The sequence below is a fragment of the Cyprinodon tularosa genome, unplaced genomic scaffold (assembly GCF_016077235.1).
Source record: "Cyprinodon tularosa strain WSP-4 unplaced genomic scaffold, ASM1607723v1 ctg313, whole genome shotgun sequence".
Taxonomy (NCBI): Eukaryota; Metazoa; Chordata; class Actinopteri; order Cyprinodontiformes; family Cyprinodontidae; genus Cyprinodon; species Cyprinodon tularosa.
This window is the reverse complement of record NW_024039023.1, coordinates 1174601-1318779: the sequence shown is the minus strand read 5'-3', so window position 1 is coordinate 1318779 and position 144179 is coordinate 1174601. Positions and strand designations below refer to the sequence as shown.

General features: G+C 38.6%; 6 protein-coding genes across 16 annotated transcripts in view; 1 reads left to right on the top strand and 5 right to left on the bottom strand.

Moving 5' to 3' along the window:
• cunh2orf42 (chromosome unknown C2orf42 homolog) overlaps nucleotides 1–1812 on the bottom strand; it is a 10502-nt gene extending 8690 nt beyond the window's left edge. For 6 of the 8 annotated variants that reach the window (XM_038292528.1, XM_038292530.1, XM_038292533.1 and 3 more), the window contains exon 1: nucleotides 1652–1672. In XM_038292528.1, coding sequence (XP_038148456.1) covers nucleotides 1652–1653 — 2 coding nt within the window. In that variant the 5' untranslated portion in view covers nucleotides 1654–1672. Of the gene's footprint in view, nucleotides 1–1647 lie in introns of all 8 variants that reach the window. The other 2 variants (XM_038292532.1, XM_038292535.1) reach the window with 2 other exon arrangements.
• Nucleotides 1813–4085: 2273 nt separating this feature from the next.
• On the bottom strand, nucleotides 4086–22536 carry LOC119788275 (nucleolysin TIA-1-like). 3 transcript variants are annotated; one of them, XM_038292509.1, is made up of 12 exons: nucleotides 22323–22536; nucleotides 17832–17928; nucleotides 17532–17630; nucleotides 12472–12526; nucleotides 10092–10179; nucleotides 9032–9107; nucleotides 8836–8941; nucleotides 8630–8725; nucleotides 8471–8555; nucleotides 8237–8363; nucleotides 7982–8130; nucleotides 4086–6073 (listed from the first exon to the last, which is right to left on the bottom strand). In XM_038292509.1, exons 1-12 carry the CDS (start codon nucleotides 22346–22348, stop codon nucleotides 5935–5937), a joined length of 1143 nt encoding a protein of 380 aa, XP_038148437.1. In that variant the 5' UTR covers nucleotides 22349–22536; the 3' UTR covers nucleotides 4086–5934. The 3 variants fall into 3 exon arrangements, with proteins under 3 accessions (XP_038148437.1, XP_038148435.1, XP_038148436.1); XM_038292507.1 differs by having other exon boundaries at nucleotides 4097–6073; nucleotides 8222–8363; nucleotides 8630–8728; XM_038292508.1 differs by having other exon boundaries at nucleotides 4097–6073; nucleotides 8222–8363.
• A 4344-nt stretch (nucleotides 22537–26880) lies between these two features.
• On the bottom strand, nucleotides 26881–35207 carry dtwd2 (DTW domain containing 2). The gene is made up of 6 exons (XM_038292489.1): nucleotides 34986–35207; nucleotides 34638–34728; nucleotides 32734–32828; nucleotides 32468–32666; nucleotides 30508–30636; nucleotides 26881–27541 (listed from the first exon to the last, which is right to left on the bottom strand). Exons 1-6 carry the CDS (start codon nucleotides 35147–35149, stop codon nucleotides 27362–27364), a joined length of 858 nt encoding a protein of 285 aa, XP_038148417.1. The 5' UTR covers nucleotides 35150–35207; the 3' UTR covers nucleotides 26881–27361.
• Nucleotides 35208–46295: 11088 nt separating this feature from the next.
• Nucleotides 46296–49429, bottom strand: si:ch1073-398f15.1 (cardiomyopathy-associated protein 5). The gene is made up of 2 exons (XM_038292527.1): nucleotides 49178–49429; nucleotides 46296–48756 (listed from the first exon to the last, which is right to left on the bottom strand). Exons 1-2 carry the CDS (start codon nucleotides 49300–49302, stop codon nucleotides 46500–46502), a joined length of 2382 nt encoding a protein of 793 aa, XP_038148455.1. The 5' UTR covers nucleotides 49303–49429; the 3' UTR covers nucleotides 46296–46499.
• Nucleotides 49430–56152: 6723 nt separating this feature from the next.
• On the top strand, nucleotides 56153–98535 carry LOC119788269 (homer protein homolog 1-like). Its single transcript, XM_038292494.1, has 9 exons — nucleotides 56153–57220; nucleotides 86259–86415; nucleotides 89438–89569; nucleotides 89661–89753; nucleotides 93672–93814; nucleotides 95460–95619; nucleotides 95709–95819; nucleotides 95895–95975; nucleotides 97209–98535. The coding sequence occupies exons 1-9, from the start codon at nucleotides 57216–57218 to the stop codon at nucleotides 97395–97397; spliced, it is 1071 nt and encodes a 356-aa protein (XP_038148422.1). The 5' UTR covers nucleotides 56153–57215; the 3' UTR covers nucleotides 97398–98535.
• Nucleotides 98536–102139: 3604 nt separating this feature from the next.
• jmy (junction mediating and regulatory protein, p53 cofactor) lies at nucleotides 102140–141517 on the bottom strand. Of its 2 annotated transcripts, none has more exons than XM_038292491.1 (10): nucleotides 140302–141517; nucleotides 123410–123583; nucleotides 111661–111811; nucleotides 111267–111436; nucleotides 110685–110850; nucleotides 110364–110554; nucleotides 110207–110284; nucleotides 108200–108295; nucleotides 107605–108112; nucleotides 102140–105685 (listed from the first exon to the last, which is right to left on the bottom strand). In XM_038292491.1, the coding sequence occupies exons 1-10, from the start codon at nucleotides 141076–141078 to the stop codon at nucleotides 105375–105377; spliced, it is 2622 nt and encodes an 873-aa protein (XP_038148419.1). In that variant the 5' UTR covers nucleotides 141079–141517; the 3' UTR covers nucleotides 102140–105374. The 2 variants fall into 2 exon arrangements, with proteins under 2 accessions (XP_038148419.1, XP_038148420.1); XM_038292492.1 differs by having other exon boundaries at nucleotides 110364–110509.
• Between the last annotated feature and the right edge of the window lie 2662 nt (nucleotides 141518–144179).

The following is a 144179-nucleotide window of genomic DNA, read 5'->3' as shown; positions in this document are numbered from 1 at the left end:
TCTAGTTCTGTAAAAGTAAATCCCTTTATTGTCACACAACGTGGAAATTCACTCTTTTTTTTTTTTTACAGTGTCCTGTCTGGCAATGTGGCAATAATAATAATTGTCATGATGCCAAAAAAGGGCCCAACAGATTTAACTTTCACAAGTGGAGTAGTGCGGCTATCGCGATAGTGCTCCGCTTGATTCATGCATATAAATTGCTTTATTATAATTCATGCAGGGAGTATTACAGATTATATAGACCCTGCAATGTAAGTAGAACAGGAAAGGAAAGACAGAAAAAAAGGAGAAAAGATTAAAAAAAAAGGGAGGAAATTCACTCTCTGCATTTAACCCCTCCCCTTGGGGAGCAGTGGGCGGCCATTGTGTGGCGCCCGGGGAGCAGTGTGGGGGTTAAGGGTCTTGCTCAGGAACCAGAAGTGCAGGCTGTGGGGATCGAACCTTCTCAGAGCACAAGCGCACTGCTCTGACCAGTAGATCAACGCACCCTTTTTGCCTATTCTTAATTAAAATTTTTGTTTAAAAGGTGTTTATTTTTATTTTTAGAGCGACACAATACATCATTTACCATTTTAGATTGAAGTTTTTGATATCAAAGCTGATCAGGACAATATGAATGTAATATTTACATTAAAACTTCAGACTTTAATCAGTTATGGTATCTGTAGTTTTGGACTGCAACTAATGACCTTGTTGCTTCGATTAATCTGTAGATTAGATTTTCAATAAATAATTGGTTAGCAAAACATTCCTTAAAGAGGATTTTTATTTTTTATTTCTTTCTTTATTTATTTTTTTACAGAAATTAAACTAAAGGACAAAACATATTTACAAACAAATGTTTCTATGTTTTTTTTTTGTTTGTTTGTTTTGCAATTTTGGTATAATTACTGCTCTAAGTGGGTCGTTCTGTCAGCTATAGGCATCTTTTAGACCCTCTGTATTCCGTTTAATGATTAATTAGTTGACGATAATTTCAATAAGCAATTAATCACGATTAACTGTTTTAGGCACACTGTAGTTGAAGAGAAACCTTATAAATCCTATAGTTAGAAAGAGAGAAATTATATAACATTTAAGTAGCCTGAGGTTAGACTACAGAGGTAAATCTCCCCAATGTGAGATCAGTAAAGTTAAATTATTATTATTAGTAGTATTATAACCAGTCAGTCGCCAGTGACTGGCTAATTACTAGTGGTGAATAACTATGGAAAGCCATTAACTGGAAAACTTCAAACAGAAATATTAATGGTTTTTACCAGGAGAGGAAAATTAGGCATATTAGCACAGAATATTAAAGGAAAATTAAAAGGTATGTCAAGTAATGTTACTTTACTAGTGAAAATCTTCAATTCTAGTGTCTTTTTTTGTTGTTAAAATTACCTTGAATTGATTTATTATATCTATATTTATCAGGTCCTTACTGTAGTACTTCTTGTGTCGTCATCAATCCAAATACACACAGAGAACAACGAACACCTTTTGCTCTAAATTGTCCTTTTAAAAACTTTGTATCATAAAATAAATGACTAAATGACAATACGTCCTTCCATCTTCAGCTCCGTGTTCCGAGTGCTTTACGTGTAATAAGCATATTCATGATGCTACATGAACTTTTTTTTGCAACCATACGGTCTACCTTACCTACATCTGTATGAATATTGAAAAAAAGCTCTAACCGCCTCTGTTTGGTCGGATTCAGCTTCGCTCTGGCCTCCTAGAACGCCTTGAACGTCGCCATTCCTCCTTACATCCAAACACCCGCATTGCGCCTGTAACGGCCCTTCCTATTGGACGGAGCCTGTCACGTGGGAGAAAGGACAGGGGCGCGCAGTTTGGGCCCGTGGAATCATGGTATATGTAGTTAATTCAAGATAAAAGGCGGAGAGATGCTAAACCTTTAAATGCATTTTTCTTTTGAGTTGTCGCGTTTTAATAAAAAAAGAAAAGTCCAGAGACAGTATCTCACGTTTCCTATATGTAATGTTCTTAAATATAAACCAAAATGGTAAAACTTCTGCACGGAAGAAAATTAGGGCCACTGAAAAAGTTAACCGATTTTTAAATTGTATTTCATTATATGATAAAAAAAAAAAAAAAGTCAGAATTGAGACTTTAATTTCAGGATTCTGACTTTATTTCTCAGAATTCTGACTTTTTTTCTCAGAATTCTTACTTTATTTCTCAGAATTCTGACTTTAATCTCAGACACGTAAATAAACTGAATTGAATTTAATATTAGCAGTGCGAAGATGGCCTGCTACACATTCAAATTATTTTGGGAGAATCACATCATTAATTGTTGCCTGTTATATTGCAACTAACCGCATGACGAAATACTATGGGTAGCAGAAAAAATACATTGTCAAACACATTTACTGCATCATCTTCAAATTTAAAGCTTTTTTTTCCTTACACTTCGATACAAATTTTTTGTTAAATCTATATCTGAATATTATAGCTATATTTTCTTTAGCAATTTCTATATGACTGTTGCATATTGATCATAAATCTAATATATATTTTGTATGTAAAATCAAATAAGTCTGGATGATAAGCCCATTGACCATGCCCTTTTGGGCCACAGGAACACCAATAAAAGGGCATTCCTTTGAAGGACTCCACCCACCTCTCCTCGTTCCCTCTGCCCTGCTGCATCTGTGTCCACACAATGAGCTCTTAGAGCCTTTTGTCCTGCTGTTGCCATAGTGAATCACATTATCTGTTGTGAAATGGAAAAGTAGGGAATATGCTGGTGAAGATTCTCAGTCATCCAGGTCATAGTTATTCAGAAAAAAAATGAAAATAATACAGAGTAGGGAAGAGAGGGGTAAAAGTACACAGAGCATCTGCTTACTTTTTAGGACAGGACGGCAGTTCTGTCTGAATTTAAATGCTCTGGAAGTAAGACAAAGCTGGGTCAGACAGGCTATGAAAAAAAAGACAATTTTAAGACTGATTCAAATCAAAATGGTTAAAACTTGTTTTTTCTATATGCTACTATGTTAGATTTTTAACTGAACGAAAAAAAAAGATGATTTGCCAAAGAAGAATTCTTCATAAGTGAACCATTATGGACAACAGCGAGCATCGTCTTCAGAAGATTGTTATACAACAGTGTCTTCAGTAAGAAGCTTCTCCTGATCCAGCGCCAGCCCGACAACAGAAGATCTTTCCTGCCTACAGTAATTAGTGCAATATTTCATTTTCCTTGGGGATTAATAATATATTTTTGAATTGATGAAAACATGCTGGATCCCTGTAATCTTAGATTACATATAGACAAATGTAATCCTAACTACTACTTCGCAAGTCAACTACTGTGTAGTGCTCCCTCAGCTGTCTACTATGCAGATAGTTCTATAAACATTTCATGACATAACAACTTTAGAGCTTTTTTGTACTATAAATCTTTTTATATTGTAACGTTCATCTTTAATGGAATCTTGCTTTAACTCTGCCCTCTGTTCTCTATAAGCTACTGAAACCAGAATCCTTTTTTATTAAAACCAGTCGAAGTCTATTCCAATAAACTGAAACTGTCCCGCACTCCATGTCGTCCTTTTCCGATTTCAAACTTTTCCATCTCTGCCCAATTGCAGCTCATGAAATCTCTAAAACGTCCACTTTTTTAAGCACCAAATATTGATGGATGAAAGTTCACCAAAGCAGCAAAAGGCACCAAAAAGGATATGCAAAAAATCTTATTGTACCATCGAGATGTTTAAATATGGAAAACCTTCCAGTTTACACAGCACTGCAGGGTTACATGTGATTGAACTGAAAAATGTTTAGTTACCAGTGAATACTTGCACAAATCTATCTAGACACTCAAACCATTTCTTTTAGAAGGGCTGTGTGCAAAAAAGAACTACAAACACCAAACATCTCCGCTGGGCTGTGAGGAAGTATGCATTGCAGGTTCCCTGCTCTAAACCTTAAATGTACAACTAACGATCATCTAATAACTAGACTAAATTCTTATTTTTTTTTTTTATTCCACTTATAGGGAGGCAAACTGTAAATAAATAACTGCTGGGTGGAAAATGACTGCCGTTTCCAAAGAAGAGAAGCAAACAGAGTAAATGGGAGCTGTTATAAACATCAGCTTTTTTAATGGGACAAAGCAAAAAAAAAAAAAAAAAAAAAACACAAACCATGTTACTGATGTATGAACAGAACTTCTCTTCTCAAAACGTAGGCTGAAAACATTCATAGGCACTGCCTACTCATTTTCTTTTTTTGGTTAAATTAAAAATAACTCAACTTTATAAGGCAACAAAATAGATTTTTTTCCCCCTAATTTCTATTGACATAACTGTAGACAAGCTGCAAAAAATCTGAGGTCTAGAAGTAGGGTTCTTGATCTATAAAAACAACCACTACAATGGTGTAAAACAATAATTTAAATTATAAAGTTGTTTCTTTTCTTGAATCTAAAGACTTCTGCATTACATAGCAATGCTGCTTGTCCTCCAGTCTGCTGGACGAGTGAAATGTTGCTCTTCCTCTACTGCATACGGACCAGAAACGGACAGAGATGCTACTTTCAACCAGCCGCCCGGGATCAGTTTCCCCCAACCAGGAGCAAGCACGCATTCTCATTGAACATGTCTTTATACAGATTTAGTACAATTTAACAGACTGGTTGGCTATTTACATATAACAGGCTTCCAAATAAAATAGCAGATAAAGTGGAATGCAAAAAAAAAATAAAATAAAAATTTGAGTACTTCAAATTTTGTGAAAACTATACGTTTTGTGCAATCTTTGTCTGCCTGTACACAAGATAAGAGTGGCAGTAATCCCTGCAATTGTTTTGAGATATACTAATTAAAAGAAAATCAGCCACTTAAAGTTGTCCAAACAAAACATACAAGGGTCTTGAATGTACATGATTAGATGGCATCGCTTTAACAATTCTTCACTCCTGAAATGAAACAAAAAAAATGCAAAAGCTCTTTATACAATGTCAGCATTTTAGGTTGACCAGAACAAAAAAAAAAAAAATGGAAATAAAAACACCTTTCTCTAGCAGTTTTGTAGCAAACCCTCTGAAAAAGAGGAAAGAAATAAAATAGCATAATAGTCCTTCTGGGTTTTGGGGTAGATGACGGGGACGTTTCTCTGTGAATAAAAGCATCAGTTCATGCACACACACACAAACACACACTTCTTATCCTGGGGTGAGTTTTCGCCGTCTGTTCCGTCCGGTCCAGGACATAAAGGAGCACTGGTGTTTTCTTTTTCCGATTGTTTAGCTGTAACCCATCCCTTCCCCCAACCTGCTAACCACTACAGTTGGTTAGAATACCTTGAGCGCACCCTGAGAACCCACTTCTGCTGCTTCACTACAGTGATGAGTGGACAGAGCAACGATGAGATCGACAAGCTTCAACGCAGAAGAAAGGATCAGCTAGTCGGTACGTGGAGTGGCTGTGTTGCAATACTGGAGATTACTGAGTGGAAGCGTTTGTTGCCTGTCCTCCGTGGTTGATTGGTAGATAGTGAGAAAATTCTGCCCTTCATGTTTTTGGCTTTTAGGGGCTGAAACAGGAAGGTTTCCTTTTTAGCTTCGATTCAATTCACTTAACACTCGTTTTGCTTTTAAACCAAACTTTCTGTAAGAAATATCTTGACAGATTTCTTTTTTTTTTCTGGCCATGAAGACACCAAGCCATTAGAACAGGCCAAGGAATGCAATGTGCATTAGCAGTGGCTTTGTCAGTGTTTGCATGTGTATCATCCTTCAACCTGCTGATTTGGGCAGTGGGTGAGACTTTGGGCTGGTTTAAAAAGAAAAGAAAAATGGCAGACCAGCTTCATTAACAGACAATTTGTGATGTGAAAGTCAGAGCACATCTGGTGCACTCCTTTCCCCAGCAGAGTATAATCCTTGTGTCCTTGGACGCTAAGAGGGGGCTGCTGTGATCAGTGGGTGGGGTATCCAGTGGTGCTCATGCCTGCCTGGTTGGTTAGCATTGTCCCGTTGACTCCCTGGCCAGCCTCCACTATGCCTCCGTTGCTCACAGCGCCCACGCCCGTCCATCCAGCTCCAGCATGTAAATGGCTAAAAGGGAGAAAAGAGTTTTCCAACGTTACAAAACAATATTCTGACCCATGGGTCACAACTGGCCAAGACTCCAAATTTACTGCTTTTATTTTGAAGGCAATCTGCACCCCTTTCTAGAAAAGCGAATTTAAGCCGAGTGCCTCAGTGAGCAGAAAACTGAAATCGATGAAAATTAATCTAAGAAATAAGACGGTTTAAATGGTTTGCTCAGTTTTTTATTTTAACTATGATTTAGAACATTGATGTTATCAGCTAAAAGGTCATTTTTACCTAAATGTTTCAGAGAAATACTTCCAGGATAAACTCCAGCACCCTGTGGCTGCAGGTGGGTTATAGTAAATGTCACTTACATCTTGATCTGAAACCTGATCTGATCCACCTCAGCAAAGTTAAGAAAATCTTTACTTTATATTTCCTATCACCATCTTTTTTTGCAGTTAAAACAAGTTTGGAATTTTCCACTGATATTGTTAAATGATTTTCAATAAAACAAAATTGGAGCATTGAAGATTTTCCAGCTATAAATGGAATCAATAATGACTACAAAAGTGCCAACAGTTCACCCCTAGAATATATATTCTCCCATTTATAATAGTATGACTGTCTTTAAAATGTTGTACAAATTATAAAATCAATAAGTTAACTGGTAATTTCAACATATAAAGTTAGAGTTTTACGTATACATTGGTTGACATTTTTAAGTTTCAGTTGCAAAATATGCAATAACTATACTCCATCGACTTTCTTCCGCTTTATCCAGGGCTGGGTCTCGGAGGCAGCAGTCTAAGCCGAGAAGCCCAGACTTCCTGATCCACCTCCTCCAGCTGTTCTGGGGGGACCCCGAGGCGACGCCAGGCCAGCTCAGAAACATAGTCCCTACAGCGTGTCCTGGGCCTTCCATGAGGCCTCCTACCAACAGGACATGCCTGGAACACCTCCAGAGGGAGGCGACCAGGAGGCATCCGGAATAGATACATATATAGAGACATTCTTCATCCTAGCAGCACAGGAATACCTTTAGCTGTTGAATCTTTAAAGGGCAAAGTGGAACAACTTTAAGGTGGCTTCTTGAAAACAAAAACAAAGAAAAAAAATTTTATGGTTTGTAAATTAATATATTTTTATCTTGATATTAACTTTGTTAAAAGCCCAGTTTTAGATCAGAATACATTGTGAAAAGGTTCAGGAAATGAAGTTCTGTTGAACAAGTTTGTAATCTAAATTGAAAAGCTTCATAATTAACCAGTTTTATTTTATATTTCCTCTACTTGCTTGTTGTTTAAAATAATCTAGATCATGAAAAACTCATTCAACTTTAAACTTTGAATCTCAAACCAACCAAAGCCTGGTGTGTTCCCTCCAGACAGAAACACACAGGCTGGATGCTGCTCTAAAATAGAAACATAAGTAAATGGATAAACAAATACAAATAGATTAAATTTGGCTTCAATGTTTTTCTAAGAATCCAAATCTCTTAAATAAAAGCCAGTGAATTCATTATTTACTTTTATTGTGCTCATTTTGAAGTGCAATAATGCAGAACACGTTTTGCAGTACTTTAAGGGATTTAGGAGAAAAAAAATGCCTTGGTTTTTGCAGAGACAAATTGATTGGGCTAAAAAAAACAAATATGTAAAAAGCCTATCCCTAAGACTCACAGAGCTTCAGAACCTTCCTGCTTTTCATGTTTAAGCTTCTGTTTTATATCAACATATACTTCATATCGTGTCTCAGACCTGAAAAATAAAATTCAGCCAGAGCAAATTTATTTGTAGGGTTTCATGGTCAAGATGTTAAAAATAATTTGATTTAACTCATTAGGCTGCCTTCTTTAGACCATTGAAATCTGCCTTTCAGTAAGAAGCAGTGCTGTTTATTTCGGATTGGTGTAATGTTTCCACTCACTTGTAGCCCTGCTGATCCCAGGCCTGCCCATAGACGCCATAGCTTGGCACCTGCCATCCATTGGGCACGTACTGACCGATCTGCTGTGTGTTGCTGTACCACTGCCCCCACTGATTGTAAGGTTGGGCAGCGAAGCTCAAGGTGTTCTGCTAAAATACAAAAACGTGCATTGAGGAGACACATCTAATTATTTATTTTTACAGAGAAATTATAGATTTTACAGGGAAGGAATTGTCATACCTGTGCCATCTGTACCTGCTGAATGGGACCCTGTACGATATCTGTTGTTTCCTTCCCCCAGTAACACTTCACAATGTTGCCCTCTATGGAAGTGCCATTAACAGAAACTATGGCATGAGCTGCTGCCTCGTGGGAGTTGAACCTGATAGTAGAAAAGACCTGAAACATCAAGTTACCCTAAAAAGATAACTCATCTGACAGGTAGATGAGGTTTCCCCCTAAAACAGGCAGATCTAAAAGTCAGGTTACCTCACAAAGGAGTAGCCTTTCTCTGGGAAAACACGGATTTCCATTATTTGGCCAAAAGGTGAGAAAGTCTGTCTCATTAATTGCTCTGTGAATAAAAAGAGAAAGTGTGAATAGTGCTCAGTGCTTGTAAGACTGTGCCTTGATTACACTGTTTCTCACCTGTGAGACCTTGTGTGACTCCCCCGCAGTAGACTGTACAGTTACTGAGGCTGGATTGGTTTAACACCTCATCAAAGGAGAGCTGTTTGCTACTGGCTGCTAAAAAAAAAAGACAAACATGAAGATTTTGATTAAGAATATTCATTAAACTGCAAAATAATAAAACATGGCTGACAAAAAACAAAGGTTGACCACTACTAACTAACTTTCATTCGTTGTTTTAGGAGCAGGCTTCCTCGTGGCCCAGTTGGTCCTGATCTGTCGGCCTCCCAACCACTGCCCTCCCATTTGCTGGATGGCGTTTTCTGCATCCTAAACGTGAAAATAGAAGAAATGTCCCAAAAAGAACCTGAAAATATGTTCTGTACCATTACAAGTTATGTCACTTAGAGCTAAACGTACCCATTTGTTGAAGAAGGAGACAAACCCGTAGCCTTTAGATTTACCTGTGGCCATGTCTTTCACGACACGACAATCCCTGAAGGTAAACAAACACATTTAGACACAGTTAAAAAGTAACTGGTTACACTCTGAAATTACTGACATAGTAGCTCGACTTACGCTACCCTTTTGAAACCGTGCCGAGATCAGTCCGAGCACGGTAACTGAAATAACTATTGAGTGTAAATGGTATGCACAACTGAACCGGACCGCGCCGTACACTAAACTGGTACTAGATCAATAGTAGGGCTTGGCGCAGGTCAGTTCGGACCCAGTTCTCAGTTAACAAAGAGCGCATGAGCAGCCTCTGTAGTCATGAAATATTAGACATTTGAAAAAATATTAGCTTACCTACCGTGCCACACGATTTCTAGTGATGGTTCTGCTTAGCAGTGTGATGAACCTCAACGTCTGTTGTTTCCTGTGTCCTGTGTAAGCCCTGATTAGACCATCATGTACCGTATCCACTTCCTAAAACTTACTGTCAAGTAAATTCACCAAAGGCTGCCTTCGCCTCACTCTGTGCACACTTCCTGAATGTTACAAACGCCGCCATATTGAATTGCTTGTTTACATCTAGAGAGTACCATCGATCGTCACTAGGAGGCGAGGAACAGTGCTATTGTGGCATGTAAATGTTCGTAAGGCACTGAACTCAGCGCTGTTAACTGATACAAGATCGGCACGGATCAGTTTTCGGAGGATAGTGTAAATGGAGCTAGAATGTCATTCTGGTAAATCAAAATGCAGCTACAAGACATTGCTCAACATGAGGAACATAGATTATCTTTTTTCAGACTGGTATTGTTCTTAAATTTAACATGAAAAGTTTTTCGAAAGACGAATTTAAACTTAGGAGGACAAAGAGCGTTTGTAATAAAAAAAAAAAAAAAAAAAAAAAAAAAACACCACTATATTTCTATTTTTTAGCTAAAATTGCACATCATGAGCATGTGCAGTAGAAATACTGGAAGAAAAGAAGGATGGCCTTGTAGAGAAGCACCAATGAGAATAAACTTACGATATTTTTCCAAATGGAGCGAAAGCTGCTTTTATGTCATCTGTGGTGATTTCTGGACTCAGGTCTCCAACAAAAACATGGAAGTGACCTAAAAAAAAAATAAAACATTGTAAAAATATGAATTTGTAGATTTATTTCAGAAACAAATGAAGGCTACAACAGTTTCTACAATATGCACAACACTAGATTTCTTTAAAATGTCACTTTTCAGTTGCTCCCCCTAAAGTGTCTGGAAAAACTAGCCTTAACCCTGAACTTATGATTTCTACAAAGATATGGATTTATGTTCAGAGCAGAGGCCCCCAAAGTGGGGGTCACAAGACACCAGCAAAATATATGCGGAAATATGCAATTTTCCATCAAATAAATTAAAGTAACTTTCATTTATTTATCATGCATAGGATTTAACTACTACACATACCACAAAATTATAAAATGCATAATTTGTTTACCTATCTAACATATAATTAAAATATTAGATATACTATTAAATTATTAATCAAATGATTAAATTAAATGACATATTAGATCATTTGTTATGTAACAATTAGACCTAATAACATTTAATGAAATCCACAATAATTAAATTGCCCAATTATTTGATTTCAAAATTCCTAAACAAAATATAAAATAAATTTTCTTTTTTTTTTTAAATACCTACCATTTATAATTTTATAAATAAAGAGTGAAATAGTACTATGTATTTTTAGGGGGTCGCCAGTCTGTGGTGCGGTTATTTTTGGGGTCACAGGCTGAAATGTTTTGGGACTGGTTTAGTGTCATTATTCCACTCAAAGTCTTAAGGTCTTTGCATTAACTGGTATTTTCCCAGCTCTGTATGCGACTCCATCTGTAGAACAAAAATCCAACCAGAAGGAACAGTAAAATGCTTCACTAGTTTTCCGAAACAAGCAGACTCATAGAACGCACCACTAATAGCTGTCCACTGAAAAGATTTTCCCCAACAAGACGATGGATCTCTGCAGCTCCTCCTTTAATTCCTTCCATTTTTAACCTGCCTGCTCGTTCATACAGATGGCCAGGTGGTCGTAGAGTTGCATTTAAGTGATACTCTTTCCAGTATCAGATGATTAACTAAATAATGCTCTGTGCCATGTTGTCTTTTTCCCCCCAATCTTTCTTCTCTGACCTTTCTGCTGTTTTCCTCAGTCTTCATGATGCATTAATGTTCTTAACAAACCTCTAAAGTCTTCACAACATTTTTGTATTCAAACAAAGATTTAACCTACCCAAGAGGATTCCTGTGACTAGGGAACCCCCACTGGTAAATTGCTACATCTGAACATCAGTAAATTAATGTAAACACCAAGCATATATATATATATATATATATATATATATATATATATATATATATATATATATATATATATATAAATAAATAAACCAAAAAATATATAAAAACAAAAAAATATATAAAAACAAAAAAACACGTGAAACACGACTAGCGATGGGAATTGAAAACCGATTCCTGTTCAGAACCAGTTCCGTGTTTTCCAAATCCATGGCACCGTTTGGCAGCTCGCTTAATGATTCCAGGCAGCACCAGAGCCTAGTGCTCTGGGCAGCACGACTTACGTCATGTTTTTTTACGCAACTTACGCACACCACATTCAGTAAGCAAGTATGACGTGACCAGTCTAGAAAAGCAAAATAAAAGCGGTCAAAGTGATAGAAAGTTGGGTTTCATTTTAAGGAAGAGAAAGATGGCAACAAGGCCCTCTGCAATCATTGCAACGTGGCAATGACATCAGTGGCAGGAAATACATCCAACATGCAGAAACACCTGCGCACACAACATGGCATACATTTTAACGAATGCCGTGTTTTTGATGCTTCCGGACAGAAGCTAAAGTTAAGACCAACATGGAAGGCAACTCTGGTGATAAGTAGCTAGTTTTATATCACTGGCTGTGCTTACTGTGGTTTCTAGTAAATCAGATGCCATCTCCGGAAATAAACCAATTTCCTTCCTCTCTTTGGGGTTATTAAACATGCCACGTAGTTGCTCCGCAGTTCAAGGACCAAGAGAAAGGTGACGCTCTTTTATTTAAATAAGGGGGAGATGAGTTTATTTCCCGAAATTTTACAGTAATGCTTTTTCATAAATGGATGCCTTCTCCATTAGATTGAAATGACTGTGACGAGACGGCAGCATGGCTGGCAGCTCCCGTGCACTACCTTCAGAAATAGAATGTCCCAGGCACAGATAGACGAATGTCACCGTGCGCTTACCAAGTTCTTTGTTTCACTGAATGGATAAGTGAATCAAAATCATGAAAATTTTATCAATTCCCAACCCTAGACTCGACTTTCTGTTTCTCAAACAGATAAGACATTCATGGAAAGAGTTACTTACTACTTGTGTCTTTCTTCTGGCTCGTTGGGGTTGTGGCCCAGTTAACCTTCACCTCCTGCAAGAAACACAGATGCAAAGCAGGGAAGACGAGAAGGTGAGAAATGAAGCATCCTACACATGAAAGGAGGTTTTTTTTTTCTTTGATTAGAGGGTGGGGGGGGGGAATCACACACCAGTTTTACTTTTGTTTTTATTTGTGACTGAGAAGTTCTGATTAAGATGGCCTCTGAAAGCCACAGAAATGCTTTAACCACCAACACAAACTAATCTTTATCTAATTTTACATAAACCTCTGCATTAGTCAAGACATTTATATAAACAGTGGAGAACATGAAGGGATATTAAGACTTCACCTTTATAATGAGGAACATTTCATTTTCAGGCTAGTAATTTGGAGTAAAACTGTAGGAAGTAAGGTCCAAATAACAAGGGACTTACAAACAAGTGATTTTTACGAACTTGTTATACTCCTCAAATGGTCCTTCAATACCTGTTGAGGATAAAATATTTTCAACTGAAAGTATTTTTTTTCTTAAAAAGGTGCTCTTATGTGGATTCTACGTGGAAATAACTGCAAAGAACACAAAGCATTAAAGATATAGGGGCACAGAAGAGCAGTGATTAAAGTAGATCAACATGTCAAATGTTGTATAAGAACAAAACAGGGCCACATTAAAGTCAATTAATTCATAAAACATAGGAGGGCTCAATAGGAATGATTGTTAAAACAGATAGAATGGAAAATGAAGTGACTGAAAACAATTACTACTGATTCCTCGTTGGCGCAGACGCACCGAGAAATCAGCTGGTGATTCAGCTTGATTGGTGCTGACCACTGATTAGACAGCTAGAGCCACAAAAAAACCTTGTATTTGCCCAAATCAACATGCTAAACAACACCAAAGCACAGCCATTCACCATGTGAATAAGTGAAAAACCCTAAAATACAACTCATTTGAGGTAAGTTATGCATCGAGACAAGTCTGCAGTTTAATCACAGCTAAATGTGAACAGGAAGTCTGACCACATTAGTGAAGGCGCTTTGTTATATATGTTTTCTGGCCAAACAGCCAGCCAAACTGACTGACTGACACAGGGCGTGAGAACGGCCAGTTCAGACTCAGTCTCTGGGCTAAAACCATTTGGACCAATCAAAAATTCAAAGAACTGGCTGCCATAAGAGCTTTTCTAAAAAAAAAAAAGTTTTTGCTGTAGACATCTGATTGGTTCATAGCTCTGTCCTCAGACTCTGTTAGTCCTGCAATTGAAACTGGGTCTCTTTCCAGACCCGATATGCCATCAACACAGTCAGTCAGACTGGCTGGCCGGGCTAAAGTTTTTGAGGATCTCAAATCTCTAAAAAGGCTAGCTGCTAAAGACAGTTTAAAATGTAAAAATCAATTATTTTATATTTTATATAAGGTTTCTAGGAAACATTGACTTTTCTCAAAATTTAAAGGAATAGTACACCCAAAACATGATTAGCCTTCATTTTCTACTCACCCCCATGCTGAACAACACTCTGGAGTACTTTTTTGATATCTCAAATGCATCTGGAGATCTGGGAGGCTTCTTGCTGTCTGCTGACATTCAAATAATGGAGGTCTATGGCGCCCGAGACAGAAAGGTCCATAAAAGTCCACAAAAAACGTTTCAATATTCCTCCATACTGCTCGTCCAATGTATTCCAAGTGTCCTGAGTGGGTAGCATCCAGAATTTACTCGAAACAAAGTCATTTAGAATGTTTTTAGAGCATAAACAGTAGTGTATAGGATTTCCTGAAAGCGCGCACCTGCGCGTTCATGACACTACGGAAGCCGGCAGACCAAACCAGATAAAAGTGCGCATTCAGCGTCTGCTCTGCCGATAATGCAAGCGTAGAAGAAGAAATGTGCTGTTTACCTGTGCAAAGAAAGAAACAACGAAAGAAAAATGTCTGAGGACTTCAGTGTTGAGGAAGAGCATGAGTTCTTTGCTGAGCTGAATGCGCACTTTCGTCTGGTTTGGTCTGCCGCGGTTTCCGTAGCGCCGTGAACGCCCTTTCAGGAAATCCTATACACTACTGTTTATGCTCTAAAAACATTCTAAATGACTTCGTTTCGAGTAAATTATGGATGCTACCCACTCAGAACACTTGGAATACGTTGGACGAGCAGTATGGAGGAATATTGAAACGTTTTTTGTGGACTTTTATGGACCTTTCTGTCTCGGGCACCATGGACCTCCATTATTTGAAGGTCAGCAGACAGCAAGAAGCCTCCCAGATCTCCAGATGCATTTGAGATATCAAAAAAGTACTCCAGAGTGTTGTTCAGCATGGGGGTGAGTAGAAAATGAAGGCTAATCATGTTTTGGGTGTACTATTCCTTTAATGAGAGGGGAAACACCAGTAAAGCTAAAAAACTAAATAAATCTAAATGCATATATATTTCTTCAAAAATATATTTAAAAAAAAGAAACCAGCATCGGAAAGTTAAAGCTTTATAAAAACAAAATTCTTAACCTGGGTATATATCCAACTTTCTACTCAGTGTAGGCTGCACAACATATTGAAAGATTATCCATATTACTGAACATATCTAATTTGACATATAACTAGACTATTATGACCTGTGGATGAAGCTAAACATGCTTGTAACATATTCGATGATGCTTCAATAAAATGTTTCAGAGTCTAAACTGGTGGTAAGATCGTAAAGCCGAGAAAGCTTGTAATTATATATAAAAGTAACCCAAAGCACCCCCGTTAATGAAATCAACCTAACTCAATGAATCCGATTTATATTTATGAGTTAATCCTGACGGGTGCTTCATGTTAACATTAGGAATCCACTGGCTATATTTAAACTAGGGCTGCAACAACGAATCGATAAAATCGATAAAAATCGACTTTTAAAAGCGTTGGCAACGAATGTCATCATCGATTAGTTGTGTCGCGCGATTATTGCGTCATCCGCCGCGCCGTCATCACTGCCTCTTGACTGAAAGAGGAAGAAAAAAAAATACGGCAGAGCGAGTCAGCGCCGCAGGTGCAGTGTTGCCAACTCCGCGACTTTTCAGACCCCTCCAGCGAATGTTTTTCAAAAAAGCGACTAGCGACAAATCTGGCGACTTTTTTCGGTGTCACTGGCGGCTTTTGGAGACTCTTACGTGAAAGCATGCATGTTCCTACTCTGCCGTGGGGCGCCTCCCCCACCCCAACCGCGTTTTCCCGCAGGAGTCCCTCTCAGTCAGAGCCTCAGCGTCCAGACTGCAAATGAAGCGCGCATGCACCGGGATTGACGGCGCAAATTGATCACAATAATTAAAATAGCCTGCGCTTTGTAAAGCGAAAAAAGTGATAACATGCAACTTTTTTCAAAAGAAATTAACATGGCACGGAACCACCATGTTTGTTTGGTTTTAAAGTAGGGAAACGTTACGTTAGTTTCTCAGGTAGCTCATCTGATGCTTTCCTTACCTTGTTAGTAGGTTACAGACAGTGATAAGGTTGGCTACTTATTTTACTTTTAATTTCATTTGAATTAGCTTAAGCAGCGTTTATATTTACTTTATAAATAAATTAACTTGCAAATTATGAGGGCAAGACTTTTAAAGTTTAAATCTTCTGGCAAAGATAAAGTAAAGATGATCCTGCAATTTATAGAAGTAAAGCAGAATAAAATCCAGCAAGATCAGTAATATGTCAATTAATTATATGCCACATTCCCATGTAAATATCTGTCTTTGGAGGATGTGTGTTTTACCACCCCTAGTTCTCTCATTTTTATTCCAAATACAATTTATAATTTGAATCACAGGGCTATTTTTATCTCTATGGTTCAGTATTTTCTCAAGTAGCAACTTTAACTGCTGTACTTTCCTGTCTTAAAAGGCAGAACTCTTCTAGTCTAAAAAAAACTCATTTGTTTAAATGGGGGGACCTGTTGTTTGAACCCCTTAGAGGCTTTTAAAAACAAAAATGTCTTTTTTTGCACTTTATGAAACAAAGTACCCTATATTTTGTGGATGTACAGCTACATTTCTCATGTAAGTTTGCGTAGTTTTAACACAAACATTAATTTTTCATCTTGCACCAGTACAGTTAATGAGCAACCTGTACTTGTGTGCTTGTTTGTTCTGTCTATAATGTTTATTTTGGAATAAAGAGGTTAATATAAAAAATATTTTTTGTCCGATTCATCGATTAATCGAAAAAATAATCGTCCGATTCATCGATTTTTAAAATAATCGTTAGTTGCAGCCCTAATTTAAACCAATGCAGGCTCAGTAATGTCAAGCACAGACAAGGTTTTCCAGGTTTTCCTAAATAAAAGCTCAGAGGTTGTTGACTGGATTTGGCAGCAGAATGGTAAAATATTAGTTTTTATGGTTACAGAAGTGAGAAAAAAATATTATAAAATGGTAAGAGGTTGCAGGCGGGAAATGGAAATAATTCAATTTCTGACAATACAGTGTGGAAAAAGGAAATATGCAAGCAACAAGTATTCATTTGCTATGAAGCTGAGAACACAAATACACCACCCATTTATATATTTATGTTATGACAGTGAAATTATTATTTTTTTTTTCTGGAAACTCAGTGTGCATTAATTTTTCAGTATAAGCACAAGCTTTAGAAAATGCTTTAGATTAAGATGATTATATGTGTCAAGAATAAGGAAATGGCGGTCTGGACTCCATCTTCAGCGTAAGTAACACATCTGAGTGTACAGCGTAAAACCCGATCAATGCAAAACAAGCACTCAGTGATGTTTTCAATAAATAAAACATCAGTAAAGCCGTCTTAGTTTGACTTAACTTGATTTACGATCTCAAAGTTTGTGTTTGTTTGTTTAAAGGTTTGAAGGAAGGTAGTAAAGATGAAGTGTGGTGCTCCCTATTAAGACACAGCAATTGTGCACAGAGGAATGATTTGTAAAGCTGAATAAAACAAAACACACAGTAGAGCAGGAAACCAGAAGAAATATAATCAAACAAGTTTAACCAGTTGTTTGGTAATAGCCTTGCCCAACCAGCCTTGCCCTTGGACACTCACCAAGGAGTAATGATAGCTTACCTTACCCAGTATTTTCCGACCATTCATGGCTGCGATTGTAGCCGTGGCATGTCTATGCTCATAGAACTCCACAAAGCAGTATGGATCATGACCTGCTGTCTGGGATGGAAAAAAAGACAGAGTTTAAGTACATGTGAGCCCAATTGGATAAGCATTAGGTAGGAAAATGAGAGGCTGCATAAACCACTGCACGCTGAAAAATAAAATGAAATCAAAATAAATACCAGAACAGTAAATCAAGGGTCTACATATTGAATGTTTTAAAATAGAGCTAACATGAAATGAGGATGAATAACTCACATCTACTATCATTTTGCAGCTTTTACAGGGTCCTATTTGGCTGAACAACTCCAAGATGAGGGCCTCCGTCACGTCCCGGGAGAGGTTCCCCACATACCTACATACACAGCAGCAACAAAACATGAGTGGCTTGTGATAAAACCTCAATGGTAAGCAGACCCAATGATAATGTGTGCCTAGAAGCCTGTTTAAATTTTGATGAATTCAAAGATGCAAGAGCTTGTTATCATTGACTTATCAGCCAGCGGGACTCTCAAGCCTATTTCCCACTGAAAATAGCTTGTTATCCCTGGTTTTTCCAAACCCCCTAACAATCGGCATTTTGCTCTCTTCCAATTGGCAAAAAAAACGGAGTCTAACCCCTCGTTGACAAGCTGCGTAGCCTTTGTCTTCCCGCAGCTGCTTGTCTGATGACACCATCATGCTGGGTTAGCTTTGATGGTGTCACCAGTGCGACAGAAATCAAGAAAGTAAACAAAGAGCAACAAGTAAGGAAGTAAGAGCATAGTAAGTGTGCTTTAATGTTTAGCTCTGTTATCTGTCCGAATCCCTCTCACCGGCGCAGCTCCGTGTTTATGGAATCTAAACCCTTTTTCCGGCTTGTTAGTTCAGGTGTGGCTATCACGTTGTGTTAAGGGCAGATTAGACTTGCAACCGTACACATCAAATTGCGCTTGGGTCCCGGGTAGACACGCATCAATGAGATGTTTCCACTGCCACTAAAAGCAGATTGTTCCAGGGTTTAAATGGGTTTTTCAGCCAGCGAGAAAGGGGTATCATTAAGTCAATCTTTTTTACAATCGGTGATTGAAAGTACTACCAAATCACACTGAGACTAATACTCCATGATGTCAAAGTTTAAAAACAGCTATCAGCTTCATTTTCGAGGCATTACAAAATGGAAGACTTTAGTGGGCGCTGTTTATTACACTCTTTAACCATTTTGTAAACCCACTGGTGAGCAACCTCTCCTTCAGGGTGTATTCAATCTGAATGGCAAAGAGGCTAACTGTTTTTTAGCATAAAAAAGAAAGAAAAAAAAAAAGAAAAAATATGTTGGGAGCAAGTCCCCCGTTTAGTTTTTTTGAGGTTTCTATCCATTAGGGGTGGAACGGTTCACAAAATCCACGGTTCGGTTCGATTCACGGTTTCGTGGTCATGGTTTTCGGTTCGGTTCGATACATGTTGATTGTTACACCGAAATCCCATAAAAATTTATGAAATTAATGAAAAAATCCCTCAAAAATAATGGATTGTAATTATTTTAAATGATCCGCAGAAACCCTGGATCATTTCCGTATGTTTTGCTGCTTTGAATTTAATAATCTCGCGCATGCTCTCTACCATCCCAAGGGACTCAGAGGGGAGCGGACGGGAGCCACAGGGGGGGGTGTAGTCTTTGCTTTGAGCAGCCGGTCTGGAGCGCAGCGGGGATTGCTGACGGAGTATGAGGGATTTCGGGGTTAGCCTGACATGTTGGTCATGTTGCTGTTAGCATAAACAAAACGTGTTGCACAATGCTTGCACACTGTTGCATTTTTATCCACAACTTTCTTTCCGCCGTCATCGTAGGTCACTCTAAATGCAAAGCGGTCCCATACAGCAGACCCATAAAGTGCTGCAGGTCTTCCAACTTTCAACTGTTCTTTCCCACTCGCCATTCCGACACAATTCTCCACAACAACTGATTTTTTTTTCTGCTACACCCGGCTAAGCTGCTTCGCTTCTTCTTCTTCTTGTTTACTACTGGTGGTTGGCTTTGGTCGCAGTACCGCCACCTTCTGCTCTGGAGTGTAAACGCTTCGCCTATGAGAAAAAGGAGCAGCGCATGAACCGAACGCAACACATGCGAATCGAACCAAGACAGTCGAACCGAACGGTTCAGACGGTTTTCATAAATCGTCCCATCCCTACTATCCATGTTAAAAACAAGGACTTAAAACAAAAAAGTGAGGGGTGGGTAAAATGTTGAAATGTTTCAGCCAACTTATAGTTGCATAATGTGTTGTGCATCTGTATGCTTAAAGAAATATCAACAGAAACTAAAGTTAAAGGTTACAGATGCTAATCGATATTTACTCATTAACTATATAATGAAAATTATCTATCTTCCCTTTCAATTTTTCTTCGCGCATAACATTTGAACTGCTTTCCATGAACTTTGCCACGATGAAACAAGCATCTGCAAATTAAACAGACAGGCTTGACCCACTTATTCCCATAGCATTATGGAGGAATCTGCAGGCAGCAAGATCCTAACACTCAACAGGCCATTCAGCCAAAAAATTCTTAATAAATAATAAATCAAACCTTCTTTTCAAACATAAAAAAATTTAGAATGGAATTTTCTCAAAACACAAAAAGTGCTCTCAGGTATTTGTTTTCCTTCTAACAATTTGTTAGAACAGTCTTTAATAAGTATGTTGGGCGCTATTCTAAAAGATACATTTATTAAGAGGCATAAACCTCCGGAAGTTACAGAGGTGTAACTGAAGATAAAAAGAAATATTCGAATTATAGCAACATTTCTAAAATATTTACATTCAATCTTGCCGTTGAGCGAGCTTTCAGATCATCACGATATAAATATCAATAAATATTCATGCCAGTTACAAACACACACAATTGAACAAGTAAATGTAGATTAAATTCCTAAATAGATTTACATAAAAAAAAACAAATGCACCAAATTAATTTGAAAATATATTTTCATTATGAAGAATACATTTTTATTGCAATTTTAAGGAAAAAAAATGTATTTGGAATATTAAACTTAAAAAGAAATCACATTTCTGAGTCACATTTTTACCCCAAGAAAAGTAATCCATGGATAAGAGTTACTTTATTAAACAGTCATACTTTATTTAACAGAGAACCTAGCACTGATGATCTTGTCTTCAATAAACACAAAGTAATGGAGGTATGTATATTTCTTGAATATATATATTTTAATACACATAGGGAATTAAAATAGTGTATTGTTTTTAATTTCATTTTTTTGGAATGAGTATGACCTTGAAGACTGAGAATCTTCAGCAGCATAATATCTAATCAAGTTTCTTTCTGAAGAACTACTAATGTTTTTCTTTATTTGATCTCAAAATGAAATATTACTACAAAGCTGGTCGATATGGGCTTAAAATCTTATCACTATATCTTGTGGTACTATTGTGATTATAATAAAATTGACACTCTTCATTACTTATTTGAGGTCTTAGGTAATTGTATTGCTGTAACTGCATGCCACAGCACTAAGAGCAACACAAACTTAACCAGTTTCTGTAAGTACAAAAGAGGATTAGGGCCACTGGGAAAAAAAAAAAAGAAAAAAGTTAACTGATTTTAAAATTTGATTTCAGTATGACAAAAAAAGTCAGAATTCTAACTTTAATTTCAGAATTCTGACAGCTAAAAAACATGTTAGCATCAAGCCGTAGAGATGCCTGTTTAAGATTAGCTCTTTTGTTTTAATCACCTTCTGCTCTTCCATTAATAAAATAGCATCACTGAGGACCCCTCATACATGTAAAAAGTTGCCTAATTGCATAATTTTCCACCAATGTGTTATTGGCCCTCCCAAATAACTCACATCTTTGTCAGTGAAGCCGAGTACTCCCACATCTCTTCCTTCATGGTGCCCATCTACATTAAGATCCAAAATTCTGACATTAAAGTCAGAATTCTGAGATTAAAATCAGAACTCTGAGATTACAGTCAGAATTCTGACTTTTTTTCCAATATTAAACCGAAATAAAATTTAAAAATCTGTCAACTTTTTTTATTTTTCAGTGTTCCTAATCCTCTTCCCAATTTTAAAACTTCAAAACTACTCCTGTGGCATCTATAGTCGCTAATAACCTCTGGTAATTTTTGCTGTAATCTCATTACTTAAGGCAAACTGTTCACTCTAAGATCATAAGGATGTCTATTTAACAATTAAAACATGCCATTTTTTGAAAACCATTACCAACAATTCTAAAAAAAACTCAACGCATTAAGCCTAAATCCATATTATTGATGTGATAAACAATGCAAACTAAAATAAAAACTGGGTTATAAAACAATTGGCCTGCACAATGACCAACATCAACCATGAATCGTTGTTCGGGGGTGAAACGCCAAACAGATCGGTTACATGAACCTTAGCTCAAAACAAATATTTTCCTATTTATCCAAGTGCGTTTAAAGCACACAAAAAGCGCTTTAATTACACTTAAAGTGGGAAGCTCCAAAATGTATATATTAGAGATTTTTCTGGAAGTAGCTAGCTTGTTATCTGGCTAGCATTAAGCGTTTCGTTTATCCCAATGGTAAACACTTTAAAATAATACGTTTAATGTGATCCAATATGTTAGCTTGCTCATTCTAGCTTAAAAACAAATTACAGCTTATAAACAGATATAAAGAGACGTATAAATATGCATGTACCGCTTAATGTTTTGTGACGAGAGCGAGCGGCTAGCTAAGAGCAACGCAGTCATTTACACTTACAAGGTTTTTGGCTGTTCGTCGTCCATTCTGTCTCACTTAGTGGCCGAAAACAAGTCGCGACCTTGTGAGCAAATCCACGACGATCAAAGTCCGCTATTGGTGACACAGTCACGGTAATTTAATAGAAGATGCAGAAGGTTTTGACACCGTTGTTAGCTTCAGAGTGAACAATGGGCTGCCGACAAAGATGGCGGAGCTACCGGGGGCCGATTCGAAACGCGCATGCGCAACAGTTCAGCCAGAGGCGACTTCTTCTTCTTCTTATGAGATTTTATGGCGGTTGGCAGACTTGTGAATTGTGCATTACCGCCACCAACTGATATGGAGTAAAGCAAGAAAACAGGAAACGATTCACCCCCCCCCCCCCCAAAAAAAAAAAAAAAAAAAAAAAAAAAAAAAAAAAAAAAAAAAACCTGTGTAACTTAAACCAACATAATACTAAATCACATTTGCCCATATAATTTTAATTTACTCTAGGTCATCGTAATTCTGCCAGTTTCTGATGGTCCCATCGGTCCTCCCATCATGCTTCCAACCATCTCCCAGTTCAAATCTTTAATGTCCAGATATTTTTCTGCAGCCTTCACTATTATTTTGATTTTTTCAGTTTTTTTTGTTGTCTGTGCAGTACAATTAATCACTTCTACCATGAAAAGAACAAAATTTGTCTTTTTAACAATTAGTGAGTCTTCATCAATTTTTGGAGATTTCTCTAGAGGTTTGGAATTTGCTGTGTGTTGAACTGTAGGTTTGGGTTTTTCTGACTGAGATGGGATCCTTTTTGCAGCTTCAGCGTAGGTTATTCCGAGCTCAAATTTCATTTTTTTAATTTCCTCAGACCTTTTGCTTGCTTCACAGCCGCGATAAGCAGCAGTATGTTCTCCACCACAATTACAGCATTTTATTTTAGCTTCTTTTCCACATTTTCCGTACTCATGTTCTCCTGCACACCTTCCACACCTCTGTTTCCCTTTACAAACTGCTGCAATGTGACCGAATTTTTGGCATTTGAAACATCTCAATGGTGGAGGTTTGGGTAGATTTTGACATTATAGCTTATGTAACCGATGACATACTTTGCTTGGTAATTGCTCTCTTCGAATTTAATTAACTCGAATAAAATCAGAATCTGATTACGTCAGATTCTGACTTTTTTTCAATATTAAACCGAAATAATTTAAAATTGTCAACTTTTTTTATTTTTCAGTGTCCTAATCCTTTCCCATTTTAAAACTCAGAAATCTCCTGTGATCTATAGTCGCTAGTAACTTGGTAATTTTTGGTAATCTCATTACTTAAGCAAACTGTTCACTCTAGTCTAAGATGTCTATTTAACAATTAAACTGCCATTTGTTGAAAACATTAACATCTTAAAAAACTCAACGCATTAAGCCTAAATCCTATTATTGATGTGATTAACATTGCAACTAAAATAAACTGGGTGTCTTAATAACATTGGCGTCACATGACCAACATACATGAATCGTTGTTCGGGGGTGAAGCAACAGTCGGTTACTGAACTTAGCTCAAAACAAATTTTTCTATTTATCAGGCGTTTTTTTAAGGAACACAAGCGCTTTAATTACACTTAAAGTGGAGCTGCATAAATCGATTTAATTAGAGATTTTTGAATAGCTAGCTTTGTTATGCTGGGCATAAGCGTTGTTTATCCCAATGGTAACACTTTAAAATAATACGTTATGTGATCAATATGTTGCTTGCTCATTAGCTAAAAACAATTACCCTTATAAACAGATATAAGAGACGTTAAATATGCTTTTACCGCTTATTTTTGTGAGGAGCTGAGGCTGCTATAGCACGCATTCATTGTACACTTACAAGGTTTTGCTGTTCGTGTCCATTCTGTCTCACTTAAGTGGCGAAAACAAGTCCGACTTGTGCAAATCACGACGATCAAAGTCCGCATGGTGACACAGTCCCGGTAATTTAAGAAGATGCAGAAGGTTTTGACACCGTTGTTAGCTTCAGAGTGAACAATGGGCTGCCGACAAAGATGGCGGAGCTACCGGGGGCCGATTCGAAACGCGCATGCGCAACAGTTCAGCCAGAGGCGACTTGGAAGGAAATTACAAAATAATCATTAAATATATTTTATATAATGAGAGTTATACATGTATATTTACATACTGCCTCGTTATTTGTAATTTTCTAATATGTGAAATTTTTATTTTAATTACTTTTAAACTATATATATATATATATATATATATACATACATACATACATACACACACACATACATACAGGTGCTGGTCATAAAATTAGAATACCATGAAAAAGTAGATTGATTTCAGTAATTCCATTTAAAAAGTGAAACTTGTATATTATATTCATACATTACATACAAACTCATATATTTCAGATGTTTATTTTGTTTAATTTTGATGATTACAAATGACAACAAATGAAAATCTCAAATTCATCATATCAGAAAATTTGAATATTGTGAAAAGGTTCAAAATTGATGGCCCCTGGTGCCACACTCTAATCAGCTAATTAACTCAAACCACCTGCAAAAGCCTTTAAATGGTCTTTCAGTCTAGTTCTATAGGCTACACAATCATGGGGAAGACTGCTGACTTGACAGTTGTCCAAAAGACGACCATCGACACCTTGCACAAGGAGGGCAAGACACAAAAGGTCATCGCTAAAGAGGCTGGCTGTTCACAGAGCTCAGTGTCCAAGCACATTAATAGAGAGGCGAAGGGAAGGAAATGATGTGGTCGAAAAAAGTGTACAAGCAAGAGAGATAACCGCACCCTGGAGAGGATTGTGAAACAAAACCCATTCAAAAATGTGGGGGAGATTCACAAAGAGTGGACTGCAGCTGGAGTGAGTGCTTCAAGAACCACCACACACAGACGTATGAAAGACATGGGTTTCTGCTGTCGCATTCCTTGTGTCAAGCCACTCTTGAACCACAGACAGCGTCAGAAGCGTCTAAAGAGAAACAGGACTGGACTGCTGGTGAGTGGTCCAAAGTCATGTTCTCTGATGAAAGTAAATTTTGCATTTCCTTTGGAAATCAAGGTCCCAGAGTCTGGAGGAAAAGAAGAGAGGCACTTCATCCACGTTGCTTGAAGTCCAGTGTAAAGTTTCCACAGTCAGTGATGGTTTGGGGTGCCATGTCATCTGCTGGTGTTGGTCCATTGTGTTTTCTGAGGTCCAGGGTCAACGCAGCCACATACCAGGAAGTTTTAGAGCACTTCATGCTTCCTGCAGCTGACCAACTTTTTGGAGATGCAGATTTCATTTTCCAACAGGACTTGGCACCTGCACACAGTGCCAAAGCTACCAGTACCTGGTTGAAGGACCATGGTATCCCTGTTCTTAATTGGCCAGCAAACTCTCCTGACCTTAACCCCATAGAAAATCTATGGGGTATTGTGAAGAAGAAGATGCAATACACCAGACCCAACAATTCAGAAGAGCTAAAAGCCACTATTAGAGCAACCTGGGCTATCATAACACCTGAGCAGTGCCACAGACTGATCGACTCCATGCCACGCCGCATTGCTGCAGTAATACAGGCCAAAGGAGGCCCAACTAAATACTGAGTGCTGTACATGCTCATACTTTTCATGTTCATACTTTTCAGTTGGCCAACATTTCTATAAATCCTTTGTTTTTATTGGTCTTCAGTAATATTCTAATTTTCTGATATGATGAATTTTAGATTTTCATTTGTTGTCATTTGTAATCATCAAAATTAAACAAAATAAACATCTGAAATATATGAGTTTGTATGTAATGTATGAATATAATATACAAGTTTCACTTTTTAAATGGAATTACTGAAATCAATCTACTTTTTCATTATATTCTAATTTTATGACCAGCACCTGTATATATTGTCATTTGAACAAATCTAAAAGTACTGCATACTATCTGTTGTGTAAAAATTTGTGCAAGTTCTTTAATTTGAGTTACCTTTTCAAAATTATAAAACCATCTGTTTGCTATTGTAGTTGTTTTTATGTAAAGTCTCAAAGTATATTAAATATCTCTAAAGCATATTTTATTTACGGTCGGTTTTATATTAAAATAAAACTAAAATTAAATATTTCAACACCTTAAGTCTTTCAAATACATCACAGTTCTTTTACGGTAATATTTAACATTTAAATGTTTCTCCTACCAGGATAAAAGGTAATTTTCCGTCTTTTTGTTATTTCTAGATTTATTATAACTGTTTATTTTCTTCCATCTTATCACCCAAACTAATTTCTCATACATATAAAATACTAAATTAGGAGAAATATTAAACAGCAGAAGAACTAGGAAAAAGCTTTTCCTAATTCTTCTGCTGTTTAATATTTCTCCTACATTACAAAAAATATAAAACATGGATATATCTTACATGTGGATATTTATGCTGGATTTGCAAACTTAGCCATCGCCATATTTTTTTTTTCTATTTGCCAGAAAGGTTTGCGTTTGCACCTTTAATGCTAAACATAATTTTCCCATCTCATATTTTTCATTCCACTGATTTGTTTAGATTAATTTCAACAAACAGGTATAAAAAATTGAGTCGTTTTAAAGGTCAAACAGGTTTTATTTACAAGTGATCTATTTACATATCCAGTTAGTAAATTGAACACTAAAAAGATGAACATTTATACAGCTTTGGTAATTGTTGTACTTAAATGCTGCTCTTTCTTTAAGACTTTGTTTTGTGAAAAACATTGAATAATCCTAGCCCTTATATAGGAAAGGCTACCACTATACACAACAGCATCCCTTTGTTTACCGTATTTTTGGGTAAACAACTCCTGGATAAAGCAAACAAAAAACTAACAAATCTCATTTGTTGTAAAACACTTCAAGTAAAACTTCAGTCTCTGATTTAAAACTCAGTATATAAATTCAAATTCTCAACATAAAACAAGCATAAAAAAACTAAACAAACAATGAAAAAAAAAGTCCAGTTATTTGCACATTTGTATCAAGATGATTCAGTCCAAAAGTTGTTGAAAAAAAGTGTGCAAAGATATTCTAAGATCCTTCTCTAGGTCTCATCTTGGACAGATGCTGTGGTCAGTCATGAGTTTCTCCATTCTTTTAATCTTGCGTTTGTTTTTTGGCATGGGTTTGTCGTACATGCCGTTCCTAAGGAGATGCTCTTTGCTGTGATGAATCTGAGCGCCATGCTGTAGCTGGAAGGAGCACAGGGCTTTCAGAGGCCTCAGCAGTATCTGTCAGGATGAAACATAGATGAAAAAAAAAAGAAAAAAAACTTAATAGGATCATGACAACCTATGCATGTAAACAATAAAAATTTTTTTTTTTTTTTAAATTAGGAAATAGTAAAAAAAACAAAAAACACACGAAGCACAGAAAGCTTAAGTCAACCACGGAATAAAAGATGCTGCTCAGGCTGAATTGGATGGTGGCAATAAAAAAAAACAACAACAAAAAAAACACTTCACCCACTTCAAAATATTCAAAAGTTTGACGGAAGTATACAGCTATGTACATGGAAAAACCAAAATGCCTTTTGAGGAAATGTTTTGTGGTCAGATGAGTGTTTCTATTTAAATTTGATGCAAAGTTTGAGAATGTTTAAAAAACAAAATGCTACTTGACATGTTTCCCTCCACTGAAGGACTCTAACATGACCCAGAGCCATAGAGATAAGGGAGTTCTGACAACTCCATTGACGACAACTGGTAACATTTCAAAGAGAAGCAGCAACCCAAGGAGCTTAAATAGCTCGAGGGAAGTTAGGTGCTCATGCTAGCATTGCCATAAACGTTAGAAAACCATGCTGAACTACACGAAAATAGATCAGAACTTAAATATGCCATCATACTCTCCATTTCTACCTGGCATTAAGTAATATTAATAAAAGAATATGTTTGAGATGGATAGACATTTTATTTGTTACATGCTCAGTTATAAACAATGCAATGCAATAAAACAAATATAGTATTTATAAAACTGCATCCACCTATACTTAACACCTATTATGTTGGTAGAAAATGATAGTTAGGTTGTCTACTCATCTCTGTAAATAAAACATTAGCCTCTCCAAATATAGGCTGGGACTTTAACACGTTAATTTTGATTAATTAATTATAAAACATTTTGATGCGTTAAAAAAATGTGATGTGTACAAAAAATGTAACGCGATCAACTTCATTTTGTTATTTACGTTTCTTGTAAAACTGATGCACAAACAGCATCACGGGTGTTAGTCCACCAGGAATATAAAAGCTTAACCAAATACGAGTTCTGCAGTGAGGTGTACTTACCAAATATCTCGAATCGATATGGACACCTAGGCTATGGCGTAGGTGCATCAACGTTCACCATAATAAGCGCCAGGAGTCAGGACAATGAACATTATTTATTTGTGTAACTGGCTTAATGACAAAAAGCAATATTGGTGGCCTAAATGTTTTAATTGCACTAAATGCTGCACACTTCACTTTGCGTAGGAGAGATTGTACTATAACTAATGTTTATGTGCTAAAACTAATGTTCTCTAATGTAATCTTCAGAACTCTATTAAAGTAATTTTAATACATTTTTTTACACAAATATAAAATATCAGGAGTTTCTAAAGAAGCTTAAATATTTTAACTTTGACCAATCTGATGGTCGAATAACGTAAATGGTTGGATTAAAAACAATATATGTGTTGTTGTGCTTATATAATTATTCAATATTGAGAAAGAAAAGTAGGTTTTGAATTGGAAAAGTGGTAATTAATTATAGACCCTGTAATTGATGCAATAAAAAAAAATAATATATATATATATATATATATATATATATATATATATATATATATATATATATATATTTGTTTGTGTGTGCGTAAGTATAAAAAAGCTAATTTCAAATGGTCAACAGAACTATATAATGAGTACAACCTCTCCATTGGTCAACCTTTCGGTAATAGTTGTGTATTTAGTGAAATAATTACCAAAAGTTTCAGATCTGCCTGATTTTTCAACGGGAACTATTTGACAAAATAGGAAGCTAACTAGCTTGGTCTTCCAGTGGCACAATTCTCCTATCCCCGAGGCTCTGATGAGGCTGTGCGAAGCGTCACACGCTGATGTTATGGTCAGTTGTAGTAAACAGGAAGTAGAGTTAGCAAGCTAGCATAGACCATAGTTCAGTGATGGATTGAAGTTTTCAATGGATAATGGTGTGTTGCAAACGGACCAGTTGTACTTCCTTTATCATGCCAGCTAGCATTAGCCATGGTTCATGCCAATCATCAAAGAGAGAAGTTTAATTCCAATTCTGCGTTTACAACGCCAGAGGCAGAAACGGCTGATCAGTTATGGAGGTAAATATTTGCTACTTTAGAAGTTATTCAAAAATGTGTTTCAATCTCTTAAACTTTTTTCAAAAAAAGCCTAAAACCACTTCAACCGAGCATAAAAACTTTTTAGCAAACTTTTTAGTTTATTCATTTTTGCCATTTCCATCAAGCTCTTCTGTGATACTTTAAAATTAAAAATGCATTTTGATTGAAACACATCTACAGGCTTAGGTAAGTTTTTTTCTTTTTTTCCTGCAAATAGTGATCTAAAAATAATAATAATAACTTTCCTAAAAATCTGTGTAAATGCCCTTAACTAGAGCAGGTAAATAAGGTGAACCGTCCTTTAAATGAGTATTGTTGCCCTTAAAATAAGATGATAATTTATTATTGTTTTTCCTTTCTTATTTGGTAATTTGTCTAACATGACGTAGTAAATTAGGGGAACATACAGTTATCTAAAAAAAAATAATAATAATTACTTAGATTAACATTTTTTTACAAAAGTTTAACTGATCCAAAAATGTGCTTCTATTTTTTATTTCATTTTATTTAGGTCAAAATATTTGCGTCCTATGGTAGAAACTAACAGGATAATTTCCCCCAAACACCACCAGGATCTTAATATTTTCATAATGTGTGGGTATTTTATCACACAGCCTGGTTCTGGTTCTGCGTGATTCGAAAACACTATGTGCTCCTGATCCAATTACCACTGCCTCTTGAATATCACAGAGAAATTCTTATTCGTTCAGGTTGCTGCTTTACTTTAAACTTAGACAATGGTTGATAGAAAAACAAAAAACCCAACATGATTGTCAAAAGTTTTAAATATTACTAGAATTTTTTTTTTGACAAAAAAAAAAAAAAAAAAAAAATCACCTCTTGGATCTCATCTTTCTGCTCCAGGATGGACAAAGCCACAGCAGCACACTCCAGCGTGGACAAACAGATGTTGGAAGGCTGTGTCCGGATCACATACTGGCTAGACAGCGTCCTGTTCAGCTGGACCTGATGAATCAAAGCAGAAGGGATCAATAGCTCTTCTGGATTTACCGTTGGGATGTGAATAAGATAAATGCTACTTGATGAAATTCAATTATCTCTATAAAGTGGTTTCTAAATGTATATTAATGCCAGGAAAGCAAATGTATGATTGATGTTAGGAGCGCTGACCTGTCTGTACAGAGAGAGGCTTATTGGAAAGAGAATATGCTGTGGTTTTTAAAAGAAACAATGCTTTGTTGAGCTAAACGGTAAACTAAATACATCTAGAAAACAGCTGATGGTTTGCAAAGCATGGTGATCAACTAAAATCCCACCTTCATCCAAACAGTTAACGACAAACAAACAAAACAGCAAGCCCTGCTGACAATATGCTTTGCTAATCCATGTATGGTTCGTTCTTTGGTTTTTTCGTTTCCAAACAATAACGAAAAAATAAAACAAGCATGTGTTTTTTTTTCTTTTCCGTTTTTAAAACGAAATTAGAAAAACGGCATTTGCAAAAATGAAAAAAAAAGTGTACGTTTTGGGAATTTTTTTAACTGCAATGGTTAAACCAAAGACAAACTTTTATTTTGTTGTTAATTCAACGGACCTTGTGGCAGAACCGGAAATGAAGACCTGAACTCCCAACAGATAACTTTTTTAGTTATCAGCAGGTGGCGGTAATGTACGCCTTCAATTTCTTGCCAACCACCATTACTATTCAAAAGAGGAGGAACTTTTTCGACGCATTTCATTGAGAGCTAATGATCCGTCTGCGTCCGACACATTGTTGTGTTCCATACAAAACCTTCTGACACTCATTACCGAGTAATGTGGAGCTCCATGGCGGCTCAAAGCATCACTGATTTCAGAGTGTGTTTTTCCTCTCACAAAAAGTTTGATAATCAATGCAGAAAGCAGTTCAAGTGCAGCCATTACCTTTTGTTTAGAAATGGTTTGTTTTGAAAATCATTTACATCCACTGTAAATGATTTTTCTTTGGCGACTTACTTCATTTCCGGTACCGCTACATATTAAAACAACAACCGTATTTTATTTTCATTTAGATGGCAAAACAAAACTCAAACGCTGTTCATTTTCTAATAATTCGATTTTTCATTTTTTCGATTTAGGTTTTAAAAACGGAAAAACAGAAAAACCACATGCTTGTTTTGTTTTTTCGTTTTTGTTTTGAAACGAAAAAAACAAAGAATGAACCATACACAGATTTTTGCTGCTGCAGGAAAAATATTATTTTATTTCTAAATAAAAATAAGGTAGTGAAGTCAGAGGAAGCACAGAAATAACAGAATCTTTTTGCAACACTGTATTCTCCAAAAAGGCACAATAGCTGTTCACTCAGGCCAACACAACCTGACGACAGTAGGAAAATAAGGAAGGCATGCTAGCTACGAACACAAGGTGCTACAATAATGTCCAATTTAAATTCTCTAATTATGGTTTGACTGTTTTAAAGAAATAGTGAAATCCAGCTTGACTGCAAAGCTGGTAAATGGTTGGGTACAATCTCTCACAAGTGTGACATCACCTCTATCTCTAACATGAATCATTCATTTTTAATCGTAGAAAGGTTCTGCATTGTCCCATTAAATGAATTGATTTGACAGGAACTCTAAACAGTAACTAAGGGCAGCGTCCTCTGATACATAAAATTGAATCCATCTGTCATTCAGATTGAAAAAAAAACCCACTATGTGTGATTGTGATCAAGAAATAGTGTTGCATAGATAAAAGCTAAAAATAAATAAGAGATTTTTCATGATGATATGATCACTATAAATGTATAGTATTGGTGAACCTAATAAAAGTAAATTAAAACAGTTTCACACACCTGTTTTGGAAGGTGAAACATGCTGTTTTTCAGGAACATATTTTTGGCCTGGCTCCATGTCCCGTCTATGATGATCACATTATGTTTCACGGTGGCGACCTCTTGGCATTGCACTAATTCCTCCAGGTTCTGGGATTTAGGTCCAGGGTATAGGATGAGTGTTCGGTCATCCTGACACACAGCAGCTAGCTCTGGATGCCTGAGGGTGGAAAAAACATGAGCAAATGTAGCGATTTTTGGGCTAATTTTTACGGTGGCCTACTTACTTTTCTTCATTAAACCTCCTTCCTACTATAACGTTGCATTTTCCTTGTGGCAAACATGCAGCTAAAAGAGGCACAGTTCGAAGTACTCTGCTTTCCTGCAAGCAGAAGACAATAAAATTAAAGCCAATAGGTTTGATATCATCTGGTACATCTAGTTTCATAAAAAAAAAATAAAAAAATAGATCTTACAGTAGCTTTCATAAGCTCTCAAACCACTATCAGAATCAGGTTAAAAGAAAAATGTTGCCTCTTTGTCACAGTTTTTCCTCATTTCAACCCCAAACTTAAATTAACTGAATGGAATAGAAACAAGATGGCACAAAATTATGTATCAGAAAATTAAACATTCAAATTATTTTGCAGAAAGAAATCGAAAACATTTGTTGTGCGTATGTATTAGGCCCCCCAGAGTGTCATCCGCGCATGCGGACTGGAATTGTGACAGGCAGCCCGGGCCACAGGCGGCTACGCTCTACCCCTTCTATTCATTTTGCTAGCTAATCTAAATCTTTCAATTCCATTTTGAGAGCGAGATCATCTGTGGTAGTAGCACTAGACATCTTCCAGGCATGTGAGTTAAACTAGCTGCAGTTTAGCGGACAGGATGAATGAATGGTAGCCGTAGGCCTGTCACAACAACAAATTTTGCTGAACGATTAATTGTCTGAAAACTTATTGCGATAAACGTTAATATTGTTTGAAGACCTTTTTACTCTGACGTGGATAGTTTTTATTTATCGTGCAATTAATTGATTTATTGATTATCGGGACAGGCCTAGGTAGCCGGCACGCTGATGACGTCATACACGTGCCGCTTTGTTTTTAAAACATATAAATATAAAAAATATAACCACGGATGTCTGATTGACAGTGATTAACCTACATGTTATGAATGCTGGCGTACCATAAATGATAAATTATGAGCAGTTTAGTTTGTGCCTTCAAGTCGACTGCACATAAGAAGACATTACTTGGATATAACCTAACGGAATATCTTCAGAGCAGCTCCAACTGACACAAGACTCATATGGGTGAGTAGAACATGATGTAATAATGTAAAATCAAGGGCCCAATGTAAAAAAAAAAAAAAAAAAAAACGGTGTTCCTCTATAACAGGATCTGTCCATACATCCCTTCATTTTCCCTTCCTGCTGAATACTAGATCCCCCTCAGCATAAGGCTGCCATCACTGGGTTTCACATTGGTGATGGTGTTTAGTAGTGGCAGTTAATCTCTACAGCGTTAGCATTTCAGAGTGATGCAGTACTTTGAATTAGTCATCATTGAACTAAACTCAATGCATTCAAGTTTAAAAGGTCAAGATGTTAACTGTGCAGATGTCTATTAATGTCTATTTAATGAACCGATGAAATGGAGAGCTAAATACCTACGTTTACATTTGGGCTGAAAACAACTGATCGTGATTAATCGCTTATTGAAATAATTATCAACTAATTTAGTAAACGATTAATCGTTAACTGGAGTATAGAAACTGTAAAACAATCCTTAAGCTGACAGAGTGACCCATTTAGAGCAGTAATTATAAAACAACTATATAAACATTTGCAATAAAGACAAAAAAATTTTTTTTTATCTGTCAATATGATGTATCCAGAACCCCTCAATGGAAAAGTTTTAGTTTCACCTGTTTTAAATTCGTAAAATTATCACATGGCTATCACATTATTAATGAATTAATCAAAAAATAAATCGACAGATTAATTTGCAAAATAAGGGATAGTTGCAGCCCTGGTTTACAAATATTTTTATGCAAAGCATTTGGCAACGCTTGCATCCTCACAGAATCAAAAGATGAACACTTCAGAATGCAATACCTTATATTTAGAATGTGAACAAAATTACTAAAGTCATTGAACGCATCCATGTTAGATTAACCCACTCACCTCTGCAGGGTGCTGCACTACGTACAGACATGTGGACACCTCCAGTGGTTGTTGAGGAAGAAAGGGACAGAGACACACCTTCTGAGGGCGACTATATGGGAGGAAAGTTGAAGACGTGAAGCTGAGATATCCCAGTTATTTCCCCGTCTACAGCCCCCATCTCTCTGTTTTCAGCTGGTCTTCAGCTTTCTGAAACGATATGAATCTGTACCCTCATTAAAACATGCCAGACGCACGAGCGTGAATAAGAGGCAGACTTTATTTTCTTTGTTTTTTTAGGTTAGCTTCTCGTTCGGAGTGCTGTAACACATCGGCTAGCTAGCTTAGCTTAGCATTCATTTAGCTCACCGGCAGCGTAAACAGGTCGGTCTTCTTTCCTCAACTTCAACCGGGAGGGCAGTCAGGTCTCCAAAAGCGTCCACCAATTCATCATCCGTGCAAGAACTGTCACAAACCGTTAGTCCGTTTTCCTCCAGCGTGACAGTAGAGCACAAACATGGACCATTGTCCATTGCGGCGTTGGCCACGAGCTAACCTCAATGTTGCGTTCACGTACTTCGGAAAATAAAGTCTCTGCATTATGATACTTTCAAGTAATTGTTATTGATTAAAAAAATAATAAACGAGGGTTTAAACACATATTTAATGTGGTTAGATGAAGGATCAAGTAGCTGAATGCAAAGGTTTAAGATGTTTTTTCTCATAACTAAAACAAATCTTCCCACTTACAGGAACGCACCATACGCGATTGAATGGAGAAGAGGGCCGATATCCGCTGTAGAAATAGATCAACTAGAATTTTTTTAAATTATTCTTAAAAATGATAAATTACAAACATCACCAGCAAGTTACTCAATGCAGAGTAACAATTACATTTCACAGTAATTTATTGAATTTATTCGGAGTGCAATAAATATCAATGAATATAGATTTAAAAACATTAAATGTCCAAAAACAAACAAATAAACAAAAAACAGAATAGAAACTAGAAGCATAGCCAGCAGATTTTGCCCCAAATTGTGAAGTTGCATATGATTTGGTTCATTACCAAATTTAAATAATTTGTTCCTTTGGATGCAGGTAATTTTTTCCCCCTATGAAATCCACTAATACGTTTTTTAATAGGGGACGGGCACAGCGCGTTGCATTCTGGGTACGCCGCCATATTGACAGCTAGTTGCTACGGTAAACAAAGACCTAAAACAGCACAGAGACGAGTAAACAGCGATGTTAAAAGCGAAGAAAGGATGCGGAATATACCGAGACACACTGCAGAGGGAAGCCAGGGACCGTTATCTGCAAAAGATGGGCTTCATAAACGGACTTGATCCCTACGAAGTAGCAAGCAAGGAGTGGTGCGTTGGGGAAGAATTTCTACCGCCGTTTGCGAGGGAGGACATATTTTCCTATCTAGTGTGTGGCGTCAGTGCCTACACACATGAAGAATTTCGCTGCTACAAGTCGCTAGAGGCTTACAAACAGCTGACAGATGGAAAAGTTCACGACATGGAAGTAATCAAACCGAATGAGAACACAGTCATTAGATCCAAGGTAAGCTACCGTCTCAACATGGTGTGGTGTTTGTTGTGGTGGTAAGACTAGGTGCAGGCACTAACGTAAAACATCAAAAATGTATCTAAACAAATCTTGTGCTGACTGTACGTGTCCTGGGATACTGTAGTTACATTCTGATGATATATGACTGTCCTACCATGGTACTATGTTGTATGTATGTTCTGTAACTTACCAGAATGAAAATGCCGGGAACACACTCTCATGGACACTGGGATTGAGTTGAAAGTTATATTTGGCCGTCTTACAGCAGCGACCCATGCTAGCCGGCGACTCTTTGTTATGGAGGACATTTGTTTTCCATTGAGACGCCTCCAGGTTGGAAAACGGTAAAAAGACAATCCATTTAGGATTTTTTCCCCCGTCGAGTCACAGCTTGCGCTACTACACCCTACGACACAGCAACGGGTGACCATAACGACAGCAGAGGTAAAATTATTGATAAGATCCAGCTAACAAATCAAAAACGTTCCCTTTTCTTGTGTTTTTGTCTTCAATAAAATATACCTGTGTAAATTCTCAGTCATCCAGGTCATGGAAACCACGGACGGGCAGAAATTGGAAGACATAGACAAAATTCATTGTAATTTTGTACACACACAGGGCCGGATCTATCAAAGGTTTGCGTGTATAAAAACGTGAGCTATTTCACTGCGCACGCTAAAAATGTACAAACTGATCTATCAACAGCGTGCTAAAAGGATTTGGTCTTTAAAACGTGCTAAATAGCGCCTATCCATTTAGTACTTTTTCTGCAATGAATATGCAATATGGGGCGTTTACACGCAAAAGTGCGTCTTGTAGGAGGAGAACATGTAAATATATTAATTTAGCACTCGCAAAGTGATTTATTAAACCTGAAAGCAATTTTGCTAACGGTATCTGATAGTGATGGGTTGATGAGGCGTCATGAAACGTTTCGACACATTACCAAACTGTATTGATACTGTGTCACTGAATACTGACACCTGCTGGACATTAAAAATCCCTACTGGCAACCTAGTTGACAGAGTTAACTGACACTGATTTGATGACCTATTATATACACTAATATGATGCAATTCATTGTATGATGCATTGTATTATTATTAAAACATATTTGATATTTTAGAAACAGTCAATGAATAATGAGAACCTGCATCATAATTTAATAATCTCTAATCTGTATTTATTTGTCTATCCTCATCCCCCAATACATCTTCCTACACCTTATTTAATTGATTTTATTTTTCTATTGTATATACTGTGTCTAAACATCCTCTATTTTTTTGTATGTGCAATTTTTCCTGCTACTGGAAATACAATTTCCCGAAGGGAGTAATCCCAAGGGATTAATAAAGTTAAGTCTAAGTCTAAGTAAACATGTAGTAAATGAAGATGCTTGTTCACTGGTATTTTTTTTTTACAAATTTTTATTAAAAAAAATAAGTTTTGAAATTCAGTCTGTTGCGCTTTTTTGATATTAGTTCTCCAGCTGTGGAAAACACCCGCTCACACGGCACAGATGAAGCTGGAGTGCACAAAAATTTTAAGGCCAGGCGGAAGAGGTTTGGATAAACCGTCCTTTAGTTTTTCCAATATACAAGAGGATCCTGGGACCTCGCAATATTGCCCTCTGCCATGTATCTCTGCACCTCAAGGATGGCATCAGCTGTGGCACTTTTGGTCTGCCTCCCCACTTCGAGATCAAAATGTTCCCAAAGGTCATCTTAAAAAAAAAAATAGTATTTTAGTACATGAATCAAGTGGAAACTCTGAGAGGAACAGGATGAAACAAGGAAATTAAAACAAATACCTTATTTTCCGAAATGACATCAAAGTGGTCCCACACGGCAGAAACCTTTCTTTTTGCTTGAGGAAGCTCCATAATTTTTGATGAATTTTATATTCGCAAAACACGCAAGATTGTTTTGGCAGATGCATCTCGTTGGCAGATGCGCATCCTTATAAAGGCTTGTCAATCAGTTCGAAACATCGGTCACGTGACCGATACGGAAACTGTTTCGGTCACGTGACTTTTCCGTAGCGATACACACGTCGACACAGGTTTCGCTCTATGAGACAGACACATGCGCCGACGCATCGGTGTTGCCCGACCCATCACTAGTATCTGACTATATTTAACATGTTTCAAAAGAAGGTGCAAATGGTCTGTATGCGTAATAGCGCACACATGGCAGCGGTTATTGTCGCAAGAAGGAGACATCGAAATGAAGCAAGGAGACGCAGAAAACGTATTTTTTCACTCCGTGTGAATATTTTTGGAATGAACGAGGAAACGATCATCAAAACATATCGTTTATCCAGCATTGCCATTTTGGAGCTGTTGGGGGAACTCCGAATGGATTTGGAGCCAGCCACAAGGAGGACCCACGCAATAGGGCTCGGGATCCACGTTGCATTGTGGGACGTCGCAGCCATTTTGACTGCTACGCAAACGTAAACATAGCTCTGATACAACGTTGTTGTTGAAAGAAGAGACAGAAGTAGAGAGAAAAAAGATGTTAAAATCCCGAAAAGGATCTGGAATTTACCGGGACACATTAAATAGAGAAGCCACGGACCGGTATGTTGACAAAATCAGCATTATTAATCATTTGGATCCATATGAAGTTCCAAACAATGAGTGGAGCACCGATGAGTGAGCGCCTATACTTCAAAACAGTTCCAAGCTACAAGTCCTTGGAGTCTCATATGCAGTTCATGAATGGATGGGTTTAGGAGCTGCACATCATAAAGCCAGCAAACAGTGGGAACACAGTAATCCGTACGAAGGTAAGCTGTAATCAGACGGGCTCTGGAACCTGCTAGTTTAGTAACTGCTAACCGCTAATGCTAACAACCACTCACGCATGTAATGTACTTTAAACTAGCTGCTATGTGTTTCAAAGGTGTAGTTAGTAACGTTAACTGCCAACCCTCCGGGTTTCTCACGTATTTGAGCCTTTTCCCGCTGCCGTTTTTATTATTTTCCCGTAAAAGATCCCAACTTTGAAGGAAAGAAACAAAGTAGGCTATAAAATAAAACCGTGCATCTTTAACTTACCAGAATGAAAATGCAGGGAACACACTCTCAATGACATTGGAATACTGTGGAAAGTTATGTTCGGTCGTCTTACAGCCGCGATCCAAGCTAGCCGACGACTCTTTATCTCTGACGCTTGGTATCCATGGTTACGCCTCCAGGCAGGAAAGCGGTGGAAAGTTAACCCATTTTCTATGTTTTTCCCATGGTTACAGCCCACAATACAGCAACGGTTAACCATGGTTGAAATCAAGTTAAGGTGAAATTAATCAAATTAAAACACGGCTGAGAGGGAGTACAGTACGCGGTAGTCATAGGCAGTAGTCTGAGCCGCGGTAAAAGAGGCATTCAACATGGCGGCGACGCAAAGTGCTTACGTCATGAGGACCAAGCCCTTATCACAAAACTCCTTGCAACATTGCACTTTTTTGCATCTGGGTCATTCCAGCGTACGGTTGCAGCGAGAGCTGGGATCTCCCAATCTCGTTTTTCAGAAGTGCTGTCCGACGTTCTAAATGCCATGTCGCCCTGACGCCCTACCTCCCCCCTGCGCCTGTGGAGCAACATGCCAATGCTGCGTGGATGCGTACGCGCAGTAATCTCATTCACAGTCACTTCTTGTGAGCTATTTGGTATGTGCATTTTTCTACAGGCCAATACAAAACACCAGTTTTTTTGTTTTTTTTTACTGCAGTGAAGTAGAAATTCAGCCACATACCACCTTAGGGAATAAAGGTTGCCAAAGTTTTTTCTTTATATATATATATATATATATATATATATATATATATATATATATATATAATTTTTTTATTTTTTTTTTTATTTTTTTTTTTGGGGGGGGGTCACTGTAAGATTTAAAATTCTTAATGCACTAGTTTGTACAAACTACAAACTACTTTGCCGCAAACCACAAAACGCGCAAAACCATCATTTAAATAGGGTGTCTCCAACAGTTTTGCACCTGCCACCAGTTACGCAATCACTCTTGTTAAATCACCCGCAAACCATGGTTCAGCCCCTCGCGCAAAATTTCAGTTTGCGAGCGCAAATTACTGCACGCAAAGTTGGATCTTGATAAATCCGGCCCAATGTGTATACGAAACTAAATTTCGTTTATACAGCTTTTAGACAGTGAATGACCAGTAGCTTAGCAGTTAAAAAGAACATTTCCATTCATAAAGTGCAACAGTGATCACCTCTGAACAGTGTGGGAGAGACGTGGTGCGAAAAGACATTGATGTGGAGGGTTCAGAGCAGTGCAAAGATAAATAAATATGGTGCAAAAATGCAGTAGAAAACAATTGAGTTCTGTTAGGTATGATGTTATCAGTGTGTTGTAGAGCCTCGATTTGTGACTTGATTTAGAGTTTATCAACAGTCTGATGGCAGCGGGGGAAAAGCTGTTACAGAACCTGCTGGTCCTGCATGAAATGCTGCAAATCCTCTTCCCAGATGGCATTAAGGAGAACAGTCCATGGTGGGGCTTTGAGGGTTCATTGATGATGTTACGGCTCGGGGCACGCAGCGCTGGGATGAAATGTTTTTTATAGAAGGTAGAGGAGCCCCGATGATCCTCTCTGCTGTTCTCACTACTCTCCTCACCTTCTTCAAATCAGAGGCGCTGCAGCCTCCACACCACACAGTGAGACAGCTGGTCAGGTGGGGGCAGGTGGGCTCTTCTTATCCTCCGCAGGAAGTACAAGCACTTCTGTGCCCTTTTGACCAGTGAAGTGAAGGAAACCGGACTTTTGCTCAGACTTTTCGGCAACTTTTCAGGAGTCTCTGTCAATTCTGCATGCTTACAGCAGAGCAATCTCTATTTGGAGCACTGATGTGTTTAAGCAGCTTGGAGGTCCATCCTCCTGTATACATTTAAAGTCAGATGCAAATTAAAAAGGATTGCCATGTTCTTCTGGATTGTTCGAGCCTTTTGTTGTGCATAGGCTATGTGATCTGTCTTTTTTAGGGCTTCATCAGGCTTTCAAGTCTGTCGGGTTTTTTAATGTGGAGTGGTGTGTTTCCAACCAATGGAGCCAAAATTGTTCCAAGATTTTTTTTTTGCAATAAAGTAATCGAGTTATTACTGTTGACAGCCTCCTGCATTAGAAAAGCCAAACAACAACTACATAAATTCATGGCACAGCATAGGAGAGCATGTAGCACTTTGCAAGATTCAGCTGTACACTTGAACTTTCACACATTTAAAGAGCAAAGTGTCCAGATTTTGGACACAGAGAACATATAGTTTGAAAGAGGGGTCAAGGAAGCCATCTTTGTGAATGGAGAAATGCCATCAATGAACAGAGAAGGGATTCTGCTTTCAGCTTCCAAGCACTTACAATTCAGTCATAGGCCCAATCCCAAACCGACCAATAAACACTAACCCTGAGCACTAACCCTCCGTTTGAGCTTCCCGCGGAGGGTCCGCCACATTAAGTGCCATCCCAAACCACATAGGGGGTAGGGGCGAGTGGACCGTCCAGGCCTTATATAGAGAGCATAAGTGCTGGCTCGATGGAATTTGGTAGGAGGTGTAACGGCGACCTAATGTCATAGGTAACGCGTTCCTCCAAATTGAAGTTCCACTGGTTTGCTGCATTTTCATCACGCTGAGAGAAAATCACAAGTAAGGTATATGAAAAAAAAAACATTCTAAAAGGAAGATCCTATTTTAAATAGCTTTATTTGACCATATGTATTTGTTTTAAGAAAGGGGCAAATGTTGGATTTTATGTCACAATGGGGTGCCACTGTGTTGCCATAGCAATAGGTGCTTTCCTTTTCCGTTGGAGGGAAGAAGTTGTCCCATTCTCATTTATTATTTTTAGTCATATAAAGCGAAATATATTGATTTTTAACCACAATTTTCCACCGTAGCTGACGAATCTGCTTTGACCAGAAATGACAGGTGGGAAATGGAGGACCACAAAGGATACTCGGGATCCCACCCTGCTGCAACATTTGCTGCAGTTGAGGCAAATATGTCATCAATTTGCAACAGTGGCAGATGAGAATGATTTTAAACAGTTCAGGCTCGTAACTAGACTCATGGCAAGTTTAAGTTGCTTTTATATGTATTTTTGTTTGCAATGAAAATGTCATAATCTGAAGGCAACTCAACAAAACACAAATGAAGCAAAAGGAAAGCAAAGGTAAAGCTTTATGGTCCTCCTCTTCCTGAGTAATTATTGGTTTAAAGTAGATTGGTCAGATACGACAGCAATGGTGGACGACGGTAACAAAGATTGTGGTTAAAAATCAATACATTTTCGCTTTATATAACCCCAAATAAAGTTTGAAGATGTTTTAAGGCAGTTATGTAGCTTTGTTAAACTCAATATCTGCCTGGTTGGCCAGAATTAAACTTTTTCCAGACCTGACAACTTTTTTCCTTTAACCATATATGTCCTAAAATGTGCACTGTAGTTGTGGTTGGTTTGTGATTGGCCTCAAGGGAAATAGCAACATTTGACCTTGGCCCAGCACTGCTATTCTGCTATTTAAAAGTGTAATGGAGGAGTTTTGCAAAATTTTTAAAAGACCAGCCCTCTCCACTTAAAAAAAACAAACAAACACTTGCACAACCCAATAGGGAACGCCTATTAAACGCGTGCGAGAGCATGAATAAGCCCATTTCAACTTGTTTTACTAGCAGTGCTGTGAAATGGATTACTCCAAATAGCATGCCAGGCTTTATCTGTGAAGTAGGAACTTTGCGACCGAGACATCAGTCAGAAGCGTGACCTGTGCTTTCAGTGTACGCCATTGCGTGAAAGAATCTGCCGTAGAAAGCGTAGCTCACCACACATATACGCCTGAAAGTGCACATGTGCAGAAAAAGATAGCTAACTGGGGAAGAGCCACTGATCTCAGGGACAAACACGAAGGATGGCCTTACATAAACATATCACCAGAATGATTGACAATTAGGAGGACCACTTATGTTGTTGATCCACCCGGAAAAAGATCATCTTCCACTATACCATGTACTTTTCTCCTTTTTAAATATGTAGGTATGTGTAATTCCTGTTTACTTGTCATGTATATACAGTGTTTGTGCAGCAAGATGAGTGTGTTTTATTCCTCTCTTTTAGGTTAAGTGCAGCTTTTGGAAACAAGTTCCAGAGGAGACCTTTGCAACCAGCTTCACAGTTTGTGGCACAACAGAGCAAATTCTCATGCAAGGCCGGACTGTGGGAACAAAATCCATGAAAACGATTTTCAGACAAAATATATATTTTGACACTGTGGGAAAAAAACGGAAATTGACTCTGCAGAAATTGTTTCAGAGCAGACACATTCTTAATTCATTTCAAATCTGCATAATAAAGCCCCTTATTGATAACATGGTTGTTCTGAAGATGTGCGCATACAGCATTGCTTGCTGTTGCGTGGCTGTTTACAAGTAGAGGCTTGAAAGGAAGGGGGAAACAGTGTCAGGTTAGCAGCCAGATGGGATTATTTTTAGCTGAAGATGCTTCTTGACGTCACATTTGTGCTCTCAGTCCTTTAGTATTTTTATTTGCACTTGTGACCCAAACCTTTCCCCCGTTACGAGTCATGCACTATTGCTACAGAGACTTGGTTCACCCGAAGGAAAACATTGTAAGGGTAGCTGTTGATTTTGAGTTTATATAGAGTCAAACCACTTTAAGAAAATAGTTTGTGGTATTTAGAGCGCAGCAATGCATTGAAACACAATTGGACATAAAGTAAAAGATCATTTCCACTGCCTCTAAAAAATTTGCAGTTTTTTAAAGATTTATTCAAGTAACCTAATTACTGTTGTTTTGATTTTAATCATATCTTTAGGAAAATATTTAAGGAGCTATTAAATGTTAGTTTCAAGATCTTAAACAAGAATGTGCTGTATTTTGCAGTGTGGGTCTTTAATGCCTTTCACAATTACAAGCTAATATTAGCAGGTTAATTATCTGCTCCAGTCCAAGAACGTAATCCACCACTACAAAGGATAAGGGTTTGGACATGCCTATTTGTATATGCCATATTATGTGGGTCAGTTCACATTAGGTCATACATTTATATCATACCCAAACAAAGGTTAATAAAAACAACCATTTTCATATGTTTTTTTTCCCTCTTAAAATGTAAATCACTCTAAAATCAAGTTATTTTGACTTTGATTATTTTTTTGCAGAAAAAACCACATAAACTGGGTCTATGGGCTACTATTCTAATGTTAGCATGTGTTTTTTTTTTTTTTTTCATTTTAACTTGAGCTTGTTAAGTTTACAGTAATTTCAGTTGAATTTAGTGTATTTTTATAGTGTTAATTAACAACACATCTCGAGGTACTTTATTGAGTCAATTCAATGAAATCATGCAGATTTGTTCAAAGTATAACTGCCATTTGCTTTGCAGAATACAATATTTGTATTAAAACAAATGGTGCTGCTGTAAGCAGTTGAATTGTCCTATCAGTTGACCCTAGAGGGTCCACAGAGGTGCTGCATGGGGGTCGCGAAAGTTTTGGTGATTAAACTTTTTTTTTATATTCCCCCTTGCAAATTTTTCCGCTAATTGAAATGTCTTTAAATACACATTAACAGGAATTAAACGCACTGTAGTAAACAGATAAATGGAGGCAGAAGATGTCTTTCAGTCATCAATGCACACATTCAGCGACACACAGGAGATCTTTCAAGCTGGGCACCGTTTCATTCACAACACCTGTCCCATCGAGAAGGAATCAGAATCAGAAATCGTTTAATAATCCCAGGGAGAAATTACTTTCATTACATTACTCCATATGTAATAAAATTACTATAGGACCAGTTTGATATAACACGCTACCACTTTGGTGATAATCCTAAAAATTGGTCTGTGGTCGGTCAAATGTTATTAAATCAGGAAGAGTTACACCTTAAGCTTTAGTGGAGAGTTTAATTTCTTAATAATTGACATATCCAGAGTCTTTGTAAAGTAACTTCTGAGATAGGCACCAGCCCGCCAATGACCTTGCGGGTTTATTCACTGAAAAAAAATATGCAACCGTTCTTTGGTATTTACTTAATCATATTTAGTTACTTTAACACAATTGTTTCATGTTAGCAGAGTAGGACATAAAACAACTGTGTTAAAGTAACTAAATATAATTAAGTAAATGCCAAAAATGGTTGAATTATTTTTTTATCAGTGTATGAGGAATGGCATTAAACATGCAGCATTGGGGGAGTGGCAGCTTAGTGGTTAGGGCATAGGACATCTTGAGGTTGTGAGTTTGAAACCCTCTGGCCCCCTGAGCAAAGTCCCTTAAACCCACACTGCTCTCACTGGGTTAAATGCAGAGAGTTTATTTCATTGTGCTGTACTTGTGACAGTGTAATGAGAGTAAAACTCTGGGAAAAAAATAACAATGTTGGAAACTTTCATTTAAATGGTTTGCCTGTAGACTAGTAAAATAAAACTGATTAAACCTAAATAACTAGGTAAAGTATAAAGTGCCACACAGTTGAAAAGAAACACAGACAGTACCGTTTCAAACAAAAAAAAGGGTACAAAACCAAAAATGATCTTAACCATTTATAGGGCACTCGGTGAAATACTTTGTAAATCAAAATTTCAAGTCAATAGTGTAATTGGAATCTGGGATAAGACTTTATTACCTTTGTAACATTAAAAAAATATGGATATTTTGATGGCAAAAATTTATGTAATAAGAAACGCCAACTTGCCCGAAAATATTAAGAAAAATAACAAAATTGCTTCTATAAGAAATTCATGAAAAACACAGAGTGAAAGAAACATGTTTTTGTTTTTTGTTTTTGTTTTTTTGCTACAACCTTAGAGGCATTAATGAAATAATATATAATTTTAACTTATTACTTTACTTTATTACTTTACTTTTTAACTTTTCAATTAGCTTTTCACCTTTTTTTCTAGACTTCTTAAGTTTTTTATTTATTTCTTAATTTACAGTATGTATATATATATATATATATATATATATATATATATATATATATATATATATATATATATATATATGTGTATATGTATATGTATATGAATATATATTATTATTTTTTTTTTTTTTCCACAGGTTTCAATTTTGAAAACCTTTTCACACCTCTTCTGCAAACCAGTCAACACATATTACAATTTCCTTAAATTGTTTACAGAACTTCAATTTGAGCTCATTTTGTAGTCGAAAAAGATCACTTGTACGGACATCATGGTATAAAACTGATTCTGAAAATGGCAAAGTATGCATATTTATATATAGATATATATGTGCTAAACTAAAGTATGACACACTGCCTTTTGTTTTTATCAGGGTCAGCTGATGAGGTGGTGGAAGTATCTTGTTTCTCTGCCTTATTCATCTCAACATCTGTCTCTGTAAGTCCTGATTGAGTCGTAGCCGTCGGAGTCTCGCTGCTTCCCTCTTCTGCATCTGTTTTTGTTTTCTTCCCCTCACCTGGTATTGAATCTAAGACAGTGGTCTCATCAGAGTCTTTTGTGCTTTCCCCCTCCAGACACCAGGTTGTTAGCTCAGCTGCCATGTTCTGAAGAGGTGCATTTTCAGTCCCACTCGGCACATTGTCCTCTCCATTTCCATCGCCTTCGTCTGCAGTCTCTGCCGGTGAGGCTGTCTCTTTCTCCTCCACCCTGTGCTCTTTACCTCCAGCCTCTTCTTTTTCCTGTGTAATCATATCAACCGGAGTCAGAGCAGTAAGATCCAAGCATGTTTTAGGAGAGGACTGTGCCTTTTTCCTGGGGGGGACATTTGGCTTATCATGCTCTGGTTCTTCCTTCTCCCAATCTTCTTCTTTCTTTTGAGCTCCAACATATTTCTCATCCAGGGCTCTAGGACCATCATCTATTCCCTCCCAGTCTAGTTCATCTGATGGCAACTCATAGCTTGATAAGCTGAGAGGTTCAATAGGGATTTCTGGCACTTTGTCTACAGCTATGGTGACACTTTTTTGAGTCTTGATACTGCTCTTTCTTGTTGCCTGCACGTTGTCATCTTCAAGTGATCGAGGAAAAGGTTCTATGTCACAGGGAGAAGAATTGCCACTGGACCTGAAGAAGTCTGTGACTTCTTCTGATTGTTGTTTATTTTCATTTTCAGACTTAACCAGAATGTCCTCAAAGTCATACATTTCTTGGGGCAGGGTCCGAAGATCTTCTTCTGTGAAATCATCTGTATCTTGCTGCTCTGTCTCTACGGCAGGAGTCTCATCAATTAGGACATATTTCTCTAAATATCCCCTGGCCTCTCGATCTGACTGCCTGCTATGGAAGGACTTCTCAGACGTCATGCTTTCCGTGTCCTCGTCCTTTTTCCTGCTGCCCACTGCTTCCTCATACAGGTCGGTGTAAAGGAAAGCCATGGCTTTTGGCTCTTCCAGCAATATTTGGTCAATGATTTTTGCCGGTCCCTCAGGTAAGAAGACCGGTGTTAGGATGTCCTCCTGGCTACTGAACAGAGACGAACCACTTGGTTTGGAAGCGAGCCTAGATGTTGGACCTTCTGACCTTCCAACTTCACTTGTACTGTTAAGACTTTTTAAAGGGTAGCTTTCTGTACCTCCATAGAAAACATCATCTAGGAGGTCACTGGTGATTTCCTCTAAACTGACTGTGTCTGAATTATCCACATCCACACTTTTGGTCAATGCATGTTTGTCAGCTGGCACTGGTTTCTCTGTATCCATGTTGTCAGTGGCTGGCTTTGTTTCATTTTCCTCTTGTCCATGTGCGATCACTGCTGGGCTCCCTGGAGCCTGGGCATCAATGAGCGAGAATGCCTCAAAGTAGTCCACATTTCCAGTTGCTCCTCTCGCTGGAGGTCTGGCAACTGGAGCCCCTGGTGGGTCCATTAAACCAGCACCAGTAGGAGGTAAAAACTGAAACTGATCACCTAATTCTGCTGAGGATAACATCTCGGTTTCTTGAGTCTCCTCAATGAATTTAGGAACTGGGATCTCCTCCAAATACGACAGGTTGTCCACCATTTCTTGGCTCTCCTCTTCATCCACAGTCGCGAATTTAGGGGGGACAACAATGTTGAGAATTTCCGAACCCTCTGATACAATACTGAACAAACTCTGCTCTTTGTCCTCAAGAAGACCACTCGCTTCCTCTTCTTCTCCATCTCCCTCACTTTTTACATTCGGTCGAGACACCTCCACCAACTCAGGTCGCCCATCAGAGGTTTCCCCCCAGTCTTCTGTCTGTCTTTCTGCTTTGCTCCTCTGATAACTAAGGCTTTCTTTTGGTTTTCTCTGTCTGGTAATCATATTTTCGTCCATGACAAAAATGATCTTCCCCGCAGGCTGGGAACCAAACGCTCCAGGTCGGACAGGTGCCGGAAAGGTAACATCCACTGTTCCAGCTTCAGGTGTCCACGGTGTGGCACAGCGACTTGCAGTTGTTTCCCACGCGATCCCGCTGTCCTCACCTTGCATGGTCACCATTGAGAAAGACGTATCCATCATTAGGCACTGCATTTTAGGTCGGACGCTGTCATCGTGGACGACCTCACGTAAACTATAGATATTTAGAAAGATGAATGTACAGAAATAAAAGCACAAAATATCTTATTATGAAAGGGTGTTATGCAACATCTTCACAAGTTATTTTGATCCCAGAATAAAAGTGGATAATATTGACTAATAAAAACGAAAAATAAATTTTATATGGGCTCATTTACTTAACACAGGGGTGTCAAACTAGTTCCAGAAAGGGCCGTGTGGCTGCAGGTTTTCTTTCCAACCATTTTTCTCATCAGGTCATCATGTTGAGATTGGACTCACATGAAGAGATGACTGCAGTCTGGTGTGCTACTGCTTGGTTGGAAAGAAAACCTGCAGCTACACGGCCCTTTCTGGAACCAGGTGGACACCCCTGACTTAACAGTTTATATAAAATTGCATTACTTTCAATTGAATACATTCTGAGAGAATAATACCTGTTTCGAAGGTTCTCCACTTCGTCACTTGCTTCAGCGTTTTGTTCTCCAGCATCATCTGCCCCCAGCATCTTCATCTCAGGTTCAACGTCCGACCGTGATAAATCCTCTGTCATTGTAGCCATTGCTAAGACTAAGTGGATTTCCTTCGGTTTCTCAGCACACTTTCAGAGCTCCCCTGTTGAAGACTTTCTGAGCAAGCATGCTCCAGTTGAGTTTTCATGCTCAGCGTAATCTTGAAATAGAAAACTGGCCTTCCCGAGTTTCATCTTAAGTATTTGCAGCATGAAGGGGAGTTCACTTCCAGTTTGTTCATTCAGTATGATTCTGTTTGTTTGTTGTATATGTTATAATGTCAGATTTAACAACCTGGACAAAAATAATTTACTATTTAAAATGATCTGGTCTTTATTATTTCTGACAAGTCTATATTTACCTCATTGCTGGTGGCCTGTATCCAATGTCATGACTGAGTCTGCAGGTCACACAGAGACAAGTGTTGAATGTATCAGTTGTGCTTTTAATCTATACAGATTCATTCACTTTATCCTTGTTTGTTAGTTGTCACAAATTTTACAGATAATCAAAGTTTAAAGTTAGACAAACCAATGTAACCACGAGTAAAATTTTAAAGTAATGAATTCAGTTATTAAAGGGAAAAAGCTTTATAAATCATTTTACATGTTTGGAATAAATGGCAGGGAGTCTTTCATACCATTTTGGAGGAATTCTTGTCACCACTTGTTTTAATTCACTGAGGGTACAGAAAGTATTCAGACCTCTTTTAATGTTTCATTCTTGGTTTCACTGCTGTCATTTGCTAAAATCAAAAAAGTTCATTTTTTTCTCATCAATGTACACTCACCACCCCATCTTGACGGAAAAAACAACAAAAATGTAGAAACCTTTCCAAATGTATTGAAAAATAAAAACCGAAATATCACATTGTCATAAATATTCAGACCCTTCGCTCAGCATTGAGTAGAAGAATATCTTTGAGCTAATACAGCCATGAGTCTTCTTGGGAATTATGCAGCTGTCATAGTTCTGGTTCTGTTATGTTTTCTTTTGAGTTTTCAGTTTTACTTTGCTATATGTTTTCTTGTTTTAGTGGTTTAATTCCTATTTTGTTGTGTTTTCTGGATGTTTTCAGGTTTTTATTTGTTGCCCTCTGCTGCCCTCTTGTGTTCTCCTTTTCCCCTAGCTTCTTTCCTGTTCTTCTCTCTTCACACCTGCTCCCAATCTGCTCGTTATTCCTCTCTTTGTTTCGGTCTCCCATAAATACACCCCCTGTTCAGTTCCTCGTCTAACTTCCTCCAACTCCGTCTCTCTGAGTCTTCCTCCTCGTGATAATTTTACCAGCCCCGCCTGGGAGTTGAGGACAGCATCATCTTCCTGTTGAACAGAGTCTACAATCACCTGGACAAGCCAGCGAGCACTGTGAGAATCATGTTCTTTGACTTCTCCAGCGCCTTCAACACCATCCGCCCGGCTCTACTAGGTGAGAAGATGACTGCGATGCAGGTTGAGGCCCCCATCGTGTCCTGGATTGTTGATTACCTGACGGGCAGACCACAGTATGTACGCCTACAGAACTGTGTGTCTGACAGGGTGGTCAGCAACACTGGGGCGCCTCAGGGGACTGTCCTCTCCCCCTTCCTCTTCACCCTTTTCACCTCGGACTTCAGCTATTGCTCTGAGTCCTGCCACCTTCAGAAGTTTTCTGATGACTCAGCAATTGTTGGCTGCATTGAAAAGGGTGAGGAGAGTGAATACAGGACTGTGGTGGGCAACTTTGTCACTTGGAGTGAGCTGAAACACCTGCAGCTCAATGTGACAAAGACTAAGGAGCTCATAGTGGATCTGAGGAGGACAAAAACACCTGTGACCCCTGTTTCCATCCAGGGGGTTCCTGTTGACACGGTGGAGGAGTATAAGTACCTGGGAGTGTACTTTAACAATAAGTTGGACTGGACTACAAACACAGAGGCGGTCTACCAAAAGGGCCAAAGCCGACTATTCTTCCTGAGGAGGCTGAAGTCCTTTAACATCTGTGGGACAATGCTGAGGATGTTTTATGAGTCTGTTGTTGCTAGCACGCTCTTCTTTGCTGTCACATGCTGGGGCAGTGGGCTGAAGGTTGCTGAAAACAACAGACTGAACAAACTCATCAAGAGGACCGGTGATGTTGTGGGGGAGCAGCTGGACACCCGACCCACCGTGGCAGAGAGGAGGATGCTGTCCAGGTTTCAGTCCATCTTAGACAATGACTCACATCCTCTCCACGACACACTGGTCCTGCAGACGAGCTCCTTCAGCAGAAGACTCCTCCTACCCAGATGCACCACTGAGCGCCACAGGAAATCATTCCTACCTGTGGTCATCAACCTATATAACGCCTCCCTTAAGTGATTCACCCCCACCCCCCAACCCCCCCGTAATTGACATTTATGCACTATTTTTGCACGCCACGTATCACCTTACTTGGATTTAGGTTTTACATATACATAGATATACGTACAGATATATATATAGAAGAGCTATATGTGTATATATATTTTTATCTCTTTTTATTCTTATTTTTTTTATCTTTATTATATTGTATAGTTGGATGTGTGTATATATATCATGTAAAACTGTAACTAGAGCGTGTAACAAAGTAATTTCCCTCTGGCATTATTAAAGTATTTCTGATTCTGATTCCCCCCGATGTCTCCTTGGTTTCTGGTTGGCTTTACTTTGTTTTCATGTTTTGATTTTTGGATTTGGGATTCCTGCCTTAGTTGTTTGTTTTCTCCTAATTAAATCATCAATAAACTCACCTCTGCCTCCCTGCCTCTGCATTTGGGTCCCCACACCACAACCTAATCCTCCTGACAGCAACATGTTTTTAACACCTGGATTTGGGGGTTCTCTGTCATTCTTCCTTGCAGATCCTCTCCTATTCTGTCAGGTTGGATGCATTCATTTTTTCCCCTCAATTTACATCAGTTGTCTTGTCCCTGCAGCTAAAAAACACCCCCATAGCATGATGCTGCCACCACCATGTTTCACTGTTGAGATTGTATTGTATTTGGCAGTGCCTAGTTTTCTCCACACATATCGCTTAGAATGAAAGCCAAAAAGTTCAATCTTCTTTCTCATAGTCTGGGAGTCCTTCGTGTGTTTTTTGTCAAACTCTATGGGGGCTCTCATATGTCTTGCACTTAGGTTAGGATTCCGGCCGGCCACTCTGCCATAAAGCCCTGACAGGTGGATAGCTGCAGTGATAGTTGACTTTGTGGAACTTTCGTCCATCTCCCTACTGCATCTCAGTCATAGTGATCTTTGGGATCTTCTTTACCTCTCCCCCAAGGCTCTTCTCCCACGATTGCTCAGTTTAGCAGGACGGCCAGATCTAGGAAGAGTTCTTGTCGTCCCTAACTTCTTCCATTTAAGGATTATGGAGGCCACTGTGCTCTAAGGAACCTTGAGTGCTTCAGAAATTATTTTGTAAGCTTGGCCAGATCTGTGCCTTGCCCCAATTCTGTCTCTGTGCTCTGAAGCTATGAAGGAGCAGAACAACCTCAAGGAGGATCAGAAGAAATTGACAGAATATGAGTTAAATATGAGTGTCACAGCAAAGAGTCAGAATGTTATGACCATTTCAGTTTTTATTTATTTATATTTTTTCTACATTTCATTTTTTTCTGTCAATATGGCTTGCTGATTGCCCATTAATGAAAAATAAAATTTAGTTTTTTGCAAATGGCTCAAATGAAACAGAGAGAAAATGTTTAATACTTCCCATACCCACTGTACATCAAAAGCATATGCATATGCCTGCAGCCTGGATACCTTTTTATATCACAGCTTAGTCTCCTGACATTCAACTGATGAATTCAAGCCATACTCCATGTGAAGAATTATGTTTCAAGGGATTTTTGATGGTTAACTTCAAGGTTTACATATGAATTTTGTGACTTTAGGTTATAGTCCTGTGAAGGTAGGGTTAATACATAGTGAGCTGTGGCAACTGCTATGACATTGGACTTCTGAAGGCTAAAGCCACACCTTGACTAACTAGTAGAGTTCAAGTACAAAAACATTTTCTTTTAAAGATAACATCCAGGCATGGGAAAAAATCTCTCAGAACACTGAGTTAGAATGTTCAAGTTTTGACTAAAGAGTCATCATGTATATAAATTAAATACAGTGGTGGCAGCATCATGCTCTGGGATTACTTTTCTTCAAATGGGATTAGCCTTTTTAGAATGGTGGATGAAATGAAGGATATATCCAAGGACTCCTGACCAGAAACCTTCTGCTGTCTGCTTGAAAGCAGAAACATAACTGTAAGTCCAAGTATATGCCACAATCAACAAAGTAAAGGCCTAATTAGAAGACATATAAATTCTAAATTCAAAACTAAACTAGACTGTAAATGTGAAATATTTACTGAAATGTTCTCTGGACAAACTGTGTCCTCACAATATGACATTTGGAAACCTTTTACAAAGGAAAGCTGCCTATTACTGACATAGAAATATATCACAAGATGAATTCAACATACTATTGATGTAAAGGTGGTACACATATGCAACCAGTTTATTTCTGCTCTTTAATGGGAAATAAATACTCACTCTAAAAGTATTTTACCAGGATAGATTGAAACATGTTTTAAATCGCAAACGAAATGTTAGACGTCAAAAATACTTTTAATATGAATTACCTTTATCAGATGTTGGTTAGAACAAATAATTGCTTTTAAAAGATGCTTTTATAGACTTTTTAAATGTACCCTAACACTAGAAAACTTCTCAGACCTGTAAAAACAAGATTTGATTTTTGAGATCATCGTTGCTAGATGTCTCCTAATTTAGCATAAAAAGCAGGAATTTAACCCCTTTTTCTCAATGAAACACTAATCGGTTCCATTTATAAACAATGAATAACATCCTCTATAATAATAGTGCAGTTTTAAGGCTAAAAAAAGGGGGGGAAAGCTAACTAGCAATAAAGAGTTGCATCTGAGCACACAACTTTTATGTTGTCCATCTATTTTCATGGTTAATTATTAATTCCAAAATCAAAGTGTCTCTCTCTGGCTCGATATCCATATAATCACACCATAAACAGGAAATCACATGGTCACACAGACTGCATGTCGCCCCTCTCAAGATGGTGAGGAAAATGACGTGTGTTGTGGCGGACGCCTTGTTTCGAGTTTCTTTTGCTTTAAGGGACATTACTGCCACCTGCTGGGCTGGAATATAAACAGGACGAATAGAGTTGATTTGAATAGAATAGAAATCCTTTATTATTACCACAAATTCAGATTTTTCTGTGGTAAAGCAAAATGGTAAATAAACGCATACAGAACAAAGAGCTACAGAGAACACGAGAAAACAACAACAATTAAAAGTTAAGGTAGTACAGCTATTGAACCAACTATTAAAGTTAAAATAATATATAAAACAGACGCCCTTGTACAGATTTTTTTATTAACATTTTGCATATTAAAAAAAGCTTAGAACTTCTAATACCAGTCTCGGTTCTTAGTGTTGATGTGTTGATGTGTGGTGTTGATGATAGTGTTGTGTCCATATTTTATGTGAAATGCAACTGAGATTTGTATCAATTATTCTTGGTGTTTCTTTACATTCGTCTAAAATCCCACCACCCTATAAACCTCAAACATTAATAAATATTTGATCATCAATTAAAATTCTGATGAAAGGCATATTATTGATAAGAAGTGATGACAGTAAAAAAAACAAAAAAACTTGACGCAAATTTTGGTATTCTATCCCCTTCTAAAACAACTGGTTATAATGACCACTTGAATCGTCTGATTTCAGTCTGTGTCTGTGAAAATTCCTCCATGATATAACGGCTAGTGCAACTAAATATTTAACCGGGTAAAAACAGCTTTCATAATATTAAATATAAAACTTGTAAATTAGCATTATACAAACAAAATTTACCTGACAAAACATCTTTCTGAAAAATCTAGACCTAAATATTATCTCGTTAATTCAGAAAAACAGACCTTTTTTTTCCTCAGGTGAATGCAATAAGCTTCTGTTTCTTGCTTTTTTTTTTTTTTTAAGATATAATCTTCACCTTATTCTTTTTGAATTTTTAAAATATTTAGTAAGCTGATCTTAAATACCATTTCTGTTTTTTTTTTTGTTTTTTTTCCATATATGCTATTACGGAAGAAGATTAGGGCCACCGGAAAAAAAAAGTTAACTGATTTTTTAATATTATTTGAGTATAATATGAGAAAATTCTGTCTTTAATCTCAGAATTCTGCCTTTAATTTCACAATTCTGACTTTAATCTCAGAATTTTGGATCTTAATGTAGATGGGCACCATGAAGGAAGAGATGTGGGAGCCTTCAGCTTCACTGACAAAGATGTGAGTTATTTGGGAAGGCCAGTAACACAATGGGGGAAAATGACGGAAATAGGGGACTTTTTATGTGCCCGAGGGGTCCCTGGTGATACTATTTAATTATTGGAAGAGCAGAAGGTGATTAAAACAAGAGAGTTAGTTTAGTCTGTAAAACAGACACGGCTACGGCTTGATGATAACATGTTTGTTAGCTGTCAGAATTCTGAGACTAAATTCAGAATTCTGAGAAAAAAAGTCAGAATTCTGAGAAAAAATTCAGAATTCTGAGATTAAAGTCAGAATTCTGAGATCAAAGTAAGAATTCTGAGATTAACGTCAGAATTTTGAGATTAAAGTCAGAATTCTGAGAAAAAAGTCAGAATTCTGAGATTAAAGTCAGAATTCTGACTCTTTTCTCATATTATACTGAAATAAAATTCGAAAATCAGTTAACTTTTTTTTTCAGTGGCTCTAATGCTCTACCGTATCATGTAAAAAAAAATAAAATTTTATTGAAACAATTTAGCCAATCACTAGCATAGAAAAAAAAAACTAAACGTGATTCGAACGTGACGTGATGACGTGACATTCACGCTCCCAACAGGAGCGTCGGAGGAAGCTGTGCGATGAATGAGATGAGAGGCTGACAGAGGGCAGAGGGGTGGATGATGATGATGATGAATTTGATGAAGGAGCAGAATGATCAAGCCAACGAAGAATCAACGTCGTAGCTTCTACTCATCTACAAGCCTGCTTTAGAGAAACGCAGAAACAAATATTCCTCTGCGCGGATGTTGGAGTTTATGTCAACGTAAAGAGAAAACGAGCTTCTTTTTAATCCCAGAGGAGGAAAAACCCCGAAGAGGAAAGCAAATGTCTTTTGTATCATCTCCAGAAGCAGCAGAGAGGATGGAGAACCGTCCGAGAGGAAGATGTCTGTCACCTCCGATCTGCGGTCAATGCATCAGAGGGAGTGAAACTCAATAATATTTATCCCTGGGAAGCTTTTTTAGTTTATAATTTAATGGAAGGTCGGACTTTGGTTGAAAGTAAGCGAGTCAAACTTGCATTTAGGAATTGATACAGGTTGTTTAAATGGGAATGGGGATGTAATCCCTCTTTTTTTGGTTTAAATATTCCACTTCTTGCAAGATTTCACACCAGCTACTTATTTACAAACAAGCTAAAATTGAGGCTTGTTTATTTTTTAACGCTTCACCAGCATTTATCGTCGAGACTTTCAGTATTTTTTCAACTTTCAGCTAAAAAACAGCTAATAGTGGTATAAAGCAGGCTCCCTCTGCTGTCAGTCTTCTCCAGTTTGGCTCCATAATCCTTGAAAGGCGAGCGGTTTGTTTTTATTGTCGGCTAACGGTAGCAGCAGCTAACGGCCGTTAGCGCTGCCGCTGTTCGGTTCGGTCATCATCATGCACCGACACGTTCCGCTCCCGACGAGACCAGCCGGAAAGGATGAGCCCAAGGGCATAACAGCTCAGCCAGACCTGTCTGAGTGAGAGCGGCTCCGCAGAGCCGGTCCAAACCCACAGCGGAGCGGCTTTATCCCGGGAGGAAGGGAGGGAGGATCAACACCAGCAGCAACCAGAGAGACCACACACTGGATTATTCTCCCACCCATCTTGGAACCCAAACCCAGCAGAAATGGGGTATGTAACCGGCAGCACACGCAACGAAAACCTGTAAAAACCCACTCAGCCTGATTCTTCAGTTACTGAAATTCATCTGCTAGCATGCTACTCCCAGCTAACTCCACATGAAAGGTTCCTGTTGGTGTGAAAGGTTCCTGTAGGTGTGAAAGGTTCCTGTCAATGTGAAAGGTTCCTGTCAATGTGAAAGGTTCCTGCCAGTGTGAAAGGTTCCTGTCAATGTGAAAGGTTCCTGCCAGTGTGAAAGGTTCCTGTCAATGTGAAAGGATCCTGCCAGTGTGAAAGGTTCCTGTAAATGTGAAAGGTTCTTGTCGGTGTGAAAGGTTCCTGTCGGTGTAAACGGTTCCTGTCGGTGTGAAAGGTTCCTGTCAATATGAAAGGTTCCTGTCAATGTGAAAGGTTCCTGTCAATGTGAAAGGTTCCTGCTGGTGTGAAAGGTTCCTGCTGGTGTGAAAGGTTCCTGTAGGTGTGAAAGGTTCCTGTCAATGTGAAAGGTTCCTGCCAGTGTGAAAGGTTCCTGTCAATGTGAAAGGTTCCTGCCAGTGTGAAAGGTTCCTGTCAATGTGAAAGGTTCCTGCCAGTGTGAAAGGTTCCTGTCAATGTGAAAGGTTCTTGTCGGTGTGAAAGGTTCCTGTCAAAGTGAATGGTTCCTGTCAGTGTGAAAGGTTATTGTCAACGTGAATGGTTCCTGTCGGTGTGAAAGGTTCCTGTCGGTGTGAAAGGTTCCTGTCAATATGAAAGGTTCCTGTCAATGTGAAAGGTTCCTGCTGGTGTGAAAGGTTCCTGCTGGTGTGAAAGGTTCCTGTCAATTTGAAAGGTTCCTGTCAATGTGAAAGGTTCCTGTCGGTGTAAACGGTTCCTGTCGGTGTGAAAGGTTCCTGTCAATGTGAAAGGTTCCTGCTGGTGTGAAAGGTTCCTGCTGGTGTGAAAGGTTCCTGTAGGTGTGAAAGGTTCCTGTCAATGTGAAAGGTTCCTGCCAGTGTGAAAGGTTCCTGTCAATGTGAAAGGTTCCTGCCAGTGTGAAAGGTTCCTGTCAATGTGAAAGGTTCCTGCCAGTGTGAAAGGTTCCTGTCAATGTGAAAGGTTCTTGTCGGTGTGAAAGGTTCCTGTCAAAGTGAATGGTTCCTGTCAGTGTGAAAGGTTATTGTCAACGTGAATGGTTCCTGTCGGTGTGAAAGGTTCCTGTCGGTGTGAAAGGTTCCTGTCAATATGAAAGGTTCCTGTCAATGTGAAAGGTTCCTGCTGGTGTGAAAGGTTCCTGCTGGTGTGAAAGGTTCCTGTCAATTTGAAAGGTTCCTGTCAATGTGAAAGGTTCCTGTCGGTGTAAACGGTTCCTGTCGGTGTGAAAGGTTCCTGTCAATGTGAAAGGTTCCTGCTGGTGTGAAAGGTTCCTGTCAATGTGAAAGGTTCCTGTCAATGTGAAAGGTTCCTGTCGGTGTAAACGGTTCCTGTCGGTGTGAAAGGTTCCTGTCAATGTGAAAGGTTCCTGCTGGTGTGAAAGGTCAGGCATTCTTCCAGCATCTTTTCATTTGTTCTGCATCTCACAAACGTTCTTCTTTGTGATCCAAACACCTCAAACTTGGATTCATCCGTCCACAACACTTTTTCCAGTTTTCCTCCGTCCAATGTCTGTGTTCTTTTGCCCATCTTAATCTTTTTCTTTTATAGGCCAGTCTCAGATATGGCTTTTTCTTTGCCACTCTGCCCTGAAGCCCAGAATCCCTCAGCCGCCCCATCACTGTAGATGTTGACACTGGTGTTTTGCGGGTACTATTTAATGAAGATGCCGGTTGGGGACCTGTGAGGCGTCTGTTTCTCAAACTAGAGACTAATGTACTTATCTTCTTGCTCAGTTGTGCAACGCGGCCTCCCAATTCTTTTTCTACTCTGGTTAGAGCCTGTTTGTGCTGTCCTCTGAAGGGAGTAGTACACACCGTTGTAGGAAATCTTCAATTTCTAGCAATTTCTCATATGGAATAGCCTTCATTTCTAAGAACAAGAATAGAGTGTCGAGTTTCAAATGAAAGTTCTCTTTTTCTGGCCATTTTGAGCGTTTACTTGACCCCACAAATGTGATGCTCCAGAAACTCAATCTGCTCAAAGGAAGGTCAGTTTTGTAGCTTCTGTAATGAGCTAAACTGTTTTCAGATGTGTGAACATGATTGCACAAGGGTTTTCTAATCATCAATTAGCCTTCTGAGCCAATGAGCAAACACATTTTACCATTAGAACACTGGAGTGATAGTTGCTGGAAATGGGCCTCTATACACCTATGCAGATATTGCACCAAAAAACAGACATTTGCAGGTAGAATAGTTATTTACCACATTAGCAATGTATAGAGTGTATTTCTTTAAAGTTAAGACTAGTTTAAAGTTATCTTCATTGAAAAGTACAGTGCTTTTCCTTCAAAAATAAGAACATTCAATGTGACCCCAAACTTCTAAATGTATGTGTGTGTGTGTGTGTGTGTGTGTGTGTGTGTGTGTGTGTGTGTGTGTGTGTGTGTGTGTGTGTGTGTGTGTGTGTGTATGTGTATATATATATTAGGGATGGGACGATTTATAAAAACCGTCAGAATCGTTCGGTTCGACTGTCTCGGTTCGGTTCGCGTGTTTCGTTCGGTTCATTTGCTGCTCCTTTTTCTCATAGAGGAAGCGATTACACTCCAGAGCAGAAGGTGGCGGTACTGCGACCAAAGCCAACCACCAGTAGTAAACAAGAAGAAGAAGAAGCGAAGCAGCTTAGCCGGGTGAAGCAGAAAAAAATCAGTTGTTGTGGAGAATTGTGTCGGAATGGCGAGTGGGAAAGAACTGGAGTTGGAAGACGCGCCAGCAGCACTTTATAGGTCTGCTGTATGGGAGCGCTTTGCATTTAGAGTGACCTACGATGACGGCGGAAAGAAAGTTATGGATAAAAGTGCAACAGTGTGCAAGCATTGTGCAACACTTTTTGTTTATGCTAACAGCAACATGTCATGCTAACCGCCCCGCTGCGCTCCAGACCGGCTGCTCAAAGCAAAGCCTACAGCCCCCGCTGTGGCTTCGTCCGCTCCCCTCTGAGTTCCTTGGAGATGGTAGAGAGCATGTAACCTGACAACAGCCAGATGCATGTGGGGGAGCGAGACATGAGCGAGACATGCATCTGGCTGTTGTCAGGTTAGAGAGCATGCGCCAGATGATTAAATTCAAAGCAGCAAAGCATACGGAAATGATCCAGGGTTTCCGCGGATCATTAAAAATAATTACAATCCATTATTTTTGGGGGGATTTTTTCCTTAATTTCATAATTTTTTATGGAATTTCGGTTTAGCAATCAACATATACCGAATCGAACCGAAAACCGTGACCAGAAACCGTGAATCGAACCGAACCGTGGATTTTGTGAATCGTTCCACCCCTAATATATATATATATATATATATATATATATATATATATATATATATATATATATATATATATATATATATATATATATATATGCCCAATTTCTCTGTATTTTTTGTGCAGTCTTTATCTTGCAACCGCTTAAAGACAAAAACACAGAAATATACATGCATGTATTAAAATCAAATGGTCTTAAAGTCTAAGATGTAGGGCAAGTGTGAAGGAAAATGTGATTTAAGACTACACCTTGAAAGTGAAAGCTGTGAGGTTTTCACATCCAAAAATGTATTCGTTGATTGGTCAACGGGGCATTTTGGTGTAAAAGAATTCAAATGAATTGCATGTAATGCATGCTCTGATATTAGCTGCTATTTGGTTTTGTTTTTCTGACCTCTTGTTCCCTCCAACATGTCAATATTATGGATAGACACATGCATGAAGTATTGATATATTTCGTCCGGCAGGACAGGCAAAGAGAGAGTCCTGATGAGGCACAAACTCTTCACAATATCCCAGTAATGAATATTACTTCTTTCCAAGTTATCTATTTTGGTTCACTTTAAATAAAAGCATGCTGATGGCAGCAGGCGCTCATCAAATCGCCCTAAAGAGGCCATCTATTGGCCCTTTAGATTACAGAAGCTGTAACCCAGTAAGCCACTGTCTCCAGGGTAACACATGTTACGCCTTAAATGGTATACCTTCAAAAAAAACAAGTGTATCCTTTAATTATATGTCACATGCATCGCAGAAGGCGAGCCGCAGAACCTGCAGATGTTTGGCGATTCTTCTGATCAAGAGCGACCTACTTCTCGCTCCAGATGAAAGCAGATGATGTGGCGTGTGATTGGTTTGTTGTCATATTGTGCTCGGAGGAGGAGAGTGAACTGCTAACCTCTTTATCCTCATTAAATCTCAAGGCCAGCAGTTATAATCCAGCCAACAATCAGTTCCTCAAGCACAGAAAAAGAGCCTTTCTCAAACATGCCTGCGTGTAACCCTTAATTAAGAACACACGTGTTTCTTTCCTTCTTTGTAGTCGTAGTAGTTTGCAGCACACTGGGCATGCAGAATATCCGAGGGTTTAATTTGGCAGGATGGTGTTACAGCATGAACAATGTCACATTCTTATGATTCATTGTATATTTCGGTGTCAACCAATTTGATGATTTGTTTTACAGACTAGAGTTTTAGAAAGAAGGCGGATTTGTCTGAAAAATAAATTGTTTCCCCAATCACTATAGATTTAGACTGATTAAATTGCAAAACCAGGATTTTCCCCTAAAGATATCAGTGTTACGTTATCTCGGCATGAAGAATCCCAAACATTTTAATAAGGCTTTTATTGCACTAAGCTTTTTTTTTTTTTTTTCCTTTTTTTTTTTTTTTATAAATCTTTTTATTAGATTTTAACGTCAAAATACAAAATGTGCAAAAATATATGAACAAGATATGTAGACTTTTTTTCCTATAACAGAACCGAACATAAGTCGTACAGTACACATGGATAAGCCTTCCCAAATAGTGAGAGAGAAAAAAAAAAGAAAAAAAAAAGGGGGGGGGGAAGGATTTAAGAAAAAAAGTGCATCAATGGGTATTAATGACAGAATAAATAATTTGATAAATAGTATGATAATGCAAGTAGAAAGGTCAGGCAAAAGCAAAACTTAGTTGGGCACCATACGGGACGGCAATGTCTGAATAAAATCAAAAAACGGTTGCCAAATCTTTAAAAATTTAGCTGTGGAACCTCGTAGGGTAAATTTAATCTTATCAAGTTTACTAAAGTGCAAAGCATCTTTAATCCAGATTTCAAATGAGGGAGGTAAAGCTGATTTCCAGCACAGCAATATTCTACGCCTCGCCAACAGAGTGAGAAATGAAACCAGATCAGCCTTAAGTCTTGACAAAGAAACCGTCTCAGAAAGTACACCAAACAATGCAGTTAAGGGATCAGGCTGGATGGACATATGAACTACTTCAGACAAGGCTGCAAAAATGTTTGTCCAATATTGCTTTAGTGATGGGCATGACCAAAACATATGGATCAGTGAGGCAGGTGTTTGATGGCAACGATCGCACTCCGGGCTAACGTTTGGGTATATTTTAGAAAGCCTGGCCTTAGTCCAGTGAGTGCGATGCAGGACCCTACACTGAATTAGTCCATGTCTGGCACACAGTGACGAACCATGTACACGGTAAAGGATTTTATCCCACAAGTCATCTGAAAACAGAAAACCCAAGTCCTCCTCTCATGCCGCTTTGATTGAGAGAATTGGGGACTCACGAAAACAGCACAATCTCTCATACAAACATGAAATAAGACCCTTTTTCGGTGGGGGAGGTGACAAAAGTATATCCAAATCATTCACAGGAGGTTTAGAGGGAAAGAGAGAAGTTTTTTCCTTAACATAACTTCGGACCTGTAGGTAACGAAAAAAGTGGCTCTTTGGGAGGTCAAATTTTGCAGAAAGCTGATCGAAGGAGACGAATATACCCTCCTCATAGAGGTCACCAAAGCTTTTGATACCATGAGAGAACCAAACAGAGAAAGCACTATCCATCATAGAGGGCCGGAATAAAGGGTTCTTAAAGATAGGAGATTGTAAAGAAAAAAAGTTTAATTTAAAATAGCGGCGGAACTGAAACCAAATTTTCAGAGTCACCCTCACCATTTTGTTGTTTGGAATTTCAGCACCTGATAGCAATTTGGGAGCATAAACTAAAGCAGACAAGGACAATCGTATACAGGCTGAGGCTTCCAAATCCAACCAAGCCGGGGCACTGTCAAAATCATTTGCCTTTAACCAATAATTAAGAATTCTAATATTGGATGCCCAATAATAAAACATAAAGTCCGGCCATGCCATTCCACCCACACTTTTTGGTCTCCCAAGATATGATTTACGAATTCTAGAGGGTTTATGATCCCAAATAAATCTAGTGATGATTTGGTCCAGTTTGTTAAAGAAAGAAACGGGGATAAAAACAGGGACACACTGAAAGAGAAAAGAAAACTTGGGAAGCACGTTCATTTTAATCGTATTAATTCTCCCAGCAACAGATAAATGAAGCAAAGACCATCTATCTAGGTCTTGTTTGACCCTGTCCACCAACGGCTCAAAGTTAAATTTTAAAAGTTCGCAAAATTTACTTTTGACCTTAACCCCTAAATAAGTAAAACCATCAAGGGCAACCCTAAATGGGAGAGAAGCAAGTGAATATTTTCGAGCCACCGAATTCAATGGAAAAATTTCACTTTTGCCAAGGTTTAGTTTATAGCCAGAGACGCGGCTAAATTGGTCAAGAGTTGAAAGTACAATAGGGACTGAAGAGGCTGGTTTAGAAATATAGAGAAGCAAGTCGTCGGCGTACAAGGAAAGCGGTTGTTCAAGGCCTGATCTTGTGACCCCACTTAAATGTATATTGGATCTAAGTGAGATGGCCAATGGCTCTATAGCTATTGCAAAAAGTAATGGGGACATGGGACACCCCTGTCTAGTGCCTCTGAAAAGAGGAAAGTATTTAGAATAAATGGAATTTGTTTTGACAGAGGCAAGCGGGGAGGTGTATAAGAGCTTTATCCATGAAATAAACTTATTACCAAATCCAAAACGTCGAAGTACATAAAAAAGGTAACCCCACTCCACTCTGTCAAACGCCTTCTCCGCATCCAGACTAATCACAAATTCAGCTTCACAAGAATCTGTGGGGTTATAGAGCACATTAAATAACCGTCTAACATTGGAGAAGGCATATCTCCCCTTAATAAATCCAGTCTGGTCAGGACTGATCAAAGAAGGCAAGACAGTTTCTAAACGGAGGGCTAAAAGTTTGGCGAGAATTTTATAGTCAACATTTAAAAGGGAAATTGGGCGATAGGAGCCACAAGATAGAGGATCTTTATCCTTCTTCAGGATCACAGAAATAGAAGCCTGTAATAAGGATGGTGGGAGAGTTCCAGTTTCAAATGAGTGCCTAAACATGTTCAGCAGGAGGGGAGCCAATTTAAGACTGAATTTTTTATAAAATTCGACAGGAAATCCATCCTGTCCTGGGCATTTTGAACTTTGCATAATATTAAGAGCACGTAGAACTTCTTTTACTGTCAAGGGCTCTTCCATTTTAAGACTATACGTTCGGTCTAATACAGGAAAAACAAGGTTATCACAGAAAGAGTCCAGAGACAAAATATCAAATGGACATTCAGACACGTATAATGACGAATAAAATTCTTGGAACTGGTTATTAATTATTTGTGGATCCGAAGAAATGCCATTGTGAGTTTTGATCCGTGGGATAAAATGTTTTGTTGACGCGTTACGAAGTTGGTGAGAAAGTAATTTACTGGCCTTGTCACCATATTCATATTGGGCGTGCTGCGACTTCAAAAGCATTTCCTCCACTTGTACTGATGCCAATCGGTCAAATTCTGCCTGTAAAGACAACCTAACATTGTATGCCTCGGGTGAAGGGGAAGCTGCGTATAGTTCATCCAACTGTAGAATTCGAGTTGTAAGTTCTGACAACTTTGCCTTTCTCTGTTTAGTTTCGAAACTACTGTAGGATATAATCTGTCCTCGTATAAAAGCCTTAAAAGTCTCCCACAAGAGAGAGGGTGATGTACCTGGAGTATCATTTGTAGCAATGAAGAAGTCTATTTTTGAAGTAACAAAGGCAACAAACTTATCATCCGACAGCAGATGTGTGTTTAAGCGCCAAGGAACAACAGAAGGAGAACCACCTCCCAACACCAGGTCCAATGTCACAGGAGCATGATCTGAAATTACAATGGCATTGTGAGAACAAGACCGGATATGCGGTATCAGACGGCTGTCCAAAAGAATGTAATCAATACGAGTGTATGTATGGTGAACTGGGGAGAAAAATGTATATTCTTTACGAGTAGGGTTAAGAAAGCGCCAGGCATCAATAACTGAGAATTCTTTAAGAAAATTATTAACAACTTTGGAAGAATGTGATTGTCTGTTAATATTGTTTGATGACCGGTCCAAAGGGCCCAGCCAACAGTTCAAATCGCCAGCCAAGATAAGAAAATGTGAAGATAAATCTGGAATCTTGGTGAAAAAGGAATTAAAAAAATTATAATCGTCCCAATTCGGTGCGTACACATTAGCCAAAACTAATTTTGTATTAAAGATGCTCCCACAAACAATAATGTATCTACCATTAGGATCAGTAATAATGTTAGAAGACACAAATGGTACTGATTTGTGAATTAAAATAGCAGCACCTCGAGATTTTCCTTGAAAAGTTAAATGATACATTTGGCCAACCCAGCCCTTCCGGACTCTAGAATGATCTGAAATTTTCAAGTGGGTTTCTTGTAAAAAAACAATTTGAGCACCCAAATGCTGTAAGTGATGGAGCACTTTACTCCTTTTAATGGGTTGATTTACACCCTTACAATTCCAGCTACAAAACTTGAAAACCTGACCCTTTAGTAAATTTTCACGATTAGATTGTGACATCCATCAATCTGTGTAAAGGATGACCCATTGATAGCACTTAAAGACCAAATAACATATAAAAAAACAGTACGACAAAACAAGAACATTAGAACTTACCCCTGATTGCTGAAGCATCTTCCCAAACAAGATGCGCGCATACCCCCTTTTGCTAACTACTAGATACCTCTTCCCAAGCATCCACGGACCCAGTAGAACTCAAGCTCCCACCAGTGCAAAGCAGGAACAAAAATAAATGGGTCAAATTATATTATCTAATTAAGTGTATAAATATATATGCATCTACACACCCATGCATACACAGAAATATAAATAAACCAATAAATTATATATAGGAAATAAATCAGTAATAAGGATAGAAAGAAAAAAAAAAACAAGGGGGGGGGGGGATTTTAATAAAATATAAGTAGTATAATAGTATAAAAATAGAATTAAACAAAAATAAATAAAAGATCGTAAATAAGATAAGAAAATGATTAGAATCCAATATGTATAAAAAATAAAAAATAAATAAAAATAAATAATAAAAAAATTAAATAAAAAAAGGGAGAGAAAAAAAAAAGAAAAACCCCCTGCAGTTAGGTTACCGTTTCACGGATATAAATCAGAAATAACGAACATCAGCCTCAAACCAAATCACAGTTATTAGTCAGAAGGAGCACCCCCTCCCAGTTTCTTAATAAAGTCTGTGGCAGCTTAGGGGTCGGAAAACTTGCGCACAGTTCCATTTGGCAGTGTGATTCTTAACTCAGCAGGATAGAACAGGCCAAACTTAACACCAGGGCACGAGTGTAGGAGACGTTTGGCATTCCCAAACTGTGAGCGTTTTTTGGCCACTGATGACATAAAGTCTGGAAAGATAAAAATTTTCCTGCCCTGATAGAGAAGATGTGCAGCAGCTCCTGCCCGGCGCAGAATCAGTTCCTTCACATGAAAATAATGCACTCTGATGATAATTGGTCGAGGTGGAGCTCCTTCTTTAGGTTTTTCCCTGCTAGACCTGTGAGCCCGGTCCAGAAGCGGCACATCCTCCAATCCCAAAAGGTCACGCAGAAGCTGTGAGATGAATTCTCTAGGGCTGGGCAGTTCCAGTCCTTCAGCCAGCCCGATGAGACGAATATTATTACGCCTTGATCTTCCCTCCAGATCCTCACATTTAGCCTTTAGATGTTTAACTTCCTCTGTTAAAACAGATACGGAGGACTGCAGGGAGGACAAATCATCACTGCAAGTGGTAGCAGAGACCTCGAGCTCTTTGATTGTGGCTCCCTGAGTTTCAACAAGAGACTGGATGGAGTTTATATTAGCATTAAGCTCAGCCTTTACGGAATTAATTTCTGACCTTAATGTGAGAGTAAGAGAGTTGATCCTCGAATCGAAAGTATCACAAATGTCTTGCTTCAGACCCTGCAGTGCTTTGGTGAATGTTGCCTCACTGAGCGGTGTATCTGATCCACGCTCGTCGCTCCCCAGCGGCGTCTCATCCATCCGGAGCGCGCCCGATCCGGAGCTCGTCTCAGCGGCAGTACGTCTCTGACGAGATCCCTTAGTCTCCCTCTTGTCCATTTTACAAGAGTCGCAGTACTTTAAAACAGAAAATGGTCCCAAACAGTACCGAAGAAAGTTGGCGGAAACGATGACGTCACGGTCCAGCGACACGGGCGAGCGCAACCAGTAATTAGCTTTAGCACAATGAACCGTCCAAGGATGGAAACCACTCTTTTATGCTCACCCGTGCCCGCAGTAATATCAGTCCTAGTGCCACCGTGCAGGGGATAAGGGATCAACCCGAAAGTGACAGACCAGTCCGTTTAGGGCCCGGGTCGAGCGCTATGAAGCTAGTGCACGCTGGCTAGGTCCGAGGCGGTGACCGCGGCCTGCTACGAAAAGTTATTGAAGCAAACGACTTAGCGACCAAAAAAGGTGTCAAATGAACCAGGGATTAGAAGCGCACCATTATATACATATGCGAGGCTGATTTATAAATAGGGGTGTACTTTAAAATAAATGTTTTGTCCCTGCTTTTGCGGAGCCTCAAGAAGCACGTCTTCACTCCATGGTGTTCCTCCGCCCCCTCATTGCACTAAGCTTTAAAAATAGCTGATAACTTCTACTTGCATTTGTCTTTATTGATTCATGTTTTTTATAACCGATATTGTTATAAACATACCCCCTTCTATCCTGCACATACACTATTAGCCCTGTTTCCATCCAACTGAAACGCGAGTTTTAAGTGAATTCATTAAAATTTTGGGGGAAAAAAATGTTCTCATTTGGTTTGAAGCGAGCAAGCAAAGCATATTGTTATATGTCGACACTAACATCACGTCGTCACTTATGGCTTTATTAAACAGAAAGTGGAGGCTGCAATCTAGCACAGATCAGTGATGGAGGAAAGCTAATGAATGTGTTGCTATTAAGGGAAGTTGATAATACTAGGGGTGAGTATTGGCATTAGTGTTGCGATACGATACCTGTCACAATAACATGTTGACACTAGGGCTGGGTAAAAAAAATGATTTAATCGATTTTGAACCGATTCCTTTAAATTTTTGCAAAATCGATGTCTAGGGAATGAGATTGATTCATTTTATAGTGACTCGCATGACGTTCACATTCAAATGAGCAGGAAAGATGCTCTCAAGATTACTTCAAGCCAGACAGCTGCAAATATAGCCAATAGGTTGACTGAAGACATAATAAAATTGGAGCTGAGCAGCAAACACCCTGTAGTTCTTACAGACAACGTTGCAAATATGGTTTGTGCAGTGGAGATAATGCAGCTCATTCATTTCGTCTGTGTCACGTCCGTTTGCTCAAGTGAGGCTTCACTTTTTCACTTTTCACAAACAAGTTTGCACTTTTGAGACACTTTTGTTCACATCTCATGTTTAAACTGTTTGATTTACAAGTTTGCACTTTGTGTTTAATGTGACAGGAAAAAATAAAATACATGAGTATTTTGAAACACAGTTGAACCACTTTCATTATTGTAAAAACAGATTGAATCGAAATGAATTGATCTAGAACTTTACAATCCCACTTTGTCTGCACTGACGAATATTCATTGACTTCATCATGCTAAAGCCTTGAAGTGATTCCAATGGCAGGGCGGACTGAATTATTTCTTGATTATATGAATTAAATGAATGATAAGCTAACTATGTTTGGAGAAATAAAAATAACAGGATGGGATACTAATTAAAAAAAGTAAAATATATTTTGAAATGATCTTCACTAGATTTGCCAGTAACTACAGACTGCTGTAGTTGGTTACAGACGTTATACGCAACACTTGCCTTCAATTCCAAACATCTATTGCAGAACAGGACGGGTCATTGAAGAATGCTGTATATGCTTTATAAAAATGTATGGTTACTTAAGGTTGCATAATTTTTTACACCTTTTCTCATAAACTCTTTAATAAAAGATATGCTTAAAAAATGTATTGACGTCTAAAAATAAGACTTAAGCATCTATCCTTTCCTCCAGCTTTGGGCACCTCTCTAAGAGATGACTGTATATTTGTTTTTTTTAACCTTCATGTACGCAGTGCTTGCTCTGCATGTGCTTGTGGTTGGAGCTGCTGCTGCGGAGCAGCATATGGGAGTTTGCCTGCAGGATCAGCCTTGCCAGGCGCCTGCTGTCTCCCTCTGCGAGTGGGTAAACTGACAGGGACACCGGGACGGAGAGGCTGCGATGAACTTTGAGGATGTGCACGGCTCAGGACCGGCCCCTCCATCACGTGGGCAGTTGCCATGACAACATGGCATCAGTGAAGTTGGTCATATGTGGTTAAAATTCCTGTGAAGCCGCAACTCTGTTTAATCTTGGAAAGTCAGATTTGGTTTTTTTTTCCATCAGAGAAAGATGGGTAGTCTGTGCATTTTTTGCAGTTTTGTAAAGGTTTTTATTTGTTTTTTTTTTAAATTGGATTCAATTAATATTAGTCTCTTTCAATTTTCTAGTTCCAAATTTAGATGAGACAAAAGTTGTTTTCTTTGAATTAGAGCATGTTAGAAAAAAACTTAGTTTAGCTGTAGATTGGTCGTCAGTAATAAAGTAAAGCCAGCTGTTTTATCTTTATCTATGAAATAGCAATGAACAAATAGTCAAATTAGTAAAACCAACAGGTTTGCGTGACTTCATTCTTTCACCTTTATATTACCATCATAAAAAATATCCTACAGAAAGAAAAACTTCAATCAGTTTTTACTGTCAGAATAAAGTATAATAACCTAAAGTAAAAGCTTTTTATTTTATCTAAATCACTGCAGCAAGAGCAGCAAAAGTTAAATACCTAAATCATCATCATTATTCTGATATATAATCCATGTTATTCCTGTTTTAAATGAAGAATAATAATAAATCTCCACATTATAGCAGAGGCCTGATTGTTCCCTATGTTCCCAACTTCCAGCTTCTTTTTTACATTTTATTGTCATTACACTGTCATAAGTACAGAGCAACGAAATTCACTCTCTGCCCTTAAACCCATCACCTTGGGGAGCAATTGGCTGCCATTGTGCGGTCTCCAGGGAGCATGCGTCTTGCTCAGAGAGCCAGAGTGGCAGTCTGTGGGAGTGGGGCTTGAACTCAGAACCACAGGATTCCAAGCTCTAAGCCCTAACCATTAGGCCACTACTCCCCTAACAGAGGAGACTGTAGAATTTCTAAAAGTAGAATGGGAGGCAGATGTTTCAGTTATCAGCTCATCTTTTTTTTTTTTGTGAGGCACATACCTTGTCAACTTTTAAAACTAGGCCTTAAGTTTTACTTTTAAATAAAGCTTGATAAGGTTATCCTGAGCTATTTGCATAATGCTTCTATAGCTCTAGGCCACTGGGGAACATACAGACCAACTTTCCTCTCTCTGCTACATTCTTCTAATAGTCTCCAATTATATGGCATTTCTAGGGCTGAATTTAACCCTTATTCTGCAAATAAATTAATCCATGGAATATTTTTTTCGGTTATTTGATTAATAATAGGATAGCAAAGGGTTCCTTAAACTTTTTATGAGATTAAGGCAAGGTTGGACGACAGTGGCATTGGATGTACTGTAGGAGTTTGCCCTGAAATCGAAGGATTGGCGGTTCAAGCCCCGACTCTGACTTTCAGTGTCGTTGTGTCCTTGGGCAAGACACTTCACCTGTGTTGTCTACTGATGGTGGTCAGAGGGCCCGGTGGCGCCAGTGTAAGGCAGCCCCGCTTCTGTCAATGAGCCCCAGGGCAGCTGTGGCTACAATGTAGCTTGCCATCATCAGTGTGTGAGTGAATGGGGGAATGAATGTGGTGTAAAGCACTTTGGTCAAGTCTCCTGACTTGAATAAAGGCGCTATATAAGTACATGCCATTTACCATTAAACCAGGTGAAACTAAAAATGTTCCACTTGAGGAGTTCTGGGTAGATCATACTGCCAGACAAAAACATTTTTAATCTAAAATACTAAATGTTTACATAATTTTTTTAATTTACATTTCACAGTGGGTTGTTCTGTAAGCTAAAGACTCGTTTTAGAGTCTCTACACTATTTAATGAGTAATCTATTACTAAATTAGTTGACAGTTATTTCAATAATCGATTAATCACGATTAATCCGGTTAATTGTTTCAGCTCTAGCCATTCAATTGAAGTTTGTTTTCCTCATAGAAGGTACATCTAGCCTGGTATTTTGTTTAATGCCACCTTCTTCAGCAATCAGCTGAGCTACTGCTTCTAATCCCTGCAAGTTATTTTCGTATAAATAATACTCTTGACCCTGTCATTCTTTCTGGCCCTGTCATTCTATGTTTAACCTCATCTTTCTATTTTTAACGCTGGCTTTCTGTTTTAACCTCATCTTTCTGTATTTACATCTTTCTGTTTCAACCCTGTCTTTCCATTTTTAACCCCGTCTTTGTTTTTTAACCCCATCTTTCTAATTTTAACCCTGTCTTTCTCTGTTTAACCCTGTCTTTCTGTTTTTAACTCTCTTTGTTTTAAACCCTCTTACTATTTTAACCCTGTCTTTCTATGTTTAATGTAATGTAAATTCCTTTATTGTTCCACAATGGTCACTTAGCCTGACATAGTCCTACTCAATTCTAGTCAGAATATGAGTCTGATGCTGCTCCATAGAGCTGTGATTATGGGGCGTGTTTCGAACGAACCAGGGAAAAAAATGCCTCTGCACTCAATTGGATAGCCCTACAACCAATAAGAGCAACGGAGTGCGTGACGTATGTTAAGCGACGCATAGTTGTTGTCAACAAAAATCAAAGCGTGCAGTTGCACGCCTAGAATAAGAAGATGAGCCTTGATCGCGTTTCTTTGTTCCTCTTTTAAAATTAATTTGCTGTCGATATCTTCTAGAACAGACCTAATAGCAGAATCTACGCACCTCAACTCTCCAGCGGCAGCCATTGTCACCCAAGCGCGCTTTGGTCACGTGGTTGATTACGTTACTGTTGATCATCTGTCCATCACCGTATAAAGCCCGCCCTGACAATTTGATTGGCCCGCCAGATATTGTGCAAGCATACTCGCGCTACTGTTTAACAATGCCAGACCGAACTTCCCGACCTCAAACGTTGTGGGCGGGACTAAGTTCGGAATGGCATCCAGGCTAGCATTCACTCTCTGTATTGACCAATCCCCTTGGGGAGAAGTTTAACCCTGTCTTTCTATTGTTAACCCTGTCTGAGCTCATAGCTCATCATTTACCTAAATGGAGCCTTTCACTCCTTTAAAAAAAAAATAATTTCCATAGAATGTAGTCATAATTAAGTGACTGTTTTTCTTTTTATCTTAAATTTTTGTTGGCCGTGGCAAATAGCAGCTCTTGTTGATTCGGGACCTGTTGGATTTTTCTTCATGTTAAAAGTGTAGTTTATCTTTTTATGCTCTCCTCGTGCATCTTCAGTATGACCTCTGGTTAGCTCAATATAATAACCATCCACTTTCTTTTAGGTGGAGTGATTGTTGGGATTCTGTTGGGCTCCTTTGAATGTCAAATTGGCATAACTAGGTGGACAAACTGAAATGTGTTTATTTAACTCTTTCTATAATTGGATTGAATCGAGAATATCTTTCTGTACATACATTAGATCAGTTTGTTTCTCTTAACCGCTTGAGATATAACAGCAGATGGTTTGTGGATATAACTATATGCATAGATCGACGTAGTTCACTGCTTCTGTCTCATTGGATGCAGATTTTTAGTCTCCTCTTAGTTGATCAGGGATCTTCAACGACGGAGAGTGTTTTTGCCGGCTGTATTTGGAGAATTGCTGAGCTGATAAGCTTTGCAGTCAGATTCCTGTCAAAGCACTCGTCATGAGACTTCAATACCCCAGCAAGCTTCATTGTAAAAAGGGATTATGGGCTAACATCCACCACGCTCACCCATAGAGATGCACACAAAACGGGAACTGAGTTTCATCTAGGTCATAATGGCAGACTAACCATTTATGGTCGCATTTAAAAAATTAATAAATAAAATAAATGTTTCTCATAATATAGTTACAGTTGGCAACAATGCAAAAGCACCCCCCTCAATCTATTTTCCAGGTGTCAATTGGCTCAATAATCATGTTAGACATATTGACAAGCTGTGGTGCCTCCAGCCTGTTTCTGTCAATGTCATTCCAGCGTACATCCCCATCCTTTTATCACATCTTTCCAATTAACCGTCTGTCTTTAAGTAACGTCTGCCAGGGCTCGCTCTGCTTACTTAATTAAAGGCACACTATGCAACATTTTTCAGTTAATTAATGTGTTCCATAACGTTTTGGATGATTAAATGAGTCATTTCAGGTTGAACAAAGGTATTCTCGGCCGCCCTGGTGGTCTGTGGGGGAAATACTGCACTTGCAATTGCAGGAGCACCGACCCGCACCCACGGGCTCAGAAGTCTCGTGAGAGTCAGTCTTGCTTTACGGCGAGAACTGCTACACGCCCCCAGTTAAAAGCATGCTCGTTGCTAGCACAGTGGCAATCTTTGTGCAGTGCTGCATTCACACCAGACGCAGCAAAAGCAGCAAAATCGCGTCTGCTGCTTCATTTTTGCTGCTTGTACCTGTTAGTTCTGACGCGCGGCTGAAGCAGCTTTGCTGCACTGGCTGCGCGGTGCAAAAAGTGTGTCTGACGCGCGTTGGGCGGAGCTTCACTATCCTTTCTCTGCCTTGCAGCTATATTTGCTGTGATCAGTGGGAATAAAGTAGTTTTAATATGTGTTTAAGTGAAAAAATACACCTGAAAACGTAATCAGTGCAGTCAGTTCATCCAGATTACAATCCTGCCTCCCAATGTTATTTCTGTCGGAGCCGCTCAGACCCCCACATACCAGCGGTGCGCCGACAGTAGGAAACCCTTCATCAGCAGCCTCTGGCCGGGTCGCCTCCTCGCGGTTCACCGCGGCAGCTGGTAGGTGTTTTTCATCTAAATAATCCAAACTGCATATTCTGCCGGCAGATTTCTGCATTTTAAGTTAATTTAGGTGTCAATAAACTGTTTAAGAGGAGTGATCATCAGCGCTGTGTCTCTCTCCCTGCGTCAGATGCTTAGCCCGACGCCTGACGCGCTGCTTCAGCTGCTCAGACGTGCTGCGCCTGCTGCTCAAAACGCGCCGCGGGACCTTTTGCTCCACCTTGACGCGCGTCAACCATTGACTTTGCATGTAAACTCGCTGCTTCTGTCGCGCCAGCTACGTCCAGTGTGAACGCAGCATTAGTCATTCGCTGCTAAGCTCAAAACAACCGCGCCTGGCTTGACGGAGAAACCAGGAGAACAGCTGTGCATATTTACGACAGTGCACTTTTACTTTCGCCCTCTGGGGGGAGCCTCGCTGGAAAATCAACACCGGTTGCATAGTGTACCTTTAACTCGCTAAAACGAGATGAGAGATTCCCAGTTACGGGAACAGTGGCTAGATCCCGGAGGAGTCATGGGACACTCCCAGCCAAGCATTTATCACTTCTCCTAGAAGCATAGCAGACAGACATCCTTGTGACTTGCAACCTTCTTTCAAAGATCCTGTTAACAGCAGGCTAAATACCCACCACTCCATCAATTTTGGTCTCATTTTTAGCTGATTATTTTCCACTTTTGCGCAGAAACTGAAAGCAGATCTCACCTATTGCTCTTTCTGTGTAACTCTTATCGGTGTTGGTATTTTGCATGTTGATATGATCATATCTGTGTGAGCTACAGCTATCAGCATGGTAAGCAAAGCACGGGTAGAAGTCACTCCTTACATTACTTTGTCGCTGGCTCTGCCGGCGCCAACCTTGTTGAGTCAGTCCGCTGGAATCAGAATCTATCAGATGCATTTGCATAACATTTTCACAGTATGACTTGACACTTTGTCTTTAGATTAACTGTTTGTTCCCGTGTCATGAAAACTGCGTTTCTCACCTGTTGTAGAATTTCAAGATAAGTAGGTAAAACCTGCACATCTGGGCTATCTAAAACAAAAACCTGTTAATTTGCATCAGTTGGACAAATAAACAGGCAGTGATCTGTTTGGATAAGATTCAATTTCGCACCTACATTAAGCAGACCTTTGAATTATTTGCAAGTGCTGCAGGCAAGAAGCAGAGTTATGTATTATTGATCGTCATGATCAGGGTCCCTGGATAAACTCTGCTTGTCAGAGCAGCGGCGCTGCAATCTGCAAAGCCAGTTTGCTATTTACTTGCACCGCTTGCAAACCTGTAATTAGGATTGTGCACATTGTTTTATCCATCTGGCATTCTGATTAAAAGAGAGGCTGCTTAAAGAGCTGGCATGTTGAGTGGTCGATGGTCCCTGGACCTCTGAGGTCTCAACTTACGGATTTACTCTTAAGTTCATTGATGTTTTGACTCCATATTGAAAAACAAGGTGGATTTGCATGTTAGATTTGCATCTCAGTGACCAAACCAACAAAATATGAATACAAACCTATAAGTATATATTTGTTTAATTTTTCATGCTTTCAAACATTAAGAAAAACATAGACTAACGGACATTTTTTTTTTTTTACTGTTGTCTTCTTGGTTTTCCGTTTTTATTGAGTTCTTGGTTGGGTTCTTTGGTGACAGAAATTCTATCTGTCTCAAACTGAGCTGATAAGTGGATTGATGACACACGTACACATTTCTTTATTTTTATATCTTGCAATAAAAAAAAATTTAAACTTGAAAAAAACATCAAGTTTAGACCAAAAGCAGTTGTGCATCACCATGATCACAACTGGTGAAACTGTCTGAAGTACAGCAAAACTTCCTCTTTCCGGCAGGTTTCTCTCTCCATTATTAGAAACAATTTAGTGTGTTAATAATCAGTGTGTTTTTCTCATATTATTCATACTATTCAAAGACAATTTTATATTTACCTTTTCCACTCTGGGTGTAAAGCAATCAGCCTTTGATTGTGAGGGATCCGGAAAAATGCTTGCCTTTTCCTGAAATTAGGGCTGCAACTAAAGATTATTTTGCAAAGTGATTAATCTGTAATTATTTTTTCAATTGATAATCTGATAGCCAGAGTTTACTTAAATAAGATTTGTTTTTTGTTTTTTTAGGAAATTAAACCTGGTTAAAGTAAAACTTTTTCACTTGAGGAGTTCTGCATATAGACCATATTGGCAGAAGTAAACTTTTTTTTTTTATCTTGAATGCAAAGTGTTTATATATTTTTTCACAATGTTGGTTTTGCTACTTTAAATGGGTTGGTCTTTTAGCTAAAGGGATGTTTTTTAATGATTAATCAAGTACTAAATCAGTTTACGAATATTTCAATAATCGCTGAATCATGATCAATCCGATTGTTTAATCCCTACTGAAAACCTTATTTTTTAGCTGTATTCAGCTTTAAAATATAACCACATGCTACATAACATCTTAGTTGGACAAAGGAAGGCTCAGCTAACAGAACATTAAGCAGTTTTTTTCTTCAAACATTTTTACTAAGTTGACATTTTGGAACAACTAATAGTGATTTAACTGCAGCCTAACAAAATGAATCTATGTCTCTTAGCAGCAATAAAACATGAACATGTATGACGACTTGTTCAAACATCAGTTTTTGCCTTTAGAAATGTATAGAAAATGTTATATCCTGGCAAAAAAGGAAAATGAATCAAAACAAAAGCAGCGTTACTGTTCTAGAGTCATTGGCTTTTAATCCAAAGCTTTGTGAGCTTTTCATCCATAGCTTTGCCTGGAAGTCATCCAGTGGCAGCTGATCTCTGTATGTTAGCACAGGTTGCTTCCAGGTCACCTTAGGCATCTCTGCCTGAGTGCACAGGCTGCCGGTCAGGCCTGGCACAAACTCATTCACACATATGAGATGGAACAATATGACCCAAAGCAGTTTTTTTCTCTTTTTTTATGTTTTCAGATGCAGCGCTGCATTTTGCAGAACCTCCGTTAGGGCTGCAAGGTTAAAAAAGAGCTCTGCTGATATGAAGGTCTGCTCTGTTTTAACAATTTAAACTTAGATGATTTATACTTTGGCTTGTTATTCTAACCCTTCCCTTTCTCTTCAGTAATCCTTAAAAAATTCGTAGAGATAAGCAGTAATCAAATGATAAATGATTCGATAACATGGATGCGAAATTAACCCGTTAATTTACAGCATCATCTTTAAACAGTTTGAACTTATCATATTTAAGCATTCAGTAGGTGATCTATGACTATAATTGGAAGAATTATGTTTTTTATTTAATTGACTGAAGCCTCCAAGAGTTTAGAAATAAGACGACTGTTTCATGTTTGAGTTGTTTTGTTAGATATCAGTGCAGAAAACTATGTTAGATGGGCAGATGATGTCGAATCATAAGCCCCGTTTACGCTACCCTTTTATAACCGTGCCGAGAACGGTCCGAGCACGGGGACCAAGATAACTGCTGTTATTGAACATGGCTAAACTGGACGATGCCAGACACAACCGAACTGGGCTAAATCTAATACTAGTCGCGGGTTTTCTGCCGTGTCTGGCTTTGCAATTCACAGATCTCTTCAAAACATGAACTTCTTCGCACCCTTTTAACAATAAATGACATCAAAAGATCGTGGTGCGACCTGGGAAGATGCCGAGACTGAAGCTCTCTGAAATTTGGGTAGAGGAAGCTATCCAGGCACATAGGTTCCTGAAAGTTATGGGCTCACTGATTTTGTTTGCATAATTCCCGCCTTAAGAGCTGTAGTATCGTGGACCACCAATAAGAGGTGAGGAACTGTGCTAGTGTGATGTGTAAACTGTTGTAAGGAACAGAGCTCAGCACGTTTAACTGATCTAAGCGCGGTCCGAACTCGGCACGGATTGGTTTAAGAGGGTTGTTGTAAATGGGGCGATATTGACTGCAGACTGAAACTGAGTAGAAATTATATCCTGACAGACTTTTTAAGATTAGCAATCATTATATCTTTATCAAAACAAATCAATATAACATCGTATTGTAATAAAGCCCCTATTATGGATGTTTATGCTCTCATCTTGCTTACAGTCATTTAAATAAACATTTAAACTTTTCAGAGATTTATACATTACAACTTCAAACCTAAGGTTTTGATTTGCCTTATAATAAAATCAAAGCATTTTCATGAAAACAAATCTGAAAAGTGTGGCATGCTTTTTTAGGGATGGTACTAAATCTGGTACTTGTATAAGTATTTGGTATTTAAACGCATCACTGTGACAGGGAGTAGAAGAGTAACCGTTTTTTCCATGTGGGACCTGAACATAGTTTAGGTACCAGATCTGGTCGGGCTCTGTGCCTGCTGGTGGCGTTAACATGATAACATAATGTGGCGTCAGTGCGATGAATCAGTAGGATCTGTAGTATTGGTGTCTAATGATAAATGAAGCTTCACCTGATGGATAACAAAACGGAAAAGATCTGTTTTGGCTGATCTAAGTAACTGTGGTATAAGGGGCAGACCTGGGAATCGCTCTGGTTAACTTTGCTGAGCAGCTAAAAGGTTAGCTTCTTTCAGCTCTGTCAGTTACTCAACTTAACCTACACGACTTTTAACTTCTTGTTAACAAGAACCATCTGATGTTCTCTAGCAGAATAACCACTGTTTTTCTTTGGCTAAAATCGTCACCAGTCATTTTTTGACATATTTTCTTGTCCTGCTCTCAGATCTTTATAAAATAAGTAATGAAACTGTTTATATCCTCTTATTAGATGGCACAGCTCAGTCTGTCTTGCAGTACTTGCCTTCAATATTGAGAATGATTGGTTTCTACTTTTGGCTCCCTGGTCACCAAAGGAAAGGAAAAGGAAGGTCATGATAAACACCAGAGATTTGTTTCTTCTGAAACTGATGCAGTGCAGTTTGTCTGACGAGCGTTGTCATATTGTGACATCATCAGCAGGGGGATCGCCCCTGAACACATTTGATACCTACAGCTCATGAACATGATGACATCAAAAAAGCTCCTACCGTATTTTCACGACCATAAGGCGCACCGGACTAAAAGGCGCAGTCTCAGTTATGTGTGCCATTTCTGTATTTAACACACACATAAGGCGCACCGGACTATAGGGCGCGTTTTTTATATACAGGTACATGTCCTCTCAGGTGGATTTTCCCACTTAAAAACATATTAAAACTACTTTGTTCCCACTGATCACAGCAAATAAAGCTGCAAGGTGTATTTATTACAAAGTATTATTCAAACCTGGGAACCGGCCGTGAGAGACACATCGCTGATGACACAGGGCTGTGATTACTCCTCTGATACAGTTTATTGACGCATAAATTAACTTAAAACATAGGCAGGATAATAATCTGGATGAACTGACTGCAATGATTAAATTTTCAGGTGGACTTTCTCACTTAAAAAGATTTAGATTATTTAGATGAAAAAACACCTGCCAAGGTGAGCCCGGATGCGCCGCGGCCCAGAGCCTGCTGTTGAATTAAGTTTTCAGGTAGAAAAATAGAGCTGGAGCAAAACTGAGTATGATTGTGCTTTATTCAAGTATTTATTACAGAGTATTAATCAAACCCCTCAAAGTCCTCATCCTCTGTTTCTGAATTAAACAGCTGCGCTAAATCCGACATGCCAGTTTCCCCTTCTTCTTCGTTTATTGACGCATAAATTAACTTAAAACATAGGCAGGATAATAATCTGGATGAACTGACTGCAATGATTAAATTTGCAGGTGGACTTTCTCACTTAAAAAGATTTAGATTATTTAGATGAAAAAACACCTGCGGAGGTGAGCCCGGATGCGCCGCGGCCCAGAGGCTGCTGTTGAATTAAGTTACGACGCCTTTTCATACCCCGTTGTGTGTATCGCTACAGTGCTGGTCCCCTTCTTCTCCACGGTGTGATTCATCGGGATGTCGAAAGTGAGCGGCACCTTGTCCATGTTGGTGATGTGGCTTGGCTGGATGACTTTGTCAGCGATGTGTTTGCTGCAGAAAGAGTGGAAGCTCGCCAGCTTTTCATCATAATCCGCCGGACGTCGCTGAGCAACTGTAGTCCTGGTCCGGATGGAAAAATTGCACCGTTTCATAAAACGGAAGCACCACGATGGACCTCCTTGAAAATTTTCAATTTTCATTTCTTCCGCCAGCTTTACTGCTTTTAGTCGAACAGTGACCGTTGAAACGCTGGTCCCACTCGTTCTTTGCTCCACGATCCACCGCTCGAGTCTTTTCTCCAACTCGGGCCACCTCGCCTTATGTCCGCGGAAACTCAGCTGCGTCTTCTTCACCAGTCGGAGTTCGTTTTCCAGCTTCCTCCACTTGCGAACCATCGATTCATTTATATTGAATTATCTCGCAGCTGCTCGATTTCCATGTTCCTCTGCGTAGCTGATAGCCTTCAGTTTAAACTGGGCTTCATAGGCGTGTCTCTTTGCCATTTCCAGGGTTGTTAAGACAACAATGTTCTGCATAAAGCACATACCTGTTCTTTTATACACAAGCCACGCCCACACTTCCCCCTTTAAGGTTCTCACATACTCATGGTGGTCTCAACAACGTCCGCAGATAGGGCGCACCGCACCATAGGGCGCACCCCACATTTTGAGGGGAAAAAAAGATGTTTAGGTGCGCTTTATAGTCGTGAAAATACGGTAATTAGTTTACAAACCTGCCATGGCTAAGATGAAGCGCTAAAGTGAAAGCTCCATTTTTTTCAAATGCGAAGCAGGTTACTCTTACTGTGACGCAAAAAGGAGCGCAAATGGCGGAAGCACTTCTAATCTGAGGAAGCGTCTGGTGAAGCACCTGATTTTCATGTTTTATTTTTTTAAAGCAACAAGGTTAAACATTTTTGACATAATCTGATAAAATTAGGGTTTTCTGCTTGTCTGAAACTTAGAGTAAACATGGACGTTCCTATTCTTCATTGCTCATGTACGGCAGCTATCGCCTCTATCAGCTATGACTGAAACACTCATTTTTCATTAAATATAAAATTGTTGAAGCACTAAAAATGAACAACTGACTAATCGTCACATAAACCGTTAAAAACTGTTAAAGTAATTAAGCTGCTGCTGTTGTGCATGGCAGCCATCTTGAATCCAGAAGTAGGGTTTAGTTTTACAGCTGGAACAAAGCATAAGCTGTCTAGGATACCTTAATGCCTTTAAATAAAATAAATGTATATGAGTCCAGCTGTGTGTGAATTATGGTTTTCTACTTAGCCTAACAGAACAGGAAAGGTGTGCTCTGACCTTCCAGCAGGGCAACTATCCCAAACATACAGTCAGAGCCAGAGCAGGTGAATGTAGCGGTGCGCCGTGCAATTCTTTCCTTCATGTAATTATGCCAGGGCCCTGAAACACACAGCGTTTGATTTAATGATGGGACAGATACATGTGTATTGCCTTATTTAACTGGATCCGTCGTGAGCACAGCGGAGCGAACTGGACCAGAGCGAAATCCTCGCTCCGGCCTTTGATTTGAAAACCGCCCCACCATATTTCTTCCGCTCCGCTCTGCTCAAAAGCTCTTGTCAGAATCAGCAGGGAGTGATTTATGTTTATTATAGAATGGCCTAGTCAAAGTCTAGACCCATATGCAGTTAAGAATCCATGGTAAGAATTGAAAGTTGTCTGATCGATTAGCCCAGATTCCCTTTATTTTGGTTTCAATGAAACAGATCTTATCCACTGATGTTATCTGCTTTCAAAAAGGTCTAAAAATCAGCCGCTCTCTTTAAACTTGTTACATTTTAGAGCTAACCCCCGTGTGCAACAAGTTTGTTTGTTTTCTTTCGCGGCATCGTTTCCTTTTTTTTAGTAAAATAGTGAAAAATGTTGCAGGAAAATATCGTCAACTTTCTTAGTCCGAATGCAAATGCCTGCCATTTTCGATCCATTTCACTTCTCCTCAAAGACTCAGTTTTTCCTCTCTTCTGTGTCAATTTACAACATGACATTTGAGGAGTTTGGTTTTTAAACATGTTTGTCTATAAACATGGTTTGAGCTGAGAAAAAAAATCTCTCCTGACCTACTTTTGTTTCCTTAAACTCCTGATATGTTGCGCTTATTTTCTAGTCAGGAAAAGAGAGTCTGTGTACGTCTGCCTGATGTTTGTATGATCCAGGCTCTCAGTGGGAGCGGAGGAATGTTTGGAATATTGGGTGGATCGCCATGAACTTCCTTACTCCTAAGAGGATTTTTATGTAATCTCAAAATTTTAGTGTTTAATAAAGTGAAAAGGAAAAAAAAGGCTGCTAAGGGATTAAGCTTTTGATCTTTTTGTTTGTTTGCAAAGTGTTTGCTTTTGGTAAAAAACACCCTTATAGACGTAATCTGACTAGTTTCCCCCTCCACAAAGCAAAGAGAGCAACACAGAAGAGATTTTTAACCTTTACACCTCCTGATTGAACTGCTTTCTCCAAGCAAATTGGAGGAATTATGTTGCTTTGAATGATTAAAAAGGAGTCTTTATATGAAGAATCATGGCTAACATTTTTTTTTGTTAGAGAAGCTTGAGCAGAGAAAAATCCAGCGTTAATTCATCTCCAATGGCAACTCCTGGGTTAAAGCCACAGCTGTACATCTATGCTGACCCATCCATGTGATAGAAGTTAGTTTATCGGTTAAAAAATAGACTAATGAAGACATGGTTTATTTTTAATCACAGATGGCTAATCTGAATAACACTCCAGAGATTGAAGAGTGCTGCTGGTTTTCTGTCTTCACTATAGATTCTATACATGTGATTGGGGGGGGGGAGGCCAAGACGTATACAGATTATGTGAGATAATCCTTCATCCAGATGTGGAGGAGCAGAGGAGGCTTGTGGAGGCTGAGTGGTGGCAGTTCTGGACATGCACCCCCCACATCGGATTTACAGTTTAGTTCAACCTAATGACTTTTATTCATTTATCTGTGTGTTGAATCCAACCGAAGCGTCTAATGACGGATCGCCTCACATCCGAAGGATAGTTTTATGTTCTGAAGATTATTTTCCTTTGAGTGCAATCCAAGAAGCATCAGTCAGGCTTTCTGATGTGCTGCATTCCTTTTTTATTTTACTTATTAATTCAAATTATCATACCAAGTTGTTTGTATTAAAAGTTGTTTTATGTTAACAGTAGTCTGCAAACCTTTCAAATATGCTGCAGATTCCCTGAAGGCTGCAGCTTTGAAGCCAACGGTGCATCAACGGTGCATTTTGTTGATTTATTAACACATTTTAGTAAAAAGCATTTCTGGTATTTAATGTGCTGGAAAACAGTCACGTCTGTTTGCCTGTTTTTATATTTAACCCCTTAAACCGGGGGGGTACTTCCTGCTGGTCCGGGGGCCGCTGGCCTCAGGGTGGCTTAACCTGTGGGGCAAGCTATTTTTTATTTATTTAGTTATGATGTTTTTTTTTTTTTACTTTGTTCCTTTTCTGTTTGGTTTTGTTATTTTTTGTGTGGCTGATTGGAGTGATTGGGTCTGGTTCTGGGTCCACTGTCCCCGGGCCTGTCTGTGCTGCTGTGCTGTGTCCCGGGGAACTGAGTGGCGCCCCCTATCCATGTCTGTTTGCAGGTACTCCTATAGGTTTGCCCACAGTGACCACAGGACGTTTTTTTTTTTTGTCTTCTACAGATACAGCCGCTGATTGTATTTTTTTTTTATATTTCCTTCTTTTTTCTTTCTCTTCCCCTTTCCTCCTGTCAGGTTTGGCATTACTCATCTTCTGTATTAAAAACAAATCTTAAATAAGCAATAAAGCAGTATAGGATGATGAAGGGAGGTTTTCCATCCTGACAAGCATCCCGTGACAAAGCAAAAGTGTTGGGCAGAGCACAGCACTCAGATTCCAACTCTGTTACACGAGGGGAAAAAAGAAAACCCATGATTCCCATTTTCACCATCTTTTTAAGGTGGTCAAACATGATCCATTTTTTTAATCCTCCAAACGATGAGTCCCAAATTAGATTTTTTTGATAAATATTGTTTGTGTTTTTTCTTTTTAGAACAAATACTGTTGGTTTTATAGCACTTTAAACACCAATAATGCTATGTAAAGCTTTGAGAAGATTGCAGGACTCTTTCATAAAAATAAAAAATAAATAAAGAACTTTAGGACACACATACTTGCTCCGCCCCCTCATGGCTGCTATCCTTAGAAACTTCCAGTCCTTATTTACTGAAATTCTGGCAAATATGTTGATAAATACAATCTCAGGTGTTTCCTATAGTTTTTATTCAGGAGTCAATTGAAAAAAACTGAATTTCAAGCAAAAAAAAAATTACATTTTTTCTTTTTTAACCAAAAATAAATCCGACATATTAACAGCAGTTTCTATTGGAAATGTATTTTTATTTCTTACCTGTACAATAGTACCAAAAATAACATGCGCACCTAATAATTGTAAAGCTACTCTTATTATTCATATAAATATTCTATATATTTTGTTTTTGAATAGTGGTGGACATTTATCACACCGTTTATAGACTTAGACAACTTTTATTGTCATTATGTATATAGTACACAGCATGTATACAAAACAAGATTTTGTTTTGAACAGCTGTCATGACATTTCCATTTCTTGAAGTGCAGCAGTGATCAAATGTAAACACTAGGGGGAAAAAAAAACATTTATATGGTCAGCTGATGCAGAGACTGTGACATGATTTAGTCTTTTCAACACTCAGCTGTCTTGATGTCGGTGGTGAAGAAGCTGATTAGGAATCTGCTGGCCCTGCATTGAATGCTGAAGGCAGCAGGGAGAACAGTAAACTCCTTCTCATGATAAGAACTTTGACTTATTGTCTAAATGTTAAATTTGAATTTATGATCTTTAAAAAACTTAAAACAGATGATGATGATGATGATGTTTGTTTTCATACTGCCAGCAGCGGGCGGGGCTATTCTGAAGGCAGCCACGTGACACCAGAAAGCTACACTTTTACACACACACTAAAAGTTCTGAAACAAGCATATAATAAAACCCAAATCTAGTTTTAGTGTCACAGTTCGATCTGAAAGGGTTTGGAGAGTTTTTACACATATAGAACGGTACATTTATAATGTGTTTAGATGAAAACTGGGGAGTTATCTTTATACACTATTTAAGATTGTTTTTAAGGCAGTGTTCTCATATCGTTTATGAACCAATTCAGAAAAGAGACAAACCTTTTAATTCCCTCAGCCTGGGTTCATGCTTTTCTTCCTGGAAGGCCGTCGCTTTAAGAAACCATATCAGGTGACCCTCTTAAGGCTTTGGATGTCTTTCTCTCTGTGGAAACCCGAAACGTTTCTGTAGCAGCTATAAAATGCAGTGAATGCGACAGAGATCGATCCACCATACCCGTCATATGTCTTGTTTTATAAAACATTTTGATGATATTTAAGACCCAGTCAGTGAGAAAAGAGACATTTTTTTCCCGATTACTCTTTGAACTTTCTTTAAATTCACAGTCTTACATCCTTGCCTTACAGTAAAGATGATGCTTTGATCTTAACAGACTGCTTGCACCCAAAATAGGAAAAGGTATATTTAAAGCGAATCACACTCTGCATATTGAAAATACAGTATATACTGAAAAAAATAATAATACAGCCCTTTTTGGCATCTACTTAACCATATTTAACACAATTGTTTCAGCAGGGTACGACATGAAAAAGTTCTGTTAATGTAACTAAACACTAAAATATAAAGCCGTGGAGTTTATTGAGACCCTCATGCTGTTGGATTTTCTCTCTTCTCTCTTCTTGTGCAGTGAGCAGCCCATCTTTAGCACGAGAGCCCACGTCTTCCAGATCGACCCCAACACCAAGAAGAACTGGGTTCCCACCAGCAAGCACGCCGTCACTGTCTCCTACTTCTTCGACAGTACCAGGAATGTTTATCGGATCATTAGCCTGGACGGCTCCAAGGTACGTTCTCGTTGGGAACCCAGTGATTGACAATGATTGTTTTTTGTTTTTTGTTGTTTAAGACATAAAATGTTTTAAAAGTCTTTACATTGACCAGACAGGCCTCTTAAACTTTCTGTTAAATTAGTGTTGCATGCCTGGCCTCGCCGCTCAGCAGGGGCACGGTGAAGGCAGACAGGGCTCTGATATGTATGTGGCAAAGATTATTTTAGTCCTGCGAGGCACAGTTATGTAAGACCTTCTCTGGGTGACTGCTGGTGTTGTTGTTGAACCTGCAAGTTGGCTTCGTTCTGCTGGAAATAGCAGGCAGGCCTGTGGGCTGGAGCTGAGGAGAAATTCGCACGAAGACAAAGCACATTGACTGAAACTCCTATTCACATGTTCGCTCATCTGATGACAGACAAAACACTCGGGAAGATCTTTGACACCCTTCGTTCTCTAATCTAATCAATGTCTAACCTACCTGTAGCTCCAAATAACAAGGTGAAACAGTTTTTCTGAGGTTGAAGTTGTGTTTGCTGCCCTCCAGTGGTTGAATAAAATAAAACAGCAACACAGAACCAGAAAAGTTGTTGACATTTATGTGGGGAAAAAGTAAAGCCTACCTCAACTAATATTATAAGTATTTATTAAATTCTTATAATATGCAATTTATGAGTAAATTAAGATATTAATTCTGTTCAGTTAGCTGCTAATCGGATCATTAATGATCGGATACCAGAATAGAGTTAAAACCATTTTTAAATCGATTTTCTCCAACTATTTTAGTTCATCTTTATTTATACATGCTTATTATTCTTTTAATAAGATTTAAAAAAAACAGCATTTTTATACATGTTTGGACCAGTGAGTTTTTTTTTATATCAATGCAAAAAAATATTGAAATATTCAAATAATACTAACGTTTTTATTGCTCTGCTGTGATTCGCATGATTTGAAACGAGGAAAAAAATATATATATATTCATGTTAATAGTGACTCTGTAGTTGTTGCATTTATTTTTATTCTCTCTCACTTCTTGGTCAGTTTGTTTTAAACAAGATTCCCAAAGTGAGGGTTGGGGGGTAGAACATATTGGGGTGATTTAATCCCTGAACTACACTGCCTGGTTGAAACAAAAAAACAAAAAGAGAGTCACCAACTGGATTAAATTCAGCATAAAGGTACGAGCCTCCTATCGGGACCGACTTTAGGTCATTTGATCCCAACTGGTGCAACTTAAACAACCACGCAGAACGAAGCATCCCCTGGTTGTGGAAAAGATGTCAGTCTGTTTGAAAAAGTGTCAAATCGTCGGCATGCAGCAAGCAGAGAAAAGGTCTAAGGAGAAAGCAGAGACTACTGAAATCTGTTTAAGAACTGTCCGACTTATTATTAGCAACTGGAAGAATAGGAAGGATTAAATCGAAGAAAAACAGTAGAACTCTAGAGTATATTTAATAGTGGAAGTAAGTGCATTTCCATATGTGCAATGTGAAGGGAACTCAAGGGATTGGGATTAAAAAGCTTTAACGTTAAGAGAACCACTAATCAGCAAGGCTAACCATAAAAAAAAGCCTTCAACTTGCTAGTTGAAGGTCATACTCTGGAGAAATGAGAAGGTCCTTTGGTCTGATTTCTATGCTCCTTGTCCCAGAGTGAGGGATTCATCAGGGTGAGAAGATCTGGATGCAATAAGCTCAAAGAATGAATACATTGAATGACCAGGTTGTCTATAAATGGATTTTTCTTCTCTGACGGGATGGGAGTATTCTAAGATTTCACTGCCAGGATTCTTTGAGCTCGAATTGTAAAACAGTGGTTCAGGGAGCATGACTCATCATTTTCTCACATGGATTCACCGAATCCAGACCTTAACCCCATTAAGAGTCATTGGGATGTGCAGCGCAAGGCTTCAGGCAGAGGTCACACTCTACCATCATCTGTGCACGACTTTGATGAAAGATTAATGCAACACTGGGGGAAAATAAATCTTGTGACACTGCAGAAGCATATTGAAACAATACTACAGTGAATGCGTGTCGTGATTAATGCTAAACAAAATAGTAGAATGTTTTTTTTTTGGCCAGGCAGTGTTTATAGTGGGCCAAAAGGTTTAACAGAAAAACATTATTAATCACTGAATACATAGATGTCACATTATAGATGTCATTTTTTTTTATTTGGATTAAAATATTAAAGGAAATATACCATTAAATGATAAAATTAAATGTCCCATTAAAAAATTAGAAATGCATTTAGATTTATGATTTAATTATAATTATAAATATCTTATAAGCCCCATAAAATAAATAAATGGAGCATGAAATGTGTAGATGTTAAATTCACGTGTTTATGTTTTAATACATCATTTAAATATTACAATATACCACTAACTGGGGAAATTCAACAATTAAATGCATATTTATCCCAATCAATTATTGAAAATACTTTTAAAATGATGAATTATAAATAATAAAAAACAAAAGTAAGTAAATATGAGGGAAAAAAATTACTTTTCTGAAGTCTGTCTTTTTTTTGCCGTATGTTTGAGTTCCTTTGTGTTAGAAGTCATATCACATGAGAGTGTGTTTATGTGCTAATACAGCACATGTGAAACACTGTAATGCTGGTATGAGGGGGGATTTTAAGAATGACAATGAAAACTAATGTGCTTATGAGTGACGTCAAGTGAAAGTTTTTTCCATTAGCGTTTTTTTTTTTCCTAAAAGAAATTAGTTTAAGACCTTTATAGATGAGGAAAGGAGAGACATGTTAAAAGCACCAGGAAAGCAATCGACTCTGACTTCAACACCCGATAAATTGAGCTAACTATACCAGTGAACCCAGAGTGGCCTCCCACACTGATCAATAACATTAGAGTGGGATGGACTCAATTAGAAGCTCCTTATTGACAGCTTCCTGTGCGCCAAACTGGGAGCAAAAAACTTAGCATCAGGGTTTATGGCCTTCATACAGCTGTCTGATTCACCAAAGGCTTAATAATCCAGTCCCCAATAACGTACCTTTCATCCTATCGCAGGCTATTATCAACAGCACCATCACCCCTAACATGACCTTTACCAAGACGTCACAGAAATTCGGCCAGTGGGCCGACAGCCGGGCCAATACCGTCTATGGCCTCGGGTTCTCGTCCGAGAGCCACTTGAGCAAGGTTGGAGACATTCCTCGTGGCTTATTATTGTCTGATTTATTTACTTTTATTTCCAGCAGAGAGCAGAAATCAGCCGCTTTTCTTGTTTCAGTTTGCAGAAAAATTTGCAGAGTTCAAGGAAGCAGCTCGGTTAGCAAAGGAGAAGTCCCAGGAGAAGACGGAGCTCAGCAGCACTCCCTCGCAGGTAATGAGTATGTGCTGTTAACCATGTGGGGACAATCGCAGTAGCCGCATCACATTAACAAGCATTTTGGATCATTAGAAACCCAAACCTCAATGTATGTTTTATAAATGTTCTGTATTTACTTTTTGGAAACTGCAGCATGAATTTGCACACAGCCCTCCTTTACTCTGTTCCTGCCAAATAAAATCCAGTGAATCCAGGTTATAAATCATGAGTAAAGAAAAGCTTTTAGCACAGTATCCAGTTTTTTTTTGTTTTGTTTTTTTTTTGTACAATTTTACTTTTTAGCCTTAATCTATATCTGGCTAAAGCAAGATTCAAATTGTTTAGAATTTTTTATTGGTTTTTATTTAGCTTTTATATCTGATTGCTGATTATTTTACCGTATTTTCTGGACTATAGGCTGCACCCACAAAGTAAAAAAAAAAAAAAAAAAAACTAGAAACATTTTTTTACTCAGACCTCATGGCCAACCTGTTGAGATAGGCTGCATCGTTGCTTAAGATCTAGAATACATTTAATAGATATTCCATCTTTCTGATATAATTCAGGGTTTTAATCTAGGTTAGTTGTTTTTATTTTTTTTTTCAGGTTTTTTTTTTTTTTTTTTTTTTTTTTTTTACAATATTACTTTTTAGCCTAAATCCATCTGTGGCTAAAGCAAGATTTAAATAGTTTAGAAAATTTTATTGGTTTTTATTTAGTTTTTAGGTCTGATTTTCAACTCTTTTTTTTTTTTTTACCATATTGTCTGGACTATAGGCCGCACCCACAAAGTTAAAAAACAAAACTGGAAACATACATCTATAAGCTATGGTTATGTTTAGGGTGTGCACTTGACCCAACAGGTTTTATAAAGTCACGATAAATTTTAAAGGTTTGAATCATACTATATTGAAAAACTCAAAATGATGAAACAACGCGCTCTTGTTTTAAGAGTAGCGTCCTGAGATATAAAGGAAAGGCTTAGAGCTTTGACAATGGCTGATTTCTAAACCTTTGCAGAAATATCGATAGCCGATCAGCCAATGTTAGGGAACCCTTACCGGTACTTATGGGGTAGCATGGTGGAGGTAGCATCATGCTGTAGGGATCCTTTTCTTTAGTTCGAAATGACACTCATCTTATTGATATTTGAGTTTTTAATGTTAATACTTTTGTGTGGCGCTTCATGGTGTCTTTTATGATGCTGCGCTAGATGCCAGCCTCAGCAACCTGTTGAGGCTCCTCTGCTTTCTCTCCCTCTCTCTAACCGTTTCTTCTCAGGGCAGCGCTGTAAAAAGGAATGTGTTGTCTGTCAACAAACCCGGGAAAAAGAAGGTAAAACTAAATGAAGGAATCCTCCTCTTTGACTCCAGTCTAAGTCTTTTCCTTCACGTTTATCCTGATTTTATTAAACCTGGTCCCTGTTGCTGTTTTCCGGGAATTAATCCAGTCTTTCCGACTCCTCAGACCCCTAGTCCAACTCCTCTGTCATCCTCTCTCCAGCTGTCAGCCTCAGCTGCTTTTCACTCGGACCTAATGGTCATCCTGTTGAGTTAGGCTGCATTGTTGCTTAAGATCTAGAGATTTAATAGATATTCTAGCTTACTGATATAATTCAGGGTTTTAATCTAGGTTAGTTGGTTTGCTTTGAAAAAAGAGAGAAACTCAAACCTCAGCCGGATGCTTCATCTTGATGCTGAGAAAAACCAGACTAGATCCAGCTGAGCGGCCATGCCAGGTGACCAAACGGCTGAGCATCAGACAAGCATGTGATAACATGTGGACATTCTGATGATCGATCATGGCAGCTGACACCGCTGTGGAGATAAACACAACATTTCTCTGGGATCTAAACTACAAGCTATAATGTTTGAGCGCCTGAAGGAATCCAACTAGACGTTCAGGACTTTCTGAGCCTGCTGGTTCTGCTTTTAGCTAGTTTCCGTTTGCCTGATGGCAGCAGACCAAGAAGTTCACTGAGAACTGAGAGCTCCCTCTGTGGGTTGGACACTCCCCTCACTATCCGCTCCAGGGCGCTCTTGTCTGCTGTGTTGCAGCCATCAGCTCCTCTGTTGGGATTAAATCTCTTACAGCTTTCTAAGGAAGTCCAGTTTCTTCTTGAGCTCCAGTTTGTCTCTCTCACACCTTTTAGCGACTTCCTTTTTGTACATTTCTTTATTATTCCCAGTATTTAGACTCAAATCTGTGTCACCGTCCACTGGTTTCTTAACTTCCCTTCTGGTGTCTGTTGTTTTTATTATACTTCTCTTTAGCAGGAGACATTTTTAAAAAAAATTAAAACCTGCTTGTTTGATTCTATATACAGGAAAAAGCCTTTAAGATATCATTTTGTTTTGACAGCCCGTCTTCCCAAACAAACCATGAAAAATACATTTTTAAATAAAATTTTCTCCACAAAACAAAACGAAATTGAAAAATATCAAGAACATTCAGTCATTCTTAAGCAGTTTAGTTAAATACTTTAAACTTCTTCACATCTGAGCTGAATGGAGTTGACCAACCTCTGAAACGTTGGATTAGGTTATCTGGCCCAGGTTGGTTGAGCTACATTCCTCAACCTCTTGGCATTTCTGAAATTTTACCTTAAAAACTCCATGCTGACTACATTACTAGATGTTATTGTTAAATGAACTGTGTCACTGAAGGCATCAGGCTTGACATAAACACTGTAAGAAGAAAAGGTAACAAATGAACGCCAGTATAAATCACCACTAATTGCTCTGTGATAACTTACCTGCATTGCAAACATAGAACTGAAGAGACTAGATCGCTGTAACTGTATTGTTGTGTATTGTGAAAGTATCGGCATTAAAGGTATTCTGGAGTTTTTCTCTTACGACCCTCAGCTACTTTCAAAGGTGAGATAGCTGAGCTTCAATGACTGTCTGAAAACGTAGCTCATCACATATGCCTGAAAGTGTGCATGCACAGAAAAACATGGCTAACTTGGGATGAGCACATAGGATGGGCTTATGTAAACATATCACCAGAATGATTGACAATTAGGAGGACCACTGATTTAGATGATCCATGCGTAAATAAAAGATCGTCCTCTATACCTTTAAATGTCAGAGATGTTAATCTGAAGTCAGAATTCTGCAGAGAAACTGATTAGATAATTAAATGAATCAATGCTTCTAGTGCTCACTAACAGGCTGTGTGTCTGAGTAAAAGGGTTTTATGGTGTGTTCTGTGTTGAATATGTGTTCAGAAGTTGAAATAACAGTAGCTGTGCTTATCTTGGCATAATTACTCTGATTTGACAACTCTTGCACATCTGGGCGTTTGGTGTAACTAACTAACTAAGCACATATTGTGATTGGCTCATTTTATGAATAATCTAAACACACTTTTTACTTTCTTGTAATCCAAACAAATTTAACCCACTGTTGCCTGCAGAAATTCGTGGTTCTGTTTTTTTTTTTTTAACCAGCTGTTTATTCTCAATCCACACAAACGCCTACTCCTCCCTTCTTTCCTCTAAATTCTTTACCTCTACTCTAGTAGAAGGCATAAGTATTACAATGCCTATTTTTGTTTGCTAAATACTTTTTTTAAATCTTTACACTGAAGCTTTTTCTTTGGATAACTTATTGGACTATGTGTGGATGTAGCCTAAGATGGCTCCCTTAGTGCCAGGTCTTTACAGTTTAGTTTAGACGAAGACACTGCCGTTACTTTTCAACACTTAGTTCAATATACTGTCAGCTCTATATTACTTTGCAACAAGAAGGAGTGAATATTTTCCAACATCATCATTTCCTTCTACTCTCCCTACTACTTACAAAGAAAATCTTTGAATTATAGTTAACATTTTAAGGTATTCTCTAATTGTGACTTTTTTTTAAACTCAGATGGATGTCTTGAGACTGGAGTTGCTGAGTCATTTAACTTCCTTTTATGTTAAAACAGGAGTCGGCTCCAGGTGAACTACAGTCACCTCTGGCTTCAGAGAGCATCAACGGGACAGATGAGGACAGAGTCACGGCAAACACACCGAAGCACAGCGAAGCCAGAGCAGAGCCTTCCCAAAATGCATTGCCCTTCTCTCACAGGTGAGCCGTTCAAAGCTTCCATGTTCGATGGGTCTGACCTAGTAAACAGTTGAAGCATGACATCCAAGATGTGGCAAGATCCAGCTTAACTTAGACACCAAAGGCAACTCCAGATAAGAGGAAAAAAGGTTAAAAAAAAAGCTACGAGAACGAGCGGAAACGTGCTGCAGTTCAGTGTTTTGGCCACTGGTGGCAGTATCATTAGAGAACTCCATTATGCCGCTTTAATCTGCTCCCTGAGTTCAGAAGCAGACCAGTAAATGTACAAATCCAGTGTTTCTACATCTCTCCTGCTAAACATCACATTATTGACATGTGATCTGGGTGAGATGTTTAAAATGTTTTCCTTCCTTCCTTCCTTCCTTCCTTCCTTCCTTCCTTCCTTCCTTCCTTCCTTCCCTTGCTCTTTGGTGTCTCGTTCGTTCATTCCTTCATTCTTTCTTTTCTTGTATCCTTTCTTCCTTGCATCGTTTATTGCATCCTTTCTTTTCTCACTTCTTTCCTTTCTTGCATCCTTTATATCCTTCCTTGTATCCTTTCTTCCTTCCTTGTTTCCTTTCTTCCTTCCTTGTATCCGTTCTTCCTTCCTTGCATCCTTTCTTTCCTTCCTTGCATCCTTTCTTTCCTTCCTTGCATCCTTTCTTTCCTTCCTTGCATCCTTTCTTTCCTTCCTTTCATCCTTTCTTTCCTTCCTTCCTTGCATCCTTTCTTTCCTTCCTTGCATCATTTCTTTCCTTTCTTCCTTCCTTGCATCCTTTCTTTCATTCCTTGCATCCTTTCTTTCCTTCTTTCCTTCCTTGCATCCTTTCTTTCATTCCTTGCATCCTCTCTTTCATTCCTTGCATCCTCTCTTTCATTCCATGCATCCTCTCTTTCCTTCCTTGCATCCTCTATTTCCTTCCTTGCATCCTTTCTTTCCTTCCTTTCCTTCCTTCCTTCCTTGCATCCTTTCCTTCCTTCCTTGCATCCTTTCTTTCCTTCCTTCCTTGTATCCTTCCTTCCTTCTTCGCATCCTTTCTTTCCTTCCTTCCTTGTATCCTTTATTCCTTCCTTGCATCCTTTCTTTCCTTCCTTGCATCCTCTCTTTCCTTCCTTGCATCCTCTCTTTCCTTCCTTGCATCCTCTATTTCCTTCCTTGCATCCTTTCTTTCCTTCCTTTCCTTCCTTCCTTCCTTGCATCCTTTCTTTCCTTCCTTGCATCCTTTCTTTCCTTCCTTGTATCCTTCCTTCCTTCTTCGCATCCTTTCCTTCCTTCCTTGTATACTTTTTTCCTTCCTTGCATCCTTTCCTTCCTTCCTTGTATCCTTCCTTTCTTCCTTCCTGGCATCCTTTCTTTCCTTCCTTCCTTCCTTTTATCCTTCCTTTCTTCCTTCCTTGCATCCTTTATTTCCTTCCTTCCTTGTATCCTTCCTTCCTTTCTTGCATCCTTTCCTTCCCCAGGAAATTGCTATTTAAATGACCCATCTGCTCACCTCTAAACTGATTCATTGGAATCAGTTTAGTAAAGTTTCGTAGCCAAATCCAGCAGAGGTTTCGATTCCCTGACTGGTTCTGATCCGTAGGCTGGTTCTGGATTCTCTCTGCTGATGGCCTGTTTACTGCAGGTCGATGAGCCACAGCTGCTAACAGCCTCCTTTCTCTCCAGCTCCTCAAACATCAACAAGCACTGGGAGGCTGAGCTGGCGGCGCTGAAGGGAAACAACGCCAAGCTGACTGCGGCTCTGCTCGAGTCCACAGCTAACGTCAAGCAGTGGAAGCAGCAGCTGGCGGCCTATCAGGAGGAGGCAGAGCGGCTACACAAACGGGTACGGCTCTCGTTAGCCGCCACCACCGGCTGCATTCCCCCGAGTTACTGGTTAGCCTTTAACTCACATGGCTGTTGCTCGTCTCACAGGTGACGGAGCTGGAGTGCGTGAGCGGCCAAACCACAGTGATCAAATCCCAGAAAACGGAGCTGAACAGAACAATAGAGGAGCTGGAGCTGGCTTTAAAGGCCAAAGAGGAGGTGAGGAGTGTCTGGAGGGGGACGCCGTCAGTGGGGGTGACCTCACTAACTTCTGTCTCCATGTTTGGCTTTCAGGAACTGGAGAGACTTAAAGCAGAGGTGGAGAGTGCCAATGAGTTCAAGTTTCAAAAAGACGCCCTAACGCAGAAACTAAAGGTTAGCAAACACCTGTGAGCACATTTTAGTCAGACGTTTGTAGCTTTAGCATTAAAAAAAAAATGGATTTAAGAGAAATTTTAAGTTAGAAGCAGAAAAAGGAAACGATCCCTGAAACTTAAACTGATCGCCTTAAATATAAAAGATTTCTGTATCCAAAGAGTCGTCCAATAAGCCATGTTTTCATTCCCTCCCCACATCATGATGCTGCCACCTTTGTACCTGAGTGTGTTCAGCTAGATTTATTCTCAGAGGGGGTCACTCTCTGCTAGTGCTGTTTATTTATGGGTACCAAAAAATAAAAAATGAAGCCATCCTTTTAGACTCATGTTTAATACATAGAAACGCCATATGAGTCAAAAATAATTGATTTGGAAGGAAATGGTGGAATTAAATCTGAGGAAGGATTTATTTGAGACGTTACATTTATTTTGACGTCAAAGTTCATCCAAATGTGCTTTTCAGGAGTTTATGAATTTTTTTTGGATAAACAAAAATGATCTGTTACTAGATAAAACCACCAAAAATAGCATTACATTTCTTTTTATGTATGTAAATAAATAAGTCGATGTAAAAAAAAAAAAAAAAAAGAGAAGAAGTCAGGAAGCTTAAAAAGTGCCAGCTGAACTGCAAAAAATATACATCTAAATAAGCATTTTGTCTTGAATTGAGTAGATTAGAAACTTTGCCAACGGAATTAAATTATTTACATTTAAAACAAGACAAAAAATTTGAAATCTTATATATCTTAGTATATATTATGTAATTATCTTTTTTTAAGAGTGGGAAAAAAAAACATTCCATTGGCAAATCATCTTATTTACCTGCTCAAATGAGGGAAACATGCATTTGATTAAGTTATTTATAGTTATATTGAAACAAATTGACATTTTTAGCATAGAAAACTACTATACCCCCTATTGAATAACAGTTACCGGTAAACTGTGGTTAGCCAATGTTTTAGGGTTCATTCTGGCAGCCAGGTTTCCTTGAATATTATCCGTATGACAACACGAAGCAGGCAAGAAAAAAATCAAAGAACAGCAGCGAAACAAAGTTATTTACATCCATTAGATTAGGAACGGCGGTCAAAGCTTTATAAGGATTCATATGAACCACAGAGGAAGAAACAAAGATGGCCTCCGTGTTAAAGGGAGGATTACCTCCTAGCGACAGGTTGTTTTGGCCTCGTTTGTCAAAAGCTTCTTCCACCTCCCTCTCTCTTTGTTCCAGGAGACGGAGTCGAGGAACCAGACGTTGGAGGCACAGCTGAACGACCTGGAGCTGCGCCTGGAGAGCAGCCAGCTGGAGCGGGAAGCCTACAGGAAGAGCCTTCGCTCCCTGCTGGAGCTGCTGGACAGCAAGATCTTCGAGCTGACGGAGCTGCGCGACACGCTGGCCAAGCTGATGGAGGGCAGCTAGAGAGCCTTCAGCATCACCGACACCACTTGAATAATCTCTTTTCTTTTCTAAGAGTTTACATGACTCGATGCATCAAGGGTACACAGACATCGCCACCTCAGCGCACTCAGATGGTTTACAAAGAGCCAAGTGAAGCCTTTTCTTTGCTCCAATCTGGAAAACCTTCGATTTTACATTTCTGACCACCACGATATGCTAAACGTTTGAGCTTCGACGGCGCACCGGAGCCGCCTCGACTCCACGCTTCTATGTTTTCCTCACCGTTCACTGAAATCGGCCCAACGAGCTCCAAACGAGTCCGATTTTTTTCTTTCTTTGCTCGCGGGATTAAGAGATAATCCCAGAAACTGCCAGCAAAGGGTTTCAGTTCGTCTTCTTTTCCTCCACAACCTATGAGCAATACATTAGAGGAGGGTCTGTGAACTCTTTCCAATCTCACTTTCAGGTAATTTTCCTGCTCCTGGTTTGAAGCGATGCAGGATTTTATTCATTCTGTTCTTTGTCCTTTTTTTAATTTTTCGTGTGTTTATGGGTGAATCGGATTATTTCCTTTCTTTTCGACGCATTTGGAAGTGCAATGATTGAATCCTCTTTTTTTATTATTATTATTATTTATTACTGAAGTATTTAGATTAATTAACATTGTAAAAATGCAAAAGGTCGTTTAATTTAATGTTATCGTTTGTTGTGTGGCTTTGAGGATCGTTTTGTTTGAAGGGGGGAAATTAATGAAACGGGGAAAAATAGGAAAGTTGTTTTTTCTTTTGCCAAATACTGTTCTCCTGTACAGATCTGAACTCTTGCTGATGTTGCCTTGGGCACTGAGATGCATCAACGGTAGCTAACTGACGGTACGGTTGTTGGGTTTTTTCTGTTTGTTTGTTTTTTTTTCTTGTGGGATTACCTGTTGCCAAAAACGAAACGCTGTTCCACGGTACGTACACCCGCAGACACTGTTTAAGGGCTTGTTCTTGGTTCGGGTTCAAACTTAGCGGCGACTTTAATTAAAAGCGTAGATGTACCACTGTTGCTGAAAAAAGGGATTTGAGTTGAGAAAATGTAACTGTGGATGAGAAACACGCTGATACAAACAAATTGTAATTTTGAGTTTATATTAAAAGAAAATCTGATGAAGATGCTGCTTTGGTCTCTTGTCTGTTTTAAAGGAATCGCACTTCCCTAAACTTTTAGGGACGTCCTGATCCGATCTCAGCTGTTTATGACTCCTTTTTACCCAGAAAACTCATCTTATAGCTACAGGAAATTCAGCCAACTGAGATTTTCATTTGGTTTTTAGGTTTATAGCTAAAAGCCCAAAATTCAGTTTCTCAATTTTTACAGGAAATCCAGTAATGTTTGGTCAGAGCTCCTTTAGCAGCAGATGTTTCCGGGCTCTGGTTCTCCTGCTGATCGTCCTCACGACTCCTTTCCAGTGTCCTGGTGTCCAGATTCTGAGCAGTGAGGATAACTTTGGAGAATCAGCTGTATCAGAGGACCAGCCATGATGGATACTATTATCTACAAGTTTTGCAATTTGTAATTTTTTAATCTCACATTATATGTTGAATGAACCATGTTAGAAGATTCCCCAACATATTTCAGTTTTAACTTTTAGCTTTAAAGGAATAGTACACCCAAAACATGATTAGCCTTCATTTTCTACTCACCCCAATGCTGAACAACACTCTGGAGTTTAGGAAATCCTATACACTACTGTTTATGCTCTACAAACATTCTAAATGACTTTGTTTCGAGTAAATTATGGACGCTACCCACTCAGTACACTTGGAATACATTGGACGAGCAGTATTGAGGAATATTGACACGTTTTTTGTGGACTTTTATGGACCTTTCTGCCTCGGGCGCCATAGACCTCCATTATTTGAATGTCAGCAGACAGCAAGAAGCCTCCCAGATCTCCAGATGCATTTGAGATATCAAAAAAGTACTCCAGAGCGTTGTTCAGCATGGGGGTGAGTAGAAAATGAAGGCTTATTATGTTTTGGGTGTACTATTCCTTTAAGGATTTCCTCGTCCGTCTGTGTTGAAAACAATGGGCTACTGACCTCAGTACGATGATGATGATGAACAGACACATCTGGATTAATCAGTATTGAAAGACAAAGGAGCTGGTTCCTGGTTGGGTTAAAAAAAACAAACTTTTTTTATCCCAAGTGTTTCTCTAAACTCTTCAAGGTGCTTTTCTTTCCAATCCTAAAACAGTGGTTTTCTTTGTGGTTTTTGTATCTTTTATCAGGTGCTTTTCCTTCCACTGAACTTTCCATTAATACCCATGGTACAGCTCTCCTTAAAGTTGGAGGACAGTTTGCCTTCTACCATCTCTTTAGGAGTATTTCAGGATTCTGTAGAACATTAACTGATATTTGCTTTATACAGTATTAGTCTGCTTTCTGATAAAGCAGGGGCAACCAATGAAAAATTAGCGGGGTCCAGATAAAGAAAATCATCAACTAGTAAAGCTCCGGAAAAGTTTTCAATTAAAGTCCATTACTTTAAAGAGAATTTCATTCACACTGAAATAAAATGCAGGCATTTATGTTATACATTGAATTTTTAAATGAAAAATATATATATAAAAAAAAAATATATATATATAGAACGTTTTTCCATCTTAAAATCTACATTTTTTTAAGTAGAGAACAATCTTTCACAGTTTGGTATATACACTCGAAAAAATCAGAATCTAGATAATTTTTTCTTAAAATAAGTGAGTTTTTCCTGGACTGAGGAGGTAAAAGAGACAATTTGCCAATGGAACAAGACAATTTACATTTAAAATAAGAAAAAAAAATATTTCATTGTCTTATTTCAAATGAATATTATCTAATTATCTTATTTTAAGAGTAAAAAGCCTCAATCCATTGGCAAAGTATCTCATTTACCTACTCAAATTTAGGATAAATACACTTAATGTAAGAATTTTTTTTTTTTTCTAGATTGTTTTTCCAGTGTAGACAATTTCCTGGCCTTTATTTATTTATTTTTCTGTCTTAATGTTCGCAGTGGGCTTTATGCTGCCCTGCAAGGCTTTAAACCTGGGTTTAAATGGAGATAAAGCCATTCTAAAGCACATATCAAGGAGCTCATTTTGAACCTGGATCCATATTTATTTTTGATTCTGTTCATGGTGGAGAATCCTGCTTCACAGCAGCAGGTTGAGCCAAACATCCTCTAAATGTTCAGTGTCATCTTTGAGCACCATTTCACTTTTCTTTCACCAGTTCACCACAGTTCTTCCAGCAGTCCACGCTTTCTCTGCTCTCTTTTTCTCATCATCTTCTCCTTCTTTCCCATCGCCCGGCTTGCCACAGGTTTGCCTGCTGTGTCTAAAAGCAGCAGCAGCAGCAACCCAGACTGACAGCAGCTCATTGACTAATGTGGATCACGTGCAGCCTGGTCCAGGACGCTCTGGAAGGCTTTACCGTATTAACAGGAGAAGCAGCGCAAGTGAAGTTAGACACTGTCGTTGGAGAACATGTCATTTATAAATGTTTTAAATCAGGTCGGGTCCGGACCGCAGTCCGCTAATCCATGACCTCTGTGATAAAGTGAACTGTCTATCTGTAAGCGATAATCAACAAATTATAAAAAATGTTAATAATATAATATATAATATACTATATAATAAAGAATATTACCCTGTCTATAATAACTCTTAAATTAATCAAATAAAATCCCCTTTCTAAATTATTTGTATACAAATCCAACTAAGATAAGTTCTGTTCCTACTGATATATGCCATATTTCCAATAGAATATTGGACCTCTGGTCTAACTGCAATTTAAAAACATCTCTGGAAACTTCAACCATATTAAAATATTTCAACCACATGTTTCTAGCTACAAATAAAAACTAAGAGTAGTTGGGAAATTCTTTTAAAATATGCCCATTGTTTACACACAAATGTGGGAGAAAAGTCCTTTGTTTAAAAAAAAAAGATTAAACTAAGTTGGTATCATTTTGGTAAGTTTAACAGTAGTTGAAATAAATGACAAACGTTTGTTAAAATATTAAAAATGATTTTAAAAAGTAAACCTTAACAAGAAGGTTTTGCAGAAGAAAAATCAAACTCGATCTAGTTGCATATGTCTATATTTTTAGGTTTTATTTAGCTTTATTCACTAGTAACTGAGTAAAACAATTGAAACTCCAGAATATGATTTTATTTTAAGCCTAATTCCTTTTTTATAAATAAGACAATTTTCTCTTATTTAAGAGTATTTGGCTCATTTTAAGCAGGTAATTTTTTTGCTATAGCCATAGATCTATATCTTATCACTCAGGATGACTGAAAACTTAAAGATCTCAGCAGCTAAAAGCGTCCAGCCACCATTAGACGCCACCTGAAGACGGACCGGTTTGTTCCGGATGGATTTCTGTCCTACCATCACAAAAAAACATAGTGAGCTGAGCCGAGGCGATGCATGAAGAGGAGGAAAAGACAAGATTCTAATTAAAACTCTTGATGTGAGCTTCTATTTTCCTTTGTTTTCCACCAATGGCCGTAAGAATCATGTATTTTAATTACTTTTTAAAATAATCATTAAATACAATAAATCTAATTAGATTTTCTGTTGGATTGATGAAGCTATACGCCACATTAAAAGGCAGGAAAAATGTTTAACCTATTTTCTGGATTTCTCACCCTAACAAAAACCTGCTTTATTTTTTTTTACTATAATTTCTACTTATAAAGATAAACAAAACAACAAAGAACAAAATTTAAAAGACATTTTTGGTGCTTTTAATATGAAATGAAAAATAAACATTTGTTGGTTATGGGAAAGCAGAGAGGAATGAAATGATAGAAACTCTTATCAAGTACATTTAAAAAAGAAAAAATCTTTAAAATATGAGATTCAATAAATATTTCAATACATTTAGGCATGTGGATACATTTCTCATGATTTACATTTGCTTTACAGTATAAATCATTAAATGACTTTTTTTTTTCCTTCTCCAATCTTCATTATTGCACTAATGTTGTGATGGGTTTGTCCTCCTCAAACTGGTCTGATGCTAAAGTTGGAAACAAAAAAAAACAATCCTAATCACTTTCCTATCGACCAATAAACCAGTAAAAGTTAAACCCATCAGCTGGGACAGTGTGCAAATGAACGGCGATGGCTTCCAAAGCTTAGCAGCAGTCTGTAGGCCAGATGTTAGCTTAGCATAACATGTAGCAAACATGATGAAAGCAGTGGGTGTAACCTGTGAGCATTTAAGGAGGCGCAGCAATACTCCTACTTCCACTCTTGTCGAGCTGATTTCACCGTATTCTACCTACAATTCATTTCTGCATCTGACATTATGAGCAAAAACATAATTAATGCAGAAGTTGGTAACTTCCTGTGCAGAAAAATAAGGTTTTGAAGTTTAAGTGTTGACATCATGCATCGTTTACTCTACTGTATAAAATCAGCCGCCAGTAATATATATATATTTATCTATTTAACTGTAAATATAGATAAATAGATGAATAGTTAGGTATATGTGATAGAATTTATTTTAACCAGAATTTGAAAAATATTTAATAAATGGTCATTAAGATAAATTTTGATTGTTACTCTCTTCAGCTTGGCGATTATTTGAATTAGTAGTGTGAATTAATCATTTTCTTTATTAAAAGGGTATGATAACTTTAAGGCAGAAATCTATATATGACTATCAAATGATTTGTTGTATTTTAGCAGAAACACTCTGGTTACTGCGACCTTTGCAGTTATAACCCAGAGGTGAGAGTCGATAAGTCTGGTACTGCAATGTCTAGTCATAAAAATTTCGATTAATTATCTAAATGATACATTTGAATTATTGATCATTTAAAATAAAAATGATGAAGTGTCAGAACTTTCTTTATATATATATATATATATATATATATATATATATTTCTCTATTTTTTCCCCTCCGAATTGTGTCGTTGCTAAACCAAAAAAAAATACGATTAAATGCAGTTTCTATGGGATGCTCGATAAAAAAACCATACTTTATTTATCTGGTGTCCTGAAGATTTTTGAAGTGGGTTTATTTTCAATGAGTGAAGAAAGTCTTCAAAGTAATTAGTTTTTTTTTTTTACTTTCACTTTTATGGTAATCAGGATATTAATATAAAGTATTGTTTTCATATATCACCAAGCCTGACTTGATAGAGTGTAGTGTGAGTATTGGGACACCTCCATAAATGTTTTAAAAATGTCTTTACACTCTGAAAACTCTAAATATTACAAACTTTCATCAGAAACTTCCAGAAACAGAAAAAAAAATGTGCTGCTTTTTTTAAGTTTTCAGTTGTTGGATACATTCTGCTCTGAAAATCAAGGTTAATTTACACATTTATAACCATTACTGCACAGCCCGACAGCTTTGTAGTGTAAATAAATTATTCTAAATAAAAAATAAAAGAATTCTTAGAAGATATATCGACTGCTGGGGTGAATCTGATGCTGTTTAGGCATCCTTTGCTTCACTGTTGGGCTTTACCTTTTGATGCTTAGCTAATCTAACTGATACTTAATGTGAATAAACATTAAAAAAAAATCAATAGGAAAGAAAATGCAAAAACCAACAAAGCCACAGTACATGAAGGTGATTTTCAGTATATAAAAAACATTTAAAAATATTCAATTAAAAAAGCTAAAATAACCAATCACACGCCAAACAAACACGATGTTTAAAATCACACAAATAATAAAAAAAAAAAACAAGCAAGGCAGTCAAAAAAGGAAAAAGAAATAAACGCTGCAAAAATCACTTGGAATCCTCCGGCTGCACTGCAAAAAAGTTTTTTTTCTCAAAATAAGTGCATTTATGCTTGATTTGAGGAAGTGAGACCCTTTGCCAATAGAACGAGACAATTTACATTTAAAATAAGAAAAAAAGAAATTGCATTGTATCATTTCAGGTGCATATTATCTAATTATCTTATTTTAAGAGTAAATATATTTAGTCAATTGGCAAATCGTCTTATCTACTTGCTCAAATTAAGGTTAAATGTGCTTAATCTAAGAAATGTTTATTTTTTTTAGATTGTTTTTGCAGTGCGTAATGAGCAAAGATGCGACTCCCAGCCACCAGAGGGCAGTAATGTCCCAACGAAACAGGTGTCAGAAGATAAAAAAAATGTGCTCTAAACAATTATTAATCCATGTCAAATAATCTCTGGCTGGATAATCTAGATTTATTGACCTGCATCCAAACCAGACGTGTTCTCTAAACCTGAAATACTCCGTCTGCTCTCCAGTGAAGGTCACCAACCACTGAGCTGATGGGTAAACGGTACAGTAAATATCTCTTTTAACTTATATGGCAGTGAAATCAGTTACACCAAAGAACCCCTCATCTTAGAGATTAAGGTATTTTATCAAAATACTGACCTGGCATAAACGGCATGTGATTTTCCTTCACAGGTTCCTATGATGATTTAAATCTGTGCACTATTAACCGGCTGTAAGCTCAGGCAGAGCAGAGATACCTTCCCTAAAGGCAATAACTACAAAAAATTATCAATTTAAAGCCACTTCAATTAGTGGGAGGGGTTGCATATATCTAAGTGTACAAAAAAGAGAAATTGATGATGCTTCCATCACCAAAGTTTAAACTATACAGTGAATGTTTTCAGTGAGAAGCTGGCGTAGAATAAATGTTCACAGCAGAGAGGTTTCCTTCTGCTAACAAACCCATCACAACGAGCTACAGTACGACTCTGATGTAACAGGAGGTCAGAGGTTGCGGCCTTTGCCAAGGCCGCGGCAGCAACGCGTTCAAAATGAATCGTTTTCTTTACAAACACGAGTACAAAAGGAAAACACGGCTGATTTGTTTTGTTCTGACAGCACCGAGGTGCCTTTGGGAAACCCCGGCTTGTCTGCTTCTCCAGCCCTTCGTTTCCTCTTTGATTTGGCTGCACAGAATGGTATAAAAACAAAACATTTAAATCTCTTCCCTTAAAGCGCCTCAGTTTTCCCAGTCAGTGCAGGGAAGGCCTTCGTCTTCAGACTCCGACTCGGGAGAAGCTTCTTTGATTCTCCTCAGAGCCTCGTGGATGCTGCGGGTCAGGGCGTCGGCCGAGTGCAGGAAGCTCTTGGGGTGGCGCTGTTGCTCCGGTCGGGTGCGGACCTTCTTCAGGCGGACGCCCTGTCGGATCTGAGCCAGGATGTTGTTGCTGTCGTCGTCCGGGTCGGGGCCGAGGACCCGCAGCTCAGCCTTCCTCAGGTGGAAGCTGCCCCGTTTGAGCGAAGCTAACACCTCGTCCATCGGCGAGCTCGCTGCGAAGACAACGGCCCAGACATTAAAGGAACACTTTATTGGGAAGAAATGACACTCTAAGCGGCTTAAACCACGATGCCACCCTGAACCTTAAACTCCTGGAATTTAACCACCTGGAACAGTAACCCCTCCAAGACCTTTGAGGTAAATAAAATTCTAACAAATGAAGGTTAATGTCCCATCACCCGGCTAAAAAGAGCAGCAGCAGCAACTCAGACTGAGCAGCTGATTGGCTAATTTGTATCACGTGTAGCCTGGTCCCGACACTACGGAAGGCTTTACCGTATTAACAGGAGAAGAGGTGCAAGTAAAGTTAGACACTGTGGTCAGACAACATGGAGTCATTTATAAATGTTTTAAATCAGGTTGGGTCCAGATTAGCCAGCAGGTCGGTCCGGATCCGGACTGCAGTCGCATAATCTGTCACCTCTGCTCTAAAACATGCTTTTAGTTGACATATAGCAACCTAGTTAGAGCAGTAATTATAACAAAATTGTAAAAAGAAAAATTTTTGAGTAAACACTTTGATTAAAAAAAACATTTTAAACCATGAATATAATCTATCCAGAACTCTTCAAGTGGAAAATGTTTAGTGTCACCTGGTTTAAATTCTGTAAACAGACCTTCTGTAAGGAACCCTTTGGGCTCGCTTTAACTAACCATTACATTGTAAATGGACTAATCTGTCTATTATTTTCAATTAATAATCGGGTAAAGTTTTTTTTCTTTTTTATCTTACCGTAAATGCAAAATGTTTGTATTTTTTTTTCTCCAATTTTGATATAATTACTGCTCTAAGTGAGTTGCTCTGTCATCTTAATGCATGTCTTAGAATCTCTATACTCAAGTTAAAGATTATTGATTATTAAATTAGTTGACGATTATCTCAATAATCGATTAATCGCAATTAATCCGATTAACTGTTTCAGCCCTAATCCAATTTAATCAATCAAAAAATCAAATAATCTAAAATGTAATCTACAGATTAATCGGTTAGGAAATGATTGTTAGTTGCAGCCATAGAGCTGACACTGATGTTCCTTAAGCTGGAAGTTCATCTTTAATCTCTTGAGAAGTTATTCTAGGCTAAATTTCCATTCTTATTATCCGTCTGTTTGATTTTTCATCAATGTTTCTCCTTCAATCAAGTCCAGGGAGGTTGGCTACAGTCCCCTCAATAAATAAATCCTTTTTTTCCAAATCACAGGAACATCAAGCTTCTTCAAGATGTTTTTATAGTTTTTATCTTTAACATGCTTGTCTATAATTTTCTTTCTAATCTGAGACAAACTTTCCTTCTCTTCCTCTGGTCCATGTTGAGTGTGGTAGACTTATATATAGGCCCACTGACTGATTACCAGATTATGGAGTTTTTACTTCATTCAATATTGGGAACTAACTAATTTGTCTAAGAAGTGATCAAATAAATCCTCAAAACTTTCCAAATGAACATTTGCACCTTTTATAACAGACACAGACTTCTTTCTTACAGTCACTGCCACTGAGGAAGTGGAGCTAAGGCTCTGTATTCAGCCCCCAACCTAATAGAGGGGCCATAACTACACAGATTATAGATCTAAATAATTTAGATTTGTTTTTTCAATCCCATTAAAATAATATTGCAGCTTCATCGTTGATAAATTAAACTATTTTTAATCATTTAAGATTGTAATTTCAGAATGAAATAATTTGAAGGTTACTTCTTAAAGGGTAAAACAAATGTTCAAACAGATGATCTGGGAGCAACTTTAAAATTTAGCCAATCAAGCTTGGCCCCGCCCACTCAGATTAAAACTAATCTATATTGGACTCCTAGAGTTGTGATGAAGTTCTAACAGGAATATGGATCTTAAATCTAACTCTGCTGAGGCCCCATGGAGCTACGGCCTGGTGGGCAGAGAGGCCTGGTTTTCCTCACCCTTCCTCCACTGTGAGGAGTCCAGAGACGCCGTCTTCCTCAGCTTCTTCCTCGCTGTCAGCAGCTGGCTGCTGTCAAAGAACCGAGGGGAGAACGGAGCCAGCGGCAGCGAGGTGCACTCTGACACCTCACACGTTTGCTGCTTCATAGGGCTCGTCGTTTGGTTCTCTATGGGAGGGAGCGACAGAGGAGGTGGGGGAGGCGGCGGAGGGGGAGGAGGAGGAGGTGCGACAGATGGCACCATAGGGAACGGGGAAGGAGACGATGAGAGGGGAGGCAGCGAGAGGAAGGAAGGCGGAGCTTCGACGCTCTGGATGGCGATGGATGGCAGCGAGGCGCCGTCGCAGCTGTAGACATCCGGGGGAGGCGGAGCGGAGAGTTCCGGGAGGTCGGAGATGGAGTCGGTTTGGACGCTGACCGCCTGGGTGCTGTGCTGCGGCGCTCGCCTCCGGCTGTGAGTCTGAGTCAGACGCAGACGGCTGGACCTCAGAGTCTGACCCGGGTAACGCTGCGGGCAGAGAAGACAAAACCAACCATCAGCAGGGAAACGGGGGGAGTTCATCCTGAAAGCGCAGCGCTGCGACTGAAGCGTCACCTGTTTCAGGCTGCGAAGTCTGTCCAGAGTCCTCTGCCTGTCCTGACTCACAGATGCATTTCTCTTTGCTTCATCATCTTGTGCAGCTTCTCCCCCCTTACATAAAACAAATAAAACCATACTTCAGGTTCAGCACAATGTTTGACAAAAGTTTTCTTCCAGCCAAATGTAACTAAAACTTTTAAGCTTTGTTTGGGATAAACCTCTTATTGCAGAATCCCCTGAACGCACCGCTACCAGATTAGGAAAACGACCCTAAACATAACACCGGGGGGTTCAGACCGAGGTATGTTCGTCCAGCTAACGTCCAGAAATAAAGCAACACACCCAAAAAGCTTCAAGCTTAATCCAGATGTTCTCCACTTTTTAAGAATCTTCATATCCGTACACATGATCATTACATTAAATCATCAATTTTGACCAAAGTACCCAACAAAAAAATATCTAAAACCTTTCTTAAAATAAGTGTAATTTTGCTTATTTTTTGGCAGGTAAATAAGATGAATAGAAATGAGTATTTCTGCCCTTAAAATAATTGGATAATATGCACCTTCTTATTTTAAATGAAAATAATTTATTCCATTGGCAAATTGTATCACCATCTCCTCAAGTCAGTGAAAATTGACTTATTTTAAAGACATATTGAATTACTTTGATTTTAATTATTGCATTGATTAGCCTAAATTTAAGATATATTAAATGATTTACAGATCAATATGCAGCTCTTGGTGTTTATTGATGCTCTGACACAGCTGCTGTTCTCAAAAACTCGCCTATATAACTAGAGCGAGTTCGATCCAAGATCCCAGACTGACTATAGTCATATTTGATCTAAAGGGGCACCTTCGCCCCTTTAGATCAAATCCAGACTTCTCAGTCAGTAGATCCAAAGTTAGATAATCTCAGATACCAAAATACTGAGGAAAACGGTTTAATTTGCAGCAGTGTTGCCTTTTTCTTTCAGAGGATAAATCTAGAATGTGCAGGTCTAGTGCCTCTAGAGGCCAAAAGTTACAGCAGCTACATTTAAATACGCTAAATCTCCCGGAGCTGATCTAAACGTTGGTTGATGGGAAATTCTACATCTCTTTTTATATTGACACTAAATTAATCATGAATCATGATGTGTGTAAACATGCACCAAGCGTTCCTACAGATTAAATCGTTTAAACCTGCACAGACCAGTCTGATTTTCTGGGAAGATGGTGGAGAAATAAATAGGGGTTTTACATATAAGCAGTGGAGATTATTTTACTCCAAAGATCTGAATGGGTGAGTTAATTTACAGCTGCTTCTTGTATCACTGCTTCTGTCTCCTTGAACCCCAGTCGGCCTCAGCAGATGGCCGCTCACACTGAGCCTGGTTCTGCTGGAGGTTTCTTCCTGTTAAAAGGGAGTTTTTCCTCTCCACTGTCGCTACAAGCATGCTTAGTGTGAGGGATTGCATTCGAGTCAATGAGTCGAAGCAATCAACTGGTTTTCCTTGGATAGAAAACTTTGAATCGATTTGACTGTATGATCTGTTGAACTGTAAAGTGCCTTGAGATGATGTGGTGTGAATTGGCGCTATAGAAATAAACTGAATTGAATTGAGTTAATCTCTCTCCTCTTGATGAATAAAATTTCTTTCTGATTGGATCAGATTAGAATCATCAGTTTACAATGTTTACATTAAATATTGTTGATCTGATCAGGCCTTCAATACGATTATTTGTTTTCATGTAAATGAAACTAATGTTTTTTAAAGTTTGCTGACAAAACTACAATGAAAAAAACAATAATTAAAGTATTGTTTCAATTTGGTCTTAATCTGCTCAAAACTAAAATTAAACAGTTGATATTTGAATCAAAGAAGTAAAGAACCATTTGCCTCAATAAGAAGGTGCTGTCTAAGAGTCGTTTTCTCTTCTATGAGCTGAAATAATCTGTAAGGAGTCATTCGTTTATATCAGGGGAGTAACGGATGTTCATGCATGGAGTAACAGGCAGCAAATGATTTGATCCAACCTGCTGCAGAGCGCTGCAGTCTGCATTGCTTCCTTGGCGCTGCTGGATTTTCTGGTTGTGATTAAAGATGCAGATTTCCTAATAACAAAAAGAAAAAAAGGTTAAGATCACTGACTGGTAACATCTGTCAAGATCTGAAGCAGCAGAAGGATCCAACCTTCTTGTTTTTGAGGTAGACTTTCTTGGCGGTGATGCGGCCCCTCCGGGCCTCCAGTTGCCGCGTCCTCTGCTGGAGGACGCACAGCTCTTCATCTTTGAGGGGCGACGGTGGGGAGGCAGGTTCTTCCTCACCCTTCATGGCATCTGGACTCTCAAAAGCATCATAGTAAACCACCTCATCCTGTTGCTCTGGTAGAAAAACAGTTTAATAAATCAGGCAGAATCAGGTTTTTATTTAATAGTAAAATTGATATTTTTCTCCTCTTTACTTATTGTTTGCAAGCTGAACTGCAGAGAGAGAACCTGTGAAGATGCTCACCCATCATCTGCCTGCGCAGACTCTGCAGCTGCGCAGTCAGCAGCAGCTCCTCGCAGCGCAGCACCTCGGCCTGAATGTCGTACAGCTGCAGCTGCAGCTCGTAGTAAAGCGCCTCCAGCTGGTCCAGGCGCTTCATTGCATCCTCCCCGCCCTGCAGACTCTGCATCTGAAAACAGAAAAGCACGGCTTCAGCATTACGCGGCGCCACACCAGCCCCTCGGGCTGCAGGACTAGCTGATTCTCCATAATCAGGATTTGACTGCGCCTTTTTTTCTGGTCTGAGTTAGATCTGATGGGAACTAAGGCGGATTCATGTTTCATGGTGTTCAGCTTCAGAGATGACATGAACAAAACAAACATTTGACCTGACTGTAATTCCCAGTGAGTCATTTCCACTGCTCTACAGCAGGATGTCGATCCCTCCATCTCAGGATGCCAGAGCAATGACGTCAATTTTCCAACACTATTATCTTGTTTATTTCCTTCGTCTTTTAACATCAAGTCTTTTTTTTCCCCCAGAGCATCCATCTAACACAGAAAACCCCTCTGATAAGCTTCAACTGCATTAACTCCATGCCCTACCTCTTCCTTCAAGCCATGCTTCTTCTGCTCCAGGCAGATTTCTTTGGCCCTCATGAGCTGTAGGGTCTCCTTGGAAACGGCGTACTGCAGCCGCTCCATGCGCTCGATGGCCGCGGCCCACGTCGACTTCCCAAACTTCCTCTGGTCTGCACGCATCCGCTCATACAGAGCTGTGATGGGAGCAGAAACAGAAAAGTTTGATTCTGTTAGCAGATTTCCAGGCAGGTTTCAGTTTTATTCCAGTTTAAAAGTTGCTTCATGAACTTTTGATGCAAGAAATGACCTCGAAACAGTTTGTGTCATGTAAACATGAAAAGGAAATGCTTAAATGTCGACACAAATAGAGCTCGGCATTTTCCCACGATGAGAGGAAATGCTCTGCGTCTCGGTTTACCTTTCTGAGCTCGGGTTGTGGTTTCAAAGAACTTCACCGTCAGCTCTTGGATGGAGAGCACGGCAGCGTGAGCCTTCCTTTGCCACTCCTCGTCTTCTTTCCTCAGGCTTTCCACGCGCCGGGGGCCGAGGCGCTCTGTCTCCAGGCAGATCTGGCGATGGAGCACCAGAGTTCAGGCAGTGCAGATGATGTCAACTTTAGAAAAATCCCAGCGTAACCATTGTGTATAAACAGCAAAGTATTCACACCCCTCCATTGTTTCTCCACCAAGTGAGAGAGGCATCCTGGATATGATTATGAAATAATCTCCATCGATTAAAGTAGATGCATGTTTTCCATAATGTATACATGTTTAACAGTTAGTTAAGGGGTTAAAAAATGTATGCAAAAGTGATTTTAACATGTCTGCTTTTTTCTGTACATCTATGGAAATAAACTGCGCTGAAATTTATCAGGTAATGCCGCCTTAAAATCTACCAGATCCTTGTCCCACTAATTGGTCAGCGGGATTAACTGTTAAATTAAATAAAAAATGTTTTATATGCATTCTACTTTTTAATTTAAACCCAATTCCTGATGAAGAGCTGAAACACTTAATGCTGCTAGTGAAGTTTTACTGAGAAAATTAAAGAAAAGTAATTTGAAATTTCTTGAAATACACTAATTTATGTTAAATTTGAATGGGTAAGGTAATAAAAACAATACACTTTTGCACTTTAAATAAGAACATTTTAGTTATCTTTTATTAAATGTATTGTTTTATTATTTTATTATTTACTTCCTGCTCTAATGAAGGGCAAATACACTTATTTCAGGAAACTTTCACTTATTTTTACATCCTTCTTTGCCGCTTGGGAGTTAATGAGGTTGTGCCTGCATCTTTCTGCTCTAAATAGTTCAAGGTAAATACTATTATTTGGCTTTTTTCCTGCTGGGAAGAAATGGATCCGTTTCTCTCTCTACAGCCACAAAGAACTCAGTAAAAGAAAAAAAAAACTTACTAATTTTGCTGCAATACCACTGATTTACAGCAGAGGGTGGTAAAGAACGGTTTGGAAATGAATGTATATTTATAGTGACAGTAACCCAGTATCCCAGTAGACCAGAGAGAGAAAAAGAAAGTGAGATGAGTGGAAAGCTTTCCCATGTGTGAAACCCTGCTCTGGATGTTAGCTCAGAAACAACCACCTCTGCTCGATGGCCGCCTATGGAACAAAATGTACACCGCCGATTAAGTCGACCCCCTTCCAGGGCCTCTCAGCACGTGCAGCTGGATAACAGCATCTCAACGTAAAACAGATGTGTGAAGTAGCGCCAACATAAATATGACTACAGTAATAACAAACAAAGAAAACACAAAACAAGCTCAAAACACCCTTAATCATCATAGCCAGCTGACTAATTTGTTAAGTGTTTTGTATTTCTGTGTAACGAGCACAGGGAGTGGTTTAGGGGTGAAGCAGAGAGCGTGGAGGGATGGAGGATTACATCAACAGCCAGAACAAAAAAAAAGGAAAAATCAGTCTGGCACCAAATATAATCTATTCAAGAAAAAGTGACTTTAAACTTGAGCGCATTATCTCATCATTTAGCTATTGTTAGTGGGAACATGTACAGTATCCCAGCTACACAGCAGAAATGTGGACCTGCTTTAAATCCTCACTAAGAACTAAATATAACTGGTGTTCTTTATCTGGAAGGCTCAAACTGGACAAACCAGCATTTCAAAGCATATAGAGCTAAACTCCTGTCATTTCTGCTAACTTTGACCCGTTTAACCTCAGAGAAAAACACAAACTGAAGCCAAATATCTCCACAATAGCGCTGACTCGTGATTTAGTCTGTTAAACTATGCAAAGCAGGAGGCTCCAGCACAAACTGGGAGAAGTCAGTCAGCAGCAAGCTTGTTGATACACAGAGTATCTGAAAAAGTAAAAAGAAAAGGAAAACCAAAGAATCAGATTTTATAATGATTAGATCCTGATAGGAGACAAACTAAAAAAAAATTAAACAACTTAATCTTTTTCCAATCAGACGGCATCATTTTAATTGGGATGTGTGCAGACAGCAACACTCTTCGGTGTAGATGCCGTTACTGAAAGAAGAAGACTCAAACTAGCTGTTTTCATCAGAAAGATGAAAGCGTGGGAACGTGTTCAGACATGTCTAAGGCTGCGCTAACACTGCAGATATTGATGATCAGAACTGTTTTATCCCCCTAAAAGCACATTCATTTCTTTTCTTTTTGCCACCATCAGACTCCAGTTTGAACAGTTCACAGAGCCAACGTGACCCGCATGGGCAAAACCACAATGTAGACGAGACCCAGCAGCGTACGGTTTACCTAAGTAATAAGTGATGAATTAAATAAGTTATTCAATTGATTGATTTTAAGGCTAGGCTTAAAACTTTCCTTTTTGATAAAGCTTATAATTAGAGTGGCTCAGGTTACCCTGAGCTATCTCTATAGTTATGCTGCTATAGGCTTAGCCTGCTGGAGGACATAGGGACCCCTATTTCATCACTCTCTCTCTATTCTCCCACTCTGCAGAATCTTTTAGTTCAATCTCTAATGTTATGCTCTCTTTGCTTTTTCACATAGTAGCTTCATCTGGTCTGTTCCTGTCTGGCTGTGACCTCATACCGGAGAGAAATATCAGCTGTGCTGCTGCCATCAACACCTTTCTTTATAGATGTTGGAGATCGGCCTGTTTTTCCAGTGTAGTCCTGTTTCTCTGACTGTGACTGGCTGGATGTGCTCTCTTCATCCTCTGATATGGGACTTGGTTCGGAGCACGTCTGCCTGGCTGTGTTTTCCTGGACGAGGCCGCCTTTTACAGTTGCCTTTTATAACTTTGCTTCCATCTCCTTGAACCCTAGTCGGCCTCGGCAGATGGCCGCTCACACCGAGTCTGGTTCTGCTGGAGGTTTCTTCCTGTTAAAAGGGAGTTTTTCCCTCTCCACTTTCGCTACAAGCATGCTTAGTGTGAGGGATTGCATTTCAGTCAATGAGTCGATGCAATCAACTGGTTTTATTTGAACTATAAAGATCCTTGAGATGACATGTGTTGTGAATTGGTGCTAAATAAATAAACTGAATTGAATAACAGGAGCTGACAATATTAGGATCACATCATAACTAGATGTAGAAGGTAGGAAAAGAAAAGGGAAGGACTTTTTAAAATGTGTTTTTGAGGAGCGGTCGCTGCTGTTCTGGAAAGGAGTCCGTATCAGTGAGTAGTTAGAGTCTGGATGATAACGTGACGACATTAACCAGACACACCTGGAAAAATCAGCCTCCAATAACGTAAGACAGGAAACAAAGAAGCTGCTGAAGTTCAGGAAGTGGTGGAGTTGGATCAATCCATTTTCAATGCATCTTTAAACATTTAGCTGTAAATTCAATTTAAATTCAGGTACAACTTAATGCTACATTTACTACTTTAATAATATATAAGATAAATTAAGAAATGTAAAAGTATACATATTTAATGGTACATTTATATATTGATTAACGGGTCATTCACATTTATATATTTGATTATATTTTCCCCCACCTATCTTCAGGAATCACATCATGATTATTGTCAAAACATTGAAAATGATTTAACTTGTATTCTAGTTGTACTAACAAACAAGTGGCCAAATAAAATATTTGTCATTAGGGCCACTTTAGATAGAGCCGGGCGCTGCAGGGTAGACTAATAAAACCCGGGCTGAACTCCTCCCTCTTTCACACCCATCACAGATCCTACTCTGAGTGAGCAATAAAGCCAAACAAACCTCTGTTCTCTGAATATAATGGGGCGTTACAGATAGCCCAGAAACCACATTATACCCAGTAAAGACTTTAATTTGAATAAGCATCAAGAAATCAGAAATCTGCTCCCCTCCCAGCTTGTAAACAAAGCAAAGAAGGAGGAAATCGCTGCAGAGATGAAACAGAGTAAAGAGTCTTAACACCTCTTGGTGACTAAAGCTCCAGGAGGCTGAACACAACAGACTTAAAATAGAGGTGACACTACGTTCCCTGGTGCCTCCATGGTGGTCTCTATCTCATTTGGTTAAAATAGCGAAGATACAAGACATGGGGAGGGGTTTATCAAGCAGAGAGGAGGAGGAGATATTCAGATGCAGCTTTTATTTTTTTAGCACATTACCTTCAAATCCTCACTTGTAAAGAACCTCTCTTCAAATTCAAAATAGTAAAATAATTTCAAAGGCTTTTATAGGAAACTTTGAGCGAGAGATCAAAATAAAGATGTTCTTTAAAACTTTAAAAAAGTTGGTTTTATATATAAACACTTTCAGTAATAAAAATAATTATGTAAAGCTGCTAGAAACCTAGATGGCCATCCTCATTGGTTAAAAGTGGGCTAATAACAAGACCTGCTGTGTTTATGTCCAAATAATCAGAGCTACTATAGTCATGAGGGAGACAATTAACTGCAACGGACACAGAATTAATTAACTTGAATATCATGCAATGTGAAATTTTTACATTTGTGTCTAATTTGCCTGAAAGATGAAAGGAAAGCACAGGCCAATGGATAGGAGACCAATGACCGTTGCCGTGTAACAATGCAGACTGTGTGCAGCAGAAATTGGAGCCGACTGAGATAGGATCAGCCTCAGACGTGTCGGAGTATCACTATATTTCTAATTCATGGCAACCCTCTGACCTTCTAGGCAAAAGGAAACCTACACCGCACAGGTTCATTCAGTGGGCTGACACAGTTCACCGACACTCTGCTGTCCTATTAGAGATCATCAATTCAAATGAGCCTCTCCTCTTTCATTCAGTTTCTCATCATAACCCTTTAATGTTTTATTTACTGTGACAGACCAAAACCAATGTTTACATAATTCTTCTGTGGAAGGAAAATGAAAACTGTTTTATTGGTGGGTGAAACGAGTTAGCATTCAGCTCCTGTATGTCAATACTTTGCAGGATCATATTTAGCTCAGGTTACTCTGCAAAGTCTAAACCAGAATACAGATCTAGAAGCTTCTACCTGTTTGCAACTCCCGAAATGGTTTCCTTCTAGGAATACCGATGGTTCCTGCCAACATATTTAGCATAGCTTCTATTTGTTACAGCTGTGCTGTGCATTGTTTTTACATTAACGCTAAATTTAGTTTGAAGATTTGCTGATTTTTTTTTTTTTTTTTTTTTTTTATCATGATGCTGAAATTTTTTACAACTACGCAGAAATGTAGTTAAAGCTACACTGAAATTGTTTACCACAAAGCTGACATTTCTTATTACAGCTACACTGAATCTCTTACAGGTATGCAGACATTTCTTAATTGCAATCTGGGGAGTGTTTAAAGCAGTGTGCTTGTGCTCTGAGAGGTTCGCAAGTACCTGGTTCGATCCCCACAGCCTCTACTCTGGGTCCCTGAGCAAAACCCTTAACCCACACTGCTAAACGGGCGCCACACGATGGCAGCCCACTGCTCCCCTAGGGGATGGGTTAAATGCTAAGGTTAATTTCTCCAGTGTGATATCAAAAAAGTTCCATTATTTTTATTATGATTATAAAAATTTTTTTACCACTTTCCTGAAACTTGTTTTGAATTACATCTCAGACAGACACGGTCCTTTTGAACTCATTAACCTCCATATTTGCACATATATTTGAGAAAAGCACTACAAAAAACTACTGTTGCACCGATACCGGCCCCGATCCAACACTAAAATGGTGGTATCGGTATCAGCGAGCACCAACAAATAGGGCATAGATACCCTTATGAGAGCCAAAAGTTTATTCAACTATTGTCACCCATTCCAGGTAGGTAATAAAAAGTCCTATGAGAAAATGGAGCAGCGCATGAACCGAACGCAACACACGCGAACCGAACCGAGACAGTCGAACCGTTCCATACCTAACACACATCAATTTCAAACAGATGTATCGGTATCGGCCATAATACAAAGCCAGGTATCGGTATCTGGGCCAAAAAAAGGCGTTGATGCAACACTACAAAAAACATCAACTCTGCGCCCTTCAGACTCATGATTTTAGACCCATCCTGAGTCTTGCAGGCAGATAAACATTTGCAATTCCTCCCTTCCACCAGACAGGAAGCTTTGTCCCGTTTCAGAAGGTTTCTAAAATGGCTGGTCTGTCACGCCAGACCAACAGGAGGATCAATAAACGGCAGCATTGCTGAACCTGTGGGAAGTTGCCCTATAGCAGCTGCAGGTGGATCACAGCAACAAACTCACCAGGTAAATCTGATAGCTTGCATATTAAGGGAAGATATGAACCTTTGAACATCACCTCCCAACATGGAGGTAAGATCAAAAGAAAAAGGAATCAGCTCAATTAGCAAGGAGTTAAATAACAGAGAAGAAACAGGTCAGCAGAGAATTTTAAGAAAAGCAGCTCCTGCCTCTCTCTAACTCAGCTCATTTGCTTTGAAGAAAAGCAATCCCACAGCATGATGCAGCCACCGCTTTGTGTTTTAGGAGGCTGTTGTGTTCAGAGTGACACGATTATCTTTCATTTACACTTTTCATTTGGATACAAAGTCTTTTTTTGTTGTCTTGTCTCTACTTTATAAAAATAAAAGAAGAAAAATATGATGTTTATTTTTAACACAAAAAGATGAGATACAATCAAACTGTTGGTTGAAAACTAGCAAAAATGTGGATACATTAGCAAGGCGCTGTGCAAATAGAAGACATATTGAGCCTAATCTGCAGCTAATTCTGCAGGTTTAGCTCATAGTCTGAAACACTGTCAGGGTTTGGCTGCATTCTCACACACCCAACAAGTATTTTACACTCACAGCAACAAAAGAGGTCCGGTAAGGCTGCAGACCTGACAGGATAAAAAAATCCCTCTCTGCTCCTCTGTTTTAACAGCAACGTAAATCACAATGCAAACAGCATGTAAATGAAAGTGTATGAGCTAGTTCCCAACTCCTTTTGCTTCCCTCATGAGCTTTGAATGAAAAAAAAAGAAAGAAAGAAAAAGAAAACACGACTTCCTGTATGAGTCGACAACACATATTCGTTTGCATACAGCTTTGTTTTTAGCCGTTGGAGTGCCCTGAGGGAAGCAGGTGGCAGAGCTGGAAAAAAAAACAGGCATCCTGCAGATTTTCCATCTATAAAAACAAAAACATTGAAGAAAATTAAATCCTTTTAACGTTAACCGAAAATTAGGTCTGATGCTTCCCTATGTATTCAGATGCAAACTTATCTCATCTCTACTTTAGAGCTGAATTTTCACGGATTTAATGGGTTGTTTTTAAATTAGCTAAAAAAAAACAATCACCACATTATTAAAGCTTAAGATAATATTTTAAATTAACACAACAATGATAAGTCCTTTAATTAATTATGAATTAACAATGAATCATGTTAATATACTACTAATATACTGACTAAAACGGTTTAAACTACATCTTCTGGTGTCCCGGCAGCAGGATGGACTGATCCAACTTTATAGAGATGATAATACTCTTCCCCTCTTCCTCACAGATCAACTCTCTGACTCATTGCTGAGCCCAAAAATAGTTCCTACAGCTCTAGACAAAATAGAAGAAATCATGAGGCACCATCCTACATTGTTGTCAGACTTACTGGTAAATTCCCTGGCACATAAAAAGGTGAAATGCAAACAGCTTTTTGCTCTATGAGTATCGTAGCATTTAAGAAATTGACAGTAAATTCTTTATTTAGACCACACAAGAACATAAATACCATCATAATGGAGGGACAAGGAGACACCCATATGCACAGAGCTGTTTGTATTGGTAAGTGAAACTGTGCTGGATGAGCGTGCTGGGTGAGGAATGCAGGGCAGGGAAGGGAAAGTTCTGATCATGTTGTTCATTGTTGACTGAAAGGGAGCGTTAAAGCTCATCTGTCAGAGTGTGACTGTTATACCGTGGGACATAAATGACTGCAAGTCAATCCCTGCTACTGTTTGGTTCAATTAACCAATTAAGTGGCATATGAGACAAAAAGATAGCATGAGGTCGGCGCCAGGGAGTCTGCAGAATAGCTGCAGGGTCATGGCCTGCAGCTGTTTTTAGAGTTGTCAAATGCATCTATACTCTGAAAAGTATCAATAATTGAATGCTGTGTATACTAATTTGGAATCAAATAGATAATATGCAAGTGTTTTTGCACATTTTTGCTACTGTAAATATTAGATTTTTTCACATTAAAATAAAAATACACCAAACAAGCTTCAAATATTGTCAAATTGTGTTATATTTGGGTTATTTTGCATTTATTTGCGCACTAATAGAATCTGTGATCCTGTTGTTGTTCCATGTGGAGATTAAAAATTGGGACTTTTTTAGATTAAGAAATATATTTTTACACCTTTAATTATGAGGCATTTCTTGTTTCCATGGTATCTAAAGTGGTATCCAATATTTTCCTAGGTATTGACCCTAGCTGTTTGTGACAAACTGATTTGTATGCAGTAAAGAAGTCGATAGATGCAACTAAAACCTAAAGTTACCACAATGAGCAGAAGGTGGTTGAAGTCAACTCACCATGTGAGATGTGACCATGAGAAGTTAATGCAGAATGGCACAGAGTAACATTTAGATACATGACACTGGATGGTTATAGATGAGAGAGACGGCAAGCAGTAGAATCTGATGCAGTGATAGCAAGCTGTCAATAGTGCATTGCATTTTTATCCTTATACAAAATACACCAAATCTGTTCAGACAGCTTGAAAGAGAGGTTAGCCTAATACAGGAACTCCCAGCCTTTTTTTTTTTGCTTAGGTGAATCCCTCTAGTGGTAAATTACACTACTTTAGTTCCCTAAACCCAGCTGCATCCTCTGAAAACACAAACCATTCCCGATTATGCCAGAACAGCCGAATAAAATATGCACAATGATCCACAAGTCTGGGTTAGTTTTGTGTGTTTCCAGTAAAATGATTTTAAAAAATGACGGTTAAGATGAGGATTTTTGTGCTGCTCAGCTCAAACTAATTTTAGCTGCTAAAGAGAAAGGAAAGGGGAGTTTTAGGTTAGTGAATGGTGGCAAAGAACAGCCCAAAATATGGGTTCATCAAGGGTTCAGATGAGTAAAGTATTGACTAAATCAGCTTGGATTAGTCTTGTCTTCATTTGTGAGATCCTGTCTGATACTGACAATATGTTTATTTTTCTATGTTTCAAACTCAACTGTTAAAAACTAGAAGCCTTTTTGTCAATTTGATGACGCGTGACTTAAGAGGGAGGGCAGGAAGTAAACTGTCAATGGAGGCAACCATTGCAGAGAGCCTGCATCGTAGTGATTCAGATCACTTTGAAAAAAATGAGTTTCTGACATAACCTCAAGATTAGCCAACAAAGCCAAAGATAATAAAACCTATCAGTGCCTTCATACTGCTGCTCTAAAATAGCAGATGCTAGCTAACTTTTTTTTCCTTCTCTTGGTTAGGTCAGTAAAACATGACCTGTAATAATTATCGTTGATGTGTTAGTTTATATATTCCAAAAAAGTAAAAAAACAAACCACCAACTTTGTTTTCCAAGTTTGAAAATGTTTTGCTTCCCATTTCTCAATATAAAATATCAGGAGTAGCGTTTGAGTTCCAGGCTTATAGAGTGGCCCAAACAAAAGCCTTGTTATGGCTTAGAAAACATAGCCTAGTAAACTAGCCCCACCCACCAGCAGCCAAAATTATTTTTGCTTGCGACAAAGCTGTGCGACGCTGGAGAAAGCACAACAAGGAAGATGGCAACAAGTATTGAACAGTATCATGCACTGCGGCAGCAGCAGCTTTCAATGGAGCTCCATTAAAAGTTAACATTTTCTTTTCTGTTGCTGTTGTTCAATAAAGTAAGTTTTAAGATCATTTGAGGTGAGAATATTATACTTTAAAGTGTCACTATATGGTCCATTTACCGATTTAATGCGTAATAAAAAAAAACAATTTTCGAAGTTGAGAGGACAGCAGCAACCAGCAGACCTCCGAGGCAAACGGCAGCCCGTCTGCAGAGGCCCTCCTTCGGCATAGTCATGTGTGAAGGACCACTGGCTCTGATGGCGATTTTTGACTCAGCTTTGTAATCAGTTTTGGAAGGATCAGACTTGGGGTTTTCGTTGAAATGTGAGCAGGAAGAGGCTCTACGCTCTTTCATTTTTAAGAAGGACGTATTCGTAGTTTTATCGACAGGCTGTTTGTTTACACTCCCCCACTAGCTTTCTGTTGCCCTTCCTACGTCACAGTCAGTTACGCTTGTTGGTCAGAGCGTTGGCCAATAGGCACAGACATGGTTTGAAAAGCAACAGGTTGTTCTCACCAACAATCTTCCAATGTCTCATTCATTGGGGCCAGACTAAATTACACATTTAATCTCATATTTAGTCTGGTTTATCATGCTATAGAAAACATGCAAACTGAATCAAAAAATCAGGTCCACCCATTAGTAAAGGGGAGCCAACATCGTTTTAAGCCTGCAAAACTGGATACTGACCCGTGCCTCTAAAAAGGGAGTCGACCAGAGTTTATTAGTTTATATATTAGCCGGAGGTTGATGGGAGCCCAGTCTACCGACTAAATGTTAGCCCAAGAGTCATAATTCAGTAAATAAGAATTTCACAACAAGTACTGATAAACAGAACCCAGAAATGGACACTACTGCTAATGATGGAGCCACGGCAGACATATGGCAGGTTTCTCGCTAGCGTATTTCAGCTACAAAAAGGTCACCTGTAATGCTAAAAAAAACCAGGCTGATGCCGTAATTTTTTTAATATAAACACACTTTATATTATTTATGAACATACAAGCAGAAAAGAGAAAAAAATAACAGTTGCATGTAAAGAGCAATCGATTGGATCTCCGATATCGGATATCAAATTGCTGATATCCGATCCAGGTATCGGGTCGGTGAAACTCTAGTTGTAGAAGTCAACTAAAATAAACCAAAAGTTGCTGGAATCCCTGATAAAGGGATACAGAATGCCTTAATATTTACATCAAGATGATACAGCAGCAAAATATTTTAAAAAATTGCCTTCAAACTTGCACCTTTTCTGGTAAGATATTTTTAATATACAGCACTAAACTTGTAAATGCAGGAAAAAAATGATTATTTGGGTTCAACTTATACAGATAAATGTTCCCAGTTCGCTTATTTAAAAATAAAAAAACTGTACTCATCATGTTTGCAATTGTTGAGCAATTATCCTCCCCAGAACTAGAATAAGTGACCCAAATAGGGCATGTTTTACTAGATGTGAAACACACAGCTGATTTAATTTTCAGCCCCTGATAAAGAAAGGAAATAAAGAGAGTAGAGAAATAGTATAGAAAACAGGAGAGAGCTGAGGCTGCAGAATTACTGAGTGGTTTAGTGACTGCTGTAATAATACTTAGGCTGGTCGTTAATCTGCTCTAGGCGAGGAAAAAAGAAAAAAAAAAAGCCTCTCCGGCTGATCCTCTGCCATCATCATCTTCATTATCATCACCGCAACCCCACAAGCCTCAGCATGTACCAGTTAAGTCATGGTAGTGGGCTTATGGGGGGGTGGGTATGCTCACTGGAGGAGGGACATTGATCTAATCCTTGCTCAAATCAAACCGCAGTGACCACTTTTACAGCAGAGTCCACAAATCTACGAAGTGCACCCAATGAGAGACAAACTGTCTTCAAGGGCAAATGAGTAATCCGGCTACAGGGAGGTCTAAACCCTCTTAAAAAGAGCTCTAAAAACAGATGGTATTTGTTTCTGTGTACGTGTGTCAATTACCTTAATTTGCTGTCGCCGTAGAGTGGCCACTTCCCTGATGTCCCTGAAAGGCTGAAGCAGGTAGTGGTAGAGCTGGGTGGTGGCCTCGAGCAGCTCTCCGTACGCCTCGTCCTCCTCCGGGTACACCTGCAGCAGCTCCACCATGCTGTCAATGGCCTTGTGCTTGTCCAACACCTGGGACAAAGTGGATGGAAAAGACAGAGAGAGGATGGAGACGTGAGTTGTAGGAGCATGATCCACTTCAATGTTGAAACAAGGAATTCAAAGGCTCAGATTTTTGTTTAACACTGAAATCTTTAAACATCTCCATGCTGAATTTTTGCTGCAATTAAAGATTTGAACATTCTTTTTAGTTAGCGACAGCTTTTCTCTGAAAGAAAATACTAAAGTTAATCAGCACCAGCAGGCCTTTTATATCTGACAGAGAATCTGTGGAGGTCAGGTTGAAGGCAAAGAGGCCTTCTATTGATCATCATTAAGGGTACCCTACTTTCTGGACTAGAAGCCGCCATTTTTTCCCCCCACGCTTTGAACCACACGACTTCTAAAAAAGTGCAGCTTTTCTGTGGATTTTTCCACCAGGGGGCAGAAGTCAAAGCTTGAAAATGAAGGGGGTCATTTTCATTTAGAACAAACATATGCAAGCAGCACAGAACAAATGTCCTGAATTCACACATTTTGACTTTTATTTGCCGCATTTTAAATACTGAACCAATGAAGAGACTGTGCACAACTCCTGTGGAGCTCTTACTGCCTGTCACTACAAGATCCGTACCGGAAGCACGATCCTTACCATCGGTTCCTTTGCGCATGCACAAGCAGATACACACTCGGGTTTCCATAATTCATCTAATTATAGAACTAAAATTACTTATTTCAATACTTTACTCACTAAAGAATGCTACTACAGATCTTTAAAAAAAATTTTATGATTTTTCTGGGACAATTTTTATGCTTTTTACATTTTTTGTTGAGCTGCTTGTCTGTCATCATGACCAAACTTCTCAGAGCAGTCCCGCAAAATATGATTAAACCATGTTTATCTGCATTTCAGTTCCTTCTTTATTTGGGTTAAGGCAGATTATACTTTGAAACTAGGTCGGCTGCGTAGGTGTCGCAGTGAACAAAAAGACATCCCCGCCCCCTCTGCAGACGCTCTGCTGCAACTCTCCCAAATTGTAGGTGACTTCAGACAGTGCCGCAGACAGGAGGCCTCTGATTGGTCAAATCTACATCTGCTTATCGCCTTGTTTTGTTTTTATGACCGCAATTCCGGAAAACAACTCGTGAAGATGGACCAGCTAGAACAGTGAGGTGTGCGAGAAAGCTGGGACCCTTTTTCCACCTGGATCCCCGCTCTTTTTTCGCCGTCATGTCCCTCCGTTGCCGGACAAACTTGCCCCAGTTCCTCCCCGCCTCGGCTGTATCTAGACCCACAGCGTATGGCGCAGACCATCCTTCAATACTGAGCATAAATCAAAAATGTCTGCATCCAGCTCACTGCCATACACTGCTGTTGGGAGTATAATTAGCCCTTTACGCACTATATACCTAAAGTTAAAAAAACTCAAAAAGACTAGATTTATGTTTAAATCCAAAGCCGAAAAAGTTAGCTCCCTGAAGTAGCGTAGGATCCCATATCCTGAACAGATCGGGCTGAGACAAGTGATAAAACAGAAAGGGTTTTAAGGCATTTATTTTCCCAGGAAATACATTAACCTTTAACACATTATAGTTTAGTACGCTTGCTATTTTTTGGGAGGTAAAAACGTAGCTTAGGTCGTTTTTTTACCTGACCTGGATGTATATGTGGTTCCGCATGCGCAAATGGGCTGATGGTACGGATTGTGCTTCCGGGACGGATCGGGAAGCGACACTGCCACCAGACAACAAGCTAACGGGAGCTAGTGTTCTTCTTCATCCCTACTGTAGGGGTGATATATAGGGGTCCCCCTACAGGTTTGGTGGGGGACAGTGAGTAGATATAAGCAGCTTATAGCCTGGTGTGGTTTACAAATGTGCATTTCCAGTTTTATTTTATTTTTTTACTTAGTGGGTATGGCATATAGTGGGATGCACTCTATAGTCTAGAAAATACGGTGTAATTAATATTTGACAAGGCATTCTTACAATAAACACAGAATTTGTTTTAAAAAAAAGTTAAAACCCTCAATCAGCACAGTTACCTTTTGGAAGCAGCTTGTTTGTGTGTGAATAATTACTGTATAATAAATGAAGAGGATTTGATAACTATGTTTATCTTGGATGGGAAATTAGTTGCTTAGTCATTTCATACCAACACTATTTTCACAGATGCAGCTGTATGCTGTTGGATTTTTCATATAAACTCATACTCCCTTACCCTGTAGGAAGGGCAGGGCAGCAGATTGGAGATCATTTGTTTTGATCAGGGATAATATGATACACATATTAAACAGTGTTTTAATGGAAAATTACCTCCAACGTTATTTAATAATTACAGAGAAAATCAAAATAAACAGAATAAAAAAGCATCTTTTGACTGAAATGGTTTGTCTACAATTGTATGATAGAAGCAGAGACAGTTAGGTATGAAATTGAGGAGTTGACTCGGTTCTGGCAAACATTACAAAAGCACAGATATACACAGAAAAGCATCACTAATTATGGTTTAAACAACAAATTCTGCCTTATTATTCGATTACCTTTTTGCCAGATTCCAAACTCAGACTTTTCTGAACTAAATATAGCTCAGTAATTCGCTGCCCTCTCAGTGATTATCTGTTTGAGATGCATTAGTGGCTTTAGGAGAAACAAAGTGTTCACTTTGATTAATACACTGCCATGTGAACTGCATTTCTCGATTACTTCAAATACAATAAGACCATACTGAGGGTAGACTCTGGAGGACTCTGAAGAATAGCTATATGTCCAATTTTTAAAATGGTCCTGCATAACATGCTGCTGTTTAAGGGTTTGATACATGTAGACTCTATTATCCTCTTTGAAGGACTTTCTTAGCTATTGTGTGATGTCACTCATAAAATCTTAATGAGGATCGAATTTAAGAGGCTGTAGGCCACTTGAGTTGTAGTCTTAAAGTTTTTGGGGGTCTTACCGCCAGGTTTTAGTTTAATCACAATAGAATTATGGTTAAGCATAAGAGATGTAAATAAATAATCGACCTATGATTGAAGATTTATGGTTTATTAGATTAAAATCAGATCAATCCGATTAATTGATAATGTCCGTTTAGAAGGAATTTTCCTTAGTGTAGATGTTCGTTCCTAAATGGAACCTCGTGGGCTGGTTATATTCCCCTAGCAGTGTGTCGTAGTGAACTTGGCGCAGATATTTTAGATTTACGCCCAATATTGAAACATGGTCTGTGCTATGTTATTCCACGCCACAACGCAAGAGGGACAATCAGAAACTAGCTGTGGGCTTAGATACTGCCGAGGCGGTGAGGAAGTGGGGTCAAGTTTGTCTGACAACAGAGGGACATGAGGGTGAAAAAGAGCAGAGATCCAGGTGGAAAAAGGGTCCAACTTCACAAGTCGTTTTTCACAATGTTGGTCATGCAAACAAAACAAGCCGATAAGGAAATACGCATAGTGTAGAGCAGATGTAGATTTGACCAATCAGAGGCCTCCTGTCTGCTGTCACCTACAATTTTGGAGAGGTGCACAAGAGTGTCTGCGGAAGGGGCGGGGGCACATCTGCATTCACTGTGACACACACAGATGACCTTTTTTCTGAGTATAAATCAGCCTTCACTGGTATTAGCAAGAGAAATAATTCTAAAGCAAAAAAAATGATGCTGAGTTCATGATTGTTTACAGTTTATTGGCGTCAAAGATGCAGAATGCACTTCATGTGTTTTTTTTTCTTTTAAACAAATGCTCGCCATCTCCTGAAGAGCACCAACGTAGTCACACGGCATGGTAGTCAGAAGGCGAGGATTTGAATTGAAGAGTGAAGGGCCTTACCTAGGGTGACCATATTTTCATTTGGGAAAACCAGGACACCTTGGAGCGGGTGGGGGGGTTTGGGGTTGATTGAAAGAACAAATGTCTCATCATCGGGATTTGCTCCGTGATCAGAGGAAATGTTACTTGGCGCAGAACAGTGGTGAAAATTGGAAGTTCAGTTTAATATAATATAACTCTGTGAATAGTTCCGTCTGAAATGAATGAAAATAGTTGTTTTAATGGTTATTGAGTCAGATATGTGGCGGTAATGTTTGATTTATTTAAAGGTTTTAATCTGTTACTGTGTAAATGGGTTTGGCTGGAATTTAAGGACAGATTCTAATAGATCTGCAGCACGTGGAGACAATAAATCTGATAAGAGTTAAAAATTTTTATTGTTGTTTTGCACAATATGCTTAACTAAGTATTTTTTTTGTTGAATATTAGAGATTTTGCAGATATATTTTTTATAAATACATTGTTTAGATTTACTTATATATTTCTAACCCTTTTATAGAATAGAAAATCCCTTTATTGTCCCACAATGGGCAGATTTACAGCAGCAGAAAGATTATTGAAAATGGTCACACAAATGTGGACCTTAGAAAAATGTATAAGAATAACATGATAGGGAAGAGTTAAAATATAAACAATAAAATACTGTAAAGTGTTTTAAAAATATAAAACTGGAGAATTAATAACCAATATGCAGCTATGGACATTTTTACAGTAATGGATATTTGAAAATAGCAGCAACATCAGAGATGCGCAGAATGACAGCAGCAGGTTATTTAACTGACTAAGGTTTCTATCATTACACTTGATTTTATTTGTTCCTGCTCCCGGTGGTTGGAACCTTTATTCCACTCTGGATTCTTGTGAGTGTAATCTTTGTTCACTTTAACTTTTTTTTTAAATAAATAAATAAACAAACAGTTTTGAAAACCTCGGTATTCATTCTTTTCCTGCTTTGTGTGTCAACTTTCACGGTTGCTAAGCAACAGAGCGTACAGCGGTAAAACCCGCCGAAGGGAGGACCTGTTCGAATTTACAGACAAAACTCTTCCGGCCTCCTTATTTTCAAGGACTTCGAAGGATCCAGTCTAGGTAGACCGCGTCCTTGGAGGATGCAGCCCAGGTTTTTGAACAGAGCCTCTGATTAAGAGCAGGGCTGCCCGCACTGACGCGGCTCAGGGATTATGTCACACGAAGCGTCGTGCGCAGTGAAATCAGGACATTTCCTCACTTTCTAAAAAAAAACCCGGGACGCCCGGGACAGGACGTGAAATACGGATATGTCCCGGGAAATACGGACGTTTGGTCACCCTACCTTACCCAAAATGTTTGGAACCTGATAGAAAAAGCACTGCTAATGGCAACAAGTCTCTACCAGCGCTGAATGCTGGATTACACAAAAAAATGCATGCTAAATCACAGTTAGCATAAACTTCATTCAAAGAGAGTGGCAAATTGACAGCATGTCACAGCGACATACCCCGTCTTATAATGAGTTTCACATCTTTGCCTTATAAATTTTTAAGTACATCACATATTTTTTTATAAATAGGTTAGGTAAAAGGTTTTTTATTTGTTATATCTTATAAATAGATTTAATGATATGTCCAAAAAAACATTTCTTTGGTAACCCAGATTATTTAATACGGCTGCAAAATACATTTTAAACCATAGTCAGCTTTTTTTCTTTCAATCAGCATATTTTTAAAAAATGTATATTTGGCCCCTCGTGTTATGGAAATGTCCTCCTGATACAAAAAAGTTATTTTTAGGAAAATAAATGGCAGATTTTCAATTAATCAAACAAATTCAGATGAATTAAATCAATAAACGTCATCTCTATTTATTAAACATTAACTTAAAGGCTTAAATGGTCTGTAAGCATGAAAGTATCTTTCTTTTAATACTTTAAATATTTCTAAATGAGGTACCTTACAAACAAACCAATAGTGATAGGTTTAATATCTCATTCCTGCATAGGAAATGTCAGACACATTATATTTCTTGTTGCTTATTACATGGAAGTGATGATTTTACACTTCTTGCTTGAAATAACTGAGTTAAGTCCAAAGTACTAGCAGCCTCAAGCACTAGACAGGGAGAAAAAAAGGCTCAGTGAGCATCAAGACTTGGGCTAGGTATGTTTGTGTGAGCATGCTCATTAGTGTGTGGCAAGAAATTTAACAAAACACACTATTGAGTAAAAGAAGAAAAAAAAAATAGCCTACCGATCCCAACTGATTGGTACCATATGTTCAACAATCCACAGACTGCTCATTGTTCTAACTAACGCCACTAAGTTGAGCTTTGGTTCAGAAAAAAACAAAAACATATCAGTAAGCTCTTAGAAACCAGCCGTTTTGAGTCATACGGCACAATAAATCCCCTTCACTTCTGCCTCGGACTTAACACTGAAAGTGCCACCGTCTGATCATGAATGAAAACGGTGGATAAAATGCTCTTCTATCTGCAGAGAGCCTGAGATATGAATGAAGACCGTTATATCAACTCTGAGCCGATTTTCCTGAGCCCTCTACACAGTGGACTGTGGCAGACACAGCCCGATTCAGCTCCAACACTGCTCCTACTGTTTACCTCCGGGTTTCCCTGGTAACCGAGGAACAACCCCAAACCCTGCCGTTTGCCTGTAAATCTTTTGAGCTAAACGAGCCAACTTCTAATAGCGAAAAGGACGGGATTTAGAAAATGTTCATCTTTTTTACCTATAAATTGATTCCAAGTAGTGACTAAATAAATTAACCTAAACATTTTTTATCTAAAATGAATTGTTTCTATTTTTCACATGAACGTTTCTGTTATTTAAACGTGATATAAAAAGAAAAATGGAAAAAAAGATTAGCAGGAAAATCTCAAACCTAACATGGATAATTTGCAAAAAAATCTGTAAAAAGTTGATGCATAGATTATTTTACTTGTAATTTTCCTTAAACTAGTGTATTCTCTTTAAGTCTATCCAAGCCTTTCTCATTCCCAGAATCATGCTGCATTGAAAAGCTGACTTGAAAATTGTTTTAAAACAGTTCAGTATTTTGGTTAAGCTAAGTTTAGGATTAAAGTCAACAAAAGCCTTCCGCTAAGTGCAGAGGACATAATTACAAGATCTTCCCCCCGGTGATACACTGGAGCTGCGGACCCTGTCATTAAGACCAAGTCCTGTCAGTGATAAATCTGTTCACTAGTTTTCTTCTCTCAGCTTTTAATTGAAATACAACACAGGGAGTGTAGCATGATGCCGTCTTTTATACAGTTTTTGTGAAGTTGGGATGCTTCCTGAAAGCCAATTGAAGTAATTTCTGGCATATTTAAATCAACACAAATAAAAACTATCAGAATGATTTGGGTGCCTTAAGGAGAGGTCTGACAGGTTAGCCTATAGAGAGGTAAAAAAGGAGCAAAAGGAGAACCCTAAAAAGAAACAACTAAATAAAACTTTTTACTAGAACGTTCTGAAAGTCATTGGAATGGTTTGCAAACAGAAGATGGGTGGCAGTATAGAAAATGCTGCACTCAAGAGGATATTCCTATTCTCCAATAAAAAAACCGGTATCCAAAATGAGCGGGAACATGTTCTGGATATTTGTTTGAAGTAGCTGAAGGACCAAGATCACTGCTAATCTTGGTCTAATGCTAATAGAATAGAAAATCCTTTATTGTCGCACAATGGGGAAATTCTGGTGTTAACAGCAGCAAATATTATAGAAAAATGGTCACACAAATGTGGATCTTAAAAAAATTTATCAGAATAACATAATAGTGAAGAGTTAAAAGATAAACAGTAAAATTTTGCACTGTAAAGTGTTTTAACAATATAAAAAACTGCGTATCTGGAGAATAAATAACCAGTAATGGATATTTGAAAATAGCAGCAACATCAGAGATGTGCAAAATGACTGCAGCAAGTTATTTAACTGCTTCTTTATTCACTTAATCACAGCAGAATCTGTATACAGTAATTCATAATTTTAGGCCAACCTGATGGTCCTGCAAGGCCTTAAACGAGAGCAAAGTGTCAATTTCAGAATTAAAACTATATAACACTTTGAAAAACAGTTTTAACAAGGCAGGATATGGATCGTTTGAATATCGTTCCCACATGGCGGGGTGGCTGTTGATGATGAAACAACCCGCGGCCGCAAACCTGTCAGTTAAACGTGATATAAACCCCTCTGGATTTTTCTCTTAATGCCAACACATCTATCAACGTTTTGCAATGATCTAAAAGTGCAAAAATTACAGAAACTCCACAGTAATAAAAGCTGCTTTTAATTGCTAAAAAGTGCAGAGTCTGTAACATGAGTTTTGACACCAGGCTACGTATGTCACAGAGAAAAATGCCCGGCAGGGAACATCTGCACAAATTGCGTTCACATGAAATTGACTGCAGTACTCACAGAGCAAAATACAGCCATATTTCCCAATGTGACCTTTGCTATGGGAAAATAAGGTCACACTAAGTGACTGTATGATCCCACAGCTGCTTCATCATCACTATAAAAATATCTGGCTGCTAAGAGCAGAAATGTCGGTGATCAGAACTGGAAGATGAACTAGAGAAACTAAATTAAAATCATATCCAAATAAGAAACATTAATAAAAGTTGAGCCTTCAAACATTCTGCTAGGATGATGAAAGAGTGGCATCTGGCTTTGTTCCAACCTCCGTCAATCACTGTCTACATAACTCTGCTGTTACTTTAATAAATTTTGGTGCTATGCAACAAAAATTAAACACTATGAAAAAGTATTAACACCCCTTAAAATCTATTTTTTTTTTATATTTTGCAATCAAAAGTTCTAATCTATTAAATCCATGGATAATCACAGAGTAGTGCATAAACACAAACTTGACAAAATAAATTAATAAATGGGTTTTATACAAGTTTGGTTTCCATTTGTATTTTAAAAGTAAAGTCTAAATAAATACAGTGTTCCTAAGTGACGTAATCCGTGCATTGACCATCAATTTGAGTGAAAAAAAGCTTTTTTTTCCGCCTACATCACAGCCAAATCCAGCCCCTGATCGGTTAAGGTAACAGGGATTAATAGAAAAGTTCAGATTGCTGAAACAAAATTCAGCTTTGCATTAATCGGATGTTCACCTCACTTATTTGCTTTGTTTACCCAATTCTGATCGCTTGAAACACGTCCTTTACATCACTGACTGTAAATCGCCCCTGGTTGCATTTTTACATAGAGGTAACATGCAACTCACTCATTCCATTCGTTGAATGGAATATATAACCTCTGAATATATGTAGGGGTTTCTCCCAGTCTTCTGCATTCTCCAACATTTTCCTTTACATTATTTCTGCATCATTCTTCTGCCCTCCATCTCCGACAAGCTGCTTTGTACCTGCTGTGGAGAAGCAGTCCCCTAGCATGATGCTGCCCCCGCCATGGAGATGATTCAGCATTAGAAGTTGAAAGTTACCTTTCTCTAAATGTTGGCTGTGAAAAAGTTTTTCCAAAGCACTAAGTTCCCTGTTAAAAGCCTGTACAAACATTGCAAACCATTTAATTTTCTGTTACCACTTCATTAAGGCAAACACAATAAAGTTGCCAGTTATTCCATTTAGCTTTATAGTCTCCACATTAGAGCATCATTCAAGGAATCATCAGATTTTTATGCACTACATAATAAACTTAAGAGTCCAGAAAGCCACACATCTGTAGCTATTAGCTTTTAACATGTTAGCTTCACTGCTGATAAGCTGACATTCGGACTTTCTTTAGTAACAGGTCAGAGATAAGGAAGGGAAAAAGGGTCAAATCCACTGTGGTCAATGATCAATAGATACAGAGAGTCTGCATGGAGAGTCTTAAAGCTCTGGTCAGTGTTGTCTGGCTCAATTATCTGTGAGAACAAGGTCTGGACAGTGACACCGTCCATCAGCATGAGGATGATAAGAGCAGACCAAGCAGTGGTTTACGCTGCCAGCAATTTAAATCCAAATAAGTCATTTCTTCCTAAATTAAGCATATTTTTGTCTTGAATTGAGGAGGTAAGTGAGACACTTTGCAAAAGAAACAAGATAATTTATATTTAAAATAAGAAAAAACAATTGCATTGTTTTATTTCAAATGCATATCATCTAATATCGTATTTTAAGGATAAAAATATTAATTCAACTGGCAAGTCATCTTATTCAGCTAGTCAAATTAAGGCTTAAATACACTTAAGATATTTTTACTTAGTTCTAAATAATTTCTGGTATGTAAAGAAAAAACATTTTAGTTTGCAGGTGCTGCACTGCAAAAATGATCTAAAAACGATTAAAACTTTCTTAAAATAATGTATTTACCCTTTATTTGAGAAGTAAGATGATCTGCAATATTTTCAACCTTATAATAAGTTTTTTTTCTCTTGTTTTAAATGTAAATTATCTTATCCCAGTGGCAATGTGTTTCACTTACCTCCTCAATTCAAGAAAATAACCTTTTATTTTAAGAAAAATCTTTTTAATCTATTCTGTTTTTCAGTGTGAAGAAAGACGGGAAAGTGGTCCGGTGAATGAATTATGAATGAATTACTTAAAAGTAAAACATCAGCAGGAAATATCTGACGTTTCCTCAGAATATTTTACAAGAACATGAGCTGATTATTAATTCAACTTAATTAACTTTAATACATGTAACCTTGGGGGGAAAAAATAAAGAAAATCAGATGTTGCCAAAGGTATGATTATCAAACAACAGTTAAGTTTAACAACTAACAGACTATCCTGTCTCTCATCCTGTTGCAACAGGAGAAAAAAAAATCCTTTATTGAATGACAACCAGGTCAGTTATGGCTTTATTAAGAAGGAACCTACTAACTTGTAAATACTGATTCTAGTGTCACCGGTTTTTATGAATAGATGAGCTGGACTGTTAGGTTTCTGGTTTGTGTCCATTACTGTTAGATCAATTTTTTTTTTTTTTGCAGGATGAAGTCCCATTGAAAAGGGCTGCATTAAGCTGATGAAATGTTTTATTTTACTATTTAATATTATCTACAGTGTGGTAATCTGGTTTAACCAAGACCAAAGATCTAGAAGACTAAATTTGGCCACCTGAGGGGCAGTGATAGTCTATACGACATTAACTATGAGACGTTACAGTTGACGCTCTAATAGCCCCCATCTCTCAAAGTCACCAATTGGTGAATATATGATGACTTAATGACTTTTGGACCACATGGGTACTCAATGGCTATATAATATAATGGTTTTCTTCCAACCTCAAACACAAACACCTAACTTCAAAACGAAGTCGCCTCTCCTGTCTGAGTGTTACCCATTTCATGACGTCACTGTAGCACACTTCTACAGAACGCTGAAGCCAGTCTGATACCTCTCACGGCCAGAAACAACAGATCTTTAATGATTTAGAAATTAGCTAAAAAGGAGGTTCCTCCCCTATAACGATTAATGCTAAAGAAGCCGTTTTATCTCAACTTTAAACTGGAATCATCGCTCTCTGCTTCACATGACCAGAGAAAGATGGCGTTTGTTTACAGTGCAGCCGCAGCAAAGTTCAGTTAGGTGCTTCCAGGAGGGGGAGCACTTAAAGGCTGGTTATGCTCCCGCAGCAGTGTGTCACAGTGAGCTTGTTGCAGGTATGAAGCAGATATTTTTGATTTATGCTCAATATTGAAGCGTCGTTTGCGCTGTGTGTATTCCACGCCTTGAATGCAAAAGGGGAAATTCAGGATCTAGCTGTGGGTCTAGATACAGCGGTGAGGAAGTGGGGGCAAGTTTGTCCAAGAACGGAGGGACATGAGGGTAAAAAAGAGCGTTATTCACACACACCTCACTCTTCTAGCTGGTCCAAATTCACGAGTCGTTTTCCACAATGGCGGTCATACAAACAAAACAAGCCAATAAGGTACTAAACAGGAAATAAGCATAGTGTAGAGCGGATGTAGATTTGACCAATCAGAGGCATCCTGTCTGCGGTCACCTACAATTTTGGAGAGGTGCACAAAAGTGTCTGCGGAAGGGGCGGAGACGTCTCTGCGTTGACCATGACACCTACGCAGACAACCTAGTTTGGAAGTATTAGGCAGATATTCTCCAACTGCTTGTTTTAACAGGTCATGGAGGGAAGCTACTGCTTAGCAGAAATAAGAAAAATGAGAACCCAGAGATGCAATTTATGCACAAAAATGAAAAGTTGTTTAAAGTGATGGGCTGGGCATTTACTGTGTTTTTTTTAACATTGTTGTTATTATAATAAATAAGGGGAGTGGTGGCCTATTAGTTAGGGCATATAGCTTGGAATCCTGAGGTTCTGATTTCAAATGCCACTCAAGGTCTCTGATTAAGACCCTTATCCCCCAATTTCTCCCCTGGCACCTGACAATGACAGCCCACTGCTCCCCGAGGGGATGGGTTGAATGCAGAGGTAAATTTCTCCAATGTGAGATCAATAAAGTTATTTCTTGTCATGATAGGAGTTTTGATTAATTATGGCAAACATTGAGAAAGTAATCTTATAAATTTACCCCCAAAACTGACATAGTTGTCCAATTTCTTAACTATTCTGTCCACTATTTTTTTTATAACTGCAATTTATTTATTGTTTTTTATTATTAAAGTTTAGTGTGGCTGTAACTGGTGTACTAAAAACATTTTTATAAATGGTTGTTTTTCAGTGTGATCATGAGGCTGGGGTTTATGTGTTACTCAATCACATGCATTTACCTAAAATAAACAAAACAGTTTGTATTTTTATACAATCACATGAATTATTATCACAACAGTATCAAGAAATATCATGATGAAATTTTGGCTCTATTTTCTCACCCCTGTTTGCACATGTTGGTGCAACTGGAGCTAAAAGTTGATCTAGACTCTGTCTGCCTGAGTAAAGCTTTAAGAAATCACAAATAACTTAGTGAGTAATAATTATTCATTAGTGCACACTGCCCAGGAGTTTCCACCTCTCACCGGATTGTCAACAGAAAATTACCAATTACAAATAGAGAAATTCACAACCAATACAAGTTCAGGGGTTGTAAAGAAACCACTATATCAATACCTTTGTCCTCCCTCTAATCAGAGACCATTTATTCAGCAGGTACCACTTATCTTTGAGGAGGAAGGAACTGACATGATGAGAAAGATGCCAGATTCATGGAATCAAACAGTCAAGTCTACGTTACAGACCTGATCAACCGAAACAAGAGATCTGAGATCAGTTTTCTGTTTTAATTCTCTTAAAGATAGGGTGTGTAGATCACACATCGGGAAACCATCTACCAGAGATTTTCCCTTTTTTATTACAGGTTAGATCCATTACAGAAAATGCCCTGATAAAGCCAGTTTGTCACCATTTTCTCTGTAAATGTGTCAGAAAAGTGTTGTCAGATGTAAAGAAGTGAGTCACTTCAAGGAGGTTATTTTGGGTTTGGTTGAGCCTTCAAACAGTCTGCTAGGATGATGAAAGACTGGCAGCTAGCTTTGTTCCAACCTCCGTCAATCACTGTCTACAAAACTCTGCTGTTGCTTTAAATTCAAAGACTTATAAAAGTATATATATATATATATCCCTTTGAGAAGTCACTTTATTGGTATTTCAGAAATTTTGTCTTAAGTGAGCAAATTTATTGAATTTGCAAAAAAAGAGGATAGGGTCCAAGATTCAAAAAAAGTTTTTTTATTTATTTAAACTAATAAAATTCCATAAAAAGAGGAATTATTTGCCTTTAGCTTCTTTTATAAATTCTGTTTCATCTAGTAATCAGTTTTTATAGTCATTGTGAAGCAGCCGTTCCAACCGTTTCTCTCGAATTCTCCCGATTGGTTCACGACTTTACACAATCGAATAAAGTGAATTTGATTGGTTGTTGATCAAGAGGATTGATGTGGCGGACGTTTGATTTTAGTCGGTTTGTCTGAAGCATCTTGCTAACCAGTTAGCAACTTAGTGCTAGAAGGTTCCCAATGAGAAATTCCATTGGGACCAAGTAGCACTAAATTGTGACAATGTCCAGCAGAAACATGCAAGAGGAGGAGAGTTTTGTGTCGGAGGTAGTGGATGAGTCTCCTCTGTCCTATGTTTTTTATTTAGAGGAGGAAAGTGGAGGAGAAGATGTGGAAGAGGACGCCAGGGCGGCAGAAGCTTGGTTTGGTGTAGAAGGCTTACAGCCGTACATGTTTGAGCCCTTGCCTCGCAACGCCACCAGTTGTGTTAACTCTACGCCTGCTGAAGACACAGACGTCCAATCCCGTGAACACTGGGACGGAACTCAACGGGAAAGTAAATGATTCTTAGTTTTTATTTCAACCATTGCGTATATTAGCTGCGACATATGAATCAAGATGCTATGACCGAAAGAATTCGATTGACAGATGACCGTTTTATATGATTGGCCGAATTTAAGTGTACAGGCTGACGTATAACTAACTGGCCTGCATAAGATAACGGGGAAAAAAACACAGATTTTAAGACAGGGTTTCTTTGCTTTTTTTCTAAATTTTAAGATAATATCGTCTGATAAAGAGTACATTTATATACATGTTTAAGCCAGAATTATTTATCATTTAAACATGACTTACTTTAATAATTAAGTGATTTCTGAAGTTCAATTAAAGGATTTCACTGACCTTTGGATTAAAATTCAGATAACTTTTTCTTTTTAGGTTTATTTCTTTGCTCTACTTTGAAGTTTGAAGAACACCTGCTTGCTTCTGATGATTTCCTTTAGCTAACCAATGAGTGTTTGCGTTATATGACTCATCCAATCACACTTGTTTTCACTAGATGTGGATGGCGCCAATGATCTGCATTGGATGGCGCACATGACGTGAAATAAATATTAATAAACATTAAACCGAAGCATTTACGTTTCTTTTAAAAATGTAAGGAATAGAAAGTACAGATACTTGCGTGAAAATGCAATGAGTAGAAGTCAGAAGTAGGAAGAAAAATAAGTAATGGAGTAAAGTATAGATACCTAAAAAGTGTACGTAAGTACAGTGAGTACTTGTAACCTCTGGTTAAAAATAGCATGATTCAAGAGGAAAGCAACATCTGACAAGCAGAACCTCCCGAAAGAAAAAAAAGCATGACAATGCCTGTCTGACAGACATAGATGTGGGACAGCGCTGAAACAAAGCCAGCAGCTGTGGTCACACATCACCGTGTAACTCCACCTCCATTTGTTGACCCATGTTTCTATGTAACTTCCTTCTTCCACTTCAGCCAGCTGGAGTGGGATGTCTGTCCAGATCAGATCGTATTACAGCAACAGATGGTGGACCATCCGGGAGGTGGTGGTCAGGGGCGGAGCTAGATGGGGGGCCAGGGGTGGCCATGGCCACCTGTAGCCAATCAATCGCCAACCCTACCATTTATTTCCCTCTAATACAGATGGTGGTGGCATAATACTCTCCAGTGGAATATTCAAAACATTTTTTTTTTAGTGGTTAATTATACACATCAATATACTAGCATCAAAGATGATAAGTACAGAATTCATGCTCTTTTCAGAACTAGATTTTGTGTTTTATGGGGTAAAGTCATCTAGGAATCTTCAGTGAAATCAGAGATAAATAACAATTTCAATAAAATCTTATCAAATAATAAATTTATGTAGATATTAGTTCTTTTACATATCAATTTTATGCAGAATGTTTGTCGATACAAGTAGGTAAGTAATGACAATGATGATTGATTTACGCCCCAGAACTCAAAACTGAGTTTTATCCACTATAACTTTTATTTAGAAATTACATAATAATGTAATATCATTGTGCGTTTTATTTGTGAAACAACAGCAGTAGAAATAGAAAAGTTGTACTCCACCTATTCCTATTAAAACCTAATTCACTGAAAAATAATAATACCCCTACGTTATCGATTCTGAAAGGCTCTACATCAAAAAAATACTGCACAAAATCAGTGCAATACCTCGGCTCCAGAGTGTCGCCGTCACCGCCCCCTCCACAGACGCTCCGCTGCACCTCTCCTAAATTGTGGCTGACTGCAGACAGTGCCACAGACAGGAGGCCGGCTTGTTTTGTTTTTATGACCGAAATTTGTGGAAAAGATCAAGGGTGCGAGAATGCTGGGACCCTTTTTCCCCCCTGGATTCCCACTCTTTTTGGCCCTCATGTCCCTCTGTTGTCAGACTAAACTCGCCCCCAATCCCTCACCACCTCGGCCGTATCTAGACCCACAGCGTATAGCCCAGACCACGCTTCAATATTTAGCATAAATCAAAAAAATTTCTGCGTCAAGCTCACTGTGACACACTGCTGTAAGAGTATAGCCAGGAAGCGAGGTAGGAGGGCAAAATAGGTTTAGCGCCACCGCAGCACAGGAGGGAGAATTACGCCCAGGAGCAAATGGATAAAAATAGACCGGAGGGAAAAAAAACATCCATCGATTCTCTCGCAGACGTCTCGATGCATCGGATCGTCGGCTGTTGGGTCGATGCATCATACAAAACAATTAATTATTATTTACCCCCCTAATGGATGCATGGATGGAATTGAAGTAGTGTCCATACTAGGGATGCATGATGTATTGCTGTTTGCATTGATTTCTGCTGTTATTCGTCATTTTTTATACATTCATGTTTTTGTGCCCTTTATAAACAATTCACTAAAGGCAGGCATCTGTCTATAACTATAAATATCAGTGTATTTTGGTTCTCTTGTGTTCTCAACAATAGGAAAGCATTCAATAAATATATGTTTCAGCTCATTTTTGGAAAATATAAACCCTACTGAAATTGTTCGGGTGGAGTAGCTGTAGGTCCATCAGCCTTAGAGTCTCCCCACCAACTTTTATCACACAGCCACCCTTATAAAAAGTTCCTGGTTACGCCTCTGGTGGTGGTGGTAGGGTTGATGGGTTCATGGCTATATAATGTTAAAAGACATGAAGCATTACATTGTATTAAAGTATATAGGCATACCTCCTGCATGCGCCTTTTGGCCGCCTCCTGTGCGTCATCGTAGCCTTTCTGCCTCAGCTCACTCAGGCTCTCGTAGTACTCCTCCTCCTCCGCGTCGTCGCCCTCGGAGAAAAGCACCTGGGAGAGGATCTTCCAGCCGCAGGCGTCCAGAGCATGACCCAGGTACACCTGCAGCTGGTAGCACAGAGCATCCGTCTCCCGCTGCGTCATCCCCGGAGCCCCGAACAGCACCGTCCACACGCCGGACTGCTCCTCCGGGAAAAGGGGCAAGCAGGGCTCCAGGTCTGAGTTGACGGCGCACAGCTGCTGATGGGCCGCCCGCAGGTCCTGGAAGGAGAACAGGCCGGCCCAGCTGAAGTCCTCCCGGAGGCTGACCTCCCCCTCTGCCGGGTCCTCAGGAGACGATGGGACAGAGTCCAGGATCTCCACATCCTTCGGCGTCACGATATTCCAGGAGCCTAACGTGTGACTGACGCACTCGAATGTCTTTAAGCCATCATCTTTTAGAGCATTCGTGTCTCCTGTGGGTTTAAATTTAACAGCTTGGCGTGTTTCAGCTTTGATCGGAGTTTTAGTTGACGCTGGGGGGCTGCAGTCCAAGTCCAGGAACGCGCTCCGTCTCTGGACGGTTCTATTGTGGCAGGTTATGGCGAACTTTCCCTCGATGTCATTCCAGGCCACGATGAAAACAAATTTATGTCTCTCTTTCTCGTCGAAGACTCGGGGTCGGACCGACACCCATCCGGACTCTAAATTATCCTCCATGGCGAATGACATCTCATCCAGGCACCGATAAACCCCCCCACACAGATGACCGTTTGTTCGGGGATTAAATTAGGCTCTGACGTAGAGGCTAAAAGCTAATGCTAGCGATGGAGCTCGAGGTTCGGTAACAGTTCGGTAAAGCTCCGCGTGAGGGTAGCCAAAAACGCAGTCAACAATTTTATCCCACCGAGCTCGGAGGTTTGCGGTTCAGACATAAGGCTCGAGCTGCCAAAAGATTCACAGACCTGGATTTTTTTAAAGGAGGAAAAACTTGGCTTCGTTTTTCGGCACGTAACGTCTCTTGCCAGGACACCTGGCCGCCATCCTGGACAAAGCTCCGGCTCGCGGTTCGCTCCTTTGTCCGTTCAGACAACACGGTCGTGCGACTCGGATTGCTCTGCTGTGTTGTTCTCTGTGTCACGTGGGAGCTTCTGTTTACAAGCACAAAGTACGTGCGCGTTTAACACTTCCGGGGAGGGACTGGATGCCCCATATGTTATGTTCAGGGTCCACAGTTTTATCGGAAAAAGAACCTTCTGGGCGATTCTCCTACCATATTTTATTATTTTTCACAAAATCCGACAATTTTTTTTTTTGTTGTACTTCATCACAAAATGAAATTACATAACCATCATATATATATATATATATATATATATATATATATATATATATATATATATATATATATATATATATATATATATATATATATATAATATCATATAATATATATATATATAAACATTTTGCATTTAAGATAAAAAAATTTTCGCCTGTCAATATGCTGTATTCAGAACTCCTCAAGTGGAAAAGTTTTGTTTTCAACCGGTTTAATTTCATAAAAAGTTTTCTTTAAGGAAGCTTTGGCTATTTGATTATTAATCAATTAATCGGGAAAAAAATCAATAGATAATCAATTGCAAAATAATTGGAGTTGCAGCCCTAGTATAGATAGAAGTAAAACAGAAAGCTATAGTATCAGACCTCTTTCTGACATTGAATTTTTACTACCAGATTTTAAACGTGGGAAAAGTTATTTATTTATTTATTTTTCCTCTAGGGTGGAAAAATTCAAGAAAAGTTGTATTTGAATTTTTGCAAGCAAATTGTGGCATTTTATTTTTTTGGATTAATTGCTGCTGTGGAAGTTGTTAAGCTGAATTTATACACCTGATTTTATTTATACATGTGAATTTATAGGTGGTGAATAAAAAAATAAGTAAAATAATAAGACATAATTCTAGTGGTTAAAAATTCAGTTACAAATTCAGTATCTTAAAAAAATCTGATTCCATTCAGGTCGTTTTGCTTCCATATATGATATGTATTTTTTTTTTTCTTAAATGTTTCTTATAGGTGTTTATAGTAGAGGTTAAGTTATTGCACTTGTCATTGTTTATGTTCAATAAAAACAGAAAATTATGGTGTGGGGTGGTTTTTTTTTTTTTTTTTTGGCCTTCATATAACCTTGTAAAACTTGAATCTATTCTTTTTATGTACAAACAGGTTGTATCAGGTTTAGTATTTACTGTTACTAAAAGTTTTGCAACAGATACATTGAAAGTGGGCTTTAAACGTTTTTCTCATAGATTAAGTGGCGTACCCCACGTACCTTGAAGGCACCATATGTTAAACGTACTTTTTCGAGGTTAATTAAAAAAAAAGGGTTAAGATTAAACAGCATCTGATCCCAATAAATCGCACTTTACTTCATAAGATTTAATTTCAGAGATATTCCATCTGTTTCAAGCTGCACATTGACTCTTTAAACCTTCCTTTCTCCTCCAGCCGACGTGCACGAGGAGTATAAACATCTACACGTGGGCAAACCCATGACGCAATTACGTACATCACGTACAGGAGGCCATGGTGACGCATATAGCAAGCAGAGAGGGTCAAAACACCTTAAAACATTCGAACATTTAAAATGTTCAAGTTGCATCCGTTTTTATCACACTATTTGAGTTTTTTAGCCTCTGAGCTTATATTTAATTTTTTTGACACCCCCTCCCAAAACTAAATTCTGTCAATTAATTTTATTTTGCAGTTAAAATGGGCAAATTGAAAAGTGTTGATACAGTTCTGTTAATGATGGAGAGTAATGCATTTCCTAACTAATAATCTGTATATATTTATGTCATTATTTATCCTATATTATAATCCCACTAATATATCTATCTAATCCATATCCTAACTTTCTTGAATAATCTGTATATATTGTTTTCATATTTATTTATATTTATTTCATAGCCTCTTACAGTTTCTCTCTCTCTGACTCTTGTGTATATATATATATATATATATATATATATATATATATATATATATACACATTTATAGTCAATACAAACAATCTCTGTACACATGTAAATAAACATGAATATCCTGTATAGTAGTTCTGGATAGATGCAAACTACATTTCATTGTTTTGTACGTGTGACAGTATAATGACAATAAAGTTGAATTCTATTCTATTTTATTTTTTTTATTCAGGGTGTCTGTTGCTTGCATCTAATCTGTCGAAACTTTTTGGAGAATTGAAAATAAATAGAAATTTTTAAAGGGATTTCAAGTATTTGGACACTGCGTATCGTAGTTTTCTAATAGATGGCTATTCTGTTTTTATGCTACATCCATTCTCTGGTTTTGTATTTTTTGTTATTTCAACCCTTAACTTTATGTTCTCTCTGCTTTTTCTTATAATTTTACCTCCATCTGTTCTAGCGATATAAACTGAGCTGCTACAGTCAACTTTCATTAAAGAGTTGGGCCTGTTTTTCAGTGGTTAGTCCCGTTTTTCTATTAAACATTGCAATGGGCTCAGCTTTTACTGTGACTTTGTGTTCACTTTATTCACTTTTTAAATGAAACCCTGCTAATAGTTCATCTGTGAATCATTTTTTCCCCCACCAACAGAACCACCTATGGACCCAGGAAACAGCTACCTTTTCTAACATATTGAGTGTTTTTATGGATCACTGCATCTAAGTCATTTTTCTATGCTTGCTTCTGTCTCCTTGAGCCCACAGTCCACCTCACAGTCCACACAAAACCTGGTCCTGCTGTAGTTTCTTCCTGTAAAAAGGGAGTTTTCCTCTCTACATGCATGC

Bases quoted from the DNA above. Each gene is read 5' to 3' on its own strand.
- LOC119788269 (XM_038292494.1), top strand. The intron at 89,570-89,660 runs GTTGGAGACATT...TTCTTGTTTCAG, and splicing joins CCGAGAGCCACTTGAGCAAG to TTTGCAGAAAAATTTGCAGA. The intron at 95,976-97,208 runs GTTAGCAAACAC...TCTTTGTTCCAG, and splicing joins CCCTAACGCAGAAACTAAAG to GAGACGGAGTCGAGGAACCA.
- si:ch1073-398f15.1 (XM_038292527.1), bottom strand. From the start codon at position 49,302: ATGGCTACAATGACAGAGGATTTATCACGGTCGGACGTTGAACCTGAG. The intron at 48,757-49,177 runs GTATTATTCTCT...AAATATCTATAG, and splicing joins GTGGAGAACCTTCGAAACAG to TTTACGTGAGGTCGTCCACG.
- jmy (XM_038292491.1), bottom strand. From the start codon at position 141,078: ATGTCATTCGCCATGGAGGATAATTTAGAGTCCGGATGGGTGTCGGTC. The intron at 110,285-110,363 runs GTTGGATCCTTC...TTTTGTTATTAG, and splicing joins TCTACCTCAAAAACAAGAAG to GAAATCTGCATCTTTAATCA. The intron at 108,296-110,206 runs GTTGGATCAAAT...GTTTTATGTAAG, and splicing joins ACTGCAGCGCTCTGCAGCAG to GGGGGAGAAGCTGCACAAGA.
- LOC119788275 (XM_038292507.1), bottom strand. From the start codon at position 22,348: ATGGACGACGAACAGCCAAAAACCTT. The intron at 9,108-10,091 runs GTAAGTTTATTC...GTTTACCTTCAG, and splicing joins GCTCCATTTGGAAAAATATC to GGATTGTCGTGTCGTGAAAG. The intron at 8,131-8,221 runs GTATGACAATTC...TTTGTATTTTAG, and splicing joins AGCAGGTACAGATGGCACAG to CAGAACACCTTGAGCTTCGC.
- dtwd2 (XM_038292489.1), bottom strand. From the start codon at position 35,149: ATGGACAATGGTCCATGTTTGTGCTCTACTGTCACGCTGGAGGAAAAC. The intron at 30,637-32,467 runs GTGTGTGAAACT...TTGATTCATCAG, and splicing joins TGTTTCACCTTCCAAAACAG to GTCCAGCTGAACAGGACGCT. The intron at 27,542-30,507 runs GTGATTTTTTTT...TCATCCTGACAG, and splicing joins AGAAAGATGAGATCCAAGAG to ATACTGCTGAGGCCTCTGAA.